At 42.0% G+C, this 133,629-nt stretch overlaps 3 protein-coding genes across 10 annotated transcripts; 1 reads left to right on the forward strand and 2 right to left on the reverse strand.

Moving 5' to 3' along the window:
* The first annotated feature begins 12,433 nt into the window (after positions 1-12,433).
* Positions 12,434-67,128, forward strand: LOC143270545 (disks large homolog 5-like). Of its 5 annotated transcripts, none has more exons than XM_076560894.1 (5): positions 12,434-13,924; positions 14,030-17,112; positions 20,982-21,097; positions 66,075-66,169; positions 66,337-67,128. In XM_076560894.1, exons 2-5 carry the CDS (start codon positions 16,984-16,986, stop codon positions 66,504-66,506), a joined length of 510 nt encoding a protein of 169 aa, XP_076417009.1. In that variant the 5' UTR covers positions 12,434-13,924; positions 14,030-16,983; the 3' UTR covers positions 66,507-67,128. The 5 variants fall into 5 exon arrangements, with proteins under 5 accessions (XP_076417009.1, XP_076417008.1, XP_076417011.1 ...); XM_076560893.1 differs by having other exon boundaries at positions 12,434-12,634; XM_076560896.1 differs by having other exon boundaries at positions 12,443-12,634; positions 20,993-21,097.
* On the reverse strand, positions 16,575-87,457 carry LOC121826313 (uncharacterized). Of its 3 annotated transcripts, none has more exons than XR_013047732.1 (5): positions 87,094-87,457; positions 83,157-83,286; positions 37,489-37,572; positions 25,659-25,841; positions 16,575-17,486 (listed from the first exon to the last, which is right to left on the reverse strand). XR_013047732.1 is itself a non-coding variant. In XM_076560900.1 (4 exons), the coding sequence occupies exons 1-4, from the start codon at positions 87,196-87,198 to the stop codon at positions 25,762-25,764; spliced, it is 399 nt and encodes a 132-aa protein (XP_076417015.1). In that variant the 5' UTR covers positions 87,199-87,457; the 3' UTR covers positions 25,549-25,761. The 3 variants fall into 3 exon arrangements, 1 of the variants encoding a protein (XP_076417015.1); XR_013047733.1 differs by lacking the exon at positions 16,575-17,486 and adding an exon at positions 20,951-24,751; XM_076560900.1 differs by lacking the exon at positions 16,575-17,486 and having other exon boundaries at positions 25,549-25,841.
* Positions 87,458-112,125: 24,668 nt separating this feature from the next.
* On the reverse strand, positions 112,126-127,753 carry LOC143270540 (putative sperm motility kinase W). 2 transcript variants are annotated; one of them, XM_076560888.1, is made up of 11 exons: positions 127,688-127,753; positions 122,778-124,355; positions 121,952-122,385; positions 120,521-120,656; positions 120,235-120,327; positions 119,359-119,473; positions 118,964-119,087; positions 118,462-118,534; positions 116,959-117,028; positions 116,328-116,621; positions 112,126-116,238 (listed from the first exon to the last, which is right to left on the reverse strand). In XM_076560888.1, exons 2-3 carry the CDS (start codon positions 124,295-124,297, stop codon positions 122,361-122,363), a joined length of 1,545 nt encoding a protein of 514 aa, XP_076417003.1. In that variant the 5' UTR covers positions 124,298-124,355; positions 127,688-127,753; the 3' UTR covers positions 112,126-116,238; positions 116,328-116,621; positions 116,959-117,028; positions 118,462-118,534; positions 118,964-119,087; positions 119,359-119,473; positions 120,235-120,327; positions 120,521-120,656; positions 121,952-122,360. The 2 variants fall into 2 exon arrangements, 1 of the variants encoding a protein (XP_076417003.1); XR_013047730.1 differs by lacking the exons at positions 112,126-116,238; positions 116,328-116,621; positions 116,959-117,028; ... (4 more) ...; positions 122,778-124,355; positions 127,688-127,753 and adding an exon at positions 121,555-121,622 and having other exon boundaries at positions 120,539-120,656; positions 121,952-122,210.
* Positions 127,754-133,629: the final 5,876 nt, after the last annotated feature.

Below are 133,629 nucleotides of genomic sequence, written 5' to 3' on the forward strand. Positions count from 1 at the left end.
AGTGTGTTTGTTCATGTCTGTGATCCTAGCCCTCTGAAGCATGTTTTTTTTGCATGTCTGTGATTCTAGCCCGCTAGGGATGGAGGCAGAAGAATAGGCTGTTCCAGGCCAGCCTGGTCTACATAGCCAGACCCTGTCTTTGCATAGGGGGGCATGTACACACACATACAAATACAAAAAGAAACTAAGGGCCACAGAGTATAGAGAGGGACTGTAAGATGTAGTGGATTCAACTACCACTTAGCCCACCCTGCTCTAAGGTCAACCTTCTCCTTTTAGTGAGGGAATGACTTTACCTGCTTAACACAACTTCAAATTATGGCCTTAAATAAATGAGTTGGCTGCCCTGCTCTTTGTGGGGCCCCATTCTGCCTCCTCTGGTGAATTCCAAAGTGGGTGCCAGAATGTGGTTCTGAGCCTGGCTCTTCATGCAGGAGGCTTGGCATGAATGGAGCCTGAAGAGTAGCTGCCTGTGTCTAGCCTGAATCTCAACCCTAAGGCCTCATGTTGTCCTTGCAAGGGTCAAGAGTTGGTGTCTTCTTAGAGTCCAGATTGCTGCTGACAGGCTGTCCTTCCCCTCTGTCCCTTGAGAGAGGACATGCTGTTGTTGGGTGAGACTGTCTGGCCATTGCTATCTCAGATCCCTCCTGTGTCCATACCACCCCATATGCTGGGTCACCACATGCAGCCGACATGTATTTGTAGTCAAAAGGTTTGTCAGGATCCACCTGGCTGTCATCTACCTGCAGACACTTATAAAAAAATCACTCAGAGACTTATTATTTATAATTGCTTGACCATTAGCTCAGGCTTATTACTGACTAGCTCTTACACTTAAATTAACCCATAATTCTTATCTTTATTTAGCCATGTGCCTTTGTACCTTTTCTCAGTTCTGCCTTGTCATCTTGTTTCCTCTGTGTCTGGCTGGTGACTCCTGATTCTGCTCTTCCTCTTCCCAGAATTCTCCTAGTCTGCTCGCCCAGCCTGTACATCCTGCCTGGCTACTGGCCAACCAGTGTTTTATTAAACCATTGTACAAGAGCATTATCCCACAGCATTTCCCCTTTTCTGTCTAAAAAATTGGAAGGTTTTAACTTTAACATGGATTATGTTTGTTTGTTTGTTTGTTTGTTTGTTTGTTTGTTTGTTTTAGACAGGGTCTCACTGTGTAGCTCTGGCCGACCAGAAACTCACTACTTACACCAGGCTGGCCGCATTCACCTGCCTCTTTCACTTGGGTTTGGGGATTCAAACTTGAGTCTTCACTGTGGGTAGTGAATGTCCTAGTTGTCAAGCCACCTCCCCAACTGTCTCTCAGGGTTTAGGACAATGCTCAGGTTTGAAACAGACATGATTGCCATCCATGAAACATGCAGTACAGAAGCATTTGTAGTTAAGATTAACTTGGGCATAGCTCAATCTTTGAAAAACATTTTTTGCTTGTTTAATATCCACCAAAGGAGTGAAACTAGGGGATTTCAGGGGACAGAGGTGCCATTGTTCTATGATAACCATATGTAGTTTAGTCTTTCTGTGGAAAGGCAGTGGTTGAGGCATTTTAAAATGTCTAGCTACACTTATTTTTCCTCATGATAATTTGTCATAATTCAGTAGCATGACTTGCCTCTAGAGACAGTTAACAATTTTGGAATGCTTCAGCATTACCAAACTTCTGATGTTTCATACCTGTACTACTGACTGTTAAGCAGGAGAGACAGAGATTTCTGCAAGTAGCTTGGAGGAGGAAGCGATTTCTGAATACACAGGTAGTATCATGTCACCTCCCTTCATCTTAATATTTGATAAAAAGACTTTATGTGACTCTTCTAAAACAGAACCAGAGCTCCTTATGTGGAAGGCAAGCCTGAAGGATGGGCAAAGCCCAGTAGGAATAGTACCAAAACATCAACACACAGTAGAGAACACATGGTTAGAAACCACTTATTAGAATGTATATGTCCCGAGAATGCACAGGGCACAGCTGATGCTGCCTGAGGTCCAGATTCATGCACTGAGCAACCACTGGGTTGTGGGTCTCTCCAAATGGGAGACAGCCACTGTGGGACAACTATATCTGTCGAGGTACCCAGCCTCAAGTTACCAGAATCTTAGGCTTTCAGATAACTGTTATACTATTATAACTCAACCTTTGTAGTGCCTGTGGTACCACCCATTCACCATGTCCGAGTGATGTGCTAAGTATTAAAAACAGAGACAAGACAGCAGGTCATTCATCTCAGCAGAATGCCAATGTCATTTATTGAAGGAGGAAAGAGGCGTTAAATACAGGCTTACAGCACAATGGGAGAAAACCAGACGGCAGAAGTTAGCTACAGAAGTTTTACATACTTGCATCCTAGCTGTTTACACCAAATATGCAGGATACACAAACAAGGAACCTCCATGAGCTCTTCAGGAGGAAGGAAACTGGCAGGGAATTAGCATAGGGAGGTCATCTGATCAAGGTCAGCAAACAAGGCAACAGCTACCCACAGAATGGGGATCAGGGCCCAACAAACCTTATTTGATATATTCTTTTAAAATGTGTGTGTGTGTGTGTGTGTGTGTGTGTGTGTGTGTGTGTGTGTGTGTGTGTGTGTGTTTTGCAAAACTCTAGTAGGTACAAGGTCTACTTTTGAAAAACAGCATGAAAAGTATTTTCTTCAAGTTGTGGGCTGAAAATGTGTGTGCAGTGTGTGAAATAAGATGTTGTCTTCTATTCTCTCCAAACTCATGCTTAGAGCTAAGGTTAAAGTAAGTCTCTCCTTTCATAAGGAATTAAAATTGATTCAGAGTGGATTAACAGAGTGTTTGAATTCATTGGAGTATCAGTATAGAAAGGAAGGCCTTGATGACTATGAAGACAAGAGAGTATTTCACATTGGCAGATGACTCACTGAAGGCCCTGTATTTGCAATCATTTTGCAGTACCCAGTGGTTGTCAGAGTATCTGTACCCTAATGAAGACTGACAGTGAATGAGAAAAGACAAATCAGGCTAAATCTCAGATCTTACAGATCCCTGGAGTTTCTATGAGAACAATGGCACCAGTGGAAATCTGGTGACATGGGAGAGGAATTGTTAAAGCACTCTGACTAACTGAACTTGTATATTAGTAGACTGAAGACCATCGACAATGTGTACAAATGTAAAAATCTCTCAAAGGAAATTTTACATCTTACTCAAAAGTTTTAAATAGGAATTCCTAGGCATTGTGTGTGTGTGTGTGTGTGTGTGTGTGTGTGTGTGTGTGTATCAAGTAATGTACTCCAAATGTTGACCAGTAGCAATTGCTATTGTTAGACACCCCTGACTACCCAATTTTCTAGGTGTTGGATATTACATTTTTAGTGTGAATGATGAAGCAATGGGATACTAAGGCTTAGATGCTAGTGGATATTCAGTTTTGGCCACTTTGCTAGTTCTGGTTTCCCATCCTCTTTTTTTCTTAATTGTATAGATATGTTATGATTATTTTATATGGATGAGTGTTTGCTTGCATGCATCTCTGTGGAGATGAGCAGGGCACATTAGACCATCAGTATCTAAAAATGTAAGTGGTTCTGAGTTGACATGAGAATCTTGAGAATGAAACCCAGATGCTCTATTGGAGAAATTATTTTGGCCACTCCACGTAGTTAAAAGGATATTTATTTAATGGCGTAACTCACAAATTAAGTAATGGGTAGGTCGCAGGGTCTGCGGAAGGTGTAATGCAGTCCAGCAGTGTTCTCCAGAGCTCTGCGCAGTCAATCTGCACCGGTCAGCGTCCCGACACCGAGAGAGCGCCCAGAGAGAGCGCTGACCCATCCAGCTCTCGGGTCCCCTGGCGCCTCCCCTCGCCCCGCCTCGTAGGCGTGACAGTTGCCAGAGTCTCAATGGGGGTTGGAACTTCCAGAACCAAGCTGGAATGACTACCCACTACAATGCTCTGTGAAAGAAAGAGGGAGGGAAGGAAGAAGGAAGGAAGGAAGGAAGGAAGGAAGGAAGGAAGGAAGGAAGGAAGGAAGGAAAGAAGGAAGGAAGGAAGGACACATGACTACTCCTAAGTTTGGAGGTTTATTATAGGTCTGTGAGAATACATAAGAGAAAGAGGTGTGGGGAAGATTGTGGGGCGTTTACCCACCAACCCCACAGCTCCCCAGAGTTTTCTTGAGTGTGAGCAGCAGAAAATTTTAGATAGAAGGATTTATTTGCGGAGAATATTACTGAGATAAACAGATAGAAAATAAAGGATAGAGTCGAGAGGGCCTGGAACCTTTTCCAATGGCCCCAACTGTCTCTGTCATGGGGTTTTTATAGAGACGCCAAGGGATGGAGAAAATGACCTCCTCCCCCAGCACAGCCAAGTGCAGACCATCTCAGACACCTGCACTCAGGTCCGTGGTCCTAATCATCCTCTATGCAGAACTGCTGGGTAAAGCCACGAGGAGCCCGAAAACGGGCTCCCACAGGTCTCCATTTCTTAATATATAAAAAATAACTATTAATGGCTTACAGCAATCTCCATAGCTGTTACACCTCCCAGTATGGGAGTAGAGGATGATAAAGATGCCATTTCTCTTTTGAATTAGGTCCAAGGTGACTACAGCAGTCTTATCTGCCTCAAGCCCTTTCTAAACCAAAAACTCTTAAGGCGACTACAAACTTAAAGAATCCCTTAGCTTTATCATTACCATTAACAGGTTAACATAAATATTGCTATACATAGTACAGTGCTATATATAGTTAACAGTTTTCTCCATCTTACAACTTTAACTCAATCATTTGAATTTTCTTGATAACAGAACATAGGAAAAACTTCAATGTACTCACATCAAACTTCCTTAATGCCACAAAACCAGGGTGCATTAATATCAATAGGTTTCTTCAAACATAATTCAATCTCATAACTCCTCCTTTTCTTTATAATTTTTAAACAACATCTCAAACCTAGTTAGAGGAACCCAAACTTATACAGTTCCTACAAACCCATATTGAAAAGCAATATCTTCAATCTAACCATTAACACTTTGAAAACTTTTAGCAAAACATCCAAAAGCAGTTTCTTAATAAAAATCTTTACACTTTAAAAGTAGTCTCTTAGTATACCCCATTTGAATTTCTTACTAATCAAAACATGACATTAATCCATGCAAACAATTTTTTAAATTAAACTAAGGAGTATTAACTCTCACTTTTCTTTATAAATTTTTAAGCAAAATCTCAAGCCTAGTTAGAAAAAGCAAACTTTTCCATTTAAACAGTTCCATTTGTAACACAAAACCAGTTCTGTACGTAATTCCATTTTTACATAAACAGTTCCACAAAACAATTGCATTTTTAACACAGAACAATACATGAATCACCAGCATATATGCATACACAAAATTGCATCTTGAGTCAAGGTAGAAACAATAAATTTCTTCATTTAAATAGTTCCATTTTTAACCCAACTCCAGAAAACAATTTCTAGGTCATTACTATAAGTAAACTCAAAATTCTCCCATTGCAATGATTCTATTGTTCATTTCATTAAGTCCCCAAATTCAAGTAATTCTGGTACAAGCCTTCCAAGTATGAAGAAATCCATAACAAAAATCGTTCTGTAGTTTTATCTCATTTTAAGTTCAAAAAGTTGAAAAAAAAGTAAATTCTGGTATCAGACTTTCACTTACAAATATGAAGAAACGTTTTACAACCAAAACTTTTTGCAGTTAACAATTTTAAACAATGTTAAAACAAGCATCTGCAACTTTCATTCTCAAGCTGGAGATCTTTTTAGTTACCGTAATAGTTTAAACAGCACCGTTTTTTGATGTTAGCTCAGGTTTTTCTGTGTTGCGTTGATTTTTCATGGATCTCAGCTGCAGATGCCTTATTGTGCTGGATTTGGCCTCTGCCGTTCTTAGCTTTTTAGTGGCTTCTGGAGCTTCTGAAAACATCCAGACTGCCTACTTTGCAGTCTACTAGGACACTAACCTTCTGTGTCTCAGGTTCTTTCACAATATACATTAAGAATAGATTCACACTTTACATTTACACTTTACAAACTCACATATAACATTTTTTGCCTTGCAAAGCATTTAGACTCACATTCAACATTTACATTTTACAAACTCACATATAACGTATTAGCATCTACTTATTTATATTCCTTAAGGAAACTATTAAACTACTTTAGCAAATACATTTCTTATTACTTCTTATATACTCCTTATCTTATTTCTTATTTAAACTTACATTTACAACTGGTACCTTTACATCTTACAAGCTTATTACTACATGTCTTAAGACTACCCTTAGATATTTCTTGCAAGCTTATATTCTTAAAGGAACTCTATGGACCTATTTTACAAACTTATATAGGGCTACCATTAGCATATATCTAAATTAGCAAGCACCCAAAGATTTCTTAACACAGATCTAACAAGACAGAATAATCTCTACAAACTCACATATCTTATTTTCATCTTTTTCTACTTTTTACTCTTATCATCACTATCTCTATCAGAAAGATTCTCTTAACTAGACAGGAAGTACGTACATCATTTCTAAAGTTTAGAGTTTATAGTCAACTTTGCTATACAGCACTGGGATTTAATGAGTGTTGTCCTTATAGAGTTGTGATACTTGTTGCTAGGGGATTGTAACATTCTGGGGTGGGGAGAGCGACACCCCAAAGTTGAGTTCTCTCAGCCTTTCCGGAACTGGCAGAGATGCACCGTTGTAGATGGTTTTTAACTAGAGGCTGTCCCTTCACCCAAATTCATAATAGCTCCCCTAAGTGCTTCAATTCAGATAAATGTTTCTATTACAGCAGTACTTTTGGTTTGCTCTACTGAAAAACTTCACTTCATGCTGAGTGAAATTACCATATTTAGTTGCTGTAAAGCTCTTTGCCAAAAATTGCACAGCTATTAGGTGATATAAAGTATTTCTCTAAAAGAGCTAGTAAAGTCAAAAGCAGCCCAGCTCTGAACTCTATTTCCTCACTGTTTGCATTAACCAGTGACAAAACATCAGAAACAGTAATCCGGCCACTTTCATTCTGGTTCCTTTAAAGGAAGGTCATTGGAGTTGACCTTCCTTAGTTCCATGCTCCTTAACAGAGGCTCTGGAAACCACCTAGCTTCATTCTCCTCTTGTGAAAAAACAAACAAGCAAACAAACATGTCCTTGACCCCATATTAAAACAGGATCGGGACCCTTCCATAATCCCGAGCAGGGATCTTTCCATTTCACTTGAGCAAAAGTCGCTTGGTTGCCCCTGTGCCAAAATCTATATGCGGCAGACTGTTCATAGACATCCATATTCAAAAAGTTCAGAACAAAAAGAGCATGATTTAATGCATTACGTGGAGATTGAGGGTAAATTTCTTCCTTTTATTTTTTGAAGTTGTATTTTAGGATTGCTATGAGCCTTTTCTACAATACCTTTTCCCTGAGGATTATAAAGAATACCTGTTTTATGTACGATTTCCCATTGGGTACAAAACTGTTGAAATGCCTTACTACTATATCCAGAACCATTATTGGTTTTAATAATTTTTTGGTATACCCATATACAAAAAACACTTCAAGCAGTGCATAATTACATGTTTTGTAGCTTCCCCAGGTTGTGCACTAGCCATTAAAAATCCTGAATAAGTGTCAATGGTCACATGTACATATCTTAATTTGCCAAATTCTACAATATGAGTAACATCCATTTGCCATAGATGATTGGAAAGAAGACCTTGAGGGTTTACCCCTAAGTGAGGGACAGGAAAATATTTTGGACATACCCCCACATCGTTTAACTATTTAACGAGCGGCTTCTTTGGTAAGATTGAATTGCTTTCTCTTAAGCTTTCGCTATTTTGATGAAGAGCATGTGACTGTTGAGCCATTTCCACTTGGGATAATGCTCGGCCATTGCATTACCCCTCAGCTAAAGGACCAGGAAGATTGGAGTGAGCTCTAATATGGCCCACAAAGCATGACAGCTTTGTTTTGTGAATAGCATCTTGAATTTGTTCAAACATTTTGACTTGATTGTTGTCAGTTCCAATATTTTCACCAAAACTGTTACTATTCAAAGGAGTCAAGAACATAGATGTTCTTTCATAAAACATATCCTTCATTAGCTTACTTTGAGAAAAAGCATTTTCAGGACTTAGTATTTTCACTTCATTAGCTTTAACTCCTGATATTATCCTCTGTGATATTTAGCATTGATTTCTTATAAGGAACTTTCAGGTGAAGCAACCATTTTTAAGACAGCTTTTCTGAAGTTTCCCGTCTCTAAAGCAGTCATTTTTTGAATGGTTGTTTCCTTGTCTCCTTATTAGATTTGCAAAGAAATTACTCATTGAAGGCTGTTGGTTCAAAAGGCAAAGAACTTTATTTTACCATAAGTTTCTTCATACCTAAAACAATGTTCAGTGTATAAACTGCTTTCTCTTTCTTTCTTAAGGATTTTAAAGTAGCTTGTTTGCTCTTAAAGGTAGCTTTTTGTCATCCAACTACTTTAAAAACTTTGCACAGCTATTAGGGTAAATAAGGCATTTTACCAACCGAGCCCCAAAACACGAAGCACCTAGTTCTGTATCCTTTCAATTTTTCATTGGAACTGACATTTAAACTCTTAGACGACTTTCCTTATTCTTTTAAAAGCTGTATTTTAAGTTTACCATGAACGTATTTTCGAGCTGACAAAAGTGTTTCAGGGCAATGTCGCCATCTTTAGCGGAAAAACTACCTTTCCCAGAATGCATTTTCCTTATATCAGTCCATTAAATCATTTCCCTTATATCAGTCATTTCCCATGGTTCTTTTGGGATCTGAGAGTCAACTGGTTCTCTTTTACCAGACTTGCTTACAAATTCTTGCCTGGGAGGTTTGAACAAAGTTTTTTGCTTTTGCAACGGGAGATTTGAACAAGCATCTTACATTTTCAATTATGGGACACTGGGAGGTTTCTGGTCTCTCCTCAGCTGGCTTTAACAGGTGTCTCTCCTTCATTTGACACTGGCCCTGGATCAGAATCGCACCTGCCTCATTAGCCAGCACTGAGGCTGGCATTTTGATAGCAACTTTTCTCAGGGCTTGTGTTTGCTTTAGCCAGTCAGTGAAAAACGAGATCATGTACAACAGTTTTTCCATAGCTCTTTCAGAGAAATTTTCTCCCACTGATTTTATTCTCATTTTGCTTGTTCCTTCCCCCCCCACCTCCCCCCAGATGCAGAGCTTCAGCTTTCTTTCTGTGCCTCTGTCTCTCTGCTAGCTGCCTTTGGAAGTAGGGGCTTTTTTTGTCGTCACCCCCCACCCCCATCTGCCTCAAATTCTAGCAGCTTTTCACATGTCATGCATTTTCTGCAGAGGACTCTCCCTTCTGTTTCTTCAGAGTCTTTTTCCCAGACATCTCCCAGTTTGGTCTCAGTTTATCCTCTCTACCCCAGAAACAGTTTCCAACACTACTGTGGCGGCTTTCCCTGGTACTGAAGGTAGGGGCTTTTTTGTCTGTTTGTTTTCGGGGTCTTTGTGGTTTGCATACACACTGAAAATCTAACAAGGGAGGTTTTTGCCATCTCTAAACACCAATTAGGACAAGTGCTTTGCCTCATCAGACCTTCACCTGGCCCATTCCCCCAGTGGGTTGCATTTGCTTGTCTGGGTGCTCAAGGACAGAGCTTATGCCAGAGGCAATCACCCCTTAGGGTTACACTCCCTCATCTCATGGGAGTCAGTTGAAACAAAGCTTTTCTCAAAGAGATGCTTTGTCAGATAGAAAAGAAACCTTTACTCCTGGATAGTTCTGTTCTGCCCTGGCTAGGCTCTTTCCCCAGACAGCGTTCTGACTCAGCAGCACAACTGCTTCAGACACAGTTCAGCTTAACTGTTTTGCCAGAAAGGTCCTTTCTTTGATAAGAAAGCTTTTTCTCAGATTTCTTTTTGCAGCTGTGGACCTATCAACCCAAGACTTGTAGGAAAGTGGACAGCTGTGCCGTTCCCACTGGCTTTAGCTTTGTTTGTTCATTAGCAATCTTCCCCTGGGTCCTGCACCTTCCTGCCTCAGCTCTGTGCTCCAGGAAATTTGCAAATGCAGGAACCCTACTATCCCTGAAATGCTCCCCAACTCAGAGACACTGGACAGTCGCCTCTGGGTTTTGGGTCAGAAGAGAGGATACAATGCTAACAGTTTGCATTGCTTCAGGGGATCTTTGATTTAGGATGATTAGGAGCACCTTTTCATTCTGAAATGCTCACTCAGAAACAAAACCCTTGATGCCTCAGCTCACTGTAACTGAAAAGCTTGGCCTTTTTGCCTTTCTCAGGTAAAGTTTCCTGCCCTTTTGGGCTCTCTGTAGCTCTTCACCCACACTCTCCCAAGTGTTTCCCTCAGGGCACTCTGACCCACTGTCTTACTAGGTTGAAGAGATAGAGCTTAGAAGAGGTTTTTAGGGACATGTCCCTGCCTCCCACATTGCAGGGCGGATTGTTAAAGCTTGAAAGAACTTAGAGAGGTTTTGCTGTCTTAAGAAGTTTGTTGTTTTCCCTTAGAGCTAATCATAGGTGGTCCCCATACTAATATCTTCAGGTGATTCTAATTTTTTCCCTTTTGAGAAAGTTAAAGGCTTTAGGTTTTAAGGTTAAGAGCTTTTGAGAAAGATTAAGGGTTTTTAGAGAGATTTCCCCTCCAAATTTTCCAAGAAAAGCTTTATAGTTTAAGAGAAAGATTTTTTTCCCCAAAAGAGAAAGACCAACTTTTCCCAAAAATTCCCAACTTTAAACTTTTTGGCTTTTTACAACCCCCATTTTTGCCTCAGGGAGAAAACACTTTCTCCTGTTGCTTGAACTTTAGTATTTCAGCTGTCCCCAGGACAAAAGCTTCCATAGGAAACTTTTTCTTGCCCCATAAGCTCAGAGAAGAGCTTTTTTACTACCCATAAAGCCCAAAGAAAGATTTTTCCCCCAGTGTGTATTCAAAGCCCCCAAAGTTAGAAAATTGAGTTTTCTGTCTAGTTAGTTGACTGACTTATTTTTTTCTAGATGATCTTACATTTCTAAGTTTTTCCTACACTATATTACTAACCTATACCTTATACTTATTTTTCACAGATAGAAATTGAGAAAGGGATAGAAAATAGAAAATTTTGACAGAAGAGAATTTTGCGCTGCAGCATCGGACATCCTTCCAGTCTGCTTTCCTTTACTCTCAAGGATAAAACCCCTGCCCCTCAATAATATATATGTATATTTTCTATAACACTGGCATGCCTTTCCACTGGCAGGGCTGACTCAGTACTTTCACCAAAAACTCTGTAATAAAACTATTATTTTACTTTATCTTTGGACCTGTTACTTTGTCTTTAGTCCCTGTTCATTTGTCTTTAATCCCCCTTTTTTTCTTTAGTCCCTGTTCATGGCACCATTCTGTGGGGCATTTACCCACCAACCCCACAGCTCCCCAGAGTTTTCTTGAGTGTGAGCAGCAGGAAATATTAGATAGAAGGATTTATTGCAGAGAATCTTACTGAGATAAAAAGATAATAAACAAAGGATAGCCTGGAGAAGCCCGTAACATTTTCCAAGGGGCCCCTACTGTCTCTGCCCCAGGGTTTTTATAGAGACACCAAGGGGTGGAGCAAATGACCTCCTCCCCCAGCACAACCAAGTGCAAACATCTCAGACACCTGCACTCAGGCCCGTGGTCCTAATCATCCTCCATGCGGACCTGTAGGGTAAAGGCACGAGGAACCCGAAAACGTGCTCCCACAGAAGAGTCCACAGTTATCAGGACAAGACTGAGCTAGACCATGTGAGGAGAGAGAGGAGCAAGAAATTTAAGGAATTGCTCAAAATCTTTAGCGATCAGGCAAATGAAAATCAAAACGACACTGATACCATCTTATACCTATCAGAATGAATAAGATCAAATCCATTAATGACAGCTTATGTTGGAGAGGATGTGGAGCAAGGGGAATACTCCTTCCACTGTTGGTGGAGTGCAAACTTGTACAGCAACTCAGGAAATCAGTAGGGCAGTACCTCAGAAAATTAGGAATCTACCTATATTAAGACACAGCTATACCATTTTGGGCATATACCCAAAGGATGCTCAATCATGCCATAGGTCACTTGCTCCACCATGTTTGTAGCAGCATTATTCGTAATAGCCAGAACCAGGAAACAACCTAGATGGCCCTCAAGTGAAGGATATAATAATATAAATGTGCTACATTTACACAATGGAATATTACCCAGTGGTAAAAAAATATTGACACCATGAATTTTGTAGGCAAATGGATGGAAGAAGATACTGAGGAAGGTAACACAGACCCAGAAAGACAAATATGGTATGTGCTTACTCTTAAATGCAAAGCAAAGTGTAGCAGATATACCATGTGACATCAGTGCATGGACATTCTACTGTCTCCTGGAGAGCCCTGGCATTCCATGTGATGTCACCAGTATTGTGGCAACACCAACTGTCATTGGGGCATTGGGCCAGTGTCTCGTGTTTCACCTACAGACATGCTGACTAGACTGAACAGGATTCTTGGGAGAGAGGATGGCGAGCACAGGGAGATCAGAGGAAGGCAGAAGGAAGATGACCTTCAGCCTCCATGTCACACATCAAGAAACAAATGGTTCTGGGGAAAGCACAGTGAGTCCTGGGGAAGGGATTGGGAGCTTCCTGAAGGAGGAAGGCTTCAGCTGATCCTTCCAGGAGTGGGGCTCAGGAGGGGAGAGTTTCTGAGAAGCAATGATGGGCCTATCCTGGTCCTCTGAGTTCATTAAGAGCAGACCCAGAGGTGAGGATATTCCATGGTGAGTTTGTAGAGAGCCAGGGATGGTCAAGGCTGAAGCTGCTCTGTTGAGGGCCCTCTGCTTTTGCTCTGAGTAGGAAGGAAGGACAGAGGGACTAAAGAGGTTTCAGTTCCAGCCCTGCACTTCACACACACTGGATTTCTTTTGGTGTGTGTCACTAATAGACGGAGAGTAAAGTCCCCTGGTCAGAGCTAGAGAGTCTCACATTTTAAATAACAACCACTGGCAGGGCAGGAACCACCAAGTATTGCCGCATGTCAGTGACCCCTAAGGTTTCTGAGTTCCTGCCCTCTCACTAGCCAGTCCTCTTTTCTCTACCTTGAGTGCAGGACTGGGACATCACTCTTCCTGTCAGTATTTGTTCTTGGTGTCTGACGGCTCACCTATGAATGCCCAGTCGTTAGGTATTTTCAGTCATACCTATCAGTAGTTGATCACACTTTCGCTAACATCATGATGGCTGGAATGTATTCTGCTGAAGCTTTTGGCAAAAGTTTTATCATTACCTGAGTGACTTATCATTGTTCTGACAGGACCCACATAATCCTCCACCACCCCCATACATTGTAACAGCCCCGTGGATCTTCTCTGATATGCTTGTTCAAATCATGGAAATTATTTTCCCTCCCCATTGTCCTGAGCTAATTTCTTAGCATCCTTAATTTCTCATCTTCTTAGTTGGGGATCATCAGGATGAGAAGAGCTATTCCTGGGCAGTGTGTGGAAAATGAGTCTTGCTCTCCACACATGATAAACTATTGAATTAGAATGAACTAGATTCTAATGAATCAAAGAGATCTCGGGATTGGAAGGAGGAGGTGCTGAAGGCCACCCCCTGTGTCTCAGGAAAGAATCCTGGAAAAGTCATCTTGGCTATTGGTGAATTGGGGAAGAGCTTGTTATCAGATAGGTGATGACCATTGGCAGTGGCCCTAACAGTCCATTCTCTGGAAATTCTATTGTATCTTGGAGAGCCCGTGGCATCTTCTGTGAAATCACCATTGTTGTGGCAATGCCAACTGCCCTTGAAGCATTCACTAAGTGCTTATATTGTTCATCAAATTGACATGTTGGCAAGACTGATCACACTGATTGGCAGAGAGAGGCCTCGTTTCCTAAGGAGGAGGTGAGGCTAGAACTGGACCTTCTAGTAATGGGGTTCAGTAGCTGTGATCATGAAGCAATGGGCCTATGCTGCTTATCTGGGTTCCTTGTGTTTATGTACCTACAGGGACTGCTAGGAAGGCATCATCCACACCCTTCTTTTTCACTGAGCAGGAGCAGCTGAACCAGGTGCAGAAACTGAAACTTCAGCTACAGATGATGACCAATGACAGGAATGAACTGCGTGAATTCCTGGCCCATTACAACAATGAGTTGAACAACAGGTATTCATCATGCCCTGTTCTCTAGTGACTGTCTTGACCCTACTGTGTCAATTCCAGCAGTCCTTGGGTCACTGGAAGCTGGACCTGCAGGGTGATCTGCACAAAAAAATTTTCTTGAATGTATCTGAGAGGCAGAACTGAAGCCTGTAGGAGTGAGATGGGACACAGGCTGTTCTGATTCCTCCTAATGAAAACCAGAGCCTGTGGCCTGAATCACAATCCACTGGACGGGCAGTAGGGTGTAAGATCACAACATGCATTTCAAGAGGCCTTGACAGGTGTTGGCATGTAGGAGATGCTAGGAGGTCTGAGTTTAACCTGAGTCTCTGTATCTGACAAGGTATTTACTTTTGCTTGTTGCTCTGGGAGCAGCTTGAAGGGCCTGTTGGTCCTACTTGTTCCATCTGTGTGTGACTGGAAGGCCTGGAGTCCATCCCTGCTCCTCTCTGGTCTTGTTCTTTGTACTGGGAGACAATGCCACCCACCTGCATTTCTCTGACATCCTAAATCTGTGTGGGTTTGTGTGCATGTGAATTGCCCTCTAAGGGGCCCAAACATTGCAAACATGGCAGGGGCATGTTTTGGCCTTTTCACCTCCCTCTCCCTTAAAAAACCATTAGATTATATTCCTTAATTTAGTCTCCAGAGTTCATTCCCTTTTGTGGACACCGACTCATTCTTAAAACTAAACATCAAACTCACACCATAAAAATTCATTTCTCAGCTACACTTGCCAACCTGACCAATCAGATCTCAGTAACTCACCCTAGCACAGACTAAACCTTTCTATTTAAAATCCCACTGCTGAAAAAAGCCTGATGTGTGTTGTCTGCCTTTGCCTGATCCAGAGGCAGGCTCCCAATGCCATGCTTACCCTGCTGGGGAAATACATCTCTTTGTGCTCAGGATTTGGTCTCAGTGTGTTCTCTACTGTCTCTGAGAGGCTCCCTTACACTGTGTGTGTATGGGGGCAGGGGGTCACTTCAGATCTTGTGAGTTAGAGATTGATAGTAGGCCTGAGGATTTGCCTGTTTCACACATTTCAGGTGATATAAGTGCTGAGACCAGGGAACTCCACTTTGAGCATCACGGTTCTCAGTCTTTGTGCTCACCCTGGTGCCTCATTGGAATTCCCTTGGGAGTTTATAAAGCCATCCTCATGGAGTGCCTCATGCATGGCAATACTGATGATGAGTCTGGGTATCCTTGTAAGGACAAGGCATTTATGTTCTCATGACAGTGGAAATGTCATTGCAGATTTCAGGTAAGCCCATGCCGGTGGACCTTCTTAGAGAGCTAGTCTACCTCTCCGGGCCTACTAAGGAAGCTCATGGAGCCCTGTCTACCTCCCTGCTGACACCCAGCCTTTCCTGGCCCTGGGCCAGGGTAGCAAGTCTAATGCACATCAGGAGTTCCCAGTACATAGGATTCACGGTGTGACATCCAGTAGGCTAGGGTAGTGCAAAATACAACCTTAATTCATGGGGTTCCTGAGGCCTATGATCACAGGGTTCTTTGTTCCTGGGGCTATGCCCTACAAAAGGCTGAATGCAGAGCATGAGATGCAGAACACAGAGCCTAAGAAGGATATGTCAGATGTGAAGAAATTACCCAAGGCAATTAGTGAGGCCTTGTACAAGTGCACAGAGCTGAGTGAGAATACCAAAATCTACCGGTGAGTGCCTGACTTGGGTGTACTCCAGAACTTGGTAAGGACTGCTTCTTGTTGTCTGAAGTATCTCCAGTCCTGCCCGACCACACTGTCAGGAGGAATCCGTCCCTCCTGCCTCCTGCAGCCAAATGGCCCCAATAAACACACAGAGGCTCACATTACTTACAAACTGTATGGCCAATGGCTTAAGTTTCAGGCTAGCTAGCTCTAGCATCTTAAATTAACCCAATTATATTCATCTGTGTTTTCCCATATGGCTGCTACATTGCCAGGCTGCTGTCATGTTGCTCCTTGGGTGGCAGCTGTCATCTCCTCCACCTCTGCCTTTCTTCTCTGTCTCTCCTGGGTTTTCCTGCCTGGCTACTTCCTGCCTTGCCATAGGCCAAAGCAGGTTATTTATTAACCAATGGGAGCAAAACCTATTCACGGCATACAGAAAGACATCCCACAGCATCTTCTTCCCTTCTCCACCTTTGAACCAAAGTGAGGGCTGTGGTTCTAGTCTGTTTACCTCTTAGAAAGCAGCCTGCCTTATAGCTCTTGGACTTGTGCCTCCTAGACTGAGTTCTCCTAAGTGTTAAAAGTCTGAGAGCCCCTCCCAACATTTTCCTGTCAGTTTCTGGAACTTCTAGACAGAAAACATAGTTTGCACCATGGCTTCTGTGGCTCTGACAGGAGCTTAGAGAGCTGGTTTCTATGGGACACATGGATGGAATATATTTCAGATAGGTCTTCTGTCTTCCTCAGAGCATGGTTTCCCTCTACCTGCTCTTGCTTTCCCAATACTGTGAACAGTTAAGTACCAGGATGTGTGTTTGTGAGGTAGCAGATCAAGTCTTCAGAAGTATATGGATCCGTTTTGCTATCAGGGTCTTCAGAAGTAGTATAAATCTTTCTGGAATTTGGCTATTCTCTGGCTTTGGCCTGCACCTGAGTGATTCTGGCATGGATAATGAGGGCTCCAGCCCAGGGCTGTCGGGGATGGGGACATGGGACCTTGCAGATATCATGGTATACCAGGCAGGGTTGGCAGATGGAGGCAGAGATCATCATTTCTTGTGATATTTCAGCACCCTCTACAGTCAGCACCTGAGTGAACAGACTCAGCTGAAAGAAAAAGTGAAAATGTTGCTAGAGGACAAGAAAAAGCTGCAGGGGGAGCAGATTTTACTGCAAGAGTCGCATGCGGAGGCAAAGAGGCTCTGTGAGGAGGCCCATGAGAAGATCTATGACCTCTGCACAAGGCACCTGCAGGTAGGTTGAAGCAGCAAGGCCAACCTGGCCATCAGTCTGACCATACACACACATATACGCACACTCATGTAACCATCTACTCACTTATCCACCTGACCCAACCCATCCAATAGTTCACTTCTGTGATCATTCACAAGTCTTTCTGGGAGTTAGCCTCTGATAGCAAGCAAACCCAACTGCTCTGCTGGAAGCTGCAGTCCATTCAGGGAGACGAGTAAGTCACATATCACTCACCTGTATGTCAGTATGGGAGGAGCCGGGCTGTGATGGGAGCCACAGATATCGAGTGAGTCAGGTCAAGGGTCTGGGTCTCATTTGCTTGGCAGGGGTCATGTGAGATCAGAGCAGACACAGCATGGAAGGAGGAACGCCCCCTGAAAAAGTCAAAGACTGTGTCACATCAACATCTTTTTGGGTATCATATGGCATTTTACCCTCTTGTTCCCAGATTGCCATGGTGTCCTCTTTACCTGGCCAAGCACTTGGTTCACAGTGACAGAAACTAAATTAACAGCTTGTCAGTAGTGTTTGCTGTGAGTGGCATTGGCCCATTCTCCCATCCTGGATCTTACACTCTGAAGCTCACTGGATGATCAGGGTTGTGGCAAGGGCTTATGACAGGCGGTAATTAGGGTGACAGATTTGAGCCAATTGCATCAACATAGCCTGCAGAGACACAGCGTACTTCTCTAGGCAATTTTAGTCCAAAATTTTGCAGAACTGTGGTACTCACTTATAACAGCTATTGAGAAGATTTTAAAACCAACTAGCAATGTCATCCTCATCCAGTGTGATGTCCTCCTCACTGCATCCTGATCAATGATATTTTGAGGGATTTGTGTCTGTGTGTGAGTATGCCTGCCAGAGGGCACATACATCTGTGGATGTTTTGGAAGGTCTGATGATGACATCGAGTGTCCTCTGTTGCTTTCTCCCTTATGGTCTTAAGCCTGAGTCTCTCACTGAACCTGAAAGTTTCTGTTCTGACAAAGCTGGATAGCCACAGATCTTTGGATCTCCTGTCTCCTCACAGTAGAGCGTCCTGTCTTTTTCTGTCTCATTTTGTTGCTAAATGGTTCATTTGGTCAGAAAGAGAACTGACTTGTTGGTTTCTCTTAATTTTTAAACAATTTTATTACTTTGGATTTAATGCGTCTTATAATAAATAACAAAAATCAAAAATGGAGCTACTTTATAAATAAAAAAGTAGACTTTTTTTCTTTCATGACATAGAGATAACTTCCCAGGAAAGGTCTGTTTTGTCTACTGGCTTCACAATATGAAACCTGACATTTTGATACTCACTCTTAGGACAGAGTCCAACTCATAGTTATATAGAGTGCTGCATTTTAGAAAGTGATGTGGATGATCTAAGTATCCTTCCACTGACTGGCCTGGGGCTGTTTTCATATAATGTGCACTGCAATCTGGGCAAAAGTTGTTGGATAATGACAATGGGTGACTTCCATTCTCTGGTGCTGTCAATGTCTTCTGTGGAGGAGGCTGGGTAAGTTTAGTGAGGAGACTATGATGGTTCAACTTAAATCTATCAGGAGGCTTCCTGTCCCACTCTCTTCCCCCAGCACTTGGTTTTGTGTGGTCCAACTCAGTTGTGCAGAGGTTGTTACTTCTCTGTATGATCAGTGAGTCTGGTGATAAGAATTTCCCTGGGAAGGGAAATAAGTTCAGGCCAGGGCAGAAGAGCTTGGCTGGGTCTAAGAGGCTTGTAGACTGCAGAGAGGACCCACTACCTCCCCCTGGAGTAGAAAAGGTGCTGCAACATTCTAGTCTTCTCCTTTGCCTTTCTAGATTCAAGAAAGATGTGTGTGTGTGTGTGTGTGTGTGTGTGTGTGTGTGTGTGTGTGTGTGTGTGTGTGTGTTTTATGTGTATCTTTGGGGAATGAGAATATGTGTTTGAGCCTCTATGTGTATGTTCACTCTCTCACGGAACAATGGAACATCTTTAAGAATGATGGAGATGGATTTCAATGAGAAAGTACTATGCCTAATCTGGTTAGTACCACTTTGCCTCCGTCAAAGTACAGATGGAGTTGCCCATCCTTCTGCATGTCCACACAGCTAACTACAACCAAAGGCCACATAACTGATGCAAGCTAAAAGTTTTAATGTTATTTGTAGAGGCAGAATTATTTATCTGCAAAGAAATCCTCTGCAGAAAAACAAAGTAATGGGGTCCATGATGGTGAGAAAGAGGCTACTTAGAGGCAGGAAAACCTGCCGTCGGATTGTATCCTTCTCTGCTCTGGGTGAAAGGAGGCTGACCACTGATGACTTCCCTGCATCCTGTTTTGTTCTTCTCCACATCGCCTGCTGCCATTTTCCTTTCAACTTGGCCTAACCTTGGTTCAGCTAACCTGGTCCTTGGAGCTTGGCCTGGACTTTATTTTCAGAGAAATTTTGAACTGCAGAGGGGATTGTGGCTGCATCCCAGCCCAGCAAAAGTCTGACAGCTATGCTGAGGTGTGAAATGAGGTTGTCTTGGCGCACCACTTAGGCTCATCATACTCTCAAGTACCCACTCCATGTTGTGTCTGCAGCACTCAGAAACTACTTTTATTCCAAACTTCTTCATCCTGAGTTAAAATCAGCCTGATGGAGAGTTTGGAGAAATGAGAACTCTCAGACATTGCTAGTAGTGTAAAATGGTGCAGCCCTGTGTGAAGCTATGTACAACTATTCAGAAAGTGTAACTGCAGACTTTGGGTGGAGCATTGATTCCAGAATGGAAAGTGGTGTCCACAGAGAATAGGGGACAACAGGGATACAGCAGGACTCATCAGAACAGTCCAACTAGCAACTATTCAGATACCCATCACTGATGAGTGCAAACATACAATGTGGTCCATGAGATACTGTTAAGTATGGAATGATATATGCAGTCATTTGGCTGTGAGTTAGTCAACCTTCTGTTACTCAAAGAAATCCCTGACACAATCAACTTACTTGGAAGGAAGGTTAATATAGATGCCAGATTGCAGAGATTTTCTAGTTTTCTGAGTTCATTCCTTTGGGCCTAAATGGAGGCAACCTGTGGTACAGAGAGCTTTTTTAAGAGGAAATTGCCCTCCTTGGAGGCACTGGAAAGCACTGAGTGAGAGCAAGGGGCTGGTCCACTGCCATCCAGTGGTCCTGTGCTGGGGAACTAAGCCTTCAATGCACAGACTGGGGAACTTGCTAGGAGAGCTTAGATTACAGATGAAGGAACCCTGGTGTTCACCTGTCTGTGTCCAGGTTTTCAAGGCAAGCAGTACATTCACTTATCTGCCCACTGAGTTCTTTTCCCAGGTCACCAGGCATGTACATGTTATACAGATACACAGGCAGGCTGAACACCTGCACATATAAACAAAAAATAAAATGAAAAATTATCAAAACTGAGTAAAAATACACAATGTTCTCCACATCCCTGTGCTCAAAGCATCCTGTGTTTCCTGCCTCTGTGCAGGAATATGGGTAGAGAGGGTATAGATTAATCAAAGGTAACTTTCTTCTCCATAGTATCCCAGGTGATCTCTTCTTACATTAGTGTTTTCTCAGAAACTAAGTGTGGATAGAATGTAGTGTGCTTGTATGTATGCATCCATATACATGTTTGTGCGAGAGAGAGAGAGAGAGAGAGAGAGAGAGAGAGAGAGAGAGAGAGAGAGAGAGAGGAGAGAGGAGAGGAGAGAGGAGAGAGGAGAGAGGAGAGAGGAGAGAGGAGAGAGGAGAGAGGAGAGAGGAGAGAGGAGAGAGGAGAGAGGAGAGAGGGAGGAGAGAGGAGAGAGGAGAGAGAGAGAGAGAGAGAATGCATGTTTATGTACATGGTGTGGAAACCTCCCCTAAAAACACAATCTTCTAATGAACAGGAACATGGAAGACTTGAGGAAAATCTTCAGTCCCTGATGAAGCAGAAGGAGCTGTTCACCCGGCAAAGGGACTTGGCAGTAAAGCTGCAGCATCACTTCACTGTGTCCCAGATGAGGTAGGAGACCAGGCTTCCAGAAGCAGGTGGATACAAGTGGGTCCGCTGCACCTGAATCTCCATACTCTTTGAGTTTTGTCAATTGGCAAAGCTGCCAGCCACGGGCAGGGAAAGAACGCCTCAGAGTGTCTTGCTGGCTCAGTCAACAGGAAGCAATATGCTCTCTCCTTGGTCTCATGGGGACTGTGTCCTCCTCTTCCTTTCTGAGACCTCTAGTATGCGCTGAGTATCTCATCTCTTAGATTAGATCTCCCCACAAATATTCCCATGACAGCCAGAAACGTGGAAAGGAGGATCATTGATCATGAAGGAAAGTGTGTCCCCTGCATCTTTTCCATCAGGAACATCACGTTTAGAGATAAGTGTCCAGCCTTTACAGTTTTGCATAGAGCACACTCCTGCTGACTGCAGGCTCTCTGCAGTGGTTATCAGTTTCTCATGAGAAGATTTACTCTTGGTCATAAAGTAGGAGCTGACAAGGTAATCCCATGCAGGGTTCTGAGCTGTAGGAATAACCAGAGCCTTCTCTGCATTACTGTGTAGGCTCCACTAGAGGGCAGGCATAGAATTCTCCAGGAGGTTCACATTCACCTTGATCTAATCAAGGCCAGGGATATCTTTCCTGACCTGTGCCTCAGACCTTGACATACTGATATTTCTCCAAAATGATGTTTTTGGACTGTTAGAGAAATATGCTGTTTTTTCTAATCCAGCAAAGTGTGTATATTTCAGTTCAACTTCTAGCACTTTTTAAAAGCTGAGAAAAAAATCCTGCCCAGGTGCTCTCTGACTGTCAGACTGGCCCAGATTTGCTAGATCTCTTCTAGGTTGACAACACGTATTAAGACTGTCTGATGAAATGCAGAATTGAGAAGACTGTCCTTGGGTGCAGGTGGGGTGAGGAATCCCTCTTAAAGGTCCAGATAAGCAATGTTGGGAGGAACCTCATGACTATGTGGAGTGGATGGAGCCTGCATCAGGGGCCACATGTCTCTGGTGCAGAGTGATTCTGTGCAAGACTAAAAACAGGAGAGAGGTGGTTGATGCTGCTCTTTTACCACAGCAGATCTCAGATTATTTTGAGAAAGTTCTTCCAGATGACTGATTGACTCTTGTGAAGCTCCTCTGGAATAGATCAGACTCCTGAGACTGAGAGTGAGTCAGAGAATTCATGTGTAAAGGATGTTATCCTATGAGTCTCCAGACTGGAGCTGTCATATCAAGGGTAAAAAGAACCTCGTGTCCTCTGTCTTCATGTGGTGGGGTTATGCCAGATCTTGGCCCACAGAAGCTAAGACATCTCGTTTTTCATCCGTCACTTAAGTTAGAATCTCTCCATCTCATATAATTACTTGTTTAATTAGATTACTGTATGTTTCATTTGAGAAAATTTCAGAGTTGTATTATTTTACTTTCTTGACCAGAAGTTATAGGAACCCAGTAGGCCAGCAATAAAGAATCATCTAAAAAGCAGGTAAAGGGAATGTGACCATGTAGAATTTAGAACGGAGATAAGGCTGTTGTTAGGCCTAAACTACTCTAAAAGTTCTATACCTGTCTGGTTCATTGGCCAGGGTTTTATGGGGTAACAGAATGAATTTCTATATATAAAAAAGGCTGTATTTTAGAATGACTTAGAGGCTGTGGTCCAGCTAATTGAACATTGGTTGGCTATAATGGCAAAGTCCTCGAATCCAGTAGTTGCTCAGTCCACTATGCTTGATGTCTCAGCCCATCAGCAGTATAGTCTGGAATCCCAAAGCAGTTGGCTTCAATGCCAGTGAAGGAATGGACTTGTTAGCAAGGTAAGAGCAAGCAGCTAAAGAGCAAAAGCCCCCGTCTTCCATTTCTTTATATGGCCTTCCAGCACAAGGCCTGGCTGAGATTACAGGCGGGATTTGGGTGCTCAAAACATCTGAGTTATAGTTGTTTCTTTCCTCATCAATATCCAGATTAAAAGAATGTCTCTGTAATGCAATGATCAGGACTACATATAGATCTTCTCTCTTCAAATTAAGCAAAAGTACCTCACAGACATGCCCCTCCATTTGGGGGCTTTAGTTAATTCCAGATGTAATAAATTTGACAAACAAAAATAGCTATCACATCTGAACCCTTGTCAACTTGACACACAATTATATCTATTTTATGTCATGATTAATTTACAAATGTAAAACAATAACCATGTCTTAATATTGCCTAAATATGATATAATTATTGCAAGTACAACACAAAGACATTATGTATTAGACCAGCTCAAAATTGTGTCTAACATGATTTAATTATCCCTTGTAGTTGTTTTCCTGTGTCCACCAGCTCCTGCAGCTGCTCAGACCCAAGTAAACGTACAGATACTTATAAACTGTATGGCCATGGCAGACTCCTTGCTATCTAGTTCTTATATCTTAAATTATTCCATTTCTATTAATCTATAAGTTGCCATGTGGCTTGTGGCTCACTGGTACTTTACATCTTACTTCTCATGGTGGCAGCGGCATCTCCTGACTCAGCTTTCCACTCCCAGCATTCTCCTCTCTGCTTATCCTGCCTATACTATACTTCCTGTCTGGCTACTGTCCAATCAGTGTTTATTTATCAATCACTCAGAGCAACACATTCACAGCATACAGAAAGGCATCCCCAGCAATCCCTATACAACTGCAAACACATTATAAAGTTAGAATAAGTGGCAATGTCCCTGGAGGGACATTCTTTTAGTATCTCAAATTTAAATATGCTAACCATCAATATTATTCCTCTTTTGGAATAAATTTGGTTTTATTTATTTCTTTATTTTGTTTTTACACCCTAACCAAAATTTTCCCTCCATCCTCTCCTCTCAGTCCCTCCCCCCCCACTCTTCCTGCTCCCCATCCATTCCTCCTTTTTTCTCTTCAGAAATGGACAGGCCTCCTGTGCATTTCTGCCTTCCATGTTATATCAAGTTGTGGTGACACTATGCATGACTTCTTACATTGAGGCTGGACACAGCAATTCAGTAGGAGGAATGGGTCCCAAAAGCAGGCATTAGAGACAAGCCCTGCTCCCACCGTTAGGAGTCTCACAAGAAGATCAAGTTATACAACTGTAAAATACATGGAGAGGACATAGGTCAGTCCCATGCATGCTCCCTGGTTGGTGGTTCAGTCTCTGAGTCACTATGAGCCTAGGTTAGTTAGTTCTGTGGGATGCTTGTAGGACTCCTGACCCCACTAGCTCCTACAAATATTTAATTGTTTATTCACTATTTTATGTTCATTGGTGTTTTGCCTTTATGTATGCCTGTGTGAGAGTGTCAACTTTTCTGGTCCTGGAGTTACAAACAGTTGTGAGCTGCATGAGATTTTTTTCTTTATTTTAAAACTTAATTGTATCATATGATAAGTATATAGACATCTTCTGATTGGGATTTAAAATAATAACATCTATCTACTTATTTTGTGATGAGGAAATAAATACATATATACGATAGAGAGAGAATGAACATAGAATACACACCATGCCATTCTGTCATTCTGTTCATATGGAGGTCAATGAACAAATTAGGAGGAGTCAGCTCTTTCCTTCCACCCAACTAGCCATCTCATTGGCCCTTCCCTGGTACTTTTCATGATCAACTTGTGGCTTTCTGCCTTAGAGTGTTTTCTTGTGGTTCTGAAAGTTAGAGAATATTTTAATATTAAAAGGCATTGTGAAAAATTTGTGCAGAATTTTGTTTCAAATGAATGATACTATTAATAAACATAACAGGCACTCAGGATTGAGGCAGGAAAGAGCCAACACAGCAATCGGGCACTCAGAAAATTCTGCTGCCTATTGGCTGGTGTCTGGGAGTTGCGATTTCAGTTTATCTTTTTATTTATATACACATGTATATGCAGTTAGATATGGTTGTACATATTAGGTATATCATATAGATACTTATAAAAATATGCACATAACTATACTCATAGTTCTGCATACAACATGCATATCATACACATGCATACCAATGCCACAAACGTTGTTTGTTTATATTTAATTTCTTGTTTTGCCAATTTATTGTACATCTAATTGAATTTCAAAGTATAATTCTCTGTGTGTGTGTGTGTGTGTGTGTGTGTGTGTGTGTGTGTCTGTGTGTGTGTGTGTCTGTGTGTTTGTGCATTCAAAGGTGTAGACACATACATGTTCTTAAAAGTATGAATGTGGGCACACATTTGTGTGTATTATATGGAAACAAGCATGTGTGTATTGTGGCACAACACTGATGGTGCCTTCATCCTTTACAATGGGGTAGTAGCATTATTACAGTGGGGTGGGCATGCTTGATCGAGCTTCATTCTGTGCATGGCACTTGCATGCTTCTAGAGCACTGATGTTGTCTACCATGTTACTAATAACGTGTCGATGTTTCAGAGTCTTTCTTAGATGGATATCTACAATCTATGTCACATGTTAAGTCCCTCAGATACCATTTGACACCAAGCACAGATAAGTTTTAAGTCTCTCCTTCCTCTTCCACTTCAATCTTTCAGATTATAGGAAATCACCCCCATCAAGTAAATCTAACTACGCTTACTAGCTATCCAGAATTTGGTGAAGAACAGGAAATTGTGGGTTCCCAGAATCCAATGATGCTGACAGGAGGACTTCCAGGTGGGCTGTTCCTACTGCAACTGCTGCTACAGGCATCCAGTCTGAGACAGCAAAGGGACATCCCTGCTGGGCAACTGTATAACTTCTCTTCTTCCAGATTCTGCTGCTGCAGACAGGAAAAGGATTTCAAAGTCTGTGATTAGATAGTTGGTTTAACTGAGGCCACCCTCCCTAAATTCTGTTTACTTTGAGGGTAGCACAATGCTTACACTTCATCTAGAAATCACAGGAAGAATCTCCCCACAGTTTTTCTTTTATAACTGAGATTTGATTGGTTGAAGACCAGTAGAAAAAGATGTTAATTCAGTTTTGCTTTCTTTCGTTTTGCATGCCACAATTCTTAAGTGTTGGTTTCCATCCACAATAAGATAGAGGAATGGAACACTGTGATACCTTGACTAACTCCTCAGAGAGCTAAGATGCCTCCCTCCCATTGTCCTTCAAATGTCATGTTAGGGCAGGAAAAAAGCACCCATGGAAAAGAATAATAAAAAGGAAACCCAACAATAAAGGCCCCTGAGTTAGAAGGATTGCTGGAAATCTGAGACCAGCCTTCAGGGATAAACTTTCAGGGAAGGAGAGAGGCATGAAGGCAAAGGATAGTGGGAGATTGGGAAGGGGTATTCTCAGAGTGGGATATGTCCATTGTTTTCTACTACTAATCTCCATTTGTGTTTGTTAGAAAAGGTGACAACAGTTGAGGCAGAGTCAGCACCAGTTTCCAAATGGGACAGGATGGACTGCTGTTACACTGCTATTCAGTGAGTGACAGCCTCAGAAGTCATCAACTACCATGATGAGAAGAGGTAGGGAAAGCCTCATGGCTTTCTGCTTTCTGGTCAATCCCACTTCAAGGTGTGTTTAATGATGGTGAAGGGACAGGCTGGAGGGCAAATTTCAAACAGCTCTGTTCTCCAAGCTGCAGGTCCTGCAGATGGCACAATACAAGCCTCATGATGAGAGACTCTTGATGATAAACTGAGCATCAGAAATGACAGACCAATATTTGAACCGTGTACATATGGACTGAGTCTGACCTTTCCCCAATGACCTTCCTCTTCTCAGCAATGAAGTTCTGTAGTAGGAAATAATGATTGGATGGGAAATTGTCCCAAAGCAATGATGATAACTGAAGCCTTCGGACACCTTCCCTAATAACCAGTCCAAAGACATCTGCATAGCTTCACCACCTATGTGCTTCCCTGAGCAAAGTGTGGCCTAGCCTCTGTGACACTACACAAGGAATCATTGTCATGGTTAAATGTGTGCCCTTGACAGGTTGGCAGCTCACTCTATTAAAGTTGGCTGTGATTCACAACAATAATAACAAGAGCAGGAATCAATTTCTACTAAGTCAGTGCAGACATTCTTTGTGGGAAGACCTGATCTCACATCAGTGTGTGGACATGACAAGGAGCTTTCTTGAAAGAGATCACGAAGGCATGGTTCATTGTTCCAGGGATTTTCAAGGTAGAAGACAAATGACATTTTGAGAAGTGTTTCCATAGCAAGGACCAGAGGAACAGCCTCATAGTGCATGCCATGAATGACATACAGGAGAGGACACCATGCCCACACTGCATAAGATGCCCCATGAAGATCTGTACAACCCTCATGTGCCTATCAAGGCAGCATCTAGATCAATGGGGGACCAGCCTCTGTTGTTATATTAACCCCCTGTGATATCCCTTCATGGGAGCAGATGACAGAAGGAAAGGCAGCAGGGACCTTGTTGGGACTCTATTTTGTTATCTTTATTGAGAAGCAACAATGTTCCACATGAGCTCATGGTGCCTCTTTACCATGGCCACAGTCACTAATGCAACAGCAAGGACTCTCCCAAACACCACTGTCTCTTTCTACTTCCCCTTTCTTTTTGTGTAATATGTAGTTTATTTCATCTGGAGTCTGTGCTTTGTGTTGGTGCGTGTGCCCATTTCCCTTAGAAAGAGCCAATGTTCCTCAGAATATACTTGAGATGTAAGAGAAGCACAATAAATACAGTCCTCTATCAATATCCACATGTTATTTTTATTCAGAATGGCTGAGCATAATCCACTGCTAATTACAAATACAAAGTAGCTTCAGTCAAACCTCCACTCAAAAGTATCTGCTGCTTCAACCCTGAAGAGAAACAGGTACCAACAGTGCCAGAATATCAATATAACCAGGCTTAACTCTAACACAAAAACTGCCTGGACACAGCCACACCCCAGGCCAACATGGCCCCTGAAAAGGCCCATGCTAAGCACCTAAAGTGAAAGTAGACCAGGATTAACCATTAAACCATGATGTCAAGACAGAAGTATTCCAAGGCCTAAGAATGAACCTGATGAAGACCAAAAATAATGCCTACATTAGCAATGGCTCCCCTTACCCAGAAAGGCTAGGGACCAACCCTAGGAATGAAAAGGCCAAACCTGACCTAAAAGAGGCCTTCACCAAAACCTGAAGCTGCATAAGCTCTGGCTCAGAGGAAAAACAGAGGTATCCCTGGGCCAGTCCATTAAGTGGAAGAGCCAAGGGCAAAGGAGAAGAAGGAAAAGTAATGAAATGAAATGAAACAAAAAGAAAAGAAAAGAACACCCATGCCTAACCTTGACCCTGAAGAAGGCTGGCCCCAACCAAGAGGGAGATGAGTCCTATGCTATCCCTCAGAAGAAAAAGACCTGGCTCAAAGAAAGAAAAGGAGAGTATCCATGCCCCAACTTTACCTGAACTGAAGCCAGGGCCCTCACCAAGATGAGAATTTGGCCTCAGCATACCTCTGACCCTGAAGAAGACTGGGCCAAACTAAGAAAGGACATGGGCCCAGACCAATTTCTCAAGTGAAAGAGGCTGGGGGGAGGGGGCAAAGCAGGAAAAGGAGAATGCAAGAGTGCTAACACTTACCCTGACAAAAGCATGAACCAAAACAGGGAGAGAGGATGACCTGGGACATTCTCCAAGGATCAAATGAAGAAGCAGGTCTGGGGCAAATATTGACTGGGAAAAATTAGGAGCTCATACAAAACTCATAGAACAAGCCAGGCAAAATCAAAAGTGGAAATGTTACAGGCCAACAATAGACCTTCATGAAGGTCAACCACAAACTCTAAAATCAATGGAGCTCCTGCCAAACCAATGAGAGATACGTGGTCAGACTTAATGTTGACCCTAGGAAGCACAGTTTGAAGAGACAATTTAAATGGAACCTGCTCCAACCACAATGGAGGACTCTTCCTAGGCCAAACCATGATATCAAGTAGCCAAGGACCAAGCCCTGTGTGAAAGGAGTCCAGGCAATCCAAGAGAAGAAACATCCTGACCATAAACTGCTATCAGTGGAGACCTGCAGCCTACTGAGCAAGAATTAAACTCAGAAGCCCTGAACTTTAAGGATGTGTGGGCAGAATATTCTCTTATTCATCCAACACCCTAAACAAAAGGGAACCAGAAACACCTCAATTATTGTCAATTGAGCTGATGGCTCCCTTACAGATGAAAGCAAATGGACATCATTAACATATTTGGTAGCTAGAGGGAACCATGAGGCACACTGATCCCAGACCTCAATTTCACGTGATGTTTTACAGCCAATCAAGGCCTCAAAAGAGACACACAGAAGAATGTTTATTGAAGATCTTAGACTCACAGACTTCATGTACAGATATAAGTTGACATCCTGAGTACCAACTGTGTGGATCACATACATTCCATTTATACTTATCATCCTCAGTACATGCAAACCAGGATGTGCTACTCATCATGATCCAAGCTCTCATCTGAGTAACCATTGATGGGACATAGCATAATACAAATGGTGTTATACTGCATGATGTATTGGTCTGATAAAGCTCCAAATCTTGACTTCAGCTGATATTTTGAGGAACAAACAAGTCTGAAAAGTAACATAGGAATAACCCTTCCTACCAAGAAGCCCGGATTAACCCAAAATCTGCTTCACTAATTCTTTTCTACTTCTTTTAACAGAAACATGGTCCATAATGTTCCTCTTTTCTTATAAGATTTCAGAGAGATGAACTTAATATAAAATATTATGTCAATTGCGGAAATGATTTCTCAAAGAAGGATCCCATTGTATTAGTTTTTAAATTCCCAGGATGATGTGTAATGCCAATCACCAAAGCATTAACAAATACAGACTTTTCCCACATATTGTCAGAGTTCCTCCCATATTTAAATTTTCTTATTCTGACTTTTCTTGGTTAACATTCTGGAGTGACCCACCTCATCCTCACTTCTCAACTGCAGGCACTTCCACATTTCATTTCATCAACTTGTTGCATCTCTTCCTTCCTTAAAGAATTCCAGACTATGCTGGGCGGTGGTGGTGTACGCCTTTAATTCCAGCACTCGGGAGGCAGAGCCAGGTGGATCTCTGTGAGTTCAAGGCCAGCCTGGGCTACCAATTGAGTTCCAGGAAAAGGCACAAAGCTACACAGAGAAACCCTGTCTCGAAAAACCAAAAAAAAAAAAAAAAAAAAAAAAACAGAATTGCAGACTAATCATTGAGTGGGGTGTCCTTGTGCTGGTGAGCTCAATGCTAGCAACCCCCCTACTAAGTCTGTTGTCTTTATAAAAATAACATCCCCCAAAGACAAACACAATCAGTCCAAAACATTCTAGGGAAGTCTATGAGATGGCCTCAGACATTGGTAGTCTTAAGTCCCCCATTTCCCTCTGACTTTTCTCAAAAGTATGTTCTTAAAAGTCAGGCAATGGGGACTTAGCTCAGTGGTAGAGTGCTTGTCTAGCAAGCACAAGGTCTTAGGCTTGGTCCTCAGCTCTGAAAAAAAAAAGTCGTCTAAATTTTATCTTCAAAGTATCTAGCCTGTTGCATATTTCTGCCCCAGAGACTCTTGCCTCTCCATTACAATAATCCATATCACCATGCGAGAATTCAGCCTGTTCTGTATCATCTGCTGTAGCCAGGATTCCTTGTTCCTTTTCTAGAGTTCTACACAAAACCTGGAGCATTCATTTAGAAAGATTCTTGGGGGTCTAGAATGCCAGGGTTTCCTGGAAGACCAGTATTTGTCCCACCTCACCTCATATATCAGCCTAAAGTAAAAGTGGGACCACTGAGAGACAATTGGAACAGAACTAAATTTGAGGGCTATTTCTAGGGACCAGAAGTACTAGCATTGTCCAGATTCAAAGGGCTTCAGATGCTGAAAGAAAAAATCCAGAGTTCCTCACCCATAAATAGTTCTCTGACCAATATGGGAAAAAAAGAACAAACGTTCTGAGTCCATTCTGCCTTCAGTGGACACAATAACCACTGTATTGTATAGCCTGAAAAACTGTATATACTCTATTTTATATTTATCTATCTATCTATCTATCTATCTATCTATCTATCTATCTTTCTATCAGCTATCTCCATCCTTCAATTCATCTATCCATCTATCTACCTCCATCCATCCTAACATCCATCCATCCATGTATCCATGCATCCATCTTCTCCTACTACTACTCTTCCACTTCTATTTCTCCTTCTTCTTGCTCTTCCCTTATTCATCCAGAATATTATACTCATTTTTGCCTCCCTAAGTTTTTACAGGGCCTTATAAAATGCTAGTTACATTATAACAAATGAATACTTCTCTCTGTGCTTTTATTCTCCATATTTTCCCACCTAAAATCTTTGTAATCCATATCCTCCCCAGCACTTGATGAAATGTGACATTCCTTAGCTCTCTGACACTGCGACACTAAAAATCTTGTGTAAAAATATTAAAAAATGCAACTGTGCTTAAAACCAGCTAAAAACCTGCATCTAAAAACTTGATACTTTAATAACTTGCAAACACACCATCTTTGTTTGTTTTTTTATGACAAATGTAATTTAGATATAATGAATTCAATGAGTTGATATATTCAGTGTTTATTAGTTCTTCATTAGCCATGAAGTTCACAAAAATGTTTTCTCACTAAATAAATTTTTGTGTAGAGGTAAAATCCATAGTTTTCTAAATGGAAATAGAAAGATGTACACAAAGCCAGGAAATAGAGTTAATCATAAGTCAGAAGTTTTATAGAAGATAAAAAAATCATGATCATTTATGAAACTGCTGTATTCATTAAAATTCCTTAGGCCAAAATTCAGTACACTTGTATACAATTAGGATGTAATTCTCTGTTTGGAATAAAGGCGATAGAAGATATCACATATTTCAACCTTTTATACAGAGAAAAGGAAAATCCATGCTAGAACTTGCATTTGAGAGCCTTAAAATGGCCTATAAAAAGAGACTGTCTTAGTCAGGGAGTAATATGTCTCTCAACTGCTTGAATTACCAAAGACTTTCAAAAGATCAATGAAACCTCCTGCCAAAGCTTGTCTCATGGGATTGTAGGCTATGAGAACAGATGAGATCAATCTGAGTGCTGTAGAGTAGGCTATGTAATCTAGTGAAATCTGAGAGAGATTATTCCTGATGGACTGGCTCACAGGAAGCATTGGGGATGCTTGGTTATCACAGGCAGAAGTCTCACACAGACTGGAAGATGATGAAGGAAGGATGGGGTTTTCCTGATAAAATATATATGAGAGAAAAAGTGCTTTATGGCCAATTCACTGAGCATGATGGAGCACTGGGCTGTGCTTACAGAAGAGGTCAAACATAAAATGGTTGATTCACCAGGGACTTCAGGACTGTTATTTGCCGTCAGTGCCTTTGCAGAGCTCCATGGGAGAATGTGAACTTGTAGAAAAACTAACATTTTAAGGAAAGGCTAAAGTGTTGTGTAACAGTTTTCCTTTTTATGACATAAAATAGTTTTCTATTATTTATGAGATTGCTTTCTCCTCTCTTTCATCCTTCAAACCCTCCCAGTACTCTTCCTTGCTCTATTTCTAATTAATGACCTCTATTTTCATTCATTGTTGCTACATGCTTATACATATATATGTGTATGAATGTACATATATATATATACACACATATACATATATATACATATATATATATATATATACATATAGTTATATTTCCTAAATGTAAACCAATCATTTTGTATAGGTAGCATATATGTTTTCAGAAATGACCCTTTGATATTGAGTGTCCAACTGGTGTACTCTTCTCTGGACTATTTCATTAAGTCTCAGAAAGTTCTATGAAAAAAGAGAAGAGGTTCATAATATCCAGCAATTAAATCATGGCTGGGAAAGTTGAAACTTACAGGAATTACAAGGCCCTTCCATGTCCAAGGTTAAATGGGTGATTACTAAGGAGAACTGAAGAAAGGAGACCCTCTGTCCCATTCAGCTGCAAGCAAGTCATGCAGTCACATTCAGAGTTCTAGTCCTAATGAGTCACCCATTCTAATGTGAGCTTTGTGATGCCACACATTAGAGTTATTCATATTCTTATAAGTAATTCCATACCTATAAACTTGTATTAACCTCAATAAACTCATTAATTTGAGGGAATAGGAATCACAGTCTTCCCTGGGAGGCAGACAGATAAAGAAAGGGGAACTGATAAGTAATACAAATGGCCAACTTTGATAAGAGCTTCCATCCTGCCCCAGAGTTCCCATTTGGAAAAAAGAGCTACCATCTGCACAAGAGAAAGAGACTTCCTGAATCTGTCAGCTCTGTCTGAACCAAGTGCACTGATAATACCAAGAACGAACCACAAGGAGATGGGCAGGTGTCAAGGCAGGAGTACATACAACGAAATGAAGAGAAATACAGCATCACCAGAACCTAGCACACCTCCAACATCTAGACCTGAACATCAAAAATTGGAAGAAGCAGAAGAAAACAGCCTTATGAATAACATCATGAAGAATGTAGAGGCTTATGTAGAGGAAAAGACAAAAAAAAATTGGAAGAACACTATAAACAACTAGCGGAAAGGGCAAACAAATTAGAAGAAAACAATAAAGTACTGAAAGAAAATCATGAAAAAGCAATGAAACAAATAAAGGAAACAATTCAAGACCTGAAAAGGGAAATGGAAAAAATGAAGAAGACACAAACAGAGGGAATGCTGGAAATAGAAAATCTGAGTAAAGGATTGGGAACTTCAGATGCAAATATAAACAACAGAATGCAAGAGATGGAAGAGAGGATTTCTGGCATTGAAGATACAGTAGAAGAAATAGCTTCATCAGTCAAAGAAAACACTAAAGCCAACAAAGTCATGACCCAAAAATGTCCAAGAAATTTGGGATACCATGAAAAGACAAAAACCTATGAATAATAGGGATAGAAGGAGATGAATACCAACTCAAAGGCACAGAAAATATATTCAAGAAAATCATAGAAGAAAGTTTTCCCAACTTAAAGAAGGAAATGCCTATGAAGATACAAGAAGCCTATAGAACACCACACAAACTAGACCCCCCCCAAAAGTACCCTCGCCACATAATAAATTAAACAACTAAACATACAGAATAAAGAAAGAATATTAAGAGCAGCAAAGGAAAAAGGCCATGTGACCTATAAAGGTAAACCTATCAGAATAACACCCGATTTCTCAATTTAGATTTTGAAAGCCAGAAGGACCTGGACAGATGTAATGCAGACACTAAGAGACCATGGATGTCAGCCCAGACTAATATACCCAGCAAAACTTTCAGTCATCATAGACGGAATGAACAAGACATTCCAAGACAAAGCCAGATTTAAACAATACTCATCCACAAACCCAGCCCTACAGAAAGCGCTAGAAGGAAAATCCCAACCTAAGGAAGTCAGATACACCCTTGAAAACACAGGTAATAGATAAAGCCACAGCAGTAAACCCCAAAGAAGAGAAGTACACACACACTACCACCAAAAAATAACATGAATTAACAATCACTGGTCATTAATATCCCTTAATATCAATGGACTTAATTTACCTATAAAAAGACACAGGCTTACAAAATGGATACAAAAGCAGGACCCATCTTTCTGCTGCATACAATAAAAAAATCTAAAATTCAAAGACAGACACTACCTAAGAATAAAAGGCTGGAAAAAGACTTTCCAATCAAACGGTCTTAAAAAACAAGCAGGTGTAGCCATCCTGATATCCAGCAAAATAGACTTCAAATTAAAATCAATCAAAAGAGATCAAGAAGGGCATTACATACTCATCACAGGAAAAATCCACCAAGATGAAGTTTCAATTTTGAACATTTATGCCCCAAACACAAGGGCACCCACATATGTAAAAGAAACATTACTAAAGTTTAAACCACATGTAAAACCCCATACATTAATAGTGGGAGATCTCAACACCCCACTTTCACCACTGGACAGATCTCCCAAATCGAAACTTAACAGAGAAATAAAGGACTTAACTGATGTCATGACCTAAATGGACCTAATAGATATCTACAGAACATTCCATCCTAACAGGAAAGAATATACCTTCTTCTCAGCACCGCATGGAACTTTCTCTAAAATGGACCACATACTTGGACACAAAACAAATCTCAACAGATACAAAACAATTGGAATAACCTCCTGTGTTCTATCAGACCACCATGGTTTAAAGTTAGATTTCAACAACAACAAAAACTACAGAACACCTACAATCTCATGGAAACTGAATAATTCTCACCTGAATCACCAATGGGTTAAGGAAGAAATAAAGAAAGTAATTAAAGACTTCCTAGAGATTAATGAAAATGAAGACACCACATACCCAAATTTATGGGACACTATGAAAGCAGTGCGAAGAGGGAAATTCATAGCAGTAAATGCCCACATAAAGAAGTGGAGAAATCTCACACTAGTGACTTAACAGCACACTGGAAAGCTCTAGAACAAGAAGAAGCAAAGTCTCCCAGGAAGAATAGACGCCAGGAAATTATCAAAGTGAGAGGTGAAATCAATAAATTATAAACTAAGAGAACATTACAAAAAATTAATGAAACAAAGAGTTGGTTCCTTGAGAAAATCAACAAGATAGACAAGCCCCTATCCAAACTAACCAAAAGACAGAGGGAGAGAATCCAAATCAACAAAATCAGAAATGAAAAAAGGGACATAACAACATTAAGGACATTAAGGAAATCCAGAGAATTATCAGGTCATATTTCAAAAACCTCTACTCCACAATACTGGAAAACCTAAAAGAAATGGACAATTTTCTGGATACTTACCACATACCTAACTTAAATCATGACCAGATAAACTATTTAAATATTCCAATAACTCCTAAGGAAATAGAAACAGTCATTAAAATCTCCCAACCAAAAAAAAGCCCAGGACCAGATGGTTTCAGCACAGAATTCTACCAGATCTTCAAAGAAGAGTTAATACCAATATTCTCTAAATTGTTCCACACAATAGAAACAGAAGGAATATTACCAAACTCCTTCTATGAGGCTAGGCTCCGGGTGGAGCTCCAGCAGTCTAATTATCGAGAAAGAGGAGGGTTTATATGAGCAAGAATGGTTGAAACCAAGGTTGGATCAAGCACAGGGGCAAATAGCCAAACGAATGGAAACACATGAACTATGAACCAAAGGCTGAGGGGCCCCCAACTGGATCAGGCCCTCTGAATAGGCGAGGCAGTTGATTGGCTTGATCTGTTTGGGAGGCATCTAGGCAGTGGGACTGGGTCCTGTGCTCATTGCATGAGTTGGCTGTTTGAAACCTGGGGCTTATGCAGGGACACTTGCCTCAATCTAGGAGGAGGGGAATGGACTTGCCTGGACTGAGACTACCAGGTCGATCTCAGTCTTCGGGGAGGGGGCTTTGCCCTGGAGGAGGTGGGAATGGGGGGTGGGCTGGGGGGAAAAGGAGGGGGGCAGAAGGGGGAGAACAATGGAATCCATGGCTGATATGTAGAAGTGAACGGTATTGTAAAATAAAATAGGAAGAAAGAAAGAAAAAGAAAGAAAGGAAGGAAGGAAGGAAGGAAGGAAGGAAGGAAGGAAGAAAGAAAGAAAGAAAGAAAGAAAGAAAGAAAGAAAGAAAGAAAGAAAGAAAGAAAGAAAGAAAGAAAGAAAGAAAGGAAAGAAGAAAGAAAAGAAAAAACAAATGGCCAACTTCTAGCTTCCTTCTTATTTTCTGTACTGAGACAGAGGCTTAGTAGGCTTTGTCTTCCACCAGCAGTCTGCCTCTTCCAGCTGTCTGGTTAGGGACAGATAGGTGTGTTCACAGTCAGTCCTGAACACGGTCACCTGAAGCTGCAGGTGATCACAGTTCTTGTGAGTGAGCCATGGCTATGTTATGTCCAAAGGACAGCATGTCACAGCAGTTCCCTCATGCTCAGTCAGGACATTCAGGACCCACTTCCAGGATGTTTCCTATCCTAGGGGAACTGGTTGATCTACAGGTCCCATTTAGGAATGAGCATGCATGATCATTTCAACATTTTGAAGTTATGAGGCTGTGAATTTGCTGCTGCATACCACAGAAAGAGAACCCTGGCCAAGACTGAGAGCTGAAGAGATCTATGTGAAAAACAATATTTACAAAGCAGTTGCTACTACACTAAGTAACAATAGTAGCATATCTAAAGGGCTATGACCTGTCCAGCCAGTGTCTTTTAACCAGGTACACAATACCAGGTACCAATTCCTTCCTATAGTGCAGGCCTCACCAGATCAGAAGGAAGTTAATTACGCAATAATGCTCATGCCACCATTACACGACTAACTTTCTCATATTCTGTATGCTACCACTTAAATTATATTTTCTTATGCTGAAATAAAAAGTCTTAATTTCATGAGATCCTATTTGTTGATTTTTGGTCTCATTTACTATTGGACAAGAGTCCTATTCAGAAAATCCTTACCTGTGCTTAGCAGTGGGAGTATTTTCTCTACTCTGTCCTTTGGCATTTTCAGGGTATCTGGTCTATGGCACATTTGTTGCAGAGCTTGTGTTTGGAAGAAGATAGAGAGCAGAGTTTCATTTTCTGCATGCTGAAAACAAGTTTTCACAATCAGCATTCTGAGACAGTATCTCAAATGCCAACAAATATATGAACTACAAATATGGATGCAAAGTTAAACTAGGTACTCACAAGTACATTCTCCTTACCAAATGGACCACTTTGAGGTCACCAGCTGTGCAGTAATATGAGGTCCAGCTCTGACCACTCAGAACAATGCATGGCAACCATTTCAATAGAATAAATTGTCAGCAGGACTTACAGCCTGGCTCAAATACTATAGACTCTGTGGTCATTTTCTTGGGCCCCAGACCCATTTGTCACATTAGTAAAATAATATTCAGATTTCCCCATAATTCCAGCTTTAAGTGTCTTTAAAATGATTACATTTTTCACCAAATCTAATTTTTTAAATGCTGCAAAGGAGGTGGAACAAGAGCATATACGTTATGTTCAATTTAAACTAAAACATTTCAGGTACAATAGATGCTGTAATGATGGTTATGAATGAAAATTTAACATAGTCACGCCTGCTGTACCATTCCTAGGTGTGCATACTTATCGAAATGAATGACACTGAATCACTACATATGTAAGGTGAGTTTGTGTGTAATTTTTTATCACTGCACTACCTGCAATAGATGATTCAGGGAATGAGCTCAGAGAACCACCATTATATGAATGACTAAAGACCACACAATATGCATAAATATAGCAAGATAATTCAAAATAAATTTATAGAAAAAAGTTGCATAATTCTCAAGAAAATTGTTCCAACTATGTATCATCAAGTTTAGAAATAGACAACTCTCCAAAAACAATTAACACATATCTTCTCTCATAAATGGAATCTAGAAAAATAAGAAAAGGGTTAAAAAATTTTGAAGGGTGAGGGGAAATATTTTAACTGGAGGGAGTATATCTGGGAAACAATGTGGTGTACAGAATCAAATGACTTATTGTATATAATTAAAATGTACACAATAATAAGATTAACTTTAGTAGTAACAAAACAGAAAAAGAATTACTTATTTGCACAAGGGCTCATATATTTTTGCCCCAGCCAGCAGGGCTTCAACAGGTTCTCGACCACCCTAAGGAGAGAATGTAGGGACAGGAGACCCAAAGGAAATACACCAAGTCAAGATTCTGATCAAGGTGCCACTTTATTTTTTCTCCAGGAGGGTTTATATAGTTCCTGCAGGGTAGGGGGAGCAAGAAGCTGTTATCTGCACAAGGTGGTGCAAGCTAACAGGATGTTCATGTAGGATGTTTACAGGGTGAAAGGGTCAAGGGCTCTGACTCAATGTCCTGTTGCTAGGCAACCTGACTGTAAGATGATCTAGTTCCCTGTCTTATCGGGGGTCTGTATTTTTCCACTAACTAGAGATTCTGTCCTTGTCCCTGACATATTTTTATACAACTAAACATAATAACTACATTTTTACTATCTTCCAAAATTCTCTTAATGTTTTTGAATGATGGGGCTAGAGTCGGCCTAACAGAAAAACACACACTGTATTCTTTTGAAGGACTTGAGTTCAGTTCACATCACCTATCACAGTGACCCATAATCAAACACCAATATCTCTAGTTCCAGGAAATATGGAGCCTCTTCTCATCACTGTGGGAACTGCACTCATGTGTACATACCTACATGTCTAATCACATATGTGCAATTTTCAAATCATTGTTTCATAATTTCTCGGTTTATTTTATGGACCCAGGGAGGCAGAGAGGCTTGCACCCATGCAGTACATGATGTCAGTTCATTCTCCAACTCTCAGTTGTAAGAAAAAGGATTGTGACCAAACAGAATGTAAGGACTATAAGGTCATTCTGGAACCCAGAACCATAAAAAGATAGGGCCAGGGAAATATAAAACAATTGGATCATGCAAGAAACCTGAGTTGTACAGAGTTGATGCAAATAAATCTGCATAAAATTTAAACTTTATAAGGGATTTCTTAGCATTTCATTAGTTTTAGTCACTAAAAGGCACAGTGTTCCATTACCATATTGTCATCCATAATGTGTATTTAATTAAGAGAGGTTTACAAAAGTCTTGAATTCCACCATAACAAAAGACAGAAATTTTGGCACAAATAATCTGTAAAATATAAACTATTATTTGGCTCAGCTGATATAACACACAATGGATGAGCTCCAGAGGTCTGGTAGCTTTCTGGCATTTTTAGCAAGGAAGGAGCTCTGAGTTTAGTAGCTCTCAGGCCTTCAGTGCCTGAAAAGCAGCTATTAATATTTTTAAAAGATGTCTAAATAACAAGCTAGGTAAGGGGATAAATAGAATGATAAACTGAACCCAAAACCAGACACAAAAGACACTTTGGACAAAAACAGTGAACTGAAAACAATCAAGACAGAAGACTCAAACTAACCATGTAACTGCATTAAACATAAAGTTCTAGATGGGAGAAATCACCAGAGAAGATAAACAACCACACAGGATTTCACTCTATGATGCATAGAAAGCAAATGTATGGGCAGAGTGTCAGAGTAATGAGGCAGGAAAAGGAAGAATTCTTTAAAATGCCCTAGTACCCATGCTGGTACCAAAGTAAACTGCTGAACAGTAAGTTTTACTAGGGAAAGTATCTATTCTGAGTAACACAAATATTATAATATACATGTGTGTGGTGAAAAGGGATCAATTTTCCAGGCAGACAGAACACTAAACTTGAAAATAATTTAACTATGAATCCTCCAACCTGGATGAGAAAGTGGATGGAAACTAACAAATCCACAATTGAAGTTGGAGATGGGAGTCAACAGAACAAAAGGAGGGAAAGTCCAACAGCTTCACTTGCAAATGTTCGTTGTGTAATGGGATGTTGGTCAGGTTCAAGGCCCCTGGCTTCAGTACACCATCAATACTAGACGTGCATGATACACAGCAGCTCCCAATGCCACTAAGATGATGTAGTGATGATGGAGAGGTGATGGAGATGTGATGGAGAGGTGGGAAAGATTGGGGCTGGGGGAGAAAAGTGCTTAACTGTTTTCTTCTTTTTTATTGTTATTGTTTATTTTTATCTTATTTTTATTCCTTTTTTGTTTTCCTTTGTGGCGGGACTCTACAAGAGGTCGGGGAAGACATGGAGGGTCTGGGAGAGGAGTGGAATTAGAGAATATGGTATGAAATTCCCAAAGAATCAATAAAAAATACAATGCATATGTAAAAAATCAACTTTCACTTTCTACCATTTGTTTATATGAACTAAACTATAAGAAGTTGTCAAATGAATGAGGTTTTAAACTTTTAAAAAACATGAACATATTGAATAATTCAGTGCAATTTTGACATAGGGATAGAAGTTCCTATATAACAAGGCTTCAAGATGTTGTATTTGGAATAGAAAATTCCATTTAACTCCTGATATATCCACATGATAAGATTTAATAATACGAAAAATTTAAATTACAACCAAATTAAGTTCTATTACTGTAAAAAGGGAAAAGAAAGAATGAAAAGCAGAGAAAGTCATTAAGGACAAGGAGAACATGAACACTGCTGTCAATCAATTTCACCTGACAGACATTTACAGAACACCTCCTCAAATGACAGCTTAAGACAGCATTTCCAGAACACACAAGTCACTTTTCAACATACTCCACGTTACAAGCTACTAAACAGGTTTAAATAAACATAAAAGACCTGATATGAAGTGATGTGTGCAATCTGACTACAGGGAAATTAAAATGCAAGTTAATAACAGAATAGTATCTTGATAATCCCCAATAATAAAAAATTAAATATTTCATTCTTAAAATAATCAATAAATTAAAAGAGAAAGTCATAGTGAAAGTAAAAGTATTGAAGTGGAAATAAAATATAACCAAATTTATGGAATAAGCTAAACCATGATTAGAAAAAAACTAAAATATTAAATGACTTCATATGAAAGTGAATACATTTGGACTTTGTTTGCATGTTCTACAATAAAATCCCACTCTGTAGCAGTGTATCCAGTGCTCCAGTGCTACGTGTGTAACCCTCACTGTTCTCAACCTCATGGAATCCTGATTCCCAAGGGCTTGGATTATAGACATGAAATACTTAACACCTGACTTAAGTAGATTTGTAATCTATGACATAAATTTTATATAAATACTAAAAACAGAGTGATTAAGAAGCCTCTAGTCAATATTTAAAATTCAATCAATTGAAAATAAACATGACAAGAGGTAAGAAAAAGACGTATATATACAACACTGATAAATCTCTAGGCACACTAGCAAAGAAAAATGAAACATTATTAAACTTACTCACCTAAGGAATGAGAAGGGGGATATTGCAGATCCCACGGGAACTAAGACGAAGTAAAGAAATATGGAAAACGTTAAGCCCATAATAATCTGGATGAAAGCCTATAATTTTTTTTCAGAACTGCATCCTGCTATCCTGGATGTTCACTGAGGGCATCTCAGCCACATGAGAACTGGGCTGTGCGGAGTCTCCAGGTTCTGAGAAGACAGCCTCACTAGACCTGGTCTAAGAGGAGACTGCTGTCAAGAAGGCAGGTTTGTCTTCACCTCAGCCTGCCCAGAAGAGGGGCTGTGAGGAAGTCCAGACTCTGAGGAGACCCTGGCCACCCTGGCCTGGGACTGTCCTTACCAGATGAACCCCACAAACCCCCTCCACAACGGCTCAGCAGCTCCTCAGCATTTCCTTAATGTCCTCAAGTCTGAGCATGCTCAATGTCCCAGGCAGGAAGACCAAGGTGGAATGGGGGAGGTTTAGAGTCTCTGCCCGGTTGCTCATTGGGCCAGAGGGCTTCAGGGGCGGGCTTAAGCCTCACATGCCATTTATGATTGGATGTGTTGCATGTGGCTCTATTTGGAGGCTGGCATTTTCTGGTGGGATGTGGCTTTGGTGGGAAAGGTCTGCAGTGTTTCAAAGGGACAGATATTGTAGAGCCCCTCAACTGGGGTCTGTACATCTCAGACTCCCACCTCAGCACAGGACAAGTGGGACGCTCATAAGTTACAGAGGGAGGCCTTATGGCCAGAGCTGCACACCTACCATCTTGTTCTGTCTCACCTTGCCTCATCTTACTGACCTAGCCTCACATCCTCTTACCTTAGCAGAAAACCTATTTGGTCCTCTGGGAGGCCACCAGATAGCGATGCTTTATTGCAAAGAGGAGAAAATTAAAATGACAACCAGAGCCGGGCAGTGGTGGCACACGCCTTTAATCCCAGCACTTGGGAGGCAGAGGCAGGCAGATCTTTGTGTGTTCGAGGCCAGCCTGGTCTACAGAGTGAGTTCCAGGAAAGGCGCAAAGCTACACAGAGAAACCCTGTCTCGGAAAAAAAAAAAAAAAAAAAAGACAACCAGATTTCTCAAAATCACACAGCTGCTGGTATCAGACAGGGACCCTATTCAAGTCAGTTCCACAGACAGCTAGATTAGAGTTGTCTTCTATTCAGTAGAACTGGCTGTGTTTATCCCAGTGAGGAAGCGGTACCTAACAATGTTGATTTTGTATCAGGTCATCAGCTTGGCATTCATGTGACTCAGCATGGACAGGGAGCTTGCATCAGCGAGACTGCACCATTATCCTTCACCTGCCCACGTGGTTTGGTAAACATTCGGCATGTAAAATGGCTTAGTGACTCATGGCTGAGAAATAACAAAAGCATATGTTTGAGTGATTTTATCATTTTTAAGATAAGAACTGTCAGGTAGAAGAGAAAGGAGGAAAACAGTTTGTGTCCAGGAAAATAGATTTTATTTTAGTCTTACTGTGAGGCTTCTCAAGTTGTGCCTCCTCTGTCTTCCATCAGGGTCACTGTTGATCCTGAAGTTTGTAATAATGATAATCTGCACTGGTTACCAGCGCTGGTTCCTGTGAGGAAAGGTCATGGCCACGACAAACTCCAGTATCAGTATCAGAGCTTTATTAGGAGAAAGAGAGTTGGGGGGAACAAGAGAACCAGGAAGGAGAGAGAGAGAGAGAGATAGGGGGGTGAAGAGAGAGATCAGAACAGATAGAGAGGGGATGGGGTCTGTGTCTGGTTCTTTAAGCTGCAGGTGAGCTTACAGAGCTACACCATGCATGCTAGATTGCTTGACCACTCTGCACATATGTAATCATGAGCGCACACTGATGACTTAAGACACAAGACCCCAGACCCCTTGCAAAGCTCCTGAACTGTTTATGTGCGGTCATGCAGCCAGAGCCTGGCAAAATCCCAACAAATGTGTTGTTGAATCAATTGCCAAGATAAGAAATGATTTTAGGCTGGGATAATTTTGAAAAGAGGCAGCAAGTTCCACCTTCATCAAAGTATCTCATCTAGACTGGCGGGTGACAAAGATTTGTCCTGACTGTGGGCAAGGTAGGAAAACTCTAGCTACATCATGCCCTATTGTGTGAGTGCTGAGGATGGCACCCAGGACCATGTGCACGCTAGGTAAACAACGGACCCATTGACCTTCATCCCTAGGCTAGGGAAGAAACATACAATAGGAAGAAAAAAATATATTTCAATACTAAGTTTATCATGTGTATTTTTTGAGGCTGGTGTTTACTATGATGCCCAGGATGATCTTAAAGCCCCGACTTCAAATGTTACACCTGCCTGGGCCTCCTGAGTAAATGACACTGTGTGTGTGCACCTCCACGTGAAATGTGTTTCTTGAGCAGATTCTTGGCATGGCTCCTCTGCATGCCCATCTCCGTAAGCATTCATGGAACATGCTGCTGTGTATAGAAAAGAGCAGATGAATGGGGCCCCTGCTGGAAAGGTGGCCACAACTTCCCACTGACCTATGAACCCAATCTAGAACCTTCATTTACCTGAAACTGCCTCTAGAGCTGATGATGTTTGACCACATGTGCTGTGCTGTTCCATGCACATCTTGGCTTCATTTTTGTTTTGTGAGATTTTTATATTTAGCATAGAACTGAGCTGCTCTGACTTTTTTCATGTTTTGTTTTCATTTATGCTCTCACTACCTTTCCACCCCATCAAATAGACCTTCCCTCTCTCCACCCAAACAGATTGACTTTCTGTGTTCATCTCATATATACACCATTATCCTCTTTGCCTCCCTCACTCCCTTTAGGTGCCCTCCTCCTGTCTCATAGTCACTTTTCTAGGTGTGTGTGTGTGTGTGTGTGTGTGTGTGTGTGTGTGTGTGCAAGAGCAACCCTTCGATGGTACACTTTATCACATCCTTCCACTGTCTGCCTCACTGTGGTCACTTAATCCTTTACATGACAGATAATATATAATTTACAGTCTCTTGAAACTATGAGAAAAAAGGGAGTTCATAAAGATTTTAGTTACCAGTTTCAACTAGTCATGACAGGCTAATGCTAGAGGTTATCTTTCTGACTCCTCAGTCAATTCACAATATAATGGTAAACAGATCTAATAACACACCTACCTTATGCCTAAGCAGTCTGATGCTAGGATGGAAAAAAATCACGGACAGTCTTGATCTTAACTCCCAGCACAATCTCTTCAAACCACATTCACTCCACAATACAACTTCAGAAAAGTACACACAGATGCCAAGTTCTCCTTTCACAAGCTACTTCCTGTTATGCCCACATCATGAACCCCTCAGAAACCACCAGGAGTCCCAGTTCATATGCAAAAGCAAAGAACCTTAATGCAAGATCCAGCTTGGGCTCTCCATCCATTCCAACACAATGGTTGGATCAGGGAGAGCATGGAGCTCTGTTGAGGCAGGGTTTTTAAGGAGTAAAGGATGGGGGTCAGGGGATTCAGATGCGAGTTGGACTCCTGATTGGGCAGGAGTGAGGTAAAAGAAGTTTTGTCAAACACTGGTTGGTACTGGCTGCAAGGAAATTGGCAATCTATATACAAATTATATAAGCTATCCTTAATGTTCTAGAGCACTTAGTACTTGTTTGTCTCAATTCTGATTGATCTCCTTCAGGGTACATTTGTGGCTTTTCCTGGTTATTGTAATGGTGAGGCCTAGTTCTAATATTGTTTGCAGCCTGTCATGGCTGCACTAATGTTGAGTTAGGCCTCTTTGCTTCTCTATAAAGAAGGCAACATTCAGAGTTTCCCTTGCCTAGCAGCACTAACAGACTTCCACAGCAGCAGCAAAGGTCTGGAGGAGTTGCATGTGTTTACAAGGGAATCTGTCAGGAGGTGTTTAGGAAGACATTTAGGAATCAGAATGCAGATGTTTTAGCATCAAAGGGGCATTGGAAGGAAACTGACAGCTCCAGTGTTTGTCTGGCTTTCAGCTTGCTACCCCAAGATTGAACTACCAGCTCCTCCCCAGCCTCCCCTCTGCTTGGCAAAATAAAACCCTTTGGATAGAAGGTATTGTCTTATTATAATATGATGTCTTTCTTTCCCTTATTTAGTTTCTACTCATAACCACAAACTTAACTGTGCAATCCAGCTCAACTTCAGGGGAATGAGGAAATTACAAACCCAAAGAAGAGCAGCAGGACTCAAGGACTATAAGATATGAATAGCAGAAGGATGGGTGCCACAGATGGAAGTGTGCCACAGATAGATGGGTGCCCTCTGAGCATAGGGGAGGGACTGGATGGAGAGGAAACTGCAATTGGGGTGTAAAATAAACAAATAAATAAATTCATTGATTGATTGATTGGTTTTTTGAGACAGTGTTTGTCTGTGTAGCTTTTAGACCCTGTTCTGGAACTCACTTTGTAGACCAGAATAGTCTCAAACTCACAGAGATTCACCTGCCTCTGCCTCCCTAGTGCTGGAATTAAAGGCCTGCACCATCACTGACTGGCTATAAATTTAATTTTTTAATTCTTGTGTGAATCTTTCTCCATCCCTCCAGTGTGTGTGTGTGTGTGTGTGTGTGTGTGTGTGTGTGTGTGTGAACACAAGTGTGAAAGCAGAGGACAACTTTGGGGAGTGGGCTCTGGGGATCTACCATGTGGGCTCTGAGGCTCTAAATCAGGGCATCAGACTGAGTGGCAAGTGCCTTTACATACTGAGTCATCTCACAGGTCCAACAACTTCTTAAGCCATGGTTTCCAGGCCTCTCTCCAAATATAGTCTTAGAAATTGGGAGAGAAGAAACACAGCTCAGTCCATACCATATTGTCACCAGTTCCTCAGCACAGTTCTCTGGACAAGTTGCATAAAAATACTAATGGCAAAAAAAAAAAATGCCTTTGTGTCTTTTACCTATAACCCCCTTTAAGGCTAAAGGCTAATTGATTATTTTTAAAATGAAAAGTTGGACTAACTGAGTGGATCCCACTGATAGTGGCTTTTGCTCTAAGAGTTTCAAGCCAAGTTGCTGACTGAAGGCCTGTGCACACAGGGTCCGGACATAGGCAGGTGGTAGAGCACTCATGTAACAGGCCCGAGCTGCTGGGCTTGCCGTCCTCGGAGCTTGCTCCACACCTACTTTTTCTGTGTTGTTTTTGCTTTGCAACCTTTTGACAAACCACAGCAGCCAAGCCTAATACCCGCCCAGTCCTCTGACTAGAAGAGTACATCTCTAGGGGTGGTTCCCAGGGCCCAACAGCAGTCACGGGGGACTTTTGGATGCTGGTAGTGCCTTCTTTTTCAGTCTGGATACTCTTTATACAGTATGTGTCCATTTTTCTATAAACACACCATATTACAATGAGAAGTTTAAATAACCCAAGAGCCGTGGCATACTCCTGTAATATGAGCATATAGAGGCTGAAGCAGGGCTGCTAAGTAGAAAGCCTATCTAGGCAACTTAGCACGACAGTTTTTTATTATTAAATTATTAAAAAATAAATTAATTAAAAGTTTAAAGGGTGAGGTTGATGGAGAGACAGCTCAGCAGGCAGGGCACCTGCTGTGTGTTGGAATCCCCTGAAGCCACTTTGAAGCCAGAGGAAGGTGTAAGATCCTCACAGGACAATGAGGCACAGGTGGACCACACATGCAGACAGCAGGACCGAATCCAGTCCAGCTGTTGATCTCCACATATCCATTTATTTCTTGGTTTCCCAGGCTATCCCACGTGCATTCAGTCCTCAAGTCCCTGCCCAGCAAGTTTCTTGCTCACAAGATGCGGGTTTTAAAGGGAGCTGTGCCATAGAGCACTCACACGACGCAGAGTGCCTGGCGGCTTCTTTTTAAATCTCCGTGGCCAATCAGCAACACGCAGGCAGGCCTTTGAAAGATTCCCAGCGCCTTGTTTGAATTCCAGGGGGAGCAAAGCAAATCAGGAGCATGGATGCAGCAGACAAAGATGGAAAGCTGAGCACCAGCCGACCTCCGGAAAGCCAGGGTCCAGGGAGATGCAGTTCCCAGGGACCCAGTGGCTGCCCCACTGCTGAAGGAGATTCTGTAGGTCTTATTGGACCCACTCAGCAGGCAACAGTATGTAAGGGGCCGCTTTCTGATAAAGGAGGATTGGAAATGTTTCGAGATCTCAGACCCAGACACAAAGGAGTCCTTCACAGCCAAGATCATGCCGAAGTCTTTTCTCTGGCCCTCCCAGAAGGAGAAGCTGTCCACAGAGATTTCCATTCACCGCAGCCTCGCACATCAACACGTCATAGGCTTCCACAGCTTTTTCAAGAACAGCAAATTTATGTTTGTGATTTTGGAGCTCTGTCAGGAGAGGGTGAGTGTTTCTGCTGCAGGGCTGGGGCGCCTACACCAGGAATTTGCTGGCAAAGTGGTACTGACACCTTGGAGCAGCCTTGGGTTTCAAGCAATTATGGAAAGGCTTCTCGTGAGGGTGCTGAGTGGGATTGAGAAAAGACTCTGAGTAAGGGAAAGCGTTAACAGGAGAGGGTCCTGTGAAAGATAGTGACCAGTGTACTGGCAGAATCATCAGGAGTCTGCCAAGACCTCCCTTTAATCCCCAGAGCTTAGTCCTGGTCCCATCCAGCTGGCCACCCTTTTCCTTGGGCTTCAGCAACTTCTTCCTTCTTCCTCAGTCCCTCCCGGAACATCACAAGAGGAGGAAAGCCCTCTTTTGTTATAAAGTTATGAAGTTATGAGAAAAGACCTCCTTTGTCAGAAGTTATGACTGAAATGGACTTAACAGATATCTACCGAATATTCCACCCTAACACAAAAGAATATATATACCTTCTTCTCAGCACCCCATGGATACTTCTCTAAAATTAACCACATGCTGGATCACAAAGCAAATCTCAACACATACAAAAACAAAACAAAACAACACAACAACAATAACAAAACTGGAATAACCTCCTGTATTTTACCAGACAACCATGGCTTAAAGTTAGATTTCAACAACAACAAAATTTACAGAAAGCCTACAATCTCATGGAAAATGAATAATGCCCAAACAAATCACCAATGGATCAAGGAAGAAATGAAGAAAGAAATTAAACATTTTCTAGAATTCAATGAAAATGAATGTACAACATACCCAAACCTATGGGACACTATGAAAGCAGTGCTAAGAGGAAAATTCATAGCACTAAATACCGACATAAAGAAGATGGAGAAATCTCATACTAGTGACTTAACAACACACTTAAAAGCTGAGGAATAGATGCCAGGAAATAATCAAATTGAGGGCTGAAATCAATGAAATAGAAACAAAGAGAACAATAAAAGAATCAAGGAAACAAAGAGCTGGTTCTTTGAAAAAAATCAAGATAGGCAAGCCCTTATTCAAATTAACCAAAAGGCAGAGACAAAGCATTCAAAATAACAAAATCAGAAATGAAAAGGGAGACATAACAACAGACAATGAGGAATCCAGAGAATCATCAGGTCATACTTCAAAAACCTGTGCTCCACAAAACTGGAAAATCTAAAAGAAATGGACGATTACTGAATAAGTGCCACATAACAAAGTTAAATCAAAACCAGGTAAACTATTTAAATAGACCAACAACCCCTAAGAAAATAGAAGCAGTCATTAAAATTCTCCCCCCAAAAGCCCAGGACCAGATGGTTTCAGTGCAGAATTCTACCAGATTTTCAAAGAAGAGCTAATTCCAATACTCTTCAAATTGTTCCATACAACATAGGCAGAAGGAACATTACCAAACTCTTTTATGAATCTACCATTACTGTGATACCCAAACCACACAAAGATGTAAAAGAGAAAATTACAGACCAATCTGTGGTGAGACTAGGCATGACTTCTTACATTAAGGCAGGACATAGCAATTCAGTAGGAGGAATGGGTCCCAGAAGCAGGCATTAGAGACAAGCCCTGCTCCCACTGTTAGGAGTCACACTGTAAATTACATGCAGAGGACACAGATCAGTCCCATGCATGCTCCCTGGTTGGTGGTTCAGTCTCTGAGTCACTATAAGCCTAGGTTACATAGTTCTGTGGGATGCTTGTGGGGCTCCTGAATCCACTAGCTCCTACAAATATTTAATTGTTTACTCATTATTTTTTATACATTGGTGTTTTGTCTTCATGTATGCCTGTGGGAGGGTGTCATAACCTCTGGAACTGAAGTTGCAAACAGTTGTAAGGTGCATGCAATCTTTTTCATTATTTTAAAAATTAATTATTTCATATGATGGGTGTATGGAAATCTTCTGATTGGTATTTAAAATAATAACATCTATCTATTTACTTATTTGGAGACAGAGAAATACATACATACATTCAATAGAGAGAGAATGAACATATAATACATGCCATGCTATTTTGTCATCTGTTCATATGGAGGTCAATGAACAAATTAGGAGGAGTCAGCTCTTTCCTTCCACCCAACTACCCATCTCATTGGCCCTTCCCTGGTACTTTTCATGATTGACTCATGGCTTTCTGCCTTAGAGGGTTTTCTTGTAGTTCTGAAACTTAGAGAATATTTTAATATTAAAGGACATTGTTAAAATTTTGTGCAGAATTTTGTTTCAAATGAATGATACTCTCAATAAGAGCTCACCCTAGATGTAAGAATTCTTGGTGGGAGGAGGTTTGCTGTGTGTCTAGCTTGCAGAAACTGCTGGTCCAGAGTAATTCATGGGAAAAGGCAAAAGTGAAGTTACTCTGCCATGCAGGTAAGTGAGTTCACTGGAAACCACCAGTGGATATGAAAAAGTACCAAGGAAGGTTCCAGAATGAGTCAATGAAATGTCATGTTCTTGGCATTGTGCTTTTGAGAGTCTGTCCTGTGTTCCTAGTGCACTTCTCAGGTCTAAGGCTATTGGTCATCAGTAGTGCTCTGGAGACCCCTGTGAACAGTTCAGGCTTCAGCATTTAACCAGTTACAGCAATCACAACAAACTTAACCAAATGCAACATTCTTAAAAGGGTCAAAATTTCCAAGGCACTTCATAAGTTAAACATCCTTCATGGTTACTGTGCATTTTAGAATACCAAAGTATCAAAGACTTAGTGAAAAACATTCCAGTTAGATGAATTACCTTATATATTTCAATCACTAAATATTTTAAAACAAGAATTACTGAAAAGTTGATGCAAAATGACATGCACAGAACATGATATAAACACAGTCATTAATTATACCCAGACCTTTGGCTTTATTTCATACTTTTTTTTTTTTTTTTTTTTTTTTTGGTTTTTTTTCGAGACAGGGTTTCTCTGCGTAGCTTTGCGCCTTTCCTGGAGCTCACTTGGTAGCCCAGGCTGGCCTCGAACTCACAGAGATCCGCCTGGCTCTGCCTCCCGAGTGCTGGGATTAAAGGCGTGCGCCACCACCGCCCGGCTTATTTCATACTTGATGGCACTCAGAATATGCCATCTCAAAACATGGGGCTTGACATAGGAAATTATTTGAGTGGATGAATGAATGTGAGGAAGAACTCAGATCTTCCCCTGAAACTGCTCATAAAATCTAGGAAGGACTTACTGACAATTTCCTGAAGCAATCAGAAGCACCACATGTCCCTCCATGGAGGAAAGGTACAGCCTCATATCTGAAGACTGATGAAGGCACACAGAGAGGATGTGATCCAAAAGCCCTCACTATTTGTCATTCATCTGCTTGGCTCCTATTGCTTTAATTTTGACACACGTTTCATAACATTCCACTTTCCATCAACTCAGGAATAAACTCTCAGGTCGACTACATGCTCTAAAAGGCACAGTGTGTGCCCTGAGCCATGGTGCATGCCCAGGGCTCAATGCCATGCCACATGGTTGAAATGACTGGACTCACCAGGAGGTAAATATCAAGGAAGACCCCCAAGGTGTGAAGGGTAGGGGTTTGGGGAAATATGTGGAATACATAAAGGCATCATTCTGTGCTAAGGAAGGAACTCTGGTGAACAGGAAGGCTGTAGCCCACCCTAAGGATCAGGACCATAATGAAATCTATAGTAAGGGTCCATCACTTCTGGGGCCATGTGCTCTTCTGTCCCTACACATTGTAGAATTTGGGGACAGAAACCTGATTTGAGACCAGATAAGTGTTTGGAAGGCTTCCTTTCTTTGGTAGACTTGTCCTGGTCTCTATATATGTGCAGTGCCAGTAATTTCTCTTGAGATCATTCCCACAGCATGACTGATGCACTTTTACCATCTCCACTGGCTCCATGGGTCACTCTGACCTGTGTCTGGGAAGTTACTCCACTTCTAAACTAAGGAGTGTTCTGGGGCTGCTGGATGTCACTTGGGACAGTTTTTGGCAGGAGTCTGTGAAGCTTGTGGTGACTACCCTTTGGTGGAGGCATGGGGACTCTTGGGGATGGACTACTCCTGTTTGCTTGCTCATTCTATTGAGACTTTAGGCACTAGTGAGATGTTCATGTCTTGACTTTATTCTTGGCTTTCAGGCTTGGAAGGCTGGCTAGGGCTGGCATAGACCAGGCAATGTGCCATTTTCTAAGACCATGCAGGCATGCACGGGGTAACAGCTTCTCTTATACCCTCCATACACATCATCAGTTTGAGTGAGAGTTACCTCTTTCCATCCTTCCCCCTGATAGCTGGAAGCTCATTAAGTTGGGTCTAAGAGGGACCTCTCTAAATGAGCCTGGTGCCTGGTTGAGTACACAGGGGTCCAGGATTCATGGTTAGATACTCCCCAGGGCATATGAGAATGAGGTGGGGATGGATGGCAGCTGATGATGCTGTGTTCAACTTCTCCCATCTCCCTTGATCACATCAATACTATATGCTTTTATGATTAAATAATTTGATACTGATTAAGTGAAGTCCAAAATGTTGCTATTAATGCACATTTAAAATACCTGACTTTTAATTGTAAAGTAGCATATTCACTTAGTATTATATGAAAATATGCATATTTGAGCATTACTTCTTAAGCAAAGGATAGTCTATATAATGATGATTAATTCTGAATGAAAACAATCTTGAAAAAAAATCTCAGGTCTAAGCATTTGTTGGGGGTGCTTGATCCTTAGGAAGAGTTGTGCTGTGAAAGATTGTACTAGGTGAGTGTTCATGCTTTTCTCTTGTTAATCTCTGTTTTGTTCTGGAGTCTCTATAAAGGAAACTAAGATAGGTAGATCCAAAAATAGGTAGAACCAAATGATAACATTCTCCATTTAAAAAAAAATGTGCTCTCCTCTACAAACCATTTTCTATTAGCACCACCAAAATACAGTTTTATTATGCCTTCTAAGGATATCTTGCAAGTTTGTTAATTTGAATATAAGAAGCTCCCATAAGCACACAGGGAGTGGCACTATTAGGAGGTGTGGCTTTGTTGGAGAGAGTGTGGCCTTGTTGGAGGATGTATGTCACTGTGGGTAGGGGGTTGTTGAGACCTCTTATGCTCATGCCATGCCTAGTGTCTCAGAGCACATTTGTTGCCTGTGGGATCAAGATGGAGCTCCTTCTCCAGCACCATGTCTGCCTGCATGCCTCCATGTCCTGCCATGATCATAAAGGACTAAACCTCTGAAACTGTAAGCCTCCAGGTTCAGTGATTTCTTCTATAATTGTTGCTGTGGTCATTGTGTCCCTTCACAGCAGTAGAAACCCTAACTAAGACAGTATGTATCCAACATAATCACAGAGATCAATGGACTCAAAAAAGAATTTTACTTTTGGACCACCCTTTGGGCATGGATCTCTTACATAAACCAGCTCAGAAGCATAATATCTTGTAAGGGTTTGTACATTTAGGTGTATTTGTTACAAATGCTTTTAGACCAGTATCCTCTATGTAGATATACATCACTGCAGAGCAAGCATAGGTCAATCAATTCACCTTGCTAAGTGGAAATCTGGGACAGCCATGTGTCATGCAGTGGGGAAGACTGAGTAGCAGCGTGCAGAGTCAGAAACACCTTTCTCTTTGTGTTCTGTCTTTGTGTCTCCTATTACTTCAGATGTGATCTTTTACCCATTTAACTAAAACTCACCCAACACATGCAGACAGCCCCCCCCACCATCTCCTTCCCATGCTACTCACCCTAGTTACCTCTGTGTCTCCAAAGCCTAGTGTAATAAATGTTTCCTAAGTCTACACAGAACCATAAACTAGTACATGAAGAAATTAACAACTCGAGTTCTAGGCAACGAGAAGATGTTTTAGATAGAGACAGCAGTGGCCACTACCATCATGGAAAATGATACCTCATGACTTATATGTATATATTGAACACTGCATTATTCAGGGGAGAAAAATTAAATACAGAAAAAATTAAAATATAGGATTAATATTAAACTACTGAAATGATATGCAGGTATAGAAAAAAGCATCGAAGGAAGTTTTAATATTCATTTCTAGATACTGATAGCAAAGTTTATTTCTCATCTTTCTGCTTTTTGAAAGTCACATGTTACATATTTTCTAATAAGGCAAATACAGTGCCTTAGTTGTGAATTAAAAAATGATGCCTTTCCAAAAAATAATATAATAGGCACTCAGATTTGAGGCAGCAAAGAGCCAACACAGCAATCCGGGAACTTGGAAAGTTCTGCTGCCTCCTTGGCTGGTGTCTGGGAGTTGGGATTTCAGTTTATCTTTATATTTATATACACATGTATATGCAGTTAGATATGGTTCTACACAGTATGTATACCATATAGATACTTATAAATCATGAACATAACTATACTCATAGCTATGCATACCATACACATGGATGCCAATACAAGAAAGTTTGTTTCTTTTTGATTTTTTGTTATGCCAATTTATTGTACATTTAATTCAATTTCAAAGTATATGTGTGTGTGTGTGTGTGTGTGTGCACATGCAATTATGTAGATAAACACATGATCTTAAATGTATGAATATGGGCACATATTTGTGTGTGTTGTATGGAAACAAGCATATGTGCATTGTGGAACAACATGATGGTGCCCTCATCCTTTACGATGGGCTATTTACACCATTACAGTGAGGTAGGGCATGCTTGATCATGCTTCATTCTGTGCATGGTTACAAATACTAGCCATCATTTAAGAGAATTGGTTAAAATTATTTTTGGTTAAGATAAGAAAAAAATGGATCAAATTTCAAGCAGAGGATAACTCAATGAATTAAATAGAAAAAGGGGTATTTTAAGATGTAATATGCTTATAAAAATTTAAAGGGTTAAGTATGTAATGAAAGATTGAATACATTCTGTATTCGACCTGGGGAAGTAGCTTAAGATATAAAAATATGGAACATTAAAGCTAAATAAGATTTGAATACAAATAAAGTTTATATGGCATCTAAGATAAAATGGTTTAAGGTACGAGAATATAAACAGAGTATTTAGGGAAAAAAGGAAATATATGAAATGCAACTTAATTTCGATAAAGTTTCTTTTTTTTATTTTTTGAGACAGGGTTTCTCTATGTAGCTTTGGGCCTTTTCCTGGAACTCACTTGGCAGTCAAGGCTGGCCTCGAACTCACAGAGATCCGCCTGCCTCTGCCTCCCGAGTGCTGGGATTAAAGGCATGCGCCACCTCCGCCCGGCCCACTTAGATAAAGTTTATAATGAAGCAGAAAGCTAGCTTTCTGACTTTAAAAGGAGGATCTACCTAAAGGCTTCCATTGTGACCACAGAGGCTCAGGGAAATGGCAGCTTGGTTTCCAGTCACTTTTGGGTGAGGTAGGTAACAGGGATGTAACAGCTAGACCATGTGACATCAGCACATGGACATTCTACTGTCTCCTGGAGAGCCCTGGCATTCCATGTGATGTCACCAGTGTTGTGGCAACACCAACTGTCATTGGGACATTTGTGCAGTGTCTCGTGTTTCACCTATAGACATGCTGACTAGACTGAACAGGATTCTTGGGAGACAGGATGGCGAGCACAGGGAGATCAGAGGGAGGCAGAAGGAAGATGGCCTTCAGTCTCCATGTTATACATCAAGAAACAAATGGTTCTGGAGAAAGCGCAGTGAGTCCTGGTTAAGGGATGAGGAGCTCCTGAAGGAGGAAAGCTTCAGATGATCCTTCCAGGAGGGGTGCTTAGGAGGGGAGAGTTTCTGAGAAGCAATGGGCCTATCCTGGTCCTCTGAGTTCTTCAAGAGCAGACCCAGAATTGAGGAATTTGCATGGTTAGTTTGTAGAGAGCCAGGGATGGTCAAGTTTGAAGCTGCTCTGTTTAGGGCCCTCTGCTTTCACTCTGAGTGGGAAGGAAGCACAGAGGGACTAAAGAGGTTTCAGTTCCAGCCCTGCACTTCACCCACACTGGATTTCTTTTGGTGTGTGTCACTAATAACAGGGAGAGTAAAGTCCCCTGGCCAGAGCTGGAGACTCTCACATTTGAAATAACAACCACTGGCAGGGCAGGAGCCACCAAATATTGCTGCATGTCAGTGACCCCTAAGGTTTCTGAGTTCCTGCCCTCTCACTAGCCAGTCCTCTTTCCTCTACCTTGAGTACAGGACTGGGACATGACTCTTCCTGTAAGTATTTGTTCTTGGTGACTGAAAGCTCACCTGGGGATGCCCAGTCCTTAGGTAGTTTCAGTCATACCTTTCAATGGCTGATAACACCTCTGCTAACATCATAATGGTTGGAATGTATTCTGCTGGAGGTTTTGGCAAAAGTTGCATCATTTCCTATGTGACTCATCATTGTTCCGACAGGACCCACATAATCCTTCACCATTCCCATACATGGTAACTGCCCAGTAGATCTTCTCTAATGTGCTTGTACACTTCATGGAAATGATCTTCCTTCCCAATTGTCCTTAGCTAATTTCTTAGCATCCTTAATTTCTCATCTTATTAGCTGGCGATCATCAGGATGAACAGCCATTCCTGGGTGGTGTGTGGAAAGTGAGTCTTGCTCTCCACACATGATGAACTATTGAATTAGAATGAACTAGATTCTAATGAGTCAGAGAGATCTCGGGATTGGAAGGAGGAGGTGCTGAAGGCCTTCCCCTGTGTCTCAGGAAAGGCTCCTGGAAAGGGCAGCTTGATTTTTGTGAATTATGTAAGAGCTTGTTATGAGATAGGTAATGACCATTGGCAGTGGCCCTAACAGTCCATTCTCTGGAAATTCTATTGTACCCTGAAGAGCCTGTGGCATTTCCTGTGAAATCACCAGTGTTGTGGAAATGCCAGCTGCCATTGAGGCATTCACTAAGTGCTTATAGAGTTCACCAATTGACATGTTGATATGACTGATCACACTGATTGGCAGAGAAAGCCCTAGTTTCCTAAGAAGGAGGTCAGGCTAGAACTGGACCTTCTAGTAATGGGGTCCGGTAGCTGTGATCATGAAGAAATGGGCCTATGCTACTTATCTGGGTTCCTAAAGAGCAGATCCAAGGTGGAGGATTCCTGATGGTTAGTTGGCAGAGGGCCAGGATTGGTCAAGGCTGCAGCTGCTGTGCAGGAAACTCCTTCAGTTGATTCTGAGTGGCAAAGACTGCAACAGAAGGCACAGAACCACTAATGCAGGATCAGAATAGGATCTTGTTGCACTTTATATCTGATGTAAATATGAAGGAGGGAAACTTTCCATCCATGTACCCAGGTCTGAAACATTCAGATCGTTTTAGTCGTGGACACAGGTTATCAGGGCTGGGAGGTGAAAAGCACCAGGGACTCCTGGAATTTTTTGTATCACATCAGGTATGAGATAACAATTTCAAAACAACATGGCCGGCCTTGCTTAAGTCTATCAGGGCCAGGGGGGCTTCAGTAAGGCCTAAGACATATATCTAGCCATAGTGATTGGAGACAGACACATGGCTTATGAGACCCAGCTTATGGAGAGCTGTTCTGATCTTTAAGGGCTTCACTGGGTTCCATGCCTTTCATCTTCCTCAGGCCTCCTCTTGGGACTCCACATGATCTTCTTGGTTTATGCCATTTATCTGTACAAATTCACATGTGTTTGTGTACCTACAGGGACTGCTAGGAAGGCATCATCCACACCCTTCTTCCTCACTGAGCAGGAGCAGCAGCTGAACCAGGTGGATAAACTGAAACTTCAGCTACAGATGATGACCAATGACAGGAATGAACTGTGTGAATACCTGGCCCATTACAACAATGAGTTGAACAACAGGTATTCATCATGCCCTGTTCTCTGGTGAATGTCTTGACACTACTGTGTCAATTTCAGCAGTCCTTAGGTCACTGGAAGCTGCACCTGCAGGGTGACCTGCACAAACAAATTTTCCTGAATGCATCTGAGAGGCAGAACTGAAGCCTGTAAGAGTGAGATGGGACACAGGGTCTTCTGCTTCCTCCTTATGAAAACCAGAGCCTGTGGCCTGAATCACAATCCACAGAGAGGGGCAGTAGGGTGTAAGATCACAACATGCATTTCAAGAGGCCTTGACAGGTGTTGGCTTGTAGGAGATGTTGGGTGCTCTGAGTTTAACCTGAGTCTCTGTATTTGACAAGATATTTTTGCTTGCTGCTTTGGGAGCAGCTTGAAGGGCCTGGTGGTTCTACTTGTTCCTTCTATGTGTGACTGAAAGGCCTGGTGTCCATCCCTGCTCCTCTCTGATCTTGTTCCTTATAATGTGAGACAATTCCACCTACCTACATTTCTTGACATCCTAACTGTGTGTGGATTTGTGCGCATGTGAATTGCCCTCTAAGGGGCCCAAACATCGCAAACATGGCAGTGGCAGGTTTTGCCCTTTTCACTTCCCTCTCCCTTGATAAACCATTAGATTACATTCCTAAATTTAGTTCCCAAAGTTCATTCCCTTTTGTGGACACTGACTCATTCTTGAAACTAAACACCAAAGTCCAACAATCAAAATTCATTACCTGCCTACACTTGCCAACCTGTCCAATCAGATCTAAGCAACTCACCCTAGCACAGACTCAAACTTTGTATTTCAAATCCCACTGTTGGAAAAAAGCCTGCTGTGTGTTGTCTGCCTTTGGTGATCCAGAGGCAGGCTCCCAATGCCATGCTTACCCTGCGGGGGAATGCATCTCTTTGGGCTGACGATTTGGTGTCTCAGTGTGTTCTGTACTGTCTCTGAGAGTCTCCCTTACAGTGTGTGTGTGTGTGTGTGTGTGTCCCTTCAGATCGTGTGAGTTGGAGATTGAGAGTAGGCCTGAGGATTTGCCTGTTTCAAAGATTTCAGGTGATATAAGTGCTGAGACCAGGGAGCTCCACTTTCAGCATTACTGTTCTCAGTCTTTGTGCTCACCCTGATGCCTCATTGGAATACCCTTAGGAGTTTATAAAGCCATCCACATGGAGTGCCTACTCAAACCAATACTGACTATGAGTTCTGGATATCCTTGAAAGGACAAACCATTTCTATTCTAACAACAGTGGAAATGTCATCACATATTTCATGTAGGCCCATGCCTGTCTGCCTACATAGAGAGCTAGTCTACTCCTCCAGGCCTACTGAGGAAGCTCATGTAGGTCTGTCTTCCTTACTGTTGACATCCAGCCTTTTCTGGCCCAGGGGCAGGGTAGGAAGTCTATTGCACATCAGGAGTTCCCAGTACAAAGGATTCAGGGTGTGACATCCAGTGGGCTAAGGTAGTGCAAAATACATCCTTAATTCATGGGGTCCCTGAGGCCTGTGTTCACAGGGTTCTTTGCTCCTGGGGCTATGCCCTACCACAGGCTGAATTCTGATCATGAGATGCAGAACACAGAGCCTAAGATGGATATGGCAGATGTGAAGAAATTACCCAAGGAAATTAGTGAGGCCTTGTACAAGTGTATGGAGCTGAGTGAGAAGACCAATATCTCCCGGTGAGTGCCTGTCTGGGTGGACTCCAGAACTTGGTAAGGACGGCTTCTTGTTGTCTGAAGTTTCTCCAGTCCTGCCTGACCTGCTATCAGGAGGAATCTGTCCCACCTGCAGCCAAATGACCCAAATAAACACACAGGGGAACACATTACTTACGAACTGTATGGTCAATGGCTTAAATTTCAGACTAGCTGGCTCTTTCATCTTAAATTAACCAAATTCTATTATTCTGTGTTTTCCTACATGGCAGCTGCATTGCCAGGCTGCTGGCATTTTGCTCCTTGGGTTGCAGCTGGCATTTCCTCCACCTCTGCCTTTCTTCTCTGTCTCTCCTGGATTTTCCAGACTGGCTCCTTCCTGCTGTGCCTTAGGCCAAAGCAGCTTATTTATTAACCAATGTGTAGCTAGAATTTTCCTGCCTTGCCCACAGTCAGGAAAAATCTTTGTCACCAGCTAGTCCCACAGCCGCTCAGTCCTAACCAAGAAAACACAGAGACTTATATTGCTTACAAACTGTATGGCCATGGCAGGCTTCTTGTTAACTGTTCTTATAGCTTAAATTAATCAATTTCCATAAATTTATACCTTGCCACATGGCTTGTGGCTTATTGGCATCTTCACGTACTGCTTGTCCTGGTGGCGCCCTGCAGTGTCTCCTTTTGCCTTCCTGTTCTTTCTCTTCTCCTCTCTGTTAGTCCCGCCTATTCTTCCTGCCTAGCCACTGACCAATCAGTGTTTTATTTATTGACCAATCAGAGTAATTTGACATACAGACTATCCCACAGAACCAATGAGAGCAATACATATTCACAGCATACAGAAAGACACCCCACAGCATCTTCTTCCCTTCTCCAACTTTGAACCAAAGTGAGGGCTGAAGTTCTAGTCTGTTTACCTCTTAGCAAGCAGCCTGCCTTATAGCTCATGGATTTGTGCCTCCTAGACTGAGTTCTCCTAAGTTTGAAGAGTCGAAGAGCCCCTTCCAACTTTTCCTGGTCAGCTTCTGGAACCTCTAGACAGAAAATATACTTTTCACCATGGTTTCTGTGGCTCTGGCATGAGGTTACAGAGCTGGTTTCCATGGGACACACAGATGGAATGTATTCCAGATGGGTCTTCTGTCTCCCTTAGAGCATAGTTTCCCTCTACCTGCTCATGTTTTCCCAATACCATGAACAGTTAAGCACCAGGGTGTATGTGCAGGAGGTAGGAGATCCAGTCTTCAAAGGTATATGGATCTCTTTTGCTGTCAGGGTCTTCAGAAGTAGTGTAAATCTTTCTGGAATTTGGCTATTCTCTGGCTTTGGACTGCACCTGAGTGATGCTTCCATGGCTAAGGAGGGCTCCAGCCCAGGGCTGTTGGGGATGGGGACAGGGGAACTTGCAGGAATCATGGTATTGGGAGGCAGGAATGGCAGATGGAGGTGGAGCTCATCATTTTTGGTGATATTTCAGCACCCTCTACAGTCAGCATCTGAGTGAACAGACTCAGCTGAAGGAAAAAGTGAGAATGTTGCTAGAAGACAAGAAAAAGCTGCAGGGTGAGCAGATTTTACTACAAGAGTCCTGTGAGGAGGCAAAGAGGCTCTGTGAGGAGGCCCATGGGAAGATGTATGACCTCTGGACAAGGCAGCTGCAGGTAGGTTGAAGCAGCAGGGCCAACCTGGCCACCAGTCTGACCATACACACACATATGCACACACCCATGTAACCATCTACTCACTTATCCAACAGACCCATCCCATCCAATAGTTCACTTCCGTGATCATTTACAAGTCTTTCTGGGAGTTAGCCTCTTAGAGCAAGCAAACCCTACAGCTCTGCTAGAAGCCACAGTTCATTGAGGGAGATGGGGCAATCATATACCACTCACCTGTTTGTAAGTATGGGGGGAGCCATGCTATGATGGAGCCACAGAGATCTGAGTGAGTCAGGTCAAGGGTCTGGGTCTCATTTGCTTGGCAGGGGTCATGTGAGATCAGAGGCAGAAACAGCATGGAAGGAGGAACGCCCCCTGAAAAAGCCACATGACTCTGGCTCATAGACATCTTTTTGGGTGGCGTGTGGCATTTTACCCTCTTGTTCCCAGACTGCCATGGTGTTCTCTTTACCTGGCCAAGCTCCTGGTTCACAATTCAAGAAACTAAATTAACAGTTTGTCACTACTATTTGCTGTGAGTGGCATTGGCCTGTTCTCCCATCCTGGATCTTACATTCAGAAGCTCACTGGATGACCAGGGATGTGGCAAGGGCTGATGAGAGGCGGGGGTCAGGGTGGCACATTTGAGCCAACTGCATCAACATAGCCTGCAGAAACACAGCATGCGTCCCCAGGCATTTTTAGTCCAAAATGATGCAGAATTGTGGGACTCACCTATAACAGCTAGTGTGAGGAGAATTAATCCAACTGGTAATGTCATCCTCATTCTGTGTGATGTCCTCCTCACTGCGTTCTGATCACTGATGATTGAGGGTGTGTGTCTGTGTATGAGTGTGCCTGTCTGAGGGCGCATACATCTGTGTTTTGGAAGGTCTGATGATGACATCGAGTGTCCTCTGTTGCTTTCTCCCGTATTCCCTTCAGCCCGGGTCTCTCACTGAATCTCAAAATTTCTGTTCTGGCTAATCTGGATAGCCACAGATCTTTGGATCTCCTGTCTCCTCACAGTACAGCATCCTGTGTTTTTCTGTCTCATCTCGTTGCTAAATGGTTCATTTGGTCAGAAAGAGAATGGATTAGTTGGTTTCTCTTAATTTTTAAACATTTTTATTACTTTGGAATTCATACATTTTTGTAATAACAAAAATCAAACAATGGAGCTACTTTAAAAATAAAAAGTAGACTTTTTTTCTTTTACTGCATAGAAGGAAATTCCCAGGAAAGGTCTGGTTTGTCTACTGGCTTCACAGCATGGAACCTGACATTTTGATGCTCACTCTATCATGTATATGTCTGTGTCTTAGGACAGATTCCATCTGATAGTTGGATGGAGTGCTGCAATTTAGAAAAGTGCTGTGGATGACCTAAGTAGCCTTCTACTGACTGACCTGGGGCTGTTTTCATATAATGTGCACTGTAATCTGGTCAAAAGTTGTTGAGTAATGACAATGGGTGACTTTCATTCTCTGGTGCTGTCAATGTCTTCTGTGGAGGAGTCCAGGTAAGTTTAGTGAGGAGACTATGATGGGTCAACTTGTATCTATCGGGAGTCTTCATGCCTCACCCTTTTCTCCAAGTACTTGGTTTTGTGTGGTCCATCTCAGTTGTGCAGAGGTTGTTACTTCTCTATACGATCAGTGAGTCTGGTGATAAGAACTTCCCTGGGAAGGGAAATTAGTTCAGGCCAGGACAGAAGAGCATGGCTGGGTCTAAGAGGCTTGTAGTCTGCAGGGAGGACCCACTACCTTCCCTGGAATAGAAAAGGTGCTGCAACATTCTAGTCTTCTTCCTTGCCTTTCTGGATTCAAGAAAGGTGTGTGTTTGTGTTGTTTTTATGTGTGTGTTTGGGGAATGAGAATGTTTGTTTGAGACTCTATGTGTATGTTCACTCTCTCACGGAACAGTGGAACATCTTTAAGAATGATGGAGATGGATTTCAATGAGAAAGTACTGTGCCTAATCTGGTTAGTACCACTTTGCCTAAGTCAAAGGATAGATGGAGCTGCCCATCACTCTTAATGTCCACACAGCTAACTACACATGCAAGGCCACAAAATTGATGAAAACTAAATGTTTTTCAGGTATTTGTAGAGGCAGAATCATTTTTCTGCAAAGAAATCCTCTGGAGAAAAACAAAGTATTGGAGTCCATGAGGGTGACAAAGAGGCTACTGAGAGGCAGCAAAGGCTGCCTGAGGGTTTGTGTCCTTCTCTGCTCTGGGTGAAAGGAGGCTGACCACTGATGACTTGCCTGCACACTGTTTTGTTCTTCTCCTCATCGCCTGCTGCCATTTTCCTTTCACCTTGGTTCAGCTGACCTGGTCCTAGGTGCTTGGCCTGGACTTTATTCTCAGAGAAATTCTGAACTGCAGAGGTGCTTTTGGCTGCATCCCAGCACAGCAGAAGTCCCACAGCTATGCTGAGGTGTGAGGAGAGGCTGTCTCAGGGCACCGCTTAGGTTCACCATACTCTCAAGTACCCACTCCATGTTGTGTCTGCAGCACTCAGAAACTGCTTTTATTCCAAACTTCTTCATCCTGAGATAAAATCAGCCTGAAGAAGAATTGGGTGAAATGAGAATTCTCAGACATTGCTAGTAGTGTAAAATGGTGCAGCCCTGTGTGAAGCTATGTACAATTATTCAGAAAGTGGAACTGCAGTCCTCGGGTGGAACATTGATTCCAGAATGGAAAGTGGTGTCCACAGAGAATAGGGGACAACAGGGATTCAGCAGGACTCATCAGAACAGCCCAACTAGCAACTTCTCAGATGCCCATCATTGATGAGTACAAACATACAATGTGGTCCATGGGATATTGTTAAGTTTGGAATAATATATGCAATTATTTGGCCGTGAGTTAGTCAACATTCTGTTACTCAAAGAAATCTCTGACACAATCATCTTATTTGAAGGAAAGGTTAATATAGACTACAGATTGTAGTGATTTTCTAGTTTTCTGAGCTCATTCCTTTGGGCCTAAATTGAGGCAACCTGTGGTACAGAGAGCTTCTTCAGGAGGAAGCTGCCCTCCTTGGAGGCACTGGGAAGCACTGAGTGAGAGCAAGGGGCTGGTCCACTGCCATCCAGTGGTCCTGTGCTGGGGAACTAAGCCTTCAATGCACAGACTGGGGAACTTGCTAGGAGAGCTTAGATTACAGATCAAGGAACCCTGGTGTTCACCTGTGTGTGTACAGGATTTCAAGGCAAGCACCACATTGACTTATCTGCCCACTGAGTTCTTCTTCCAGATCAACAGGCATGCATGTGTTATACAGGCAGGCTGAACACCTGCACATATGAACCAAAAATAAACTGAAAAATGATCAAAACCGAGTAAAAGTACACAATATTCTCTACATCCTTGTGCTCAAAGCATCCTGTGTTTCCTGACTCTAGGCTGAAATAAGGGTAGAGAGGATGTAGGTTAATGAAAGGTAAATTTCTTCTTCCTGGTATCTCAGGCGATCTCTTCTTACTCTTATTAGTGTCATCTGGGAAACTAAGCATGGATGGAATTTAGTGTGCTTTTTTGTGTGCATCCATATACATGTGTGTGCTGGAGATAGAAGGATAGATGGATAGATAGATAGATAGATAGATAGATAGATAGATAGATAGATAGATAGATAGATAGATAGATAGAATGTGAGTGTGTGTATGTGTGCATGTTTATGTACATGGTGAGGATGCCCTCCCCTAAAAAAAATCTTCTAATGAACAGGAACATCAAAGACTTGAGGAAAATCTTCAGTCCCTGCTGAAGCAGAAGGAGCTGTTGACCCGGCAAAGGGACTTGGCCCTAAAGCTGCAGCATCACTTCACTGTGTCCCAGATGAGGTAGGAGCCCAGGCTTCCAGAGCAGGTGGATCCAAGTGGGTCCAATGTTCCTGGATCTCCATGCTCTTTGAGTTTCGTCAATTAGCAAAGCTGCCAGCCACACGCAGGGAAAGAACCCCTCAGACTGTCATTGCTGGCTCAGTCAACAAGAATTATGACCAGGAAACAATATGCTCTCTCCGTGGTCTTATGGGGATTGTGTCCCCTTCTTCCCTTCTGAGACCTCTAGTATGCTCTGAGTATCTCATCTCTTAGATTAGATCTCCCCACAAAAATTTCCATGGCAGCCAGAAACCTGGAAAGGAGGATCATTGATCATGAAGGAAAGTGTGTCCTCCTGCATCTTTTCCATCAGGAACATCACATTTAGAGAGAAGTGTCCATCCTTTGCAGATTTGCATACAGCACACCCCTGCTGACTGCAGGCTCTCTGCAGTGTTTATCAGTTTCCCATGAGAAGATTTACTCTTGGTCATAAACAGAGTAGGAGCTGACAAGTTAACCCTATGCAGGGTTCTGAGCTGTAGGAATAACCAAAGCATTTTCTGCACTGCTGTGTAGGCTCCATTAGAGGGCAGACAGAGAGTTTTCCAGGAAGTTCACATTCACCTACATCTTTTCTGAACTGTGCCTCAGACCTTGACATACTGATATTTCTCCAAAATGATGTTTTTGGACTGTTGGAGAAATACGCTGTTTTTTTCTAATCCAGCAAAGTGTGTATTTTCCAGTTCAATTTCTAGCAGTTTTTAAAAGCTGAGAAAAAAATCCTGTCCAGCTCTCTGTCCCTTTTCCCTTGGGGAAGCAGGGAATGAACTCAGCTGAAAGGTAATGCTCGATTGTCTAGCTGAGTAGAGTTGGTGGGGGCTCACAGCTGACATGGCAGGTCCCCACCAGGTTTGTGCCCCAGCTGCCTTCCTCCCCTAGGTTTGAAACCGTCCAGCAGGAACTGGAGCAGACCACAGCCCAGGAAGAGAGCCTCCTGCAGAAGGAGCTGCTGGTGCAGAAACACTATGTTCCAGGCAAGTAAGACACCATTGAGTCCTATCCCCAGCAGCCAGGTTGTTCATGGGGTGTGTTTCCTTCCTTAACTTTTGTTTACTAGGGATGAATAAGCCCTGATTGTTCTTGACAGTGGCAAGCAAAACTGTTTCTGAATCATATTTTCTTTACCGATTTTCCATGACAGCACCTCTTCAGAAAACTGAGAAGGCTGGAAGAAGCCAGAGACACCTTGAAGGCATGACATTCTACATTCCAGGTTCACAGCCTCCTCAGAAAATGCCACCTCTTTTCAGCTGTGAACTCACTAGTGAGGCATATATCAACCTACCATCAGGCAGTCCAGCCACAATCTGATCCACATCCATTGATTCAGTATTCCCAGAGAAAAGATTGTATCAGAAATAGTATGAGATTCAGAGGAAACAACACAAATTACTAAGAACCCTGACATCCATCAGCTCGTGGCCCCAGTGAGGGGCAAAACAACATGGAAGAAGACATGTGGGTGAGCAAGATTTCTTCTGTCAGCTTCCTATCAAGGGCTTTGACAAGCTGATTTCGTATGTGATGGAAATCTGAAAAGGAGGACTGTGGTAACATCACACTGCCATCCAGATAGACCACACCCAAAGCATAAGATTCTCAAGTGCACTGCTGAAGCTGATGCCATGCCATATGCTAGTGTTGCTGAAGATAATTCACTGCAGAGAGTAAGCTAGGTCCTCACCTCATTTGCTCTTCCATAATGAAATTCCAAAGGATCCTGAAATTTGCTTAATTTTTTTTGTTTATATGTTGGGATATTTATGCTTTAGATTTTGGTTTTCTTCATTTTAGTTTAAGGTTTTGTTAGTTTTTGTTATTGGGTTTTAATAGTTTGCTAAGGATGTACATTGTATATAATGACTGCTGTTTTGAAAGACCCCATTGAGTAAAATGAATACATTTTTATGAATAAAATCCAATTTCAGCTTCACTCTGAGACTCTTTTTAGTCAGGTGAGGTTTCAAACTGCTGTAAACCCTGAAGTCACAGGCCTGGATGTATCTCAGCCAGTTCCAGGAATCTTGGGCTGCACAAGGATTTTTCAGCCAAAGGTCTCAGGGCTATACAGGGGGATGGCACCTTGTATACAGATGGAGTAGCCTACTCCATGGATACCCACTACATAATAGTAAAACTAGACATGTTGTATCCTTGACATCATATATTTAGCTGCCAGTAAAGTGTGGTACACTGTACACACATGTTCACGAAATCATCATGTAGACCAAATTAAAGGGAAAAACAAGTATTTGCTCCAGGCCTCTCTGGAAAAAAGAATATTAATTAAAATTGTATAAAAGAAATAAGAAAATGAAAAGCAATCTGCCTCTAGTTTTCCTGAAATATAACATGAATGATAACTGAGAAGAAGAGATAATATCCTGCAAGACATGTTGGGATATTTTGTGGTGCTTTTCTTTATACTTATGGGTGTTTGCCCACCATGTACATGCAATTCACACAGAGACCAGATGAGGGCAGATTCCACCTGGAATTTAGGTTAAAGAGGTTTGTTAGCTGTCCTGTGGGTCTTCTGAGACAGCAATGAGTGCTCTTCATGGATGAGCCATCTCTCCAGTCCCTGCAACTGACCTTGTCCTCCCAGCCATGTGTGCTGTCTTAGGTGGATTGGATCACTCCCAACCAAAAGTTTCTTGAAACCTGTTGGGACAGGCATGCTAACTGTCTTAGGCTGCCACACATCCATGCAGGGCTCTCATAGGTTCAAGATCCTGCTCCAGTATCACTCACTGTCAGACTGGCACAGATTTGCTAGATCTCTTCTTGGTTGACAACACGTATTAAGACTGTCTGATGAAATGCAGAATTGAAAAGCCTGTCCTGGGGTGCAGGTGGGATGAGGAACCCCTCTTGATGGTCCAGATAAGAAATGTTGGGAGGAACCTCATTGACTATGTGGAGTGGATGGAGCCTGCATCAGGGGCCACATGTCTCTGGTGCAGAGTGGTTCGGTACAGACTGAAAAGGAGAGAGGTGGTTGATGCTGCTCTTTTACCACAGCAGATCTCAAATTATATTGAGAAAGTTCTTCCAGATGACTGATTGACACTTGTGAAGCTCCTCTGCAATAGATCTGACTCCTGAGACTGAGAGTGAGTCAGAGAATTCATGTTTAAAGGATGTTATCCCGTGGATCGCCAGACTGGAGCTGTCACATCAAGGGTAAGAAGAACATTGTGTCCTCTGGCCTTCATTTGGTGGGGCTGTGCCAGGTCTTGGCCCACAGAAGCTAAGTCATCAGGGTTTTCATTCCTCACTTAAGCTAGAATCTCTCCATCTCATATAATTACTTGTTTAGTTAGATTACTGTGTGTTCCATTTGAGAAATTTCAGACTTGTGTTATTTTACTTTCTTGCCCAGAAGCTATAGAAGCCTAGTAGGCCAGCATCAAAGCATCCTCTAAAAAGCAGGTTAAGGGAATGTGACCATGTGGAATTTATAAGTGAGATAAGGCTGTTGTCAGGCCCAAACTACTCTAAAAGTTCTATACCTGTCTGGTGCATTGGTCAGGGTTTTATGGGATAACAGAATGAATTTCTATAGACACAAAAGGCTATATTTTAGAGTGACTTAGATGCTGTGGTCCAGCTAATTGAACATTGGCTGGCTATAATGGCAAAGTCCTTGAATCCAGGAGTTGCTCAGTCCACTATGCTTGATGTCTCTGCCCATCAGCAGTATAGTCTGGAATCCCAAGGAAATTGGCTCCAATGCCAGTGAAGGCATGGACTTGCTAGCAAGGTGAGAGCAAGCAGGTAAAGAGCAAAACTCCCTTCCTCCATTTTGTTATATGGACTTACAGCACAAGGCCTGGCTGAGATTACAGTCGCGATTTTGGGGCTCAAAACATCTGAGTTATAGGTGTTTCTTTCCTCATCAATATCCAGATTAAAAGAGTATCTCCCAGCCGGGCGGTGGTGGCGCACGCCTTTAATCCCAGCACTCGGGAGGCAGAGCCAGGCGGATCTCTGTGAGTTCGAGGCCAACCTGGTCTACCAAGTGAGTTCCAGGAAAGGCGCAAAGCTACACAAAGAAACCCTGTCGCGAAAAAACCAAAAAAAAAAAAAAAAAAAAAAAAGAGTATCTCCCTAATTCAAAGATCAGGACTACATGTGGATCTTCTGTCTTCAAAGTAAGCAAAAGTACCTCACAGGTGTGCCCCTCCATTTTGGGGTTTTAGTTAATTCCAAATGTAATAAATGTGACAAACAAAAATAGATATCATATCTGCACCCTTGTCAACTTGACACACAATTATATCTTTTTATGTCATGATTAATCCAAATGTAAAACAATAACCATGTCTTAATATTGCCTAAATATGATATAATTATTGCAAGTACAACACAAAGACACTATGTATTATACCAGCTCAAAATTATGTCTAACATGATTTAATTATCCCTTGTAGTTGGAGTTTTCCTCTGTCCACCCAGCTCCTGCAGCTCCTCATACCCAAGTAAACACACAGAGACTTAAAAACTGTATGGCTGTGGCGGGCTTCTTATTATCTAGTTCTTATATCTTAAATCAACCCATTTTTATTAATCTATAAGTTGCCACGTGGCTTCTGGCTTACAGGAACTTTACATTTTACTTCTCATGGTGGCGGTGGCTTCTCCTGACACAGCCTTCCACTCCCAGCATTCTCCTCTCTGCTTATCCGGCCTATACTATACTTCCTGCCTGGCTACTGTCCAATCAGCATTTTATTTATCAATCACTCAGAGCAACACATTCACAGCATACAGAAATACATCCCCAGCAATCCCTGTACAACTGCAAACACATTATAAAGTTAGAATAAGTGGCAATGTCCCTGGAGGGACATTCTTTTAGTATCTCAAATTTAAATGTGGTAACCATCAATATTCTCCCTCTTTGTAATAAATTTGGTTTTATTTATTTGTTTATTTTTGTTTTTACACCCTAACCAAAAATTCCCCTCCGTCCTCTCCTCTCAGTCCCTCAACCACCCTCCGTGTGTGTGTGTGTGTGTGTGTGTGTGTGTGTGTGTGTGTGTGTCTTCCTGCTCCACATCCATTCCTCCTTCTTTTTTTCTCTCCAGAAATGGGCAGGCCTCCTGTGCATATCTGCCTGCCATGTTATATCAAGTTGTGGTGAGACTAGGCATGACTTCTTACATTAAGGCTGGACAAAGCAATTCAGTAGGAGGAATCAGTCCCAAAAAGCAGGCATTAGAGACAAGCCCTGTTCCCACTGTTAGGAGTTTACAAGAAGAACAAGTTATACAACTGTAAAATATATGGAGAGGGCCTAGGACAGTCCCATGCATGCTCCCTGGTTGGTGGTTCATTCTGTGAATCACTATGAGCTTAGGTTAGTTAGTTTTGTGGGATGCTTGTGGGGCTCCTGACACCACTAGCTCCTAGAAATATTTAATTGTTTATTCACTATTTTTTGTACATTGGTGTTTTCCCTTTATGTATGCCTGTGTGAGAGTGTCAACTCCTCTGGTCCTGGAGTTAGACACAGTTGTGAGTTGCATGAGGTTTTTTCATTATTTTAAATATTAATTATATTATATAAGTGTATAGAAATCTTCTGATTGGTATTTAAAATAATAACATCTCTCTATCTATTTTGTGATGAGGAAATAAATATGTCTATACAATAGAGAGAGAATGAACATAGAATACACGCCATGCTATTCTGTCATTTTGTTCATATGGAGGTCAATGAACAAATTAGGAGGAGTCAGCTCTTTCCTTCCACCAAACTAGCCATCTCATTGGCCCTTCCTGGTACTTTTCATGATCGACTCGTGGCTTTCTGCCTTAGAGGGTTTTCTTGTGGTTCTGAAAGTTAGAGAATATTTTAATATTAAATGGCATTGTGAAAAATTTGTGCAGAATTTTGTTTCAAATGAATGATACTGTTAATAAACATAACAGGCACTCAGAGTTGAAGGCAGGAAAGAGCTGACACATCAAACCAGCCACTCAGAAAGTTCTGCTGCCTCCTTTGCTGGTGTCTGGGAGTTGGGATTTCAGTTTATCTTTATATTTATATACACATGTATATGCAGTTAGATATGGTTGTACATGTTAAGTATATCATATAGACACTTATAAAAATATGCACATAACTATACTCATAGTTCTGCATACAACATGAATACCATACACATGCATACCAATGCCACAAAGGTTGTTTGTTTATATTTTATTTCTTGTTATTCCAATTTATTGTACATCTAATTGAATTTCAAATATAATTCTGAGTGTGTGTGTGTGTGTGTGTGTGTGTGTGTGTGTGTCTGTGTGTCTGTGTGTGTGTGCATGCAAAGTTGTAGACACATGTTCTTAAATGTATGAATGTGGGCACATATTTGTGTGTGTTTTATGGAAACAAGCATGTGTGTATTGTGGCACAACACTGATGGTGCCCTCATCCTTTACAATGGGGTAGTAGCACTATTACTGTGGGGTGGGGCATGCTTGATCATGCTTCATTCTGTGCATGGAACTTGCATGCTTCTAGAGCACTGATGTTGTCTACCATGTTACTAACAATGTATCGATGTTTCAGGATCTTTCTTAGATGGATATTTATAATCTATGTCACATGTTAAGTCCCTCAGACACCATTTGACACCAAGCACAGATAAGTTTTCAGTCTCTCCTTCCTCTTCCACTGCACATTTTATAGGAAATTACCCCCATCAATTAAGTCTATCGATGCTTACTGCCTATCCAGAACTTTGTGAAGAGCAGGAAATTCTGGGTTCCCAGGATCCAGTGATGCTGACAGGAAGACTTCCAGGTAGGGTGTTCCTACTGCAACTGTTGCCACAGGCATCCAGGCTGAGACAGCAAAGAGGCATCCCTGCTGGGCAACTGTATAACTTCTCTTTCAGATTCTGCTGCTGCAAAGAGGAAAAGTATTTCAAGCTCTGTGATTAGATAGCTGGTTTAATTGAGGCCACCCTTCCCTAAATCCTGTTTGGTTCTGAGGTTAGCACAATGCTTACACTTCATCTAGAAATCACAGGAAGAATCTCCCCATAGTTTTTATTTTATAACTGAGATTTGATAGGTTGAGGACCAGTAGAAAAAGATGTTAATTCAGTTTTGTTCTCTTTCCTTTTGCATGCCAAAATTCTTAAGTGTAGGTTTCCATCCACAATAAGATAGAGGAATGGAACACAATGATACCTTGACTAACTCCTCGGATCTCTAAGATGCCTCCTTCCCATTGTCCTTCAAATGTCATGTTAGGGCAGGAAAAAAGCATCCATGGAAAAGAAGAATGAAAAGGAAACCCAACAATGAGGACCTGAATTAGAATGATTGCTGGAAATCTGATACCAGCCTTGAGGGATAGCCTTTCAGGGAAGGAGAAAGGCATGATGGCAAAGGACAGTGGGAGATTGGGAAGGGGTATTCTCAGAGGGATATGTCCATTGTTTTCTACACTAATCTCCACTTGTGTTTGTTAGAAAAGGTGACAACAGCTGAGGCAGAGTCAGCACCTGTCCCAGGACTTCACTTTACAAATGGGACAGGATAAACTGCTGTTACACTGCTATCCAGTGAGTGACAGCCTCAGAAGTCATCAACTACCATGATGAGAGGTGGTAGGGAAAGACTCATGGCTTTCTGCTTTCTGGTCAATCCCACTTCAAGGTGTGTTTAATGATGGTGAAGGAACAGGCTGGAGGGCACATTTCAAAAAGCTCTGTTCCCCAAGATGCAGGTCCTGCAGAGGGCACAATACAAGCCTCATGATGAGAGACTCTTGATGATAAACTGAGCATCAGAAATGATAGACCAATATTTGAACCGTGTACATATGGACTGAGTCTGACCTTTCCCCAATGACCTTTCTCTTTTTAGCAGTGAAGTTCTGTAGTAGGAAATGATGATTGCATGGGAAATTGTCCCCAAGCAATGATGATAACTGAAGCCTTCAGGGACCTCCCCTAATTACCAGTCCAAAGACATCTGCATAGCTTCACCACCTATGTGCTCCCCTGAGCAGAGTGTGGCCTGGCCTCTGTGACACTACACAAGGAATCATTGTCATGGTTACATGTGTGCCCTTGACAGGTTGGCAGCTCACTCTATTAAAGTTGGCTGTGATTCACAACAATAATAACACGAGCAGGAATCAATTTCTACTAAGTCAGTGCAGACATTCTTTGTGGGAAGACCTGATCTCACATCAGTGTGTGGACATGACAAGGAGCTTTCTAGAAAGAGATCACGAAGGCATGGTTCATTGTTCCAGGGATTTTCAAGGTAGAAGACAAATGACATTTTGAGAAGTGTTTCTATAGCAAGGACCTGTGGAACACCCTCATAGTGCATGCCATGAATGACATACAGGAGAGGACACCATGCCCACACTGCATAAGAGGCCTCATGAAGATCTGTACAACCCTCATGTCTAGATCAATGGAGGACCAGCCTCTGTAGTTATATTAACCCCGTGTGATATCCCTTCATGGGAGCAGATCACGGATGGAAAGGCAGCAGAGACCTTGTTGGGACTCTATTTTGTTATCTTTATTGAGAAGCAACAATTTTCCACATGAGCTCATGTTGCCTTTTACCATGGCCACAGTCACCAATGCAGCAGCAAGGACTCCCCAAGCACCACTGTCTCCTCCCTACTTCCCCTTTCTATTTGTGTAATATGTAGTTCATTTCATCTGGAGTCTGTGCTGTGTGTTGGTGTCTGTGCCCATTTCCCTTGGAAAGAGACAATGTTCCTCAGATATACTTGAGATATAAGAGAAGCACAATAAATACAGTCTTCTATCAATATCCACATGTTATTTTTATTCAGAAAGGCTGAGCATAATCCAAGGCAGATTACAAATACAAAGTCGCTCCAGTCAAACCTCCACTCAAAAGTACCCCCTGCTTCAACCCTGAAGAAAAATAGGTATCAACAGTCCCAGAATATCAATATAACCAGACTTAACTCTAACACAAAAACTGCGTGGACACAGGCACACCCTTAAAGTACCCCAGGCCAACATGGCCCCTGAACAGGCCCATGCTAAGCACCTAAAGTGAAAGTAGACCAGGATTAACCATTAAACCATGATGTCAAGACAGAAGTATTCGAAGGCCTAAGGATGAACCTGGTGAAGACCAGAAATAACGCCTACATTAGCAATGGCTTCCCTCACCCAGAAAGGCCAGTGACCAACCCTAGGAATGAAAGGCCAAACCTGACCTAAAAGAGGCCTTCACTAAAACCTGAAGCTGCATAAGCTCGGGCTCAGAGGAAAAACAGAGGTATCCCTGGGCCAGTTCATTAAATGGAAGAACCAAGGGCAAAGGAGAAGAAGGAAAAGTAACAAAATGAAATGAAAAGAAAAGAAAAGAACACCCATACCTAACCTTGACCCTGAAGAAGGCTGGCCCCATCCAAGAGGGAGATGAGTTCTACCCTATTCCTCAGAAGAAAAAGACCTGGCTCAAAGAAAAAAAGGAGAGTACCCATGCCCCAACTTTACCTGGACTGAAGCCAGGGCCTTCACCAAGATGAAAAGTTGGCCTCAGCATACCTCTGACCCTGAAGAAGACTGGGCCAAACTAAGGAAGGACGTGGGCCCAGAACAATCCCTCAAATTAAAGAGGCCGGGGGGACAAAGCAGGAAAAGGAGAATGCAAGAGTGCTAACACTTACCCTGACAAAAGCATGAACCAAAACAGGGAGAGAGGATGACCTGGGACATTCTCCAAGACCAAATGAAGAAGCAGGTCTGGGGCAAATATTGACTGGGAAGAATTCAGAGCTCATTCAAAACTCATAGAAAAAGCCAGTCAAAATCAAAAGTGGAAATGTTACAGGCCAACAGTAGACCTTCATGAAGATAAACCACAAACTCTAAGACCAAGGGAGCTCCTGCCAACCCAATGAGAGATTTGTGGTCAGACTTAATGTTGACCCTAGGAAGCACAGTTTAAAGAGACAATTTAAATGGAACCTGCTCCAACCACAATGGAGAACTCTTCCTAGGCCAAACCCTGATATCAAGTAGCCAAGGACCAAGCCCTGTGTGAAAGGAGACGAGGCAATCCAAGAGAAGAAACATCCTGACCATAAACTGCTATCAGTGGAGACCTGCAGTCTACTGAGCAAGAATTAAACTCAGAAGCCCTGAACTTTGAGGATGTGTGGGAAGAATATTCTCTTCTTCATCCAACACCCTAAACAAAAGGGAACCAGAAACACCTCAATTGTTGTCAATTGAGCTGATGGCTCCCTTACATATGAAAGCAAATGGACATCATTAACATATTTGGTAGTTAGAAGGATCCTTGAGGCACACTGATCTCACACCTCAATTTCACTCGATGTTTTACAGCCATTCAAGTCCTCAAAAGAGACACACAGAAGAATGTTTATTGAAGATCGTAGACTCAAAGACTTCATGTACAGATATAAGTTGACATCCTGAGTACCAACTGTGTGGATCACATACATTCCATTTACACTTATCATCCTCAGTACATGCAAACCAGGATGTGCCACTCACCATGATCCAAGCTCTCATCTGAGTAACCAATGAATATGAACATAGCATAATATGAATGGTGTTATACTGCATGATGTATTGGTCTGATAAAACTCCAAATCTTGACTTCAGCTGATATTTTTAGGAACAAACAAGTCTCAAAAGTAACATAGGAATAACCCTTTCTACCAAGAAGCTCAGACTAACCCAAAATCTGCTTCAATAATTCTTTTCTACTTCTTTTAACAGAAACATGGTCCATAATTTTCCTCTTTTCTTACAAGATTTCAGAGAGATGAACTTAATATAAAATATTATGTCAATTGTGGAAATTATTTCTCAAAGAAGGATCCCATTGTATTAGTTTATAAAGTTCCATGATGATGCCAATCACCAAAGCATTAACAAATACAGACGTTTTTCACATATTGTCAGAGTTCCTCCCATATTTAATTTTTCTTATTCTGACTTTTCTTGGTTAATATTCTGGAGTGACCCACCTCATCCTCACTTCTCAACTGCAGGCACTTCCACATTTCACTTCATCAACTTGCTGCATCTCCTCCTTCCTTAAAGAATTCCAGACTAATCATTGAGTGGGGTGTCCTCGTCCTGGTGAGCTCAAATGCTAGCAACCCCCCTACCAAGTCTGTTGTCTTTATAAAAATAACATCTCCCTAGGACAAACATGATCAGTCCAACACATTCTAGGTAAATCTGATGATGTCAGACATTGGTAGTCTTAAGTCCTCCATTTCCCTCTGAATTTATTCTAAAGTATGTCCTTAAAAGTCAGGCAATGGGGATTTAGCTCAGTGGTAGAGTGCTTGTCTAACAAGCACAAGGCCTTAGGCTTGGTCCTCAGCTTTGAAAAAAAAGTGGTCTAAATTTTATATTCAGATTATCTAGCCAGTTGCATATTCCTGACCCAGAGACTCTTGCCTCTCCATTACAATAATCCATATCACCATGCGAGAACTCAGCCTGTTCTGTATCATCTGCTGTAGCCAGGATTCCTTGTTCCTTTTCTAGAGTTCTACACAAAACATGGAGCATTCATTTAGAAAGATTCTTGGGGGTCTAGAATGCCAGGCCTCCCTGGATGATCAGTATTTGTCCCACCTCACCTCATATATCAGCCTAAAGTAAAAGTGGGACCACTGAGGGACAATTGGAACGGAACTAAATTTAAGGGCTATTTCTGGGAACCAGAAGTCCTAGAAATGTCCAGATTCAAAGGTCTTCAGATGCTGAAAGAAAAAATCCAGAGTTCTTCACCTGTAACTAGTTCTCTGACCAATATGGGGGAAAAAAGGACAAACGTTCTGAGTCCATTCTGCCTTCAGTGGACACAATAACAACTGTATTGTATAGCCTGAAATACTGTATATACTCTATTTTTATATCTATCTATCTATCTATCTATCTATCTATCTATCTATCTATCCATCAGCTATCTCCATTCTTCAATCATCTATCCATCTATCTACGTCCATCCATCCATGCATCCATCTTCTCCTACTACTACTCTTCCTCTTCTATTTCTCCTTCTTCTTTCTCTTCCCTTATTCATCCAGAATATTATAATTATTTTTGCCTCCCTAAGTTGTTACAGGGCCTCATAAAATGCTAGTTACATTATAACAATGAAAATTTTTCTCTGTGGGTTTTATTCTCCATATTTTCCCACTCAAAATCTTTGTAATCCATATCCTCCCCCGCACCTGCTGAAATGTGACATTCCTTAGATCTCTGACACTGTGACACTAAAAATCTTGTGTAAAAGTGTTAAAAAATGCAACTGTGCTTAAAACCAGCTAAAAACCTACATTTAAATCTTGATATTTTAATACCTTGCAAACACATCATCTTAGTTTGTTTTTTATGGCAAATGTAATTCAGATATAATGAATTCAATGAGTTGATAATATATTCAGTGTTTATTAGTTCTCTGCCATGAAGTTCATAAAAAAAGTTTTCTCACTAAATACATTTTTGTCAAGAGGTAAAATCCATAGTGTTTTCTAAATGGAAATGGAAAGATGTACACAAAGCCAGGAAACAGAGTTAATCATAAGTCAGAAGTTTTATGGAAGATAAAAAAAATCAAGATCCTTTATGAAACTGCTGTATTCATTAAAATTCCTTAGGCCAAAATTCAGTACATTTGTATACAATTAGGATGTAATTCTCTGTTTGGAGTAAAGGTAATAGGAGTTGTCACATAGTTCAACCTTTTATACAGAGAAAAGGAAAATCCACACTAGAACTTGTATTTGAGAGCCTTAAAATGGCCTACAAAAAGAGACTGTCTTAGTCAGGGAGTAATCTGTCTCTCAACAGCTTGAATTACAAAAGACTTTCAAAAGTTCAGTGAAACCTCCTGTCAAAGCTTGGCTCATGGGATTGTAGGCTATGAGAACAGATGAGATCAATCTGAGTGCTATAGAAGTGGGAAAGTAGGTCATGCACTTACTTACACCTCCTTGAAATACAGGCTATGTAATCTAATGAAATCTGAGAGAGATTATTCCTGATGGACAGGCTCACAGGAAGCATTGGGGATGCTTGGTTATCACAGGCAGAGGTCTCACACAGACTGGAAGATGATGAAGGAAGGATGGGGTTTTCCTGATAAAATACATGTGAGAGAAGCAGTGCTTTACGGCCAATTCACTGGGCATGATGGAGCACTGTACTGTGCTTACAGAAGAGGTCAAACATAAAATGGTTGATTCACCAGGGAATTCAGGACTGGTGTTTGCCATCAGTGCCTTTGCAGAGCTCCATGGGAGAATGTGAACTTGTAGAAACAACTAACATTTTAAGGAAAGGGTAAAGTGTTGTGTAACAGTTTTCCTTTTTATGACATGAAATAGTTTTCTATTATTTTTGAGATTACTTTCTCTTCTCTTTCATCCTTCAAACCCTCCCAATACTCTTCCTTGCTCTATTTCTAATTAATGACCTCTATTTTCATTAATTGTTGCTACATGCTTATACATATATGTGTATGAAATATATATATATATATATATATATATATCCATATAGATATATTTCCTAAATATAAACCAATCATTCTGAATAGCTAGCATATATGTTTTCAGAAATGACCCTTTAATATTGAGTATCCAACTGGTGTACTCTTCCCTGGGCAGGACTATTTCATTAAGTCTCAGAAAGTTCTATGAAAAAAGAGAAGAGGTTCATAATATCTAGCAATTAAATCATGGCTGGGAAAGTTGAAACTTACAGGAATTACAAAGCCCTTCCACTTCCAAGGTTAAATGGGTGATAACTAAGGAGAACTGAAGAAAGGAGACCCTCTGTCCCATTCAGCTGCAAACAAGTCATGCAGCCACATTCAGATTTCTAGTCCTCATGAGTCACCCATTCTAATGTGAGCCTTTGTGATGTCACACATTAGAGTTATTCATATTCCTATAGGTAATCCCATACCTATACTCCTGTATTAACCTCAATAATCTCAATAATTTGAGGGAATAGGAATCACAATCTTCCCTGGGAGTCAGACGATAAAGAAAGAGGAACTGATAAGTAATACAAATGGCCAACTTCGATGAGAGCTTCCATCCTACCCCAGAGTTCCCATTTGGACAAGAGAGCTCCCATCTGGAAAAGAGAGAGATACTTCCTGAATCTGTCATCTCTGTCTGAACCAAGTGCGCTGATAAGACCAAGAACGAACTACAAGGAGATGGGCAGATGTCAAGGCAGAAGTACCTACAAGAAAATGAAGAGCAATACAGCATCACCAGAACCTAGCCCACCTCCAACATCTAGACCTGAACATCAAAAATTGGAAGAATCAGAAGAAAAAAGCTTTGTGAATAACATCATGAAGAAGGTAGAGGCTTTTGTAGAGGAAAAGACAAAAAGAAGGGAAGAACATTACAAACAACTAGAAGAAAGGGAAAATTAAAGAAAACAATAAAGTACTGGAAGAAAACAATAAAGTACTGAAAGAAAATCATGAAAAAGCAATGAAACAAATAAAGGAAACAGTCCAAGACCTGAAAAGGGAAATAGAAAAAATGAAGAAGACACAAACAGAGGGAATGCTGGAAATAGCAAATCTGAGTAAACGATTGAGAACTTCAGATGCAAATATAATCAACAGAATGCAAGAGATGGAAGAGAGGATCTCTGGCATTGAAGATACAGTAGAAGAAAGATTCATTAGTCAAAGAAAACAGTAAAGACAACAAAGTCATGAAACAAAATATGCAAGAAATTTGGGACACCAGTAAAAGACCAAACCTATGAATAATAGGGATAGAAGAAGGAGAAGAATACCAACTGAAAGGCACAGAAAATATATTCAACAAAATCATAGAAGAAAACTTTCCCAACTTAAAGAAGGAAATGCCTATGAAGATACAAGAAGCCTATAGAACACCAAACAGACCAGACCCCCAAAAAAAGTCCCCTCGCCACACAATAATTAAACAACTAAACATACAGAATAAAGAAAGAATATTAAGAGCAGCAAAGGAAAAAGGCCAAGTGACCAATAAAGGCTATTCCATCAGAATAACACCCAATTTCTCAGTGGAGACTTTGAAAGCCAGAAGGACCTGGACAGATGTAATACAGACACTAAGAGACCATGGATGTCAGCCCAGACTAATATACCCAGTAAAACTTTCAGTCATCATAGAGAGAATGAACAAGACATTCCAAGACAAAACCAGATTTAAACAATACTTATCCACAAACCCAGCCCTACAGAAAGCACTAGAAGGAAAATTCCAACCTAAGGAAGTCAGATACACCCTTGAAAACACAGGCAATAGATAAAGACACAGCAGTAAACCCCAAAGAAGAGAAGTACACACATACTACCACCAAAAAAATAACAGGGATGAAAATCACTGGTCATTAATATCCCTTAATATCAATGGACTTAATTCACCTATAAAAAGACATAGGCTTACAGAATGGATACAAAAGCAGGACCCATCTTTCTGCTGTATACAAGAAACACATCTCAAATTCAAAGACAGACACGACCTAAGAAGAAAAGGCTGGGAAAAGACTTTCCAATCAAACGGTCTTAAGAAACAAGGAGGTGTAGCCATCCTGATATTCAGCAAAATAGGCTTCAAAATAAAATCAATCAAAAGAGATCAAGAAGGGCATTACATACTCATCACAGGAAAGATTCACCAAGATGAAGTTTCAATTCTGAACATTTATGCCCCAAACACAAGGGCACCCACATATGTAAAAGAAACATTACTAAAGCTTAAACTACATATAAAACCCCACACATTAATAGTGGGAGATCTCAACACCCCACTTTCTCCACTGGGCAGAACCCCCAAATTGAAACTTAACAGAGAAATAAAGGACTTAACTGATGTCATGACCCAAATGGACCTAATAGATATCTACAGAACATTCCATCCTAACAAGAAAGAATATACCTTCTTCTCAGCACCCCATGGAACTTTCTCTAAAATTGACCACATACTTGGCCACAAAACAAATCTCAACAGATACAAAACAATTGGAATAACCTCCTATGTTCTATCAGACCACCATGGTTTAAAGTTAGATTTCAACAACAACAAAAAAACTGCAGAAAACCTACAATCTCATGGAAGCTGAATAATGCTCAACTGAATCACCAATGGGTTAAGGAAGAAATAAAGAAAGTAATTAAAGACTTCCTAGAGATCAATGAAAATGAAGACACCACATACCCAAACTTATGGGACACTATGAAAGCAGTGCTAAGAGGGAAATTCATAGCACTAAATGTCCACATAAAAAAGTGGAGAAATCTCATACTAGTGACTTGACAGCACACCTGAACACTCTAGAACAAGAAGAAGCAAAGTCTCCCAGGAAGAATAGATGCCAGGAAATTATCAAAGTGAGAGGTGAAATCAATAAAATAGAAACTAAGAGAACAATACAAATAGTTAATGAAACAAAGAGTTGGTTCTTTGAGAAAATCAACAAGATATACAAGCCCTTATCCAAACTAACCAAAAGACACAGAGAGACAATCCAAATCAACAAAATCAGAAATGAAAAAGGGCTAGACCCCGGGTGGAGCTCTGGGAGTCTAATTAGAGAGAAAGAGGAGGATTTATTTGAGTGAGAATTGTTGAAACCAAGGTTGGATAAAACACAGGGACAAATAGCCAAACGAATGGAAACACATGAACTATGAACCAAAGGCTGAGGGGCCCCCAACTGGATCAGGCCCTCTGAATAGGTGAGACAGTTGATTGGCTTGATCTGTATGGGAGGCATCTAGGCAGTGGTACAGGGTCCTGTGCTCATTGCATGAGTTGGCTGTTTGAAACCTGGGGCTTATGCAGGGATGCTTGCCTAAGTCTGGGAGGAGGGGACTGGACCTGCCTGGATTGAGTCTACCAGGTTGATCTCAGTCCTTGGGGGAGGCTTTGCACTGGAGGATGTAGGAATGGGGGGGAAACTGGGGGGGGGGGGGAGGAGGGGGCAGGAGGAGGAAGAACAAGGGAATCCATGGCTGATATGTAGAACTGAATGGTATTGTAAAATAAAATAAAAGGAAATATAAATAAAGGATGGAAGGAAGGGAGGGAGGGAGGGAGGGAGGGATGGAGGGAGGAAAGAGAAGACAAGAAAAGAAAACAAAAGAAAAGAAAAAAAACAAATGTCCAACTTCTAGCTTCCTTCTTATTTTCTGTACTGAGACAGAGGCTTAGTAGGCTTTGTCTTCCACCAGCAGGCTGCCTCTTCCAGCTGTCTGGTTCAGGACAGATAGGTGCGTTCACAGTCAGTCCTGAACACTGTCACCTGAAGCTGCAGGTGATCACAGCTCTTGTGAGTGAGCAATGGCTATGTCATGTCCAAAGGACAGCATGTCACAGCAGTTCCCTCATGCTCAGTCAGGACATTCAGGACCCACTTCCAGGATGTTTCCTATCCTAGGGGAAGTGGTTGATCTACAGGTCCCATTTAGGAATGAGCATTCATGGTCATTTCAACATTTTGAAGTTATGAGGCTGTGCATTTGCTGCTGCAAACCACAGAAAGAGAACCTCTGGCCAAGACTGAGAGCTGAAGAGATCTATGTGTAAAACAAAAATATTTATAAAGCAGTTGCTACTTCACTAAGTAACAATAGTAGCATCATCTAAAGGGCTATGACCTGCCAAGCCAGTGTCTTTTGACCAGGTACAGAGTACCAGGTACCAATTCCTTCCTATAGTGCAGGCCTCACCAGATCAGAAGGAAGGTAATTACACAGTAACTCTGATGCCAATATTACACCAGTGATTTTCTCATATTCTGTATGGTACCACTTAAATTATATTTTCTTATGCTGAAATAAGTCTTAATTTCATGAGATCCTATTTGTTGATTTTTGGTCTCATTTGCTATTGGACAAGAGTCCTATTCAGGAAATCCTTACCTGTGCTTAGCTGTGGGAGTATTTTCTCTACTGTGTCCTTTGGCATTTTCAGGGTATCAGGTCTATGACTCATATGGTGCAGAGCTTGTGTATGGTAGAAGATAGAGAGCAGAGTTTCATTTTCTGCATGCTGAAAACAATTTTTCACAATCAGCATATCTTAGACAGTATCTCAAATGCCAACAAATATGTGAAATACAAATATGGGTGCAAAGTTAACCTAGGTACTCACAAGTACATTCTCCTTACCAAATGGACCACTTTGAGGTAACCAACCATGCAGTAATATGAGGTCAAACTCTGACCACTAAGAATAATACATGGCAACCATTTCATTTAGAATAAACTTTCAGCAGGACTTATAGCCTGGCTCAAATACTATAGATTCTGTGGTCATTTTCTTGCGTCCTCAGACCCATTTGTCACATTAGTTAAATAATATTCAGATTACCCCGTAATTCCATCTCTAAGTGTCTTTTAAATGTTAATTTTTTCACAAAATCTAATTTTTTAAGTGCTGCAAAGGAGGTGGAACAAGAACATATACACTATGTTCATTGTAAACTAAAACATTCCAGGTACTGTGGACGCTGTAACGATGGTTATGAATTAAAATTTAACATAGACATGCCCGCTGTACCACTCCTGGAAATGAGCTCAGAGAACCACCGTTATATGAATGACTAAAGACCACACAATATCCATAGATAATGCAAGATAATTCAAAATAAAAATTATTGAAAAAAGTTGTATGATTCTCAAGAAAATTGTTCCAACTATGTATCATCAAATTTAGAAATAGACAACTCTCTAAAAACAATTAACACATATCTTCTCTCATAAATGGAATGTAGAAAAATAGGAAAAAGGGTTAAAAATTTTGAGGAAGTGTAAGGAGAAATATTCTAAATGGAGGGAGTATAACTGGGAAACAAGGTGGTGTACAGAAACAAATGACTTATTTTATATAATTAATATGTACAGAATAATAAGATTGATTTTAGAAGTAACAAAACAGAAAAATAATTACTTATTTGCACAAGGGCTCACATATTTTTATACAACTAAACATAATCACTATATTTTTACTATCTTCCAAACTTCTCTTAAGGTTTTTGAATGATGGGGCTAGAGTTGGCCTAACAGAAAAACACACACTGTACTCTTTCAAATACTTGAGTTCAGTTCCCATCACTTATCACAGTGACCCAAAATCAAACACCAATATCTTTAGTTCTGGGGAATCTGGAGCCTCTTCTCATCTCTGTGGAAACTGCACTCATGTGTACATACCTACATGTCTAAACACATATGTGCAATTTTCAAATCATTTCATAATTTCTCAGTTTATTTTTATGGACCCAGGGAGGCATAGAGACTTGCACCCATCCAGTACATGATGTTAATTCATCTCATACACTCAGTGGTAAGAAAAAAGGATTGTGACCATACAGAATATAAGTACTATAAGGTCATTCTGGAACCCAGAACCATAAAAAGATAATGCCAGGAAAATACAAAATAATTGGATCATGCAAGACACCTGAGATGTACAGAGTTGATGCAAATATATCTGCATAAAATTTAAACTTTATAAGGATTTCTTAGCATTTCATTAGTTTTAGTCACTACAAGGCACAGTGTTCCATCACCATATTGTCATTCACCATGTGTATTTAACTAAGAGAGGTTTACAAAAGTCTTGAATTCCACCATAACAAAAGACAGAAATTTTGGCACAAATAATCTGTAAAATATAAACTATTATTGGCTCAGCTGATATAACAGACAATGGATGAGCTCCAGAGGTCTGGCAGCTTTCTGGCATGTTTAGCAAGGAAGGAGCTCTGAGTTTAGTAGCTCTCAGGCCTTCAGTGCCTGAAAAGCAGCTATTAATTTTTTTAAAAAGATGTCTAAATGACACGGGAGGTGAGGGGATAAATAGAATGATAAACTGAACCCAAAACCAGACACAAAAAACATTTTGGACAGAAAAAGTGAACTTAAAACAATCAGGATATAAGACTCAAAGTAACCATGTAACTGCATTAAACATAAAGTTCTAGACGGGAGAAATCACCAGAGAAGATAAACAACCACACAGGATTTCACTCTATGATGAATAGAAAACAAATGTATGGGAAGAGTGTCAGAGTAATGAGGCAGGAAAAGGCAGAATTCTTAAAAAACGCCCTGGTACCCATGCTGCTACCAGAGTAAACTGCTGAACAGTAAGTTTTACTAGGGAAAGTATCTATTCTGAATAACACAAATATTATAATATACATGTGTGTGGTGAAAAGGGAACAATTTTTCAGGCAGACAGAATATTCCACTTGAAAAGTATTTAACTACAAATCCTCCAACCTGGATGAGAAAGTGGATGGAAACTGACAAATCCACAATTGAAGTTGGAGATGGGAGTCGACAGAACAAAAGGAGGGAAAGTCCAACAGCTTCACTTGCAAATGTTCGTTGTGTAGTGGGTGTTGGTCGGGTTCAAGGCCCCTGGCTTCAGTACACCATCAATACTAGACCTGCATGATACACAGCAGCTCCCAATGCCACGACGATGATGGAGAGGTGATGGAGAGGTGATGGAGAGGTGGGAAAGATGGAGGCTGGGGGAGCAAAGTGCTTTACTGTGTTCTTCTTTTTCTTCATTATTGTTTATTTTTATCTTTTTTTATTCCTTTTTTGCTTTCCTTCGTGGCAGGACTCTACAAGAGGTCGGGCAGATATGGAGGGTCGGGGAGAGGAGTGGGATTAGAGTGTATGGTATGAAATTCCCAAAGAATCAATAAAAAATATAATGCATAGGTAAAAAATCAACTTTCACTTTCTACCATTTGTTTATATGAACTAAACAATAAGAAGTTGTCAAATGAATGGGGTTTTAGACTTTTGAAGAACATGAACATATTGAATAATTCAGTACAATTTTGACATAGGGACAGAAGTTCCTATATAACAAGGCTTCAAGATGTTGTATTTGGAATAGAAAATTCCATTTAACTCCTGATATATCCATATGACAAGATTTGGTAATAAGAAAATTTTAAATTATAACCAAATTAAGTTCTTTTACTGCAAAAAGAGAAAAGAAAGAATGAAAAGCAGTGAAAGTCATTAAGGACAAGGAGAACATGAACACTGCTGTCAATCAATTTCACCTGACAGACATTTACAGAACACCTCCTCAAATGACAGCTTAAGTCAGCATTTCCTGAACACACAAATATAATGTCACTTTTCAAAACAAGTCACTTTTCAACATACTCCACGTTACAAGCTACTAAACAGTTTTAAATAAATATAAAAACGCCTGATATAAAGTGATGTATGCAATCTGACTACAGGGAAATTAAAATACAAGTTAATAACAGAACAGTATCTTGATAATCCCCAATAAATGAAAATTAAACATTTCATTCTTAAAATAATAAATAGATTAAAAGAGAAAGTCACCGTGAAAGTAAAAGTATCGTATTGGAAATAAAACATAACAAAATTTCTGGAATAAGCTAAACCATGATTAGAAAAACTAAAACATTAAATGACTTTATATGAAAGTAAATACATTTGGATTTTGTTTGTATGTTCTACAATAAGATCTCCCTCTGTAGCATAGACCAGTGTATCCAGAGCTACATGTGTGACCCACACTGTTTTCAAACTCATGGAATCCTGATTCCCAAGGGCTTGGATTATAGTTATGAAATACTTAACACCTGACTTAAGAATATTTGTAATCCGTGACATAAATTTTATGTAAATACTAAAAACAAAGTGATTGTGAAGCCCCTAGTCAATTTTTTAAAATTCAATTGACAAATAAAGATGACAAGAGGTAAGAAAAAGACGTATATCTATACAACACTGATAAATCTCTAGGCACACTAGCAAAGAAAAATGAAAGATTATTAAAGTTACTCACATAAGGAATGAGAAGGGGGATATTGCTGATCCCACAGGCACTAAGATGAAGTAAAGAAATATGGAAAACGTTAAGCCCATAATAATCTGGATGAAAGCCTCTCATTTTTTTCAGAACTGCATCCTGCCATCCTGGATCTTCACTGAGGGCATCTCAGCCTCATGAGGACTGGGCTGTGAGGAGTCTCCAGGCTCTGAGAAGACGGCCTCACTAGACCTGGTCTAAGAGGAGACTGCTGTCAAGAAGGCAGGTTTATCTTCACCTCAGCCTCCCCAGAACCAGGGCTGTGAGGATGTCCAGACTCCGAGGAGACCCTGAGCCTGGCCACCCTGGTCTGGGACTGCCCTCACCAGAATGAACTTCACAGACCTCCTCCCCAACGGCTCAGCAGCTCCTCAGCATTTCCTTAAGGACCTCAAGTCTGAGCATGCTCAATGTCCCAGGCAGGAAGACCAAGGTGGAATGGGGGAGGTTTAGAGTCTCAGCCCGTATGCTCATTGGGCCAGAGGGCTTCAGGGGCGGCCTTAAGCCTCACATGCCATTTATGATTGGATAGGTTGCATGTGGTTCTATTTGGAGCCTGGTATTTTCTGGTGGGATGTGGCATTGATGGGAAAGGTCTGCAGTGTTTCAAAGGCACAGATATTGTAGAGCCCCTCAACTAGGGTCTGCACATCTCAGACTTCCAGCTCAGCACAGGACAAGTGGGACGCTCATAAATTACAGAGGGAGGCCTTGTGGCCAGAGCTGCACACCTACCATCACATAGTTCTTGTTCTGTCTCACCTTGCCTCATCTTACTGACCTAGCCACACATCCTCTTACCTTAGCAGAAAACCTATTTGGTCTTCTGGGAGGCCACCAGATAGCGCTGTTTTATTGCAAAGAGGAGAAAATTAAAATGACAACCAGAGCCGGGCAGTGGTGGCACAGGCCTTTAATCCCAGCACTTGGAAGGCAGATGCAGGCGGATCTTTGTGTGTTCGAGGCCAGCCTGGTCTACAGAGTGAGTTCCAGGAAAGGCACAAAGCTACACAGAGAAACCCTGTCTCAGAAAAAAAAATGACAACCAGATAGTCTCTTTCTCAAAATCACACAGCTGCTGGTATGGGACAGGGACCCTAGTCAAGTCACTTCCACAGACAGCTAGATTAGAGTTGACTTCTATTCCACAGAAGTTTAGTCCCAGTGAGGAAGCAGTACCTAATAATGTTGATTTTGTATCAGGTCATCAGCTTGGCGTTCCTGTGACTCAGCATGGACAGGGAGCATGCATCAGCGGGACTGCACCCTTATCCTTCACCTGCCCACGTGGTTTGGTAAACATTCGGCATGTAAAATGGCTTAGTGGCTCATGGCTGAGAAATGTAAAAGCATATGTTGGAGTGATTTTATCATATCTAAGATAAGAACTGTCATGCAGAAGAGAAAGGAGGAAAACAGTTTGTGTCCAGGAAAACAGATTTTATTTTAGTCTTACTGTGAGGCTTCTCAAGTTGTGCCTCCTCTGTCTTCTATCAGGGTCACTGTTGATCCTGAAGGCTGTAATAATGATAATCTGCACTGGTTACCAGCGCTGGTTCCTGTGAGGAAAGGTCATGGCCACAACAAACCCCAGTATCAGTATCAGAGCTTTATTAGGAGGAAGAGGGTTAGGGGAGAACAAGAGAACCAGGCCTGGGGAAGAGAGAGAGAGAGAGAGAGAGAGAGAGAGAGAGAGAGAGAGAGAGAGAGAGAGAGAGAGAGAGAGAGAGAGAGAGAGAGATGGGGGTGGGGAGAACACAACAGACTGGGAAGAGATGGGGTCTCTGTCTGGCTCTTTAAGGTGCAGGTGAGCTTACAGAGCTACACCATGCATGCTAGATTGCTTGACCACTCTGCACATATGTAATCACGTGCGCACACTAACTTAAGACCTAAGATCCCAGACCCCTTACATAGCTCCTGAACTGCACACGTGTGGTCATGCAGTTGGAGCCTGGCAAAATCCCAACAAAGGTGTTGTTGAATCAGTTGCCAAGATAGGAAATGATTTTGGGCTGGGATAATTTTGAAAGGAGCCAGCAAGTTCCACCTTCATCAAAGTATCTCCTCTAGAGTTTGCTCATGCAAACTTACACTCAATATCAGTAGGACCCTATGAAAGACACAAGTGCACGGGTTGAGAGAGGAAACTAGAAAATAGACCTATGTTTCATGTTAAGCTCTGGAGTTGCTTCTAGAGAGGGCAACCTGGAAGTAGCTATATAAACTCCAATTACATATACCTTATAAATGCAAGTACATAGATCTGACCATCCAGTTTGAGAAATATATTTTATTTGGTAAGGCGGTGCATATGTTGTGCCCAGATCGTGACCCCCAGAGAGACCCCCAAAGAGGAGCATGCCGGAATGCAAAAGCAAGGTTTAATTTTGCATAAACAAGCCTAGGCGGGGACTTCGTCCAATACATCCAATGCAGTGGAGGCTGGAGGAAGTGCCCACCTATCTGCAAGCTCAGCTTTTAAAGGGAAAAATCACAAGGTTACATCATTTAGGCGTGCTAGTACAGGTACAATTCTGATTGGCTTGCTTCTAGGAACTTATAGAAAATACTTCTAAGGGAGTGGTTGCATGCCATCATTTCTCATTGGCTGCCCTCAGGTGGGGGTATTTCTGTGGTCAGTTACCCTGGAAACAAGGGAGAGGACATTCCATAGTCTGGCAGGCATTACCTTGTGACTATCTTGTGACTCTGTACGTTTACTCTTCCTGGTTTCTGGAATCTGAACTGACTGGTTTCAGTAACTAATGGCCTCTTCCCAAAAGGAGAAATCTTAGGCCTTAATTTTAGGGTGAAAGCATTTTGGTCTTATTTCTAAGATGGCTTATTTTGGTCTCACACATATTTCCAAAGTTACCAACCTGGGAAGCTGAGGCAGGAAGATCATGAATTTGAGCCTTGTCATAGTGTAAGTGCCCTTCAGCTTTAAAAAATATAAAATTATAAAATTCAACATAAATGGTATTTTTTCAATTTGTTAATAAAATGAGAATACATACATTAAAGAGATAAGTGTTATTTTCTTATTTCTATTTGTAATTTAATGTAATATTGAATGAGGTACTATTATCAATTGAATGCTATAAATCTATATATTATCAGAGTTAAGTTATGGGACACTAGAAGAATTGTTCCTCAACAGAATTTACTACCCAATCTATTTCTGACTTCATAATACTACATTCCAAATTCAGGATGATGCTCATTGGAACACCAGGTTTTGTGTTTTCTCTTCTGGATTGCCTATTTGCTATGGCCTTGTATTTTTTTGCTATTTGAATTACAATAGACACTACTACTGAAAGGAAAAACCAGGAGCCCTCTTGAAAGATGCCCTCTCGCCCTCCTCCTCTAAAGATATTTGCTGACCAGCAGTTTTAGAGCCAACCGGAGATTGATTTTATGGGAAAATAGGACTGAAACAATAGATCTGAATGTATATATCCTGGGATCAGGACATAGGGAGTAAAATTTATGTTTCTGTAGATACCCTGCATCCTGTTAGCCATTAATAACCTCATAGTTACCTTATAGTTCAGCCAGTAACTTCAAAGAAACACCTCACCCCTAGTCCCCTCATCCAATCCTGAGAAGTAACCCTCTGCACATAAACTTTTCCTATATAAACCCCTTAAAGTGAATGTTCAGGGCCGCCCTCCTCTGTAGCTAGAGTTTTCCTGCATTGCCCACAGGACAAATCTATGTCACCGGCCAGTCCCACAGCCACTCAGACCCAAGCAAGTAAACACAGAGACTTATATTGCTTACAAACTGTATTGCTGTGGCAGACTTCTTTCTAACTGTTCTTATAGCTTAAATTAATCCATTTCCATAAATCTATACCTTGCCTCGTGGCTTACCAGTGTCTTCACATGCTGCTTGTCCTGGTGGCGGCTAGCACTGTTGTCTTCCTGTTGTCTCAATTTTCCTCTCTGTTAGTCCCATCCTATACTTCCTGCCTGGCCGCTGGCCAATCAGTGTTTTATTTATTGACCAATCAGAGCAATTTGACATACAGACCATCCCACAGCACTCCTCTACCTGCTGTGTTGAGTGTTGGACACAGACCAAGTCCGGGCTTGCTTTGTTGTTAATAAACCCCCTATGTGCTTGCATAGGATATGGGCTCTGTGGTGGTCTTGCTCAGGGGTCTTGCGATGCGGGCACAACATTTAGGGCCTCATCCTGGATCCTCTGCTACCCCTAGACCCTGATCTGAGGGTTTCCTAACTGGCTGGTAAGTTTCTGTGTCTCTGCTTGTCCTTGTCTTTGTGTGACTCTGTACGTTCATTTTCTGAGGCACAGTAGATCTGTGAAATGGTCCAGTAATGGTCAATACCAGTGGCAGCCAGTGGACACACTGGAAACAGGATCACAGGATTTCAGAAGAAATTCTGGACCCTGTTAATGGGGCTGTGGTAGTCCCAAGGTCTGTTTAACTGAGGACAGAGAGTCTCGAGTCTGGAAGATTTTTGGTGTGGCTGAGCCTGGAGGGTTGCTCTCTCCAGAGCACATCAGGCTGTCATTGTTCTTGGAATTTTGTAGGTTGTCTCTTGGGGCAAAGTTTTGTGTGTGCCCTTGGTCTTGTGTGTAATGTGTTCATTGTTCTCATTGTTGACTTGACTAAGATGGATGCCATGGGACAGTCACCCTCTTCCTCCCTGGACTTTCACCTAGCATACTGAAAGGATGTGTGATCCACTGCTCACAATAGAATGATGGATTCACCAGGGGAAGTTTGTCACCTTTTGCGGTGCAGAATGGGCCTCTTACAATGTTTACTTGGCCTCCCAAAGCAACCTTTGATGCTGGCCAAGGAAGAGCTCCCCATGTTTCCCACAAACTCTGCCCTAAGGGGAGGACCAGCTGTGAAGGTACACAGAGGCAGAGAGGAGAAACTCCTGATCCTGGTTAGATTGCCCTTCCCATAAGAGCTACTGTTCCCCTTGATCAAGGAGGGAATCAACCCTTTAACCACTGGGTCCTCTGGCACTTATGTCTATGTAAATGTTTCTTGTTTCTGTCTACTAGCTTCCCTTATTGCTATCAGACCCACAGCACTGGCAGGTGAGGGAAGCTCATCAGCAGGGCCACATGTTGGGTGCTTATCACTTGGAAGTTCTGAGACTGGGCCCTCCCCAAGAAAGCAGGGAGGTGAATTCCCAGAGCAGGCAGACCCTGCAGGAGAGGCCCTGGGTGGGCAGGCAGATGCCTCCCTCACAGGAACTTGGAACAGACTCAGGGCCAGGATGGGCAGGGCTGGTATTAGCCTACAGGAGAGGCTCTCACAGAAGATTGGAAATGCATTCTCTCTACAGGCAGGCAGAGGTGGGGGAGATGGGGGCAGTTGGGAGTTTACTGCCTTCACACTCTGAATCTAAATCCCCCTTCCTTCCTTCTTAAGCCAAGTTCATTATTAGCTTCCCATGTTAAACCTCCTCTGTCCTGGTAATGATTAGAAACAATGTTAAAGATACATTACGTCTTAAAAAATTATGATTTTGTTTCCACATACACACACAAAATACATGGATTTTGGTCATTTCAGTTCAATGGGTTACAAATACTTGCCATCATTTAAGAGAATTGGTTACAAATTATTATTGGTTAAGATAAGAAAAAACTGTATCAGATTCCAAGTAGAGGATAACTCAATGAATTAAACAGAAAAAAAAGATATTTTAAGATGTAATATTTTTATAAAAATTTAAAGGCTTAAGTATGTCATTAGAGACTGAATACATACTGTACTGGGTCTGAGGAAGTAGTTTAAGATATAAAAATATGAAACTTTAAATTTTAAATAAGTTATGAGATTTGAATATAAAAAGAGTTTATATGGGGTCTAAGATATAAATGTTTTAGGTATGGGAATATAAAAAGAATGTTTTGGGAAGAAGGAAAGTATATGAAATGCAAGTTACTAGACTATGTAAAAGCAACTTATAAAAGTCTGAGGATAAAAAGGCTTAAGTAATGATAAAAAATGATTTGAAATGTATAAAAAATAAAACATGTTCTGGATTTCTTTCTCTTGCTATTCTGCTGTTACACTGAGACTCCAAAGGTTTATAGTTTTAAAAATGACTGTATACTCTGTAGGTATGGATAAAAATGTAGCCACGTGTATGTTTGGTTTTGAATGTCTGAGTTTGCATGTCCTTTGTATTAAGGAATACATGCTAATACTAGTCATCTGGCTATCCAGATACTAGTATAAAGCATAAACTGTTAACTCATATGTAACAATAAGCTATTAAAAAGGAAATAAAACAGAACCTGAGAGGTCCATTTCACTAATATATCTACAGGATAACAAATTGACTTGGTTATTGTTACCAAACTTGGAGATGTTTTCAAGATTAGGACTAGATTTGTTTAGCTCAGATATATTTAATAGACAATGGTCCTCAAACCTGTCAAAGGTCTGATGAATATGGCATTTAAATTATTTGATAAAAAGCTTACTAGCTCACTAGAACAAACAGAAATTCCCAGCTACTAGCTTTAACTCTCAAGGTTTTCAAGAAGACATGGAACAATGAAAAGATGACACCCAGACTCAACACCAGCTGCCAGGGATCTGGCCTAGAATGGACATATGAGACACTGACAAGATAAGCTCAGTCTTTCCCAAAGTTGCCCCTACACAGGGAACTTTAATGGTATGGGCCCAGCAGCCAAGACTGATGCTGTTCTGACACCTGTCCTGCCAAGACTATGAAGACTACAGGAGCCTGGGATGATGGCAGTCTGAACAATGGATAGTCTCTGCCATTCTTTAATAGATTTGGAAGTCTGTACTCAGGTAAAATTTATCTTTCTCAGATCTCTGATGGCATTGACGATTAGGTAGCTACAACTTTGTCAGCTTAGCAACATCAGGCAACCAGAGTCTCCCATGGGGTTGCAGCTACCTTATTAATTCGTTGAACAATGAATAAATAATTAAAGCTACTAGGTCTCCTGAAAAAAAAAGAGAGAGACAAACAGGTTTGCCTTACAAGCTTCATATTAAGGGACAAACAGGTTTTAAACATAATTTGAAGTGGCTGTTCTTATAAAAGATACTACAAAATTTCTTTCCTTTACCATACTGTCATTGCATTAAAACTTAAAAAGGTCAGAATTTAACATTAATATAGAATTCTGATAAGATAATAGAGCAATAACTGCTTACTGTTTGGATTATGAGCTCAAGATTTTGGATTTCTTATGGTTATCTTCTGATTGTAGACTTACAGACGGATTCCTGTTACCTGCTTTTTCTACAATATGTATTTCACTACTGATTGATAACACCAATATATTTACTAAGGCTGTGGGCCTAAAAATTCCAAATAAGTTAACTTTTGTCTCTAGTCTACATCTGTTTCAGTGGGCTTCCATTTGGCTGGCAGACAGATCCAGGCATCAGCTACTGACTTCAACCTGTGACAAATGGACTTGCTGAAAACTGATATGGACCAATCCAGCCAATATAAATGCTGTTTCTTCAGCTGGTCAATGAACCAGATGCTTATAAATCCCCTCCTTGCTTTTGACTAACATTCTGGCTTTCTAGGACCCAACAACGTCCCAACATCAGCAGGAAGTAATTACAGAAACGAAAACATCTCCCTTATTCCCTTCTGGAACATTAGATAGAAAAAAAACATTCTTGTCATAGAGAACCTGAGATAAAATAATAACTGGTCCCTATTTTCATTTCCAAGTTCCTTCAGGATAAGGAACTCTTTCAGCCAACACAGGGCTTTTGGCCCTTCTGCTTCTGCTAATTGCTGTTGGCTCTTACATCATTGAAGTCTTATCTAAACAATCATTTCTGTTTGGATGCCACTAAACTGATGATGCTAGAATCCCTCACCTTGCTTTCTGAGGTCATGTCACAGAATAGGCTAGGGCTCGACCTCCAAGTCTGACAACAAGGGGACTATGTGCAGCCCTGGGAGAGAAATGATGTTTTTATATAGATCACTCCAGGCTGTTTAAGGACTCTCTGGCCAAAGTAAGAAAAGGCCTCAACAAGTAAAAAAGGGACAGGGAAGCTGGCCAGCGAAGGTTTGAATCTTGGTATACCAGTTCCCTCTGGGTAACAACTCTAACCTCCATTCTTTTGGGACCCCTACTGCTACTAGCCCTCATATTAACCTTTGGGCCTTACCTCATAAACAAGCTGATGCAGTTCATCAGAAAAATTTGGAGACCACCAAAATAATGGTGCAAAAGACTCAAACTCAATATGAGATCCTCAACCAAGATATAAAAATGGGCCATTAGACTTAAGGTACATATTTGCAAACGAGGTATTGACAACCCATGACTGGGTGTCCTCGAGTTACTAGGAGAGGAGGGAATTTAAGGGAAAAATCAGTAGCCCTCTTGAGAGATGCTCCCTCCCCCTCCTCTAAAGGTATTTGCTGATCAGCAATTTTAGAACTGACCAGAAGTTGAACTCGTGGGAAGATAAGGCTGAAATAATAAATCTATATATCCTGGAATTGGTAACACAGGATATGGAGAGTAATGGACTCAACTGACCAGAAGTTAAACTCATGGGAGAATAGGATAGGAATAATAAATCTGAATGTATATATCCTGGGCTCAGCAAAAGCAGGACAAAAGGAGTAAAAAATTATGTCTCTGTAGATACCCTGCATCCTGTTAGCCATCAGTAACCTCATGCTTATAGTTCAGCCAGTAACTTCAAAGAACTACTTCACCCCTAGGCCTCTCATCCAATCCCGAGATATGTAACTCTCTGCACATAAATCTTTCTTATAGAAATTCCTTGAAGTGAGTGCTCGGGGCCAACCTCCTCCACTTGCTGTGTTAAGTGTTGGCCTTGGACAAAGCCCGGGCTTGTTTTGTTATTAAAAACCCCTGTGTGCTTTAGTCAGGTATTGGCGCTGTGGTGGTCTTACTTGGGGGTACAACACACTGAATCAAATTTTCACATAGGTGGATTTAAAAGGCAATCTGACATATTAGCCTATGCCTCTGCTCCCAACTCTTAGATCTGGTTCCTGTTGATTGTGTACCAAGAAGGTGTTGGTATTTAAGGAAAACAATCAACAAATGGCTAGACAGTTGTTAAATTAAAATTTTTATTAAAAATTGATATTTTGGTAAATGAATTCCAACCAGGGTTGGTGGTACATGCCTTTGCTTTAATCCTAGCACTCAGGAAACAGAGAAAGGAGGATCTCTGTGAGTTGGAGTACAGATTTATATAACATGTTCCTGGCTAGCCAGGACTACATAATAAAACCATGACTCAAAAATAAATGAGAAAATGAATAAAATATTAAATATAAATTATTAACAATTTTGGAAAACCATCTCTCACGAGAATTTTAGCAGTTTCTGGTACTTAACTACATTTCTGAGGAAGGTGGTAACATTAATACAAGGAATTTCTCTAATATTGTGTGATTAGACTTGTTTACAAATACTTTATAAAAGAACAAAATACAGCAATAGAAAAATCACATGTGGTTAAAAGATCCACTTAGAGGTATAGGGTAGAAAAGAGCTCAAACTATGCCACATTATGGGGCTCCTTATAAGCCCTACCTCCCAGAGGCAAGAAACATGGAGGTGGCCCTTTTCCTTTGATACTGAGGACAAAGAGTGCCAGTTGCAGAAGGAGAAGAAAATAAAAGAAATGCAGAAAGGGGAGGTGCCCAAGTTCAAGGCCCTTCCTGTGCCACATTTTGACACCATTAACTTGCCAGAGAAAAAGTTAAAGAACGTGACTCAAGCTGAGCCTTTCTCCCTGGAGACAGACAAGAGAGGTGCCTATAAGGCTGAGATGTGGAAGCAACAGCTAGAGGAAGAACCGAAGCATCAGGAGAAAACAGCTTGCTTCAAGGCTTGTCCAAACACCATTGTCTTCCAGGAGTGCTTTGTTCCCAGGAAAGAAGAAATCAGCAGGCAGTGAGGACTACCACACCCTCCTTCTACTGGCCAGTCTCATGAACAAACTCTTCATCCTTCAGAGACCCTCTTTTAGGTTGCCACACCATACCTATCTCAAGATGTAGGTTTTCTTATAGCTTTTTTATATGCCCTTCATTCTAGTTGTCTTTTCCGAATGTGTCACTTCCCCATCCATGTTCGAACCTTTCCACTCTGAGCATTTCCCCTCTCTACCTTGATTTTTTTTTTTACCTGTATCTACCTGCCTCACGAGTCCATCCCCAATGGCCTGTCTCTAATTACCTGGCTTCCACATGTACTCCAAAACACACAAAAGAAAATATTCAAAGCCAGAATACCTGTGTGAGAGACAGTACAGTGTTTGTCTTAATGAGGCAGGGACTCGTGTACTCCTGGCTGGCCTTTTACTCACTGTGTAGCAAGGATGACCTAGAACTTCTGATCCTTCAGCCTTCGCCTCCCATGTCCTTCAATTACAGGCAGGCAGCACCATGCCCTATTGTGTGAGTGCTGAGGATGGCGCACAGGACCAAGTGCATGCTAGGTAAACAACTGACCCATTGACCTTCATCCCTAGACTAGGGAAGAAACATACAATAGGAAGAAAAAATGTATTTCAACACTAAGTTTATCATGTGTATATTTTGAGGCTGGTCTTTTCTATGATGCCCAGGATGATCTGAAAGCCCCGAGTTCAAGGGTTACCCCTGCCTGGGCCTCCTGAGTAAATGACACTGTGGGTGTGCACCTCCATGTGAAATGTGTTTCTTGAGCAGATTCTTGGCATGGCTTTTCTGCACATCCATCTTCGTGAGCCTTCATGGAAAATGCTGCTATGTATAGGAAAGAGTGGATGGATGGGGCCCCTGCTGGAAAGGTGGCCACAACTTCCCACTGATGTATGAACCCAATCTAGAACCTTCATTTACCTGAAACTGCCTCTAGATCTGATGATGTTTGACAAAATACCAGGACCTGAATGTTCAGGATGATGTTCTCATTCTTAAATTTCACCCCATACATAAATGGACTTAATATGAGTGATTATGGCACATAATGTCACCGACCAGACATAGGAATCCTGGAATAATTCAGTGAAAGGAGGAATACTCATAACCAAATACTTCCTTGAAATGCTCAGAGCAGCAAAGTTTTCTTTTACCTTGGGAACTTTGCAAATAGCTAGAAGACGACTCAGCTGAGGGGTTGCTATTTTTACCAATGTCGAAGACCACTCAACAAATAAAATACTGGAAAACTGAGTCCAAAAACCCAATAAAAAATATCCACCATGACCAACTAGGCTTCATCCCAGGGTTGCAAGGGTGGTTCAACAAACAAAATCTGTCAATGTAATACACCACATAAACAAACTGAAAGGAAAAAAAAAACATATGATCATCTCATTAGATGCTGAAAAAGCCTTTGACAAAATCTAACACCCCTTCATGGTAAAGGTTCTAGAGAGATCTGGAATACATGAAACATACCTAAATATAACAAAGGCAATTTACATCAAGCTGACAGTCAACATTAAATTAAATTGAGGTAAACTCAAAGCGCTTCCACTAAAATCAGGAAAAAGACAAGGCTGTTCACTCTCCCCATATTTATTCAATATAGTACTTGAAGTTCTAGTTAGAGCAATAAGACAACAAAAGGAGATCAAGGGGATACAAACTGGAAAGGAAGAAGTCAAACTTTCCCTATTTGCAGACAATATGGTAGTATACATAAGTGACCCCAAAAATTTTACCAGGGAACTCCTACAGCTGATAAACTCCTTTTAGTAATGTGGCAGAATACAAGACTAACTCAAAAAAAAAAATCAGTAGCCCTCCTATATACAAATGATAAATGGACTGAGAAAGAAATCAGAGAAACATCACCCTTTACAATAGCCACAAATAATATAAATTTTTTTGGGGTAATTCTAACTAAGCAAGTGAAAGACCTGTATGATAAGAACTTTAGGTCTCTGAAGAAAAAAAAATCAAAGCAGATATTAGAAAATGGAAAGATCTCCCATGCTCATGGATAGGTAGAATTAACAGTAAAAATGGTAATCTTACCAAAAGTAGTCTATATATTCAATGCAATCCCCATCAAAATCCCAACACAATTCTTCACAGACTTGAAAATAACAACACTTAACTTCATATGGAAAAAAAAACCTGGGGTGGAGAGATGGCTCAGAAGTTAAGAGCACTCACTGGCTGTTCTTCCAGAGGTCCCGAGTTCAATTCCCAGCAACTACATGATGATTTATAACCATCTGTAATGAAATCTGGTGCACTCTTCTCGCCTGCAGGGATATATGCAGGCATAACACTGTATGCATGATAGATACATAGATAGATAGATAGATAGATAGATAGATAGATAGATAGATAGATAGATAGATAGATATTTTAAAAAAAGAAAAACAAAAAACCCAGGATAGCTAAAAGAATCCTGTCTAATAAAGCAACCTCTACAGGCATCATGATCCCTGACTTCAAGCTCTATGATAGGCCAAAGTAATTAAAAAAAATAAAAAAAAAACAGTTTGATACTGGCATAAAAACCGGCATGGGGACCAATGGAATCAAATTAAAAACCCTGACATTAACACACACACCTATGAACATATGATTTTTGACAAAGAAGCCAAAACTGTACCATGGAAAAAAGAAATCATCTTCAACAAATGGTGCTGGCATAACTGGATATCAACATATATTGAAAATAGATCCATATCTGTCACCATGTACAAAACTCAAGTCCAAGTGGATTAAAACCTCAACATAAATTCAGTTACACTGAACTTGATAGAAGAGAAAGTAGGAAGTAGTCTTGAATGCACTGGCACAGGAGACCACTTCCTAAATAAAACACCAGGAGCACAGACACTGCGAGCAACAATTAATAAATGGGACCTCCTGAAACAGAATTTTGTAGGGCAAAGGACACAGTCAATAAGACAAAACAACAGCCTACAGAATGGGAAAAGATCTTCACCAACCCACATCTGACAGAGAGCTGTTCTCCAGATTACATAAAGAATTAAAAAAGCTAGACATCAAAATACCAAACAATTCAATTAAAAAATGGGCTACAGAGCTTAACAGAAAATTCTCAATAGAAGAATCTCAAACGACTGAAAGAAAAGGAATTGCTCAATATTCTTAGTCATCAGGGAGACTAAGAATATTAAATAATTAATAAGAATAATTAAAACTATTCTGAAATACCATCTTACACCTGTCAGAATGGCAAAGATCAAAATCACTGAAAACAGCTTATGCTGGAGAGGATGTGGATCAAAGGTAACACTCCTCCACTGTTGGTGGGAATGCAAACTGATACAGCCACTTTGGAAATCAGTATGGCGGTTTCTCAGAAAATTGGGAATCAATCTACCTTAGGACCCAACTATACCACTCTTGGGCATATACCCAAGGAATGCTCAATCATACCACAAGGACACATGCTCAACTATGTTCATAGCAAAATTGTTCTTATTAAAAAGAACCTGGAATCAACCTAGATGGCCCACGAATGAAGAATGGATAAAGAAAATGTGGTAGATAGACAGTGGAATACTACTCAGTTGTAAATAAATAAATAAATAAATAAATAAATAAATAAATAAATAAATAAATAAAATAACAGGGAATGTACAGGCAAAAGAATGGAACTAGAAAATATTATCCTGAGTGAGGAAACCCAGACTCAGAAAGACAAACATAGTATGTACTCATTCATAAGCAGATATTAGATATAAAGTAAATGATAACCAGACTACAACTCACAGCTCCAGAGAAGCTAGGAATCAAGGAGAACCCTAGAGGCATGCATGGATCACATTGGGAAGGAGAAGCAGAGGAGATCCCAATGAGAATGAGGGGGGCAATGGAGGATAGGGCATGGGGGGTGAGAACATCAAGGAATGGGGTGGTTGACTTGGTGAAAGGATGGAGTAGGAGAGCAATGAAAGAAATGTCTTCAGAGAGGGAGACATTATGAGGTAAGGGAGAAACTGGTGCTAGGGAAATTTCCAGGAATCCATGAGGACAACCACAGATTAGACTGCTATCAACAGTGGTGAGGGTGCTTGACTAGCCTACCATGGTAATCAGATTGGTGAATACCCTAACTGTCATCATAGATCCTTCATCCAGTAACTGATAGAACCAGATTCTAAGATCCATAGCCATGCACCAGGCCAAGCTCCAGGAGTCCAGTGGAAGAGAGGGAAGAGGAACTAATGAGCAAATGGAATCAAGATCATAATGAGGAAATCTACAAAGACAACTGAACCAAGCCCAAAGGAACTCAGAAACTTTGGACCAACAGCTGTGGAGCCTGCATGGGACTGCACTAGACCCTCTGCATACAGGAGACAGTTTTTAGCTGGGTCTGTTTGAGGGGCCCCTTGCAGTGTGCTCAGGATCTATCCCTAGTGCATGAGTTGTCTTTCTGGACCTATGGTCAGACACTTTGCTCACCCCTGATAAAACAGAGAGGGGCTTGGTCCTGTCTGAACTGAATGTACCAGGCTTAGCTTTCCCCCAATAGGAGAACTTACCCTGTTGGGAGAGGGAATGGGTGGAGATGGCAGTGTTGGGGAGCAGGAGGAGGGATGAGAGTGAGAATCTGTTTTGGTACATAAAATGAATTTAAAAAAATCTAAAAAAAGCAAATGCTTCAGATTCCTGCTCAGTGGTCATCATTAGCAGAGTCCTTTTAACTGGAAGGAGGCTCTCTCCTAGCACCACAGTTCTGTTATAACCTCCATCTATACCTTACTCCTCACTAAAGAAACAAACTGATACAACAAGGAGAGATACAGGAATCAGAGGTAAACTTAAAAGTCCAAGTGATACAACTAGGCAACATGATCTGAAAGAACCGATGGGTCAATACTGTCTAGTATTGTAACCAGGAGAATTCACTGATGAATCCAGTAATCTAAAGAAATAGCTGTAATAATCCACAAGTATTCCAGTAGTCCCTAAAACTGAGGAAAGGCATTCTTTCAAATCTTTTCATAAAATAAATACTTTTCATAAAGCCCGTACTCTATAATCAAGTAAATACACATTGAAAGAGACAAGTATCTGGCAGGGTCCTTGACAAAGAGCATGAGACTATTCTCCATGAGAGTACCAGATGCTTTAATTCATACTCAATGACACATTAAAAAGACCATTCATGCCGGGCGGTGGTGGCGCACGCCTTTAATCCCAGCACTCGGGAGGCAGAGCCAGGCGGATCTCTGTGAGTTCGAGGCCAGCCTGGGCTACCAAGTGAGCTCCAGGAAAGGCGCAAAGCTACGCAGAGAAACCCTGTCTCAAAAAACCAAAAAAAAAAAAAAAGACCATTCATGATCAAGATGCCTTTGCTATGAACACAAGAATCAATGAACATACAAAAATTAACAAAGATCATAGCATAGTCACAACATTTAGTGGACATAGTCACCCATGAACAGGAATGAAATGTCCCTGCCAGGGACAAACATGGAACTAGAGAAAGTTTCAACACAAACAATCCACTTTCACAAACAAAAAAATGTTAATTTTTGTCTAGCTCTGGACACATTCAGACAAGGGGACAAGTTTTTGTATTTTGGGAAGTAATAATCACATGACATGAGCAGGGAGGTGGTATGGAGCTGGTGAATGTTACCAGAGTTTAATACAGGAGGACTATGTAGTCCTGATCAAATTCACATTGTGTACATCCACACCACCAAAGTATACAATAAACCAGAACACAGCTCACAATGACAAAGAAATGAGTTTGAAAAAATGAAAAATCTCAGTGAAGAAGTTGAAATACAGGCAAATTTTAAAACAAAAAGTAATATTGTAGAAAGATCAATCAATAAACCCGAGCACAAAACCTAAACAGAAAACCAAGAAAACTCACTTTCCCAAGATCCATCTGGTTGAGAAAGTCCAAGTCTATGAGAAATGACTGAGTCCAACTGCTCATACACCAACCAACTCCTTACCTATAGTACAAGGACAAAACCCAGTCCCATGTAGTATCTTATATGGACTGGTATCTAACTTGCCTCACAGCGAGTCCTTGTGATGTCACATGCAATGGGCCAATCACGGCTCAAGAAAACCAACAGTATTTTGTATTTATTGTTGTTTCCTCCTCTCCCTTTCCATCCTGAACAACTACACTAATTCTTCTCATGGCTGTGATCAAGTAGCTTTAAATGATGTACTTATGAGAGGGGAGCTTCTTTAACCTCAAATTTACAAGGGCATAAGGAAACATAATGTGGAAATTAATAGGATGTACATAAGGAGTGTTATGTACTTGTTTACATGACATTTTCATACCCTGTTCCTGCAATCACCTAAGATTCTCTGGAAGGTCCAATCTGCATGGATTGTGTCCTGTGTCCTCAAGAGCATGATCTGGTGGGGACAAGTATACAAACCTATGTGACAGTGATGACATTGCACATCACATCCCTTTCATGGACCCTTGCTTCTTCAATATGAATAAATATAACAGAATAACTTACTTATGATGATGGATTGGAGAAACTTTGAGCTCTGCAAAGTAGTGGACACAGCTGTATTAACTGCTTCCAGCTGAATGAATGAGGGGGTTTTATGGGATTTCATTTCAGCACTTAATTTCCTTAGGAATTTTGCCTTTTACAGACTGAGCTCACCATATCTACTTACAGGGTCAAGGCTTTTATGTTGGCATTTACAGTGGTGAGTTTACAGTAGAGCAGAGTTACTGACATTGTGATGCTCTACATCTCACAGCACATCAACAGCTCTTGACTCTGGTGGTCATGAGAATTAAGTTCTCACTGGGAGTTTGTCACTTTCTCTGTCTCTGACATGTTCGTGTCTTCTCTAAGTAGCATTAGTGAAAACTTTAGCATGTTTCTGTAGTCAGCAAGAGTCTTTACATCTTCTAAGTGTCCTGTCCCTTAGCCAGGCTCCTTCTGCTTTTCTGTCTCTTACTCCCATCAGTTAACTCTGAAAGCATGGGCTCCATGACCACCCCTGATCATGTTCAGAAATGTCTGTGTTTAGACTCCTTTTCATTGTGCTTGTTGATTGCAAGAATTTTCCAATGCACTTTTGGGATGCATGAACTCAGCACTGGTCACTTGTGGAAAAGGGTGGAGAGAGAGAAGGCATGGCAAGGTCCAGAGCCTGCTGGGTATGGAGGAGAATCAGATTCAAGCAGGATGGCAGGAATAGTCAGGGAAGATGGAGGCCTGATTCAAGGAAAGTGTTTGGGTGGGAGCTCACCTCCACCCCTGGCACCCTGGCATCCCTACACCCAAAGAGTCCAAGATGTTTGGAAGGAGTCTGGTGGAAGATCCACCTCAACTTTCCTCCTGTCTCTTTCTCCAAACTCGCCCCTTCAAAGCCCACCAAACACAGCTCCTCCCCCAGAGAGGTTCAAGCCCACTCTGACAAGGTATATAAGCAGCATCCCTGAAAACGGACACTTGGTTTTTCTGTCCTCTTGGCCCTGTCTCCTTTCTGAGGGGCTGGGAATCACCCTGGAAATGTTTTACCCATTAAACCTGGGCTTTTCCAATTCGGCCTGATTCGGTTTGCTGTGACTGGCTCAGGGCCTCGTGGTAGGAAGACACCCGTCTCCCAAAACCTGCTCTCCACCAAACCGAGATTGGCTCCCAGTTAGGTAAGTTTCCTTTTCAAGTTATTGCCTAGGAGGACAAGGGCCTCTTCATTTTGGGGGTGTCCTGCCAAAGATGCAGCTGCACCAGGCCCCCAACCCATTCCAGAGACAGGGCTGCCTTTGCTCTGCCCAACCTGTTCCAGGGCAAAGGGCTGCCTTTGTTACATGAAACCCCCTTCTCCAGAAGATGTCTTGTTGAAGAAAATTCCCCCTCACACACACATTTTTTTGACCTAAGACTTACCACAGTGGATGCATTCTGCTAGGCTTCAGGTCCTCGATATAGACTTGAGAAATGGCACTTACCATTCAAAGCTTGATCCCCAAACAACCCTGTAGGGTCTTTTACAAAATCTATTCAAGTTGGGGCTATTTGATATAATTGAATAGAACTGCCCTACATCCACGGTTTTTGGGTTTTGCAGTCCTGCCCTCCCTACAGAGACCAGTGTCTTATAGCACAGTCCATTCACTGCTGGAGACACTAACCGCCCCCTTCCCCTAAACTCTACCTACACAACTGCCTCCTCAGGGGCCACAAATCTAAGACCAAATTCCTCCTCATCTTCCTTCCTGTCCTCCCTCCGCCCACTGCTCCCCCTATCTCCCAATGCCTCAAACTACACACTGGCCTAACACCCCCAAATCTTCCCAGGTTTCTTCTTATCCTTGGTCTCACCAGACTCCTGCCTTCCCACCCATTTCATTTCTCAGTCAGTGCCAGATATTAGAAAGAAATGGTAAAAGGCTGGGGAGGATCCCCAAACTCCCCCACAGGAATTGGTGAAAATGGCTTTTAAAGTTTTTAATGCTTGAGAATGACAACTGAGTCAACCCCACGGACAGAGCTGTAACAGAATAGACTCCAAGCCCAAGCCCTAGCATCTTCTCTGAGGACACCAGGGCCCCCACAAGGGGTACAAGGGAAGTCAGCCATGAGGCTCAATCCTGCTGGAGCTCAGTCCAAATCAACCCGCCAAAAAGTTGCTTCAAATGCAGCAAGCAGGGCCACTGGTCATGGTATTGCCCTGACCCCCAGCCACCCAGGAGGCCATGCCCTGTGTGCCGACAGCCTGAGCACTGGAAATGCCCCGATGCAGGCTCATCCTGGCAACTGGGAATTCCTAAGCCTGGTGGAGAACTGACACAGTCTAGACCTGCTGACTCCCATTGCTCTCTCCAAGCCTAGGGGGACATTGCAGGTAATGGGTAAGTCCATTGACTTTCTTTTGGACACAGGAGCTACCTATTCTCTTTTGACATCTCACTCAGGTCCTACAGTTCCCTCACCAATTTCCAACACAGGGGTGGACAGGATACTTTTCTTCCCACTTGAGACACTGACACTTCCCTGTATTCTCGCAGGGCGATTCTTCTCACACTCTTTTTCTGGTCATACCTGCTTGCCCTGCACCTCTGCTTGGTCGCAATACTCTCAGCCTTTTGGGGGCCATACTCATCCTTGTCCCCCAGTCTCCTGAATATTTCACAGGCCCATTCACAGCAGTCCTCCACATATGTCAGCCTCTGCACCAGCTTCAAAGACACCAACTAGGTGAGGGTTGGCAGGTGGGCTTCACTCACATGCCCACACGTAAAGAACTCAGTTATCCCCTAACTATGGCTGACACCTTTATCCTCAGGAAAGGTTGAGAAGGGCAATGGACTCATCAAACAACAGCTCACGAAACTCTCCATTGTACTCAAGTTATCTTGGTCCTTCCATCTCCCCATTGCCCTTACCCACCTCCAGGCCACCCCATGCTCTCTCACATGTTTGAGCCCTTTTGAGATCCTTTATGAAAGGCCCTTCCTCCTCAATCACTACCTCCCGGCCTCAACTCCCCCACTATCCGGGTAACTCCCCTCCCTCTCTCTCCTGAGATCCCTTCTCCATTCATACCTGATCCTCACCACCCCCTCAACTGCCAAGCTCCTGGGACATCCATGCTGGTATCATCTCTCCAGGCTCAAATGGGCACCTATTCAGAATACAAGGTCTGTCCAGCAGCTGGGACCCTCCACCCTCTGTAGCTGAAGTTTTCCTGATCCTGCCTGGCTACTGTGGCCCTGCGGCTGCTTAATAAACACAGAGAGGCTTATATTAATAAAAACTGCAAAGCCATTAGCTCAGACTAACTATTGACTAGCTCTTACACTTAATTTAACCCATAATTCTTATTTATGTTTAGTCACATGGCTTGGTACTTTTTCTCAGTACTGCCTTGTCATCTTGCTTCCTCTGCGTCTGGCTGGTGACTCCTGACTCAACCTTCCTATTCCCAGAATTCTCCTCCCTGCTTATCCACCTACACTATACTTCCTGCCTGGCTACTGGCCAATCAGTATTTTATTTATCAACCAAATCAGAGCAACACACATTCACAGCATACAGAAAGACATCCCCAGCAACCCTCTGTTTTCCAAAATGTCCCAATAAAGTGTCTGTCTGCTCTTCTGCTCTGTACATTCATCTTTACAGTACAACCAGAACATGTTAATGATCTACTTTTCATAGAAACTTGCCTTCATTGCTGCCTCAGGAAGCAGATGCCTGAGGTCTCCAGGATGACAATTGACTGGAGGCTCCTCCCCTCACACCTCCTGCTGTATGTGAGCCCAGCAACTCCCAACTCCTCTTCCTCATGTCACCCCATGCCTGAAGGAAGTAGTCAGACTTGAACCAGTGCCCCTATATCCAAAGAGTCTGGAATGTTTGGAAGGAGTCTGGTGGAAGATCCATCTTAACTCCCCTCCTCCATTTCTTTCCCCAAACCTGCCCCTTCAAAGCCCACCAAACACAGTTCTTCCCCAAATCCACCCCTTCAAAGCCTGTCAAACACAGCTCCTCCCCCAGAGCTGCATCTCAAAAAACAGACATGTGGTTCTTCCAGGCTGCCGTCCCTTTCTCCTCTCTGAGGGGTGGGGGATTCATCTGGGAACACTTTAACCATTAAACCTGGGCTTTTATAATTCTGTCTGATTCAGTTTAATTTGGATTGCCTTCAGGGTGCAAAAACTTATCAGAAAGTTCAATGACTTTCCTAGCAAATGGAGGGCCTGTATCAGGCAAGTCAGGGTTACTTTGTTTTCAGATCTTGGCATAAGGGATGACGACCAGGGCAGTGCGGATATGTAACCCTAGGCCCCTGGTTTACCTGCAAGGACTGTAAAATATAAATGCAAAGGTAATGTTCACCCCATCACCTAAAGTCTTCTGAGAATTTAAGAACTGGATAGGTGTGAACCAGGGAAAACCAGGGCTGCAGATGATTTTCAAGCCAGTGTTCAATGAGCTCTGAGATTCTGAAGTTCAGTCCCAATCTTGATTTGAAGGGGAGTATTTAGATGAAAGGAGGGGCCAACAGTCTCAAAAGGACTGAAACTGGGTGGTGTTCTCCCTTTGTCTTCCCCACAGAACTATGTGATCCCTGAGAAGTCATCAATACAAGGTGGAGTCAGAATCTTCAGTTGTGTCTACATGTGAGTCAGGGTACCAGAGAGGTGTCCAGGACTGGCTCAGTGATGGCTGCAGAAAAGACAGAGTACCTGAGGGTAAGGACAGATCTCCAGTCGCTCCTTAGTGATTGGGGAACACTTGCCTGGTATAAGGTATAAGGTGTGTTAGTGTAGGAAATAAGGCCTAATTCCCTCATCTGCTCCTGGCATGCGCTGCTATGGAACCTTTTACCTTTATCCAATCTCCCCACTCTGCTGAGCTTTCATTCCCAAAGAGCTCTCATGGTATGGATTCTATCTCATTCTTTCTGGTGCGCAATGAACCAGCAATGAGCAGATCCCATAGTTATTAGTGCCATGCCACTTGCCCTTTGGCCTTGGGTTTAACTTCATTCTTACAATCCATGGAGAATCAACATCATTTGGGTGTTGTTTTCATTATGAGATCTTGGTCATTAACATTTGACACTGAATGTCTATGCAGTATAATTCAAAACCAAGGTGGGAAGGGAGGTATGCTGTGGCCAAGACACAGCTGAAGGTCAATGGTCATGTCATTCCACATTGCTTTACTGGGGTTGGCATCACTGTGGAGCTGTCCTCCTTAAGTCTCACCAGGTGCCCACTGCTCTCAGAGTGCTTTAACTTTCCTAGGGCACCAGCAATGTGCAAGCTGGGGAATCACCTGATGGGTGAGTTCAGGAAAGACATGCATAATAACAAACCTTACCCATCGGGGACGTTACTCATGGGCAGTTTGTTTCCACCAGTGGAGCATCAGTCCTTCCTTGTGGGTCCCTGCCATGTGGGTTATCCTAATCACCACCCAGCCCTGGGTCTGCCAGATCTTCAAAAGTGCTCACATCCCACAGCCCACAACAGTATCTGCCCAATGACACTAATATATTCCCGGAGTAATAGCCATGTTTTCTTGTCCATCTACAGACCTCATTTATCTCAGTGTTCTCTATCCTTCTGTGAGTTGGGACTTGTCCAATTGGGATTATACTGAGCAGTACATGTTGGGAAGCAGAGCACTGCACAGCAGGGACTCACAAAAAGGTTCCCAAGAGCCAGCCAAAGCCCAAGGGACAGCCCCTGTTACCATTGTTAGGAGTTCCACAAGTAGACAAACCTACATAACTGTCAGATATGTGTAGAGGGTCTAGGTCATTCCCATGTAGGCTCCCTGGTTGTTGGTTCAGACTCTGTGAATTTCTATGGGCCAGGTTAGTTGTTTCTGTTATATTTGGATGTTCTTGACCCCTCTGACACCTATAATCCTTCCCTCTCTTCAGCAGGATTCCCTGAACCCAAAGAGGCCTAATGTTTGGCTGTGGGTCTCTGCATCTGTTTCCATCAGTTACTGAATGAGGGTTCCCTCATGACAATTGAGGTAGCCATCAAACTAACCACTGGAGATGCCCAGTTCAAGCTGTGTATCCACTATTACTAGAAGTCTTAGCTGGGTTCATCCTTGTAGATTTGCCAGAGTTTCCCTTGAATCATGTTCTACCTGACCTCAAAATGCTCCCCTGTTCCAGTCATCGCTCAGTAGAGTGAGTGCCCCTTCATGCACCTCCCAACCCAAACCCTCATGCTCCCATCCTCACCTGCCCCCAGGAGATATTCTTTTATTTCCCCCTTTCAGGGAAATCCATGCATCTGCCATTGGGCTTTCCTTGTTACCCAGCCTTGAATTTGGTTGAGCATCTCTTATTGTTGGCCACTAAATTGGAATTGGTCATTTTTGGAGGAGTTATGTTGTCCTGGGTTTTTCAAGTTACTTCTGTTTTTGTCATGGGCCTTACTCATCTGGATTTAGTTACTTGAATGTTTACTTGAATGTTTCTGTTTGCTTTCTGTTGGGGAGTATTTGGATTGATCCCTGGTGTTCCTAGTGTGGCTGTGCTAGGCTCATCTGTGTTCTGCGTGAGCTCAAGTGTGGAGACACACAGTGCTGGTTTGAAGGTCAGATAGCAGCTGATGCTGGATGATCTAGCAGTGGTCTCCCTTCTGATCTCATCAACCAGAATGCAGGAATTGAGATGAGATGTCTGCTGGGGCAGGATTCAGAATATCCCACATGCTCTGATCTCATGAGCCAGGTTACATGTATTACAATGGTTGTGTGTGCTGGTCACGATGTACTAACATATATTCTGACCCCATGAGCCATGTTCCACAGAGTGCAGTGGGTATATTCACCAATGTGTATAATCCAGAGCATTAACAAGCCATGAAGTTTTCACAGTTCTGCCTGCCTCCTGAGGTTTCAGCAACCAATGTTACTGATTACACTCCCCATGATTAACTATCTCAAGTCATATGATTTCACTCCTCTGTTTATACCCTCTGACTGGTGCTTATCATATTAAAAAATACACTCAGATTCCTCCCCTGTCTCTGTATATATCATCAGGCACTATTTCTTGTCTCTATCCTCATTCAGCAGTATTTCTCCAATCTGTCTGCTTGAGATGTGTTCTATGTTTAATTTCATTAAAATAACCTGACCTCATGGAAATGTATTGTATTGGTCCTTGATTTGCTTTCTCCCTGAGATCTAGTCAACCTTAAAACTTCTATTTGTTTATTTATGTTTATATTACATTCTTTTTTTTTTTTTTTTTTTTTTTTTTTGGTTTTTCGAGACAGGGTTTCTCTGTGTAGCTTTGCGCCTTTCCTGGAGCTCACTTGGTAGCCCAGGCTGGCCTCGAACTCACAGAGATCCGCCTGGCTCTGCCTCCCGAGTGCTGGGATTAAAGGCGTGCGCCACCACCGCCCGGCTGTTATATTACATTCTTAAAGCCAGCAGTAAGTAGGTGAAATTTAGAGGATTACAAATTGAGGCCAGTCATGGGAAACTGTCCTAATACACTTGGTATTGGTTATAAACACATCCTGACATAACCCAATATGGTAGAAATAGTATATTTGGCTCCCTTGTCCTGTTCAATGCCCATCATTAGGGAAGTTTTCTAGGAACTCCAGTAGATTCAGAGGACAGTTCTTTCCTGACTTGCTCTTCAGGGCTAATTCACTTTACTCTCTTACACAATTCAGGACCAACATACAGGGGTGGAGGCACCCACATTGGGCCTGATCTCCCACTTTAGACATTAATAAAGAAATGGATCCTGTAGACTGCATGCAACAGCAAAATCACAGGACTACTTTCAGGCACTCAGCACAATAATCCTCTTTGTTTTTAAGTCATCTTTCTGTGTAAATGGATGGATGTGGAAAAGATGATAATGAGAGAACCCAGATCCAGAAAGACAAATGCCAGAGGTCATCTCCATCAGCTGTTTCTGGATCTCAAACATCTGAAGTGAGTATAAACCATGGAGTTACAGAGAGGGGAGGGGATACCAAAAGTACCTGACACTAGCTTTTTGTGTGTAGCTTTGGCTGTAAATATATTCCTCTTCCACACCTAGATACCGTGTTCTCTTAGAGATCCTCCTGAGATCCTACTAGGGAGATGGTATCTAGTAGGAGTCAAAACCTAGCCCTGTGTGTGTATGTGGGACTTTAACTATAGGGAGGAAATGTCTAGAAGTAAAAGAAACACAGTTGTGTGTAAAGGAGAGAGAGAGAGAGGAGAGAGAGAGAGAGAGAGAGAGAGAGAGAGAGAGAGAGAGAGAGAGAGAGAGAGAGAGTGTTTGATTATATGGCAGGGGCAGTCAGAATGACTTAACTCCATCTCTGTGTACCTGTAACATTGGCTGTAGAGATTAGGGTACCTAGCATGATGTGACACCTCACCATGAATATATATTTGAAGGTTTCCTTTAGGGGAGGTGATACTGAGGAGGACATGATACCCTAGTCATAGGTGGTTCTTTTCAATATTGGTTGATATTCATAGCAGGTTCTGAGTTTTGTGTCAGTTTGGCTAGGCTGTAAGGAAGGTTTTATCCAGCAGGAACTGATAGTGAGCCATATATGTGTATGAAGGCCTTTGGCTGTACGGTAGGTATGTCAAGACCTAGGTATTACTTCACCTTGCTAAAGCACAAACCCATACACACACACACACACACACACACACACACACACACACACACACACACACACGAGTCAAGTCCTAATGGACTTCTATTTTACGTCCAAGCTCTCCACACAGGGCTAGGTGTCAATGGTAGCATTGTTGTCCCACCCTTACAGCCAAAGCCATAAACACATATATGGCTACTTGTATTCCTGTAAGGAATCCCCCACTTGTACAACAATGCCAAACACTCGCAGGTAGGTTCAAAGTCCTAGCCTTCCCCTAAATCCAAAGCTCCATTCATGTGACTAGGGGAAAAACTCCTGGGACTCACACCCTGGGGAGGGTTCCCACAGGCCTGCATGCATGATTGTTTGCATAAGTGCATGTGTGCATGATTGCATTTCTATGTTTGTGTTAACCTGGTGTTTTGTTGTGGGGAAGAAGGTACCTAGCAGATCTTAAAACCTAACCATGTTTGTGTATGTGGAACTTTGGTTGTAAGGCTAGAGACAAATACCTGAGCCTGACACTTGCCTTATATGAATATGAGAGCTGTGCCTGGGTGTTTGTCCCTGTCCGGGGCTCCTAGCAGGATATGATGCCTAGCCTTGTGCATGGGACTTTACTGTATGGCAGTGGATGTCTAGGAGTTCATGATACCTACCTGTGTAAGAAGAATATTGGCTGTAGGGAAGAGTGGACCTAACAGAAGCTGACACCTGGCCCTGTTTGGAAGGCTTCGGCTCTAAGGCAAGTGTATATCTAACAGAACCTGTCACGTAACTACACTAGTGTGTGTGTGTGTGTGTGTGTGTGTGTGTGTGTGTGTGTGTGTGTGTGTTGTGTGTTGATGAAGGAGTGGCTTTGCCTGAAATGGAGGCAATACCCTGAAGGACCAGTCAAATAGCATGTATTGGAAGTCTTTGTCTCTAGGCAAGTATATACCTATAAGTATAGTGGCTTAGATGTACATATATACATGTGTGTGTATGTGAGAATCAGGGGGAGGAAGGGAGAGAGAGAGGAGCAAGAGAGGAGAAAGAGGGAGGAAGAGGAGGGAGAGAGAGAGGAGAGAGAGAGAGATGGGCTGTAGGTAATGGACACCTAGCAGCAGAAGCACCTTGTTGGCTACTGCCCCCTAGTCCTGCTGCCAAATCCACCCATGTACCACTGCCCAGCTGGACACTCCTACCCCTGCCACTATAGCCTGAAACACACTGCTTGGTTTCAGGCTTTGCTGCACACCTGCCTGAGGCCTGGATGCCCTACTGTGTATCACATCCTCAGGACTCCCTGGTCCTAACCCGGATATTGTGCAGGATAACAGGCCTCATCTAATAAGTTTCTCTTCCTTCACCCATCCTGCTGCCACAATAACCCTGCTAATTTTCAGCTGCACTTAGACCCATGCCCCTGTCTGGTAGTGTATGTTGTCAACAGAATGGTGCTATTTTGGGTAAGACTTGAAGCCAATTATTGTATATGCATACAATATGCTTCAATATACATGACTGAAATCTGCACAGTAGTAGTGTCTGATAGCAAGAAACTTGATATGTCAGTGATGGAGGTGTCTAGAAGAGCCTTAAAAATTGCAGTGTTCACTAGGCCAGTAGTGAATATAGGGGGTAAGGGTGTGGGTCAACATTGTCGGATACCTAGCATGTCCCATGTGATGGAGCCTGGTGCTCAAGTGAACCTGACACACAGCACTTTATATGCACTGTGGTTTGGAAAGGGGTTAATGTCCAGCATGGCCCAGTAACTAGCAGTAGAGCCGGAGACCCAGCACATGGTATAGCATAGGAAGGAGTCCAGTAGAAGCTGATGCCTAGCAGTGTGGATGTGTCTTCAGCAGAAGCAGGTGGTCTGTCAATGCTAATTGTTAGGTATTGTGCAAGACCTGACAGGGGGAATGTTCCCAGAATTATCTAATGGCTGTCAATTAATGTGGGGTATGAGGTCAAACTGGACCTGGTACCTAGAGTAGATGTGTTGTCACAGGGGTGGTGGTGTGTCCAGTGTGTTTGATGATAACTGTATGTCAGAGGGGAGCAGTGAAAGAATGGGGTGTCAAGCTCTGCACCATCCCTACTGAGTGTGTGTCAGCTGATGGCTGAGCTGGTGTCCGTCAAGGTCTGATCACATTTTGAAGTCGGTGGGCCATGGACGATGAGATGTCAAGTGGGGTCCAATACCAGCAGAGTATTTGGATACAGTAGCAAGAGAGTGTCCTGTATGGCCTGAGAAGTAGCTGTTAATAAAGGATTATGTGGGTTGCATACCAGATCCAGACCTAGGAATACATGTGAGGTATGTCTGAGGGTTTAGCAATGCTGGACACCTAGCAGTCAATGTGTGGTTGGGTGAGAAGTCATTCATGGCCCAAGACTTAGAAGTGTATTAGAGGCTGTGTGTGTGTGTGTGTGTGTGTGTGTGTGTGTGTGTGTGTGTGTGTGTGTGTGTGTGTTTTAGAGGTTGTTTATCATGGTCTGACAGCTGGTAGTACAAGTGAGGTGGCATGGGTGTAGTGTCCCACGTTGCATTATGCCTAGTGTTGTATGTCAGTGCAGGAAGATTCCAGGAGTGTTTGAACCAAGCAGTAAATGTGTGTCCTTGTCAGAAGATAAAGTGTGCAAGAGGGCCTGGTATATTTCCACATGTCTTAGGACATTGTGGTTGGAGGCATGTCTAGCATGGTCTAGTATCTAGCATTGTATGTTGGACATCAGAAGGGAGTTGAATACCTAGGCCTAATACCTAGAGAAGTATGTGCAGAGTGTGGGTAAGGGGAGTCCTTCATACATATACAGTCCTGGCACTGTATACAAGTTGTTAATAGTGGCAGAGGCATGCATAACACATGTGAGTATCTAAGTGTCAGACCTGCTGCTTTCCCCAGCTGACTGAACCATCAATACAGTGCTGTTATCAGATCAGCTGGACAGCTCATCTCCATCCCACATGATGTGATAGGTTTCAGCCATCCTCACACCACACAGCACACACTACACCTCCATCTCCTCATAGCCACACAACGTTCACTGTCAGGGATTTGTTGTCTGCTGGGGTGTGTCAGGGGCCAGGCTCTCTCTAGATGTCCTGGGGGAGTGTCTGCTCCAGCCATGCTCCAGCCTCTGTATTTTCATGTCTGGTGGCAGCAGGGCTCCCGAGTCCACAGTTCATCTACTCTGTGTTATTTCTGATCTTTCTTTTTATAAGGCAGGAAATCATGTAGTCCTCTTCTATAACTTTATGTGAGCATTACAGTGTTTGAATTTGAGGTCAATAGAAATGCTGACTGTGTTCAGTTTTTCAATGGGTTTCTCATTGGATTTTAAATCTTCTTCTGCAGTCATTTGTGGACAAGGCATTCTCTCTGCCTGGATTTCCATGGGTGACGATGAGAAAATCATCTGGCAGGATTTCGCTGGGTCTGTTTCTGAGCTTTCTGCTCTGTTCCACATATCCAGTCTCCATTACTTCCCTGTAGCCCTTTATGGATCTCTGAGGCTTGGTGGGAAGTCCTGGAAGAAGAAGATCTGGGTGTGGAGGGATCTCTCCTGTCCTTGGCCATGTCTTCTAGGTTTAGGTCCCATTGGTTGATACATCTTGTGTTTGAGCATCAGACTGGGTTTTGATGAGTCTATAGATGAAATGCAGACATCTGTCACCTTTAGAATAACAACTGGTAGAAGCTGAGAGATCATATAGCTTTGGGTTTCTCTCCTTCAGGGGTCAAAACATTCTGAATGCCAATTTATAGAAATTATGTTGGAATTCTAAATAAATACTTCAGTATTTCTTTGTAAATTCTCTGCATAATACCAGTGAGAAATGGACCAAATGTATGACCTCAAGTTCTGCCTCTTCATGTTAGTGGAGGCCTGTGACAGGTGGTCCATGGGTACTGCCCTTCTCAGGAGATCCACTCTAGAGTTCAGAAAGAGAAGCACATTTAATTCCCAAGGCTCTTCTGTGATATTTCTTTACCTGCTCAGGCAGGTTTTCTTTGTTATCTGTGAAGACAGAGAGGCATAGGTGACTTCCTGAACTATCAAAATGCAAAGGGTTCTAAGTTGGGCAGGATTCAACAGTAAGTACCCACTGGGAGGCTTCCAAAAGGGGACGCTCCTGTAGATTCCCCAGGTCTTGTTGGTAATTTGGGGTGGTTTTCTGTAGTTGGATGTTGGAAAAGAAACCATGTCATCATCCTCCACAGCATGTCCTCCTGTTGCTCTCTGGAGCCTCTGAGTTCCTCTGGAGCTCAGACAATGTCATGCTAGTCTGCCAGGAAGGGGAGGGGAGAGGTGCTCTTTTTCCTCCATGTCACCAATGCTCAGTGTGCACACATGCAAGTCAGGAATTCTCGGGGTCCACGATTCAGGATATGGCCAGGCACCTAGAAGAAAAAGCTTATGTTAGACCATTGATGAGGCTGGCAGAAAGATTCATTCACCACCCTAGACCTGTGGCCTTTCAGATAATAGCTAGTTTATTTCTCGTGCAGTTCAGGACCTAATGAGGCAGGAATAATGACTTTTTTCTTCCCATGTGACTTCCTGTGGGAGAATTCAGTGGGTTCTCCCTGCGAAGCCCCAATTGCAGGGATTGGTTTGCCCTAGCTGCTCTGCTACTGTCCCATAAACAGGCTCTAGGATCAAGAAGGAAACGCAGTTTCACCAACATGTCTGTGTCTAGACGCTGTGCTTCCTGCACCCAGCTCACTGAACACTTGCCTAGATGAGACAGGATGCACATATGGTGAAGATGAGGTTTGTCTGAACATATCCAGCAGAACCTGCACATCTGAGGAAAGAAAGGATGTCTTTGAGAGTTCTGGAGTTGGCCTCTGAGACTAAAAGAGACCCAGGCTGTTACCACACTATTCATCCTATCTGTGTCAATGACCTTGGAGGAATTTAAACAGTCCCAAACAGTCAGTCTTTGTCCAAAATCAAGCTACACAGCATAATTTGGACTCACTTTATTCCACTGGGAAGTGAGTATTACTGAGCAACTTTGGGGTAGTGTGTGAAAAGCTCTTGGTACAAAAAGCATGTATTGTCTGCACCTGTTACTGCTGCCTCCAAGATGTAGGCAGTGGAAAGAGTGTGTTGAATGTGTGATCCTCATCATAATCTGACATTTGACATGTAACAATCTAAAGGCCACCAAATGTTCCCTGCAGTGGCCAGTAATATAAAATGTTCACATTAAACTCACCTGGCCTCTTAGGCATCAACTCTGGTTCCTAAGGGTCACATTCTTAGAGACAATCATTACTAGGGTTTGGAGTCCTGGTCTGCATGTGCTGTCTCCTGAGAGATTCCATGGCTGGCCACATTACCCAAGGCTCCCTTCCACAGGCCATAAGTTCAGTTAAGTGCTTCAGGGTGAGACATTCCTTAATGGTCACTCACTGACATAGAGACCAGACATGGGCAGAGGAGCAAGCAGTCATTTTCTCTTGGCTGGTTCCCCTTGCTAGGTTGTGTGAATCCCCATTCCCCAGTCTCTGGAATCCAACACAGACTAAGCCACTGGCCAGTGACAGAATGGATGTCACAGCATACAGGTGTGAGAAGATGTTCACCATCTTTGATTCAAAGTGTTCCTTCTCAATGGTGTTAGGGTCAGAGGGGAGAGATGTGCCACTTACACCAAGTTATATCAATATCCCTCTGTAGCCATGACAAAGCTGTTTCTATCATCTATCTATCTATCTATCTATCTATCTATCTATCTATCTATCTATCTATCTATCTATCTATCTATCTATCTATTCATCTATCAATCTCTTGTCCTGTGTAATACAAGTTAAGTGACCACCTACTCTTGGGATTGAGGCAGAACTGCCTGATCAGCCTTATTCTTCCTATCCCCTAAGCCAGAGTCAAGTTTAGACAAGAAACAAAAAACTAAGCATCTGCTAGTGGTCTCAGTGATGCTTTCAGCAATCTGCTGCCCAGAGATGAGCCTTGACAATCATCCTATTCAGAGTGGCCATCCTTCACTGCATGGAGAGGCTGTCTGCCTGTCAGGTGCACCTGACAACACTCTAGACAATTATCCTAGCAGGTCAAGCAAGCAGAAGGCCTAGCGGAAAGCCCTAGCTGTATGGTTAACAAGGCTGTCAAGGCCTGACCACTGTACCCAGTGGGACCTGGGTACAAAGTAGTTTTAAGTGTGCTGACCACATCTCTGACCACTGTGCCCTTGGCTAGGTAAGGCCCACTCACTTCCAAAGTGGAGCAATGTCCCAGCATTCCATCCAAAGTGCTACCCATTTTCCTCCAGCTTGCTGTCACTTTCCTGTTAGGAGACAAATATGGTTCTGATGAAACTCCCTACAGTGAGGCCCCTTCACAAACACATAAACTAGACCAGCATTCAGTGGGGCTGTGTCTTTTCTGATGGTCAGGACACAGAGATAAATAAAGGCTGCAAATACAACAGCTGGGAAGGAGGGAGAGGAAGGAGAGGAAGGAGCTCCCTTCCCCTCATGTGGGGAAACATTTCACTAGGATCAGAAACCTAAAGGGTGGACAGTTTAATGAGTACTGCTAGTTAGTCCCCTGCAGACTGGTCCACAGGGTCTGCACATTCAAGGGTAGCTTGGTATTGGTAAATGATATTGGCTCAAGTCCCCCTCAGACAAGGATGCTGTGAAACACCAGCCCTGAAACATATTCCCTTGATAATGAGAATTTTCTGGAGGGAAACCTGTGGTAGTTGACTTACCTCCTCCTGTGCTGGACACAGACCCTTCATGCTGGGGAAGTGGGCACACTGCCATCTGGACTTCCTGCAGAGCTCCAACTTCTGCTGTCTCAGGCCACACCTGTAAGTCGCCACCCTGTGTCTCCTGATGTAGAGAGCTCATCACTTTAAAGAGGACGGACATGGGAAAGGGACTCTAGGAAAACTTAAAATATGCAGCACTTAAGCTAGACATACTGTGCAACCCTCTCCCCGTGGCTCCTTCCCTGGACTGCAGTGGGGATCCTGTAAAAACAGGGTTAGAGAGTAGCCTTTGCATGCTCTGTGCCTTGTTTCTAAGGATGTATCAGCTAGGGCATACCTCCTCCAGCCCACTGACTGGGGTCCCCAGAAGAATTCATGACAGCAGTTCTCACCTCCAGGTATCTGTTCACTGGTAGACATAGACTTCTATTCTGAAGGTTAGATTTGGACTTTGCTGCTGTTTGTAGTCCATCCTGGATGAAAGAACTTTCACTTCAATCCCTGAAGCTGTTAGGATGAAAGAAGCACAAGACTTGTCTCTTTTCCCCCAAATGTTTGAGGAATTTACCATTGATGCAATACATACAGTACTTGAAGCCAGGCATGGCAGTCCACATCTGTAATCACAGCACTCAGGAGCCAGAGAAAGGAGATCAATCTCTGTGAGATTTAGACTGCATGTTCTACACAGAGAGTGTCGGGATAGTAAGGGCTATATAGTGAGATCCAGTCTCAAAAAAAGTAAAATATAAAATGAGGATTCAGAAAATTTCCCCATCTCATTTCTAGAATTCAACAGAATCCTCAAACATTTCTCAACCCTGCCTTCACTGATATGCAGCAGAAACACAGTCTGACACCAGGTGATACCTACAAACTGAAAATTTCTCTCTCTTCTTGAAAAGACTGAACTTGTTCTGTGCACATGGGACTCGCCAGATGGTCAGGGTTCTAGAAGTAACTGATAGCTGCTGGGAAGACCTTGCTGAAGACTTTAATATGCATCAGTTTCTGTTAACAGGACAAGATCAAATTGTCAGAATGGAGCTGGAGGCCAACTACAGCAGAGAAGCTGGTTCCTCCCTTGTCAACCTCTGCAGTCTCTCAGTCTCCCATTGCTCTTCAGTTGAGCACGTCAGTGATAACTTTCCCTCTGTGTCAGGGATGCTGGCACATGCCACCTCATGGGATCCTTTTTACCACATCCAGACCAGGCTTCAGAGACTCATCTTCTACCACACACAGACACTTACTGTACTCAAACTTACCTGCAGGCCCATGATTCACACAAATTAGACCCTGGATTTGCTGTTCATTTCCTCTTGCCAACTCAGTGATCTGCTCCCTACCTGGAAGGTATCCTGGAAAACAGTTCAGACACTACACCTCAACCAGTGCTTCACACTGCACCAGGGGCTGTCATCAAGAGATCCATGATGATCAAGTTTTCCTTCTGAGTCTGACCCCAATGGTGGGCATTGGTCATAGAGAAGTCCAGTGTTATGGCCTTGTAAAGACAACAACCCAGGATCAGGCTTGGCAAGGCCTACTTACCTTCCCATATTGGAGCAGAACAATGTTAATGTAAGGTCAAATGTCAGTTATAAATCCCTCCATGAGATGGAAAAAATGATGTAAGATTCTTGGATCAGGAGGTGGGAGACAGCAAGGGAATCCTGGATGAAGGAGGCTATGGAGACAAAGACATAGACATCATCAGATCTGCCAACGGACATGTCAGACAGGAGCGGCAGAGGACTCCACTGCATGATGGAGCCACCCTTCTCTGCTGCCAAACCCTTCTTCAGTAGCCCAGAATGGAAGCCCCTTTCCAAAGCAGCCTCATACTTCACTACATTGACTTATACCAGGAACCATCAGAGCAGGGTCTTTCCTCCTCCTGGCTGGCAATAAACCCACGGTCACACTCTGCTTTGTTTGAGACATTTATTCCTGGTCTCACTTTTCAAGACCCCTGTCCCATGAAAATCTCCTTTTCTCCTGACTCATTTCAGGTAAGCTCCTCTGGACAGACTCCACCCTCTCTCTACGGGTCCTCTCATTTCCTCTCCACTTCCTTTCCCCTCTTCCTCCCCCTTATCTCCATTCTCCCATCTCCCACTGGATTTACAGTTACTGCAGTTCTTCTGAAAGACAGTCAGAAAGCAGTTTTGAGGTGATGAATGAATCAAAGATGAAGGAAGCCTGAGACCTGTGTGCCAGTCTGTCCTGTTGACAGAGGCAGCCCTTTTAGATGCCATGGACCCTGGCACCACAGGAAACATGAGGGATGTAGACATTCATTGGGTTGATGATACAAGTGACTACTTAGGGATGTTCAACAACAGTGCAGGGGCAACAGTGATGTGAAGGATGGGGAAGATGGCAGCTGAGACCCTCACCTGGAGGATGGATACTGGAACCTGTAGCCCTAACATATCATCACACAGTACACAGATTTCCAGTCTGGATCCTTCCTGTTGCACTACACCACACCAAGACTCTAATTCAATTCACTTAACCCAAATAAAACCCAAAAGAATAAAGGAAGTGCCTCTTTTAGTGAGACTTTAACAGACAAGACTTACTCAGCACTGAGGAGGATGGGACTCCACTGACCAATAGTGCTGCACTTTTCTCCTGCTATACCCCAGCTCTGTAGGAATGCACAGGATGTTATTTCCAAGACAACATCCAACTTGTGTGCATTGATACATGCTAGGAACCATCAGAGCAGGCCCTCTCCTCCTCACTGCTGGCTATTCCTAGCTCCCTCCCAGTCTGGACTTCAGGGGAGGTTTGTTCCTGCTGTAGACTGTGCACAGCCCCTGTCACAGGTCAGCACACACATCTCTTTCATGTTACTTTGTTGACAGGAAATTCCTCAGGACAGACTCTACTCCATATTCTACACCACCTCTCGTGTCCTCTATTCCTGTCTCAAAATTGTTCCCCAATTAGTCCTCTTTATCTCCTTTCACCCACCTCCATTTTCCAGAGGATTTACACAGGTCTTGCTGTTTTGTCCATAAGGCAGTCACAGAGTAAGTTGGAGGGTTAAAGTGACCAAGATGATGAGCAACCGTGATTGGTATGAAGTCCTTCCTGGTTGTAGAGGCTGCTGTTTTCCATGCAGTGTGAGTGGTCCTACAAGCACAACCAAAGCTAGGAAGGTAGAGGGTCATGGAGTCCATGTGCTTTATGAACCCCAATTGTCCCACAACAGTTCTGAAGCTGGATTAAGCTGAAAGAGATGCAAAGTGGCAGGTCAGACCCAATAGCTGGAGGATGAATGCAGGCAGGAGCCTGTTGCCCTGGGTTAGAGGGAGCTGGCACTCTGGAGATGAGTTCTGGTTCACTTCTGTGGCAGTTACTCCTCACCAGGTCTGGAATTCTATTGGGCCATTTCAGTTTCCACACTTCAAAGGAGAAAGAAACGTGAAAGCACCTCTATTAGTGACTTTGACAGATAAATTTCTGTGCTATATTTCCCTTCCTGATTCCTCCATTCTGAACCTTTAACCCTATTAGAAAAAACTCTCCTCCCTTCCTTCCCACCCTGTCGTCCCCATTTTCGGCTATCTGCTTTTGCCTCAACCTTCCAGGACTTTACACGAACAGGAAGCTGTGATTTTGCCACCTAATGTACTACATATCAAATTCTGGGCCTTCTGAGTGGGTATAAGGATATTAAAATGGCATATTGAAAAGACAACATAGGAATTCATCTGTGTGGCCCAACTGTTCTCCATATAGGTCTCCACTGTCCTCTCTTTCCTTATGGCCCCTGATGCAAGGGTTCAGGGCTCACCTTGGGGTGGGCAGGCAGCAACAGCAGCAGCAGCTGCACAGTGCTCTCAGTGCATGGGAAATTTGCTTCCTCACCAGCTTCCAGACCCTGAATGGCCTGGATCCAGATGTTGTGGGTGCCACCTGGGGCTGGTCACTGGGAATGTCTGGCTCCTGGGATGAATCTTCTTCACAGAAGCCCAGGTTCAGAAATCCTGTGGGTGTTTCATCCAAGACTGATTCAGGGGAGGAGAGATTGCCAGGCAGGGGGTCATCAGAATTCCTGTTGACTGCAATGTCCTCTGCAGCAGTGATGACGTCAGCCATAAGAGCATCTCTTTCTGGGACTGTGTTGTCTGAAGAGGACAGCACCACCAGGAAGGAGGATCTGTGAGGCATGGTGTAGCTTCTACATCTTTTGCCTCTTTCTTCCACACCCTCCTCCTTAAAGTGACCCTTCCCAGCATGTGTACTGGTTGTAAATGCTGGTTCACTGGCTCTCTTCAAGGGGAGAGGGAGGCGAACAGGAACTGCAGGGCTGTTGGTTAACCAGGGCATCTGCTCTTGCTGATGGCTGTCCCCACCACTCAGCTGATATTTGAGAATGTTGCAAATAGCTGTTACATGATTATCTTCTTGCCTGTGAGTTAGGGATGAAACAATCTCCTCACATGTATAGCCGATGGTGCACATGGTCTCCACGACCTTGGGCAGGATTTCTTTGGTGGCAGGCAGTACATGTTCTTGAATTGGGCCCAGCCATGCTGTTTTCACAAGCTGACAGATTGTGAATCGGTACCAGATAGGGACCATGAGTAGCCGGGCAATGATGAAATAACAGGGTTTTGACAGATGGTAGGGAATGGGACACATTGTGGTGGTGATGACCCTGTGCATACCTTCAAGGGTTTCTTCCATGTATGGAAAGTGCCCTGTGACCAGGACATACAGGACGATACCCAAGCTCCACATATCACCTGCCAGTCCATCATAGGGCTTTCTGGCCAAGATCTCTGGGGCCCAATAGAGCAAGGAGCCACAGATCTCTTCCAACATCTGCCCCTCTGTGATTTCAATTGCCATACCAAAGTCACAAAGCTTTGCATTTCCTGCTGCATCGACTAGGATGTTTTCTAATTTGATATCACGGTGCGCAATGTGTCTCTGGTGGAGGAAGTGGACCGCTGACACCACCTGCCGGAAAATCACTCTAGCCTCCTCCTCCTTTAGACAGCCCAGTGCCTGGAGGCAGCTCTCCAGATCTTCTCCTGCCACATACTCCATAATCAGATACGTGGTTGACAGTGTGTCGATCATGTCAAAAAATCGAACGATGTTCCTATGTTCTAAAGACTGAAGAATGTTCACTTCAGTACTGATGTCAGCCACACTGTTGGTGTTTTTTTCAAGGACCTTGACAGCCACTCGTGTATGTGTGGGAAGGTGGCAGGCCAGCTTCACCTCCCCGAAGGAACCACAACCTAGAGATGTTAACATCCTGAAATTCTTTTCAAGATAGTCCTCTTCCATGTGGCTGCCCATGGTGTTCTGATCAATTTCAACCACTTTATCTTGAGGGCAATCTCAGCCCCACACAATGCTAAAAGAAAAAGATTAATGCAGTTTTAGAAGGGGAGGACATAGCTTTGGATTCTCTGTTATGAAATTGAGATATCCCAAACAATCTAATGATGCTCTTCAAGGATATAAAAATACTAGAAGAACCCAAACCTAAGGCAGTGGATGAGAAATCATAGGAAAGATCAGAGTTGGTATAAGTAAATTTGGTAAGCAAAGGAAAATCCTGAGAATCCTGAAAGAATGATCTGCTCTGCTGCTCTGTTCACAGATGTGCCACGATGCAAACAAAGAGAGGTCAGATAAAAATAACACCATAGAAAAATCGATGTTGTAACTAATACAACTACAGTCCAGATGGTCTTTAGGATGTTACAATATTTATACTCCAGAAAATTATAAAATATGAAAGGAATTCCTAGACATGTGTGAATATTGAGTTAAAATAAAATAAAAACACTTAAACACATAAGTCATAAACACCAGTGTGGATTGGCAACAAAAACAGCTCCAAACAAGGCAGAGCCCAGATCTCATGGATTCCCTGAATCATTCAAAGCTTTGCAGAAGAATGAAGACCAGGATTATAGAAAATACTTCAAGAAAGAAAAAGCAAAGGAACACATCCAAACTCATCCCTGTGCCAGTGTTAGCCTGATCCGACCACCAAGTAAGCTCAACAAATGGAGCAAGTGTGAGCTCCTTTCCTTGATGAACATAGATATGAAAATCATTCATGAGAGTCCCTCATACTTCACCTCCATCTCAGCAACACACTAAAGAGCCTTTGTTCATGGTCAGAATGGCAGAAGTAACATTTGTAACAAATGGAACAACAGCATAGCACATAAGGAGACTGTGGGAAGAATCCACACTCAGTACAGTGACTAGAGAACTGCTGTGTTATAAGGAAAGTAGCTAAACTAGATATAGTTTTTAGGAGACAAGGCAGGTCCACAAACAGAAACAGTCTTTTTGACTATTTTGTCTCTCCTGGTCACAGGAAGGAGAGGGCTAGGCTTGTGTAAAGTCACAGTATCAGTCACAAAGATATGGTGGGGGACTGACATAGTGCAGAGGAACATGATCAAAGTACAGTATAGGCATGTATGGAAATGTATCATGCAATTGCTTATGAAAATGTATATATAAAAATTATCCCAAGATAACCCATACTCAGAATGATAAACATGGTATGTATTCACTCACAAGTGGATACTAGATGCAAAGCAAAGGTTAACCAGATTTCAACCCACAGCTCCAGAGAAGCTAGCTAACAAGGAAGATGCCAAGAAAGACACATACATAGCCCACCAAAGGAGAAATAGATGAGATCTACATGAGCAAACTGGGGGTGAGGTGGGATAATGGAGGGCAAGGAATGGAGAATGATAATATAAGGGAATGGGGTGGGAGTTGAGCTGGAAAAAGGACAGAGTGGAACAGCAAGGAACGAGATAACATAATAAAAGAAGAAATCATTGGAATAGAGAGAAACAGGGTGCTAGAGAAGTTCTCAGGAATCCACAAGGATGAACCCACCTTAGGCTATTAGCAATAGTCAAGAGGGTGCCTGAACGGTCCTACTCCAGTAATCAGAACAGTGAATAGTCTAACTGTCCTCATAGAGCCTCCATGCAGTAACTGATAGAAGCAGATGCAGATATCTACAACCAAGGCCAGGCCAAGGTCCAGGAGTCCAATCAATGAGAGAGAGGAGGGATTCTATGAGCAAGGGACATTGAGATCATGATGGAAATAAGTACAGAGACAACTAGCCAAACTAGAGGACACATGAACTGTGCACCAAAAGCTGAGGGGCCCCCATGGGACTTGACTAAGCCCTCTGGATAGGCGAGACTCTTGTTTAGCTTGAACTGGCTAGGGGGCTCCCAGGCAGTGGGATTGGGATCCATGCCTGGTGCATAAGCAGGCTTTTTGGAACTCAGTGCCTATGGTGGGACACCTTGTGCAGACTTAGTGCAGGGAGAGGGGCTTGGACCTGCCTCATCAGAATGTACCAGGCTCAGCTGACTCCCCATGGGAGACCTTGCCTTTAAGGAGGTGGGAATGAGGGATGCGTTGGGAGGAGGCTCGGTGGTCGGGGGAGGGAGGACGGGGAAATCTGTGGTTGGTATGTAAAATGAAAATTTATAATAATAAAAATAAAATGAAATTCTCAAAGAACATAAAATTAAATGTTTCTTCAAAAGCATTTACACATTAAAAAAAGAAAAAAAACAAAATTTAAATATACTCTAATTGAATCTCGTTATCCCATGTTTAGTTGCTATCCGTTGGGGCCTGCTCTTTTCTCAAGGAAAACTGGAGAGCAGTAGATCTGGTGGAGAGAGGCGGTGAGGGGCAACTGGGAGGAGTGGAGGGAGGGGAGGATGCAGTCAGGATGTAGTGTACAAAAGAAGAATAAATATAAAGAAAACCGAAAAACATAAATATAAATATGAAGCAGCAAATCTAGATCCCAGGACCCAAAACTAACAAACTGGAAATCAACTTGTCCAATCTCAACAACCAGCAGCAATGATCCGCAGTATTTCAGTAGTCCATAAAACGGAGGGAAGGTACACTTTCAAGCACATTTCATGAAAGAAATATTACCCCAATTTCCAAACCATATAAGACATTTCAAAAAGATCCTAGTATCAGCCAATATCCTTGACTGACAGATTGGAAAAAACCTGAATGAGAATAATTGATAGCTCACCTCAAATTCAACACCACATTAATAAGACCAGACTTCATGATCAAGACATTTTTAACCAGGAACACTCAAGATTCGTACACAGACACAAATTGCCAAAGGGCATAGCATACACACCTCACTGAGGTAGGTCCTAAATCATACATCAGTGGAATGGAATGCCTAATTCAGAAAAAACTTGGAATTAGTGAAAGTGTTACTACAAACATGCCAGTTCCACAAACACAAGTGTCACATTTTGTTCACTGCAGGTCATGTGCAGGCAGGGGGACAGCCTTTGTATAAGAGGTCCAATTTAATGGGACTTGGCCCTTTGACAAAGTACTTGTCCAATTCATTGGGTCGGGAAGTAAAATGTAGCAGATAAATATAATCAAAGTAGAGTACAGCCAGATGTCAGTCATGATCAAATTCCTCTTCCTATGCATTTAATATATAACAATAAATTTGTAAAATACACAAGAACACTGCCAAAAATGACTAAGAAAAGAAGGTGATAGAAGGAAAATATGTTGAGATGAAGAAAAAGGAATTATAGAAAAAAAATACTACCCAAACCAATAATGTAAATAAAGAAATAATTAAATACAATTGACAAAATCCCAAACTGAGAACTTGGGAATCAAACTCACTATGTCCAGATCCAACAGGTCAGGGAAAAGGTCAAGTGTATGGGAAACAACAGAGTCCAACTGCTCTCCCACCAACCAACAGATTTTCCGAAGTACAGACAAAACCCAGCCTCAGGCAGTGCCTTTTCATTGGCTAGTATCTAGCATACATCACAAGGATTCCGTGTGATGTCACATACTATGGACCAATCAAAGCTCAGAAAAAAAAACAGTGATTTTTTAAAAATTATTTTCTGTTAAATTATTAATTTTTTTCTATTCACGTTCTTGTTCCCAAGGAAATGCCCTTAGCAGAGAAGGCTACTATCCTTCACAACCCCACTCCTGTTACTTTCCCAGAAGCCAAGACAAATTCATTGCTGTCACACAGTCACACATTGAACATATCTCTCCCACCCATCCTGTGAATATAATCAATGAGCTCTTCAAGTAGCCTAAATTCCAGATCCCATCCTCTGTCATGTAGCATAGGTCTCATATTAACCAAGCCTGCTTCTTGATGTTGAAGCAACTCCTTTCCCCTCAGACACCATGAAGTTAATGGAGACACACTTCGTCTGGTGGGAAGAAAACTCCTTCAGACACCCACAGAGTGTCCAGAACATCTTTACTAATGACCTTTTGTCTGAAAGGAAGATCTGTCCATGCATCACTGTCCTTTTTTAAGCTCTGGGCATTCCCTCCTTCCCCTGATAAAAAATAAAAATACATCCAAGAAGGAGGGAAATAATAAGTCAAAGGGAAAATTAAAGTCTAGGAAATAAAACTAGGCAAACACTCTGAGTACTGAGTATCAAGAAAGACTCAGACAGTGACCAGGACAATTCAGTGATGAATTCTATCATCTCAACATAAAACAGCAATGTTCTCCAGATATTTCAGTATCCTATATGTCTGAGTGAAAGAATATTTTCAAATATTTTCTCATCAAAAACACATTACCCTTATTCTCACACAAAGTAAATAAAACATAAAAGGGGGCCAGTGTCAGGCAATATCCTGGACTAACAGGTTATAAAAATCCTTAATGAGAGATAGCTCACACCAAATTCAACAACACATTAAGACCATACTTCATGATCACCCAGGAACATTAGGATTCGTCCACACATACAAATTGACACAAAGCAGAACACACACACAACACTGAGGTAAGTCCTATAATCGGACATCAAAGGAATGAAATGCCTTTTTCAGGAAAACATTTGGAACTAGAAAAAATGTTACTTCAAATATTCCAGTTCCACAAACACCAGTGTCACATTTTGTTTTCTAGGGATTCTGAACAAGCAGAGAGAAGAAACTTAGATCATTTGGAAGTACTTGTCACATTCAATGTGTGGGTAAGTGAAATAGAGCATGTAAATATGATCAAAATGCAAAATAGTCAGATATGGGAAGTCATGATCAAATTCCTCATGCTATAGAGATAATATATACCACTATATGTGTAAATTCCACAAGAACAAAGGCAAAAATGATAAAGAAAGAATGAGGTGAAATAGGGAAAAAGCATTTACAGGCACAAATCAAAGCCCAAACCAAAGATGTAAATAAAGCAATGAATAGATACCAAATAGATACAAAAGCCCAAACTGAAAGCCTGGGAAATATACTCACTATGTCGAGATCCAACAGGCTTTGAAAAGTCCAAATTTAGCAGAAGCAACTGAATCCAACTGCTCTCCCACCAACCAACTGCTTCTTTGAAGTACAAAGACAAAAAAAAAAAGGTGGCGCTCTTTTATTGGCTGATATCTAGCTTACATCACTTGGACTGCATGTGATGTCACATGCAATGGTCCAATCAAGGCTTGGCAAAATCCATAGTGATTTTTATTTTTTTTTCTCTCACATTCTTGTGTCAAGCTACTCTACTACTAATTTTTTTCCTGGTTATGATCTAATAGTTGGCAAAGATCTACTTACAGGAGGCAGGGTTTATTTAACTTCAGATATAGAAACACAAGTCAACCCAATGGGAGGAAATAATGGCATGGACATCAGCAGAGTTGTCCTGTTGGTTATATGGCATTTGTCATTTCAATATTCTTCTGACATTTCCTTCACCTATCCAAGTAGCACTAATGCATTCTCAAGCATGTGTCTCTAGTCAGAGTGTCAAGTTACATTTTAGGTGCCCTGACAGATACAGTAATCTGTGGTTCTTTCTTCTTGACTTTAGCCAGAGTATCTGCATGCGAACAGGCCAATATTCATGCCTGTCTATTGGACCACCTGACACACACAAACTCAATGAGTGTGATCCCCAGGCACCTTGGTATTTGACTCTTCCATAAACTGTCCAGTGGGCCCCTGATAATAGTACTCTATGAATTGTGAATAAATGGAGTCCCTGTGTTCACAAATCTAGTCTGCCTTGAAGACTGTCACAGGAAATTTCTCCACTAGGTTGACACATACCAACACCACATGTCTCTCATTTGAAATGGAAGAACAGTCTTTCAGAAACAGTGCTCTTTGCCCAGATGCCGTATCCTCTGTGGGTCCTCCCATCTACTATCGCCTGGTCTCCATGTGGAAGAGTGGACTGTTCCCTTCCTTTCTCCACATTGCCTTTCTGGTTTCCTCTTTATATGGGTCCTTACTCCTTTGTGGATTCCAGTGCTCTTCCTTTCTTGCATGCCAAAGAATGAACTCCCCCTTTGTTACCCTGAACCTTTATATTCATCTTGTACCATGGAAACATTGTCTATACTTCCATCCACACTGAGACTTCTCAGCTTTATAATTTTTATTTTTTAAGATTATAAATGTGAGTCCAGCATTATTACCCATTGTCTTTAGGTTGCTGAGTTCCAAATTTCATTTTACATTGTGATATCACACACAATGAAGTACTTAATTTTTAATCAAACAGGTGTTATATTCCAAACTGTGAAAATAGTGATGTCAAAGTTAAGTAATGCAAAAAGATGCTTCTATTCAGAGCAGGTGGTGTCTAACACTGAGACAAGCTATTGGCCAAGGTACATGGAATACCAGTGGATAATGATCATCATCCTTAGGGACATTTACATCATATCGCCTCCTCACCAGTTCATGGATCACTGTGGAGGAGTAGAAAGATTCTAAGGGACAGACAATGTTGATTACTTCTAGGAAACAGTGTCCGCGGTACACAACACAGCAGCTGAGTCATGAACTCACATTAAGTGTGACAGCATGCACAAGCCTAGTGCAAGCACACAGGGGACCACATTCCTGCATTGAGATTGGAGGTAGCCATGAAGAGGAGTAATTGTCATTTGACACATTCATGGGGAGAAGTAGTATGAAATTTCATCTATAGTTATACCCTGGGTTACTCTACTATGTTCTACATATATGTGGACAGGACTCCTTTTACTCAATGGTTGAAAACTAGGACAGAAAGTTTTAGGGATACAGACAGGTGTTAGAGCTAAGGTAACTGAGAGGAAGGGACCAAGTGCAAATCTCAAAAGAAATAATAACAAGAAGTAAGTAATTCCGTGATCTTGTGTCAAACCTGGTAATTTAAAGCTGTAGGAAGTTTATGACAAAGCTCCTGGAATTGACAGATGTATAATACTAAACAGAAAACTTAAGCTGTGCACAGTGATAATATTTGGGGTCCCTTCGGTTTAAAAGAGCACCCATAGAAGACTATAAATGAGAATATGACAATTCCTTTGGAATGTATTTGACAGAAAAGGCTGATGAGATGGATCCCTGCTAGAGAGTGATTAAATACAGACATATTCCCATGGATTATCACAAAGAGACTACTGTAACTATAACCCAAGGCATCAGGGTACAGTTTAAGATGGTGGCAGGGCATACTAGAATTTTAAAAATGGTTCTGTGTTGCAGGAAGTAAAGAGTTGCAAACTTGAGAGGCCTAAGGAAGTGTGCGTCAAGGTTTCCGACTTAACTGACCAGTGTTGTAAGGCATGCCCAGAGTCCTGTGAGGAGGGAGGGCCTCAGAGGATATTGCATCTGGGACATCTTTTGCTGAGGAAAGTCATATGCATGGTGTGGAGTTGAACCCACATTTTGTGTGTTATATAGCAAGCAGACCTGATGTTAAGGGATGGTGCATTGTGGATCATATCATCTCAATACTACACTTAGATGTGATGATGGGTGTGTGTCTGAAATTGGGGATATTTTTACTTATGGCTGCTGTTCTTTCTCTAATTCAGTTGATTGTGATACTGAGGTTCTGGTTATACAAGGAGATTGTAGGATTTTGAAGAGTTTTGGCCTCTATGGTGAAAGTAGGTCATTATTCACAGACTTTTGAGGGTTCTACCTACCTCAGGTTCTGGCCTCCAGTTCAGGTTCCTTGTACTCTACTCTGTAAAGAGTTGATACATTCAAATCTCACCACCTGCAGCTCTCCTGAATCCTACTATGTCTGCTCTTTAATATTGATGATATCTCTTAAAAACAAGGAAGCAAAATAAGCCTATCTGCCATTATATTTTTCATTTCAGGTAATTTTTCTCACAGGGAACAGAGAAGTAAATTATAAAAATGATGAGCAACTATTTGTCCAGAAATGAATATATATAAGTCCTTATCTATATGTACTGATATGTATTTTTGGATTCTGTTAGAATATTGGAATACTAGAACTGGAGAGGTGTGTTTTAAAGAAGTTTTAGGTTAAAGTGTGGGGTCTGAGTGTGTAAATGTCTTTTTTGTACCTTATGTGTATCTCCACAGTACTTGTCGTTGTTACTATAAGAATTAAACTGAACATTGCTTATTTTAATAAATTTTGATCTAGAGTCAAAGCTATCTTTTGGGAGGTAATCTGTCGAGGTTTGTTTTCCACCATCAAGTATTTATAACATTTTAAAGAAAGAGCATGAGCTCTGAAGACTAGATAGTTATAGCTATAGTTTTCCATGCTAATAAATGCAGAAAAGAAACTCACTAAAGAGGTGTAAGTGTACAAGTCTGAAAGACATCAAAAGACAGTTTTCGGTTGGTAATACAAGTTAGGGTAGGAAATTAATTAGACACAACATTTTGGACTCACTAAAATAGGATAAATAATGGAGCTCTTTGTCTGAATTTGTCAAATGTTAATGGACTGGACATTGTTAATGTAATACTTGACTGTATGTATTGTATATACTTATTGTATATAGTTTTTCTTATATTAGCTATAACCTCCTCTTATTATTTTAGACAAAAATGTGGAAATGTGGTGATATATTGTGCACCCTAATAAAATTTACCTGAAGATCAGAGAACAGAACAAGCCACTAGATTAAACATAGATGCCAGACAGTGGTGGCACATACCTTTAATCCTAGCACTCCTAAGGCAGAGATCGTCTGGATGTCTGTGAGTTCAAAGCCACCCTAGACTACATAAGATTGACTCAATCTAGGAGATAAACAGAGTCAAACAGTGGTGGCCATTTTGGTTGAGGAAGCTTATTCAACCTGAATCCTATCAGCTGAAGACTTTTCATGCTGAGGAGTCCTAGAGGTAAACCTGGCAGTGGCTTGTTGCTTTTCCCTCTGATCTTCTGACAAAGTTTAGTGTGGTACACAATATATCATGAACAAGCTCATTTTAAAGAATTCCACCTGGGCAGTGGTGGCCCATGCCTCTAATGCCAGCACTCAGGAGGCAGAAGCAGGTAGATCTCAGTGAGTTTGAGACCAGCCTGGTCTACAAAGCAAGTTCCAGCACAGCCAGGGCTGTTACACATGGAAACCCTGTCTCAAAAAAAAAACAAACAAAAAAAGACAATTTCCTCTTATGACCAATGTTTTGTTACTTCTTGTTCAGTTAATCACTGCAGAAACTTAAACCTGCTCAGGAAAAGTATCAGCTAAGAGTAATTTTAAAAAGAAACAGGGCAGGGAGAGAACCATGTTGGTAAAGTCCTTACCTTGCAAACACAAGGACCTGAGTTTTAGCCCCAGAACCCATGT

This window comes from Peromyscus maniculatus, chromosome 23, assembly GCF_049852395.1.
Source record: "Peromyscus maniculatus bairdii isolate BWxNUB_F1_BW_parent chromosome 23, HU_Pman_BW_mat_3.1, whole genome shotgun sequence".
NCBI classification, from domain to species: Eukaryota; Metazoa; Chordata; class Mammalia; order Rodentia; family Cricetidae; genus Peromyscus; species Peromyscus maniculatus.

Excerpts from the sequence above, each read along its gene's own strand:
- LOC143270545 (XM_076560894.1), top strand. The coding sequence starts at position 16,984 with ATGTTGCTAGAGGACAAGAAAAAGCTGCAGGGGGAGCAGATTTTACTG. Across the intron at positions 17,113-20,981 it reads TCTGCACAAGGCACCTGCAG|GAACATGGAAGACTTGAGGA; the intron begins GTAGGTTGAAGC and ends TCTAATGAACAG. Across the intron at positions 66,170-66,336 it reads GCAGAAACACTATGTTCCAG|CACCTCTTCAGAAAACTGAG; the intron begins GCAAGTAAGACA and ends TTTCCATGACAG.
- LOC121826313 (XM_076560900.1), bottom strand. The coding sequence starts at position 87,198 with ATGAGAGGCTTTCATCCAGATTATTATGGGCTTAACGTTTTCCATATT. Across the intron at positions 83,287-87,093 it reads TCCCCCTTCTCATTCCTTAT|CATGCAGAAAATGAAACTCT; the intron begins GTGAGTAACTTT and ends AATTGTTTTCAG. Across the intron at positions 37,573-83,156 it reads ACTCCCACAGCTAAGCACAG|CTCTGCAACAAATGTGCCAT; the intron begins GTAAGGATTTCC and ends TCCAAACACAAG.
- LOC143270540 (XM_076560888.1), bottom strand. The coding sequence starts at position 124,297 with ATGGGCAGCCACATGGAAGAGGACTATCTTGAAAAGAATTTCAGGATG. Across the intron at positions 122,386-122,777 it reads TGCTGCCTGCCCACCCCAAG|TGTGGAAACTGAAATGGCCC; the intron begins GTGAGCCCTGAA and ends TCTCCTTTGAAG.